Source organism: Eucyclogobius newberryi, unplaced genomic scaffold, assembly GCF_026437365.1.
Source record: "Eucyclogobius newberryi isolate DKJ021-1_F unplaced genomic scaffold, fEucNew1.0.hap1 SCAF_5, whole genome shotgun sequence".
NCBI classification, from domain to species: domain Eukaryota; kingdom Metazoa; phylum Chordata; class Actinopteri; order Gobiiformes; family Gobiidae; genus Eucyclogobius; species Eucyclogobius newberryi.
Genome location: NW_027316167.1, coordinates 33,483,518 through 33,606,648, shown reverse-complemented (window position 1 = coordinate 33,606,648; position 123,131 = coordinate 33,483,518). Strand labels below are relative to the sequence as shown.

The 123,131-nt window shown below is 45.3% G+C and overlaps 1 protein-coding gene across 1 annotated transcript; it reads left to right on the top strand.

Annotated features, from left to right (window-relative positions):
* The first annotated feature begins 7,200 nt into the window (after window positions 1–7,200).
* On the top strand, window positions 7,201–96,220 carry mapk8ip1b (mitogen-activated protein kinase 8 interacting protein 1b). Its single transcript, XM_072465257.1, has 12 exons — window positions 7,201–7,317; window positions 24,596–24,707; window positions 66,402–66,677; window positions 76,162–76,240; window positions 83,602–84,633; window positions 87,313–87,388; window positions 89,304–89,476; window positions 93,293–93,396; window positions 94,357–94,473; window positions 94,563–94,633; window positions 95,308–95,406; window positions 95,960–96,220. Exons 1-12 carry the CDS (start codon window positions 7,262–7,264, stop codon window positions 96,030–96,032), a joined length of 2,268 nt encoding a protein of 755 aa, XP_072321358.1. The 5' UTR covers window positions 7,201–7,261; the 3' UTR covers window positions 96,033–96,220.
* The last annotated feature ends 26,911 nt before the right edge of the window (window positions 96,221–123,131 follow it).

Here is a 123,131-nt window from a genome sequence, read left to right as displayed (position 1 = left end):
ACACATGGTTCTGACCACACATCTAGGGTTCTGACCACACATCCAGGGTTCTGGCCACACATGGTTCTGACCACACATGGTTCTGACCACACATGGTTCTGACCACACATCCATCCATCCAGGAGCGAGCGATATCCGGGTTGTGGATGTGATGATCTGATAGTGTGACATTTTGCCATTTCTGTCATTTGCGATAAAACAATGAAATCAGTTTTAAAACATTTGCCACTGTCACGATGATTGAAGTGATTGTGTTTATTTGAATTCTGTTTTGAGCTGTAAAATGAAGGAAGTGCCAATGTCGAAGCTTTACAAAAGTAACTCTTTAATATTGAACAACACATATTGTCACACTGTTTATGCCTCACGTGACGATAGTGACCGTGTGAAATGCTCCAAACTCTGGATTTTCATGTTCGATTCTGACAACCGGCTTTTACAACACAAAATGATTATGTCGTCTTACAAAGAGTGTTTTTATTAGTTTCCTTTCAAAATCTAGTACCATTTGGACAAAAGATTTGAAGTTAATGTTCGTCTCTGGTGCAAAACATCGTTTGGAGAAGGAAACCCAACTTTTCTCTCACTAAAGATCGAATAACAGACTCTAAAACACACACGCAACTTTTATTACAAAGACTGCAGTGTTATTAAAGCAAAATGTCCAAAAAGAATAAACCACCTCGGATTCTGATACATTTCTTCGTAAATATTCTCCATCTCAAAGCCTTCAGTTTGAACGTTTGAACCTTTATTTGGTTGATAATGTATTTAAAAAGTGCAGAAGTCGGAATCGTGTATCGTAAAAATATTCATAATTTTAAACCATGATAATGTAAAATACCAGTTGAGCGGCAGAAGTTCTCAAAACGGAGCATTTTTATTGACATTTCGACGGCCTTCACAGATCTTTGATAGCATTTTTGCCAGAACGCAACGGGAAAAGTCACAGAAATTAAGTTAAACGCGACGAAGCTGACGACGTGACACGATCCGGACGATTACGAGGTCGTCAGAGTGATTCCATCAGGCCTTTTGTGGCTGCGTTCCAAAGATGGTGTCGGCATCAACGAGAGGAGGAGCGTGAGGAGGAGCGAGAGGAGGAGCGTGAGGAGGAGCGTGAGGAGGAGCGAGAGGAGGAGCGAGAGGAGGAGCGTGAGGAGGAGCGTGAGGAGGAGCGAGAGGAGGAGCGTGAGGAGGAGCGAGAGGAGGAGCGAGAGGAGGAGCGAGAGGAGGAGCGAGAGGAGGAGCGTGAGGAGGAGCGAGAGGAGGAGCGAGAGGAGGAGCGTGAGGAGGAGCGAGAGGAGGAGCGTGAGGAGGAGCGAGAGGAGGAGCGAGAGGAGGAGCGTGAGGAGGAGCGAGAGGAGGAGCGTGAGGAGGAGCGAGAGGAGGAGCGAGAGGAGGAGCGTGAGGAGGAGCGTGAGGAGGAGCGAGAGGAGGAGCGTGAGGAGGAGCGAGAGGAGGAGCGAGAGGAGGAGCGTGAGGAGGAGCGAGAGGAGGAGCGAGAGGAGGAGCGTGAGGAGGAGCGTGAGCAGGAGCGAGAGGAGGAGCGTGAGGAGGAGCGAGAGGAGGAGCGTGAGGAGGAGCGTGAGGAGGAGCGAGAGGAGGAGCGTGAGGAGGAGCGAGAGGAGGAGCGAGAGGAGGAGCGTGAGGAGGAGCGAGAGGAGGAGCGTGAGGAGGAGCGAGAGGAGGAGCGTGAGGAGGAGCGTGAGGAGGAGCGAGAGGAGGAGCGTGAGGAGGAGCGAGAGGAGGAGCGTGAGGAGGAGCGAGAGGAGGAGCGAGAGGAGGAGCGTGAGGAGGAGCGAGAGGAGGAGCGTGAGGAGGAGCGAGAGGAGGAGCGAGAGGAGGAGCGTGAGGAGGAGCGTGAGGAGGAGCGAGAGGAGGAGCGTGAGGAGGAGCGTGAGCAGGAGCGTGAGCAGGAGCGAGAGGAGGAGCGAGAGGAGGAGCGTGAGGAGGAGCGAGAGGAGGAGCGTGAGGAGGAGCGAGAGGAGGAGCGAGAGGAGTGTGAGGAGGAGTTAGAGGAGGAGTGTGAGGAGGAGTTAGAGGAGGAGCGTGAGGAGGAGCGAGAGGAGGAGCGAGAGGAGTGTGAGGAGTGTGAGGAGTTAGAGGAGGAGCGAGAAGAGGAGCGAGAGGAGGAGTGTGAGGAGGAGTTAGAGGAGGAGCGAGAGGAGGAGCGAGAGGAGCGAGAGGAGCGAGAGGAGGAGCGACGAGAGGAGGAGTGTGAGGAGGAGCGTGAGGAGGAGCGAGAGGAGTGTGAGGAGGAGTTAGAGGAGGAGCGAGAAGAGGAGCGAGAGGAGGAGCGAGATGAGGAGCGAGAGGAGGAGTGTGAGGAGGAGTGTGAGGAGGAGCGAGAGGAGTGTGAGGAGTGTGAGGAGGAGTTAGAGGAGGAGTTAGAGGAGGAGTTAGAGGAGGAGCGAGAGGAGAAGCGTGAGGAGGAGCGAGAGGAGTGTGAGGAGGAGTTAGAGGAGGAGCGAGAGGAGGAGCGAGAGGAGCGAGAGGAGCGAGAGGAGGAGTTAGAGGAGGAGCGAGAAGAGGAGCGAGAGGAGGAGTGTGAGGAGGAGCGAGAGGAGGAGTGAGAGGAGTGTGAGGAGGAGTGTGAGGAGGAGTTAGAGGAGGAGTTAGAGGAGGAGCGAGAGGAGGAGCGTGAGGAGGAGCGAGAGGAGTGTGAGGAGGAGTTAGAGGAGGAGCGAGAGGAGGAGCGAGAGGAGCGAGAGGAGGAGTTAGAGGAGGAGCGAGAAGAGGAGCGAGAGGAGGAGTGTGAGGAGGAGCGAGAGGAGGAGTGAGAGGAGTGTGAGGAGGAGTTAGAGGAGGAGTTAGAGGAGGAGCGAAGAGAGGAGCGAGAGGAGGAGCGTGAGGAGGAGCGTGAGGAGGAGCGAGAGGAGGAGCGAGAGGAGGAGCGTGAGGAGGAGCGTGAGGAGGAGCGAGAGGAGGAGCGTGAGGAGGAGCGAGAGGAGGAGCGTGAGGAGGAGCGAGAGGAGGAGCGTGAGCAGGAGCGTGAGGAGGAGCGAGAGGAGGAGCGTGAGGAGGAGCGAGAGGAGGAGCGTGAGGAGGAGCGAAAGGACAAGCGATTTTACCCTATTTGTTTCCTTCTGGTCTTGTCTTGTTTGTTTTAATTGTTTTTGTTGTACACCTTAATGTACACAATAGTGTACACCTTAATGTAGACCTTAATGTACACAATAGTGTACACCTTAATGTAGACCTTAATGTACACAAAATTGTACACCTTAATGCACACCTTAATGTACACAGTATTGTACACCTTAATGTACACCTTAATGTACACAGTATTGTACACCTTAATGTACACCTTAATGTACACAATAAGAAATGACGCTCTGCAGCTCATTTCAAACAAACAGCTTCATTATACGACACAGTTTGATTCTGGTTCACTTATTTGTAGTTTTTCTTCCCATCATTTGATTATTTCTGCTGAATGACTTGTGACTGATTTTGTGGAGCTTCTGCTGCTGTGATTTTGGCCTCTACAAAGTGAACAGCGCCCCCTGCTGCCCGTGTCTCTAAACGTCCTCAGTGCATTACTGCAGTGGCACGACAGAGGGCGACGTTGCAGTTTCCATAAAGAGGAGCTGGACACTTCAGTCTCTATATTTCAACATTTATTTGCTTGACAATGTTTTCCAAAAGTCTCAATGTACATTATTTGTATTTATTTATTTCACTTTTAAAAGGAGCCCTATTATGCAAAATGGATAATGGAAAAATTCAGGAAATTTTAAACATATATATCGTTTCTTCTTCTCATTAATGCACTTGGAGTTGTATTTGTAGTAATTTGTGTACAGAATATTTGAGTAATCTTTATTCTTCTGCTGATTCTGTGCCTGTTTTCTCCCCGTGTCACGTCCACCGCTCTGTTTGTTCTGGAGTCTTATTTTCCTAAACGGTGAATCTTCTGCTCGCTCTCGTGAACTGCAGTTCTCCAAACATGAAGGTTTTTTTCAATATCGCGATTAAAGATGCCCAAAAAATATAACGCAATGATGTGGTGTTGTAGCTTAGAATTATATACATGACAAAAGCACTCTTTAATATTCAACCATAAACAGGGACAATGTTTCACAGACCAGTGATGTGTGCACAATCTTTACATTTGGTGGAAAAACTTCACCATTGTCATTTCTGGACCTGTCTGTTTTGAAAATATAAAGTAGTCTGTTCTGGAATAGATCCCATGTGTGTTGGAACAATGTGTATATTGGTGGACATTAGGATTCATCTCTCTCCAGATATCGATCACCCGGTGTAATCCCTCATTCGTCCAGGAGAGTTCCATTGTACAGAATGGTTCAGTTGTATCATCTGGACTCATTTTTCGAAAAAACAAAACGTTTCGACTCTCATCCAAGAGTCATTGTAAATCTGCGAATTTAGACCGGGAACTCAGATATTTATACTACTCTGTGGGCGGGGCTTACCTCCTGATGAAAAAAGAAAAAAGTTGTTTGTTTCAACGGAAACTTCTACCTCTTTGTTTTCTATCAAACTGGCCTCTTGTTTACTATCAGTCCTTTCATGGGATATTACTCTCCCTTTTGTGTCCCTGGCTCACTCTCTCTCTTCCCTGAGGACCTGATTAGCATCCGAATTCCCTGGGCGTCGACCTCTCCAGGGGTTAAAAATGTCATTTTAAACAACAGGAAGGTTGAATCTTTGAATCCATTCCTATTTAATGATGGTCTTTCTTTTTAACAAAGATTGCCTCTTTAACTCCTCTTTCAAACCATCTTTCTCCCTCCTTAGAATCGTCACCTCACTGTCTTCAAAAGAGTGGTTAGTGGCTTCAAGATGAAGATGCACGGCGCTCTGTGGTCCTGAACTCGAGTGTCTTCTGTCCTGATAGAGCCTCTGAGACTGTTTAGTCTCTCCTATGTAACGCAAATGGCAAATTCAAAATGCCTTAGAACTAAATACACCTGTGTCTTTAGGGTCGTATTCTATAAAACCTGCTAATCCTGTTGTTTAAACCGCTACAAACATGTTCTGGAATGCCTGGTATTCTTGTACTGGTTTTAAAGGGCACATATTATGCAAACTATATTTTTTTGAGCTTTTAACATTGTCCCTTCATTGTAAACACAGCTGGAGTTGTATTTAGCTTTATTCACGCTTGTTTCATGAATCCTGTTTTCAATACGCTACGCGCTGTTTTTAAACCCACAAACCATCACCAGACTCTGAGTGTTTCCGCTGTCCAATCATGTTCATTACAACTGCGCGCTCATTAGCATGTCGAGCGAGCTAGCTTCTGTTTATTCCCCCCATGATAATTCCCTCTGCTGCCTGTAGACGGAGTGATAAGACCAAATATGACAAAATTGTACATTCACTGATAAATTAATGTACGAGTTCAGCACATCCTTTTCAAGTTCTAAAATAAGAGCGTGTTTAAAGCGCAACAACAAGACAAATGATGCGTAATTTTATAACATTAAAGCTCCTGGATGTGTTTGGAATGTGCACTGCTGTGTGTGTACTCTGCTCGTCTCCGTCACGTTCCCAGACTGTAACCGGACGCCTGCCGTAGATGAATGCAGGGGCCCCGATCGATGCCTCGTGAATAATAGATCAGGTTTTACAGGGTTTTCCGTTTGGCTCCAGCGTAAACGTCCAGCTCGGCAGTTTCTCCTCCTGCTGCACATCAGACCACAGACAGTGACACGTTATTACCCCGTCTATCTGCTGCTAAACGTAAAGGCAGGAGGGCCAGATTGACACAAATAATCTACTCTTATGTTTATTGTATTATCCCGATGTCGATGATCAGATCAGAAATGTGTCCGTAAACGCCTTGGTTTTTAAAAGCATGTAGTTTGTGCATTTGTTTGTTGAGCTGTATTTCTCTCAAACGTTAATGATCTTGAGGGACAATATATCACCAAAGTATCGATAATGTAATCAAGTCTAACACAATAATCAATCAATAAGTAAACCTTTTATGAACAGAGCCATTTACGACACTCCAAAGTGACCAAAGTGCTTTACAGTAACAAATAAGGCAATACAAAAGCATTAAACCATATATGAAATACAGTGTGAACATTAAAACAAACGGGAGAGAGAGACATTCAGCAAATGGTCAAGGGTCGTACTTTTACAACCAAAACGTTTGAATTATAGAGATTGAAGACTTCCCTGATTTTTTTTTTTTTAATATTCTCATTTTAAAAATGACAAATTTGCCTGTTAAATATTTAATGCAAGAATTCCAAGACCTCAAATTCAACGTTTTAGATTCCGTTTAAAATGTGCAGTGAACAAGGTTTAACAAGGTTTAACCCTCCAAACGAGCGAATCTTGGCTTCTTGAATATTTGCTGTGAAATAATTCATTATGCTCTGAATTTAAAAAACTGTTTTTCATTCAGAATTTTAAAACTGGGAAAAATACAATGAAATTCTGCAGCTGTCAACAAGTCAAACATGCTTTTTCAGGGTTAGGAATTCAAAGTTAGAAACAAATTATGTTCCATATAAAGTGCATTATTGATGTATTATGATTTTTTTGACATTTTGATTTAATACTGCTGCTGTATTTGGTGTAAAATGTCTTTTCATAAGTGTTTTAGAGTCTGTTAAGTCCAGATAATACATTTTATTTTTACAGTCGACTCGATCGGTTGATTCATCGTCGCAGCCCTATTTTCACTGCATCAGCTCTTTGCATACGACAAACGACCAGGCATGTCAAGATTATCCGGTTAATAAATTAGCATGATTATTCAGGTCACAATACAATCGCATTTTTAGAAGTATTTTTTGTTCAATATTCAGCCCCAAAAAATCAACCAAAATACAAATAACTTGATATATCTGTCCGTTTAGTCCCATTTAACTTATTTTGTCTTTCAGAAAGTTCAGTTCAGTAAAGCCTGTCACAAACTCGAGTAACAGTGAATGACAGATGTCACTGTTGTTGCGTCTCAATAATCATGAATAACCGTTAAATCGTAACGTACATTCTCACAACAATCGCCACGCTGAAATGTGACATTGTGACATCTTTTACGAACAACAGACCAAACACGGCCAGCACTAAACCAGAACATCTGCCGTGAAATCCATCCTCCCTCGCTCTTCTTCTGCTGCCAGCGCCCCCCCCCCTCCCTCCTTCTCTGAACCGCCGCTCCTCCATATTGGCTCCACCCCTGCTTCCCTCCTCCTTTCTCCTCTCTCCTCTCCTCTTCCCTCTTCTCTCGTTCGGACGCTCGGATGCCCTGCTCGCCCACACTTGCGGCATGGATCCGGGCCGGGAAGCAGGCGAGGGCTGGGTGGAGGACCAGTGGGAGAAATGGTACGTCGATGGGTTTGTGCATGCTCCTGGGCGCGTCGTAGCGTCACTTAGCTCGCCTCGCTTAGCTTGACCTTGCCGGCGCTTGAGTGCAGATTTGAAGATGCTGTAATGCACGCTCTAATCCTTCTCCTTCTTCTTCTTGTCAAAAAGCCGGGGAGTCGTCCTTGAGGGAGAGTCAGGGAGGGTGGGAGCGTCTTGAAAGCTCAGCACTTGGATTTGCCACTGGAGGATCTCGTTCATTCAAACTGAAAGCGAACAGGGCTGGCACGGTGTAAACAAGGACGCGTCATGTCAAAACACTTCTTCAACTGGGCACATTGAAACGTGCTTAATCCCGCGTCGATCACGGGATTGACACTGCACTTATTTGAGTTGTTGTTGTCGTTGCGTTTGTCACAGTGAGAACGTTTTCTGCCTCTCTCTCTGGCGCTGCTAACAATTGAAATGGTTTTGTCTTTGCGTTTGTCCATTTGTAGATTATTTGGGCGGAATTCCAAGATGTGAAATTGATTTTTTTCTTTTTTTTTCTTTTGGCATTGCTGAAAAGTCCGTCTTTAAAAGGAAAAATGATGCTTTCTGTCCTGCTTTGGACTGGTTACATTTGCAAATAAGATAAACTGGAATAATCGGAGTTGTTGTATGAATTGTAGAAATTCTACTTTTGTCTTTAAAATGTTGATCTTTACTGTCATATTCCAAAGAATTAAGATGTAAAAGTGCTTAAATATATTGTTATTTCTTTTTGAAATGTAGCAAAGGATCATGGTCTATGTAGTTTTTAGTTTTTAGCTGCTGCTGCTGCTGCTGCAACAAAACTGTAATTGTAAAGAAAATGGCTTTTAATTCAATATTTTGCCACAGCCCACAATATTGTGAGAATTTCGTGTGTTTTTTTGCATAATTTTCCCAATTTTTTTCAAAAACTGTGAACTTTCAGATTACTCACAGGCTAGAATTGTTCACATGACATTTCAATAATTGGAGAACTCCAGTAATCAGATAACGTAATTTATATGACACATTTTGAAGTGCAACGTATTGTTATTGAGATTATTGTGAAAATTATACTGTTGAAGGTCGTTTTAGCAGGACAGTAACACTTTTTGAACCATATGATAAAGATAACATGTACAGTAAATAAACAGCACAATGAAACACATAATAAAGTCATAGATATATCATTCTACAGCTCCAATTTTAAAAAAAACACAAGAAAAAGAACTAAAGAATTAAACTTCAAATAATATGTGCAGATGAGAAATACGGAGCCACAAAAAACATTGTTAATGTTTTACCTATTGAAGTTTATCTCTGAATATTGATTTATTTATTTCTGTATTTATTCATTCATTTTTTTATTTATTTGAGCATCAGTTGAGAATTTTAAATAAGCATTGAATTAATATGGCATCATTAAAATAGCAAAAAAAAAAAAAAAACTAACAACAATCAAATTGGTTATAACAATTATAACAATAATCTGATCATTATCTAATATCTGGTTTAGGGTTAACCATTCCAATTCCAGTAATCTGATTATTAGATTATTATGTCCTGTAAACAGATACATCTTTATCATAAGGTTCAAAAACAGAAAACTACATTCATTTTGACGCTGTTTTAGCGCGTCACAACTTACATTTTTTGGAGGGGTTCTTTTTCTTATGTTAAAATAAATGTATATGTATAAAATTTCAGTTGTAGAATAACAATCTGATCATCGGATGTATTTCTGAAAACTCACATCCATGCACTTTTTGATGAGCTAAAATATGCCCCAAAAGCTTGATAAAAATGTATATAAATGTGTTTCAAATGGCGACCTGCAGTAATAATATTGTGAGTATTTGCTGGTCAAACAGGCGAAGCTGCCGTGTTTTGCGCCCGACGTTATTTATACATTTTGCTGACGGCGTTCCGAATGCTTTACCTTTAATGCATTAAAGCCAGTTATAAAGAGCTCATGCGGGGACGTCAAAAGTATTGAAAAGCAGACACTAATCGACTAAAACTAGTGCTGAAGCTATATACTCAAGTATCAATACAAAAACATAATACTACAAATCAGAGACAGGAGCAAATGTGACTTTTCCTGAACAGTTTTAGAACAAGACGACGTGTAATTCTTTTTTTTCGTGTAATTGTAAGTCTGTTATTCCTTGGTATCAAAATCGAGTTTTACATTTTAGTATCTCACACATGGAAAATTATCTTGTGACATGTTTTTTCGTTCGTCAGTATATTATATCATACGAAAAGCAGTCCTACAATTGCAGAATCCATGTATTTATTAGAACTGAGGTCCAGATCTCCCAAATCTCGTGTCTCGTCCCACTCACGCCTGTTAGAAATGATAAGCGTGGCAGAGAGTTTACCAGTTCTACCACTTACACTACAGAAGGTTAAAAGCAGAACTACGTAGCTTTGATGATAGAGCTCCCCCTGTGGGTCTCATGTGAAAATACACATGAGACCCACAGAGAACAGACGCAAAACCTTTCTTTATCAAAATAAGACAACGGAAATAACACCCCAAAATACATATTCAACTATCACAAGGACTTACAATGTTACTTAGTTCTGCTTTAATTTCACGGAGAAAGAAACATCAACAATATTTTGCTGCCAAATCTCCTGAGTCGTGTGTAAAATATGTTTCAGATACATTTACTTTGTCTAAGTCCAGTTGTAATTTTATTTAGTATTTTTCATAGTAAAGACTGAAATGAATGCTGCTCTGGTTCTTTACTGTGACTGGACGCAAGCTAAAAATAGTTTCATTGATTTTTCAGTCAGCGAAGGTGCAAATTGAAAAAAGAAAAAGCTTTGTTGGTTGTTTTTTAGTCGTGTTTTGGTTGTTCGTTGGAGTTTTGTTGGTTGTTTTATGGTTATTGGTTGATTGGTTGTTGATTGTTTTTTGTTATTTGGGTACAAAACATAAATCGTCACCATTGATTTTGCAGTTGCAGTTTTAGTGAGTGTTCTCGCTGGGCTCAGGTTGGAGGATGGCCTTGGGACAAACCGTCCCACCACTTCAAAAATTTGCAGCACACGGGGCTCGATATGAAAAGCCAATATGATCACACGCCGTCACTTAGGAGTGGCATATCGTAGCGTATTTCAAGATGCTTTTCACAAAATAAAGCAACGCTTTTAACGGCGTGCGTCGTCTGGCGTTACGGCGTGCGGTGTAAACGAGCGCCGTAATTTACGCCATACGCCTCTCCGATATTCTGTGTTTGTTTAATCTGTATTTAGTTTTATCCGGGTACATTGGGCTTTCTCTGTATAAATAGATGATAAATAAATAAATAAAGATAAAAGGCGATTATGTTTAAATATATCAAATCGTAATCAGAAATGCAAATATATATATATTATTATATTATTATTAACAAAAAACACCATTTATTTTGTCCTTGTATTGAATGATGTTGGTTTGTTTTTCATTAAAAACAAATTCATAAGCTTTTCTATTATAAGTAATATTATTGTAAAGTGTAGTATTATTAGTAGTATTGTAAAAAGAGCCCCCCTAGTGCTATTTCTGTAGTCACATCATCACACAGATGGAAAAACAAAATGCGAGTCAGGCCCAATCTGAGAAATGTGATTCATATTCCCTGTGAAAACATAAAGCCCAGTCCCACTGAAACTAGTCTGAAACTTGCTGTGCTAAATGTCAGATCCTTATGTAACAAATCTCTCTTAATTAATAATTTTATTTCTTCTTATAATCTTGATTTTATGTTTTTAACTGAAACATGGCTTGACAAAAACACAGGAAATGTAGTTCTGATAGAATCTGCTCCACCCAACTTTAAGTTTGAATCTGAAACACGAGAAAACAAAAAAAGGGGGTGGAGTCTGTGCTGTCTTTAGAGATGAAATAATTACCCGCAGGTTGTCTTTTGGGGTGTTTTCATCATTTGAGTATGTATCCTTTAAATTGGAGCTAAAACGGTCTCCATCCATTCTCTTCATTGTTTTATACAAGCCTCCCCAGCACTGCCAAAGTTTTATTGATGATTTTATTGAGATGCTTTCAGTCGTATGCACAGACTTTGATGGTTTGGTCATTACAGGTGATTTCAATGTGCATGTTGATAATATTTGTGACAGAAACGCTAAAGAGCTTAATGCTGTCCTTGAAACATTCAGTCTTACTCAGCATGTGAGAGGCCCCACCCACAGCAAAGGACACACTCTAGATCTCATAATTACAAAGGGGGTAAATATTTCAAATGTTAATGTGATCGATGTTGCTCTGTCTGATCATTTCTGTGTCTTCTTTGACCTGTCTGTTTCTCCCAAACCTCCGGTTGGTCCTGCAGTTGTTCAGAGGAGACACATAAGTGATGGCACAGGTGCACTGTTTATGGAAATGATAAACTTTGAAAATGTCTCATGTTCTAATGTAAATGATTTGTTGAACTCTGTTACATCTAGTGTTTTGAATGTTCTGGACACCATCGCCCCTATAAAGGCTAAAATGGTTAAAAATAAGCAGAAGGCGCCGTGGAGAAATGATGATTCGGTCAGGGCACAGAAAAGGGAGTGCCGCAGGGCCGAACGGAAATGGCGCAAGTCAAAGCTCCAGGTTCAAAAAGAGATTTACAAAGAGAAGCTGAACATGTACAACCTAATCTTATGTAGAACTAGGGAAAGATATTTTTCTGAAATGATTGGAAGCTGCAGTAACAACTCGCGTGTCCTGTTTGCCACAGTAAACAGATTAAAAAACCCTCAGCTGCTGTTAGAACTCATTTCTACATCCAAATGTAATGAGTTTGCATTATTCTTTAATGACAAAGTTCAGGGCATTAAAAATGCTATAAATCCCACAATGCAAAAAATTACCCTAAAACCACCAAGACACTTAGAGCTAACTCACTTTGCACCAGTAACTGACAAAACTGTCCATGAGATCATCACCAGTCTGAGTTCATCTACATGCTGCCTTGATGTGTTACCCACCAGATTTCTAAAGTCTGTGCTGAACAGTTTGTTAGCACCATTCACTCACATAGTTAACATGTCGCTTCAATCTGGAACATTCCCAATGTATTTGAAAACTGCGGTCATAAAGCCTCTCCTAAAGAAGAGCAGTCTTGATGCCGCAATACTGAGTAATTACCGGCCCATCTCTAATCTGCCATTTTGGGGCAAAGTCCTTGAAAAGGTTGTTTACCAACAGCTCACAGATTTCCTCTTAATAAACAACTCATTTGATGTTTTTCAGTCAGGTTTTAGACCTCATCACAGCACTGAGACTGCTCTTGTCAAGGTGACAAATGACATCCGCCTGAACAATGACACGGGCAAAGCCTCAGTCTTAATTCTGTTAGATCTGAGTGCTGCTTTTGACATTGTCGATCATGGGATCCTCTTACAGAGACTAGAGGACTGGGTGGGCATCACTGGCACTGCCCTAAACTGGTTAAGGTCCTATCTGGAAGACAGGAAGTACTTTGTTGAAATTGGTAGCTGTGTCTCAGACCACATGACCCTGACCTGTGGAGTGCCCCAAGGGTCAGTCCTGGGTCCCCTTCTGTTCAACCTCTACATGCTGCCGTTAGGTCAGTTGATACGCAGTGAAAATGTGTCCTATCACAATTATGCAGACGACACTCAGATCTATGTTTCACTATCGGCAGGTGACTATGGACCAGTGGATTCACTCTGTCACTGCATCCAACAGATCAGTTTGTGGATGCAAAACAACTTTCTCCAGCTGAACTCAGACAAGACTGAAATAATCGTTTTTGGCCCACAGAAACAAAGAGAAAGTGTTAGCGGTCACCTCCAGAGTCTCGCTCTAAAACCTACAAACCAAATTAGAAATCTGGGGGTAATAATGGACTCAGACTTGAACTTTAATAGCCACGTCAAATCAATAACATCAGCAGCTTTTTACCATCTAAAAAACATTGCCAAAATCAAAAATATAGTGTCAAAACCAGATTTAGAGAGACTTATCCACGCGTTTGTCTCCAGTAGATTAGACTACTGTAACGGCCTGCTCACTGGCCTCTCCAAACGAGCTGCAGTACATCCAGAACGCTGCTGCTCGGGTCCTGACTAGAACCAGGAAGTATGATCACATTAGTCCTGTTCTCAGGTCTCGGCACTGGCTCCCTGTGGCTCAGAGAATAGACTTTAAAGCAGCTCTGCTTGTGTACAAGTCTCTCCATGGCCTAGCACCAAAGTACATCTTGGATATGTTAGTGCCATATGAACCATCTCGGACTCTGAGGACCTCAGGGACCGGCCTCCTGCTGGTGCCAGAGTCAGGACAAAACATGGGGAATCTGCGTTTCAGTTTTATGCAGCTAAAATCTGGAACAGTCTTCCTGAAGATGTGAGACAGGCTTCTACTCTGACAACGTTCAAATCTAAGCTAAAAACAGTTTTGTTTAGCTGCGCATATGACTGAAAGGATTTTTTCTTTGCACTCTTCTCTTTTGTTTGTGATTTTATTAGTTTAGAAAATCAGTTGGATTGATAATTTTTAATTCAGTTAATTTTATTGTATTTCTGTTTCTGTTATTTCTTTGTGATTTGAATGCATTTTTCCTGCTGTGTGAAGCACTTTGAATTGCCTTGTGTATGAAATGTGCTCTACAAATAAACTTGCCTTGCCTTGCCTTATGGCTGGGCAAAAGGTAAATCACAAATTCTTTAACCATATTGATCAATATCCATTTGTATTTTACTTTCTAAAACTGTCTTTTATTATTGATTTAATGATCATAAACAAGGCTTTGAATCCGTGTAATTTAACACTAAAAAGAGTCAGATTTCTGCTCCAAACCACATGCTTTTATTGACAAAGCATTGACTGAAGATTTATCGATTAGGAAATTCTATTGACAATAGTATTAATAGCCTATTGTATTAACTACATGAACATAAACAAGACACATTCAAACAATTGTAAAAAAAAATGCTGCACAAACTGAATGATCTTTGACCAATTGAAAAGTTTAGCTCTTCATTCAATAAAATGGTGATAAACTGCACTATGGCTGCAACGGTTAATCAACTAATCATGTCTAATTGACCATTAAAAAATAACTGTAATCATCATCTGGACTGTACACACTCTAAAAAACATGCAACACCTTTTATTATGAAGACAGCAGCATTGTTAAATCAAAATATATCATATACTTCAACAATACACTTTATATATAAATATTCTCTATCAAGAAGCCTTTTGGTCAATAAATGTCTCAAAGTACAACAGAATTCATTGTTTAACTAGTCGTTAGTTGCAGCTCTGAACGGCCCTGATTCACCTGCAAACATCGTGTGTCACACTTCTGGCTCCAAGCTGCATGAGCCTGTGATCCCACCACAGGAGCTAATGCTAACGCTAATGAGAGGCAGAGGACAAACTGTGATGTTGGCACATGTGGGCGGGGACAGACATGAGACATCTGCTCTCATAAACGACTGCAACTAAAGGTTTTTCAATTAACAGTCATTTCTTAAAGGCGACTCGTTAGGCGACTTTAATGAGCTTTTAACCATGTCACTACGACCATTCCTCCTCATTAGTTTACTCAGAAATGTATTTTGATCGATTCCTGCATGTTTGAGTTAAACCTGTCACATTCCTGTTCTTAGTGTGATGATATCGAGTGACACGTGTAGAGTTTTCAAATGTCAAATAGCCATTTTTTACAATAAACACACTTAAAATGATGATTTACTTATGTTATAGTTCAAGAAGTAAACCTAGAAAACTCCTCATTATTTGGCTTTCAACGTGTTAATTATGCACAAATCAAACATGAGCCAATGAGCTTTTCTATTTGTATCTTAACTTTGCACATCTGATCTCTCCTGGTTTACGGCTGGAGTGAACCTTAAATTGCACTTTTGGAGGGGAAGATAAGCCCTTGTATAAACATTAGCGAGTGATGCATATTTAATGAATTACAGGATTCTGGCATTTTCCTCTGCAGGACCCTGCCAAGACTTTGAGTGATGCTGCTTTAGTCATTATTTAAAACCCAGAGCAAAGATGAAAACATGTTGATTGTAATAACCCAAAAAGGAAAAAAGGGGGGAAAAAGGCCCAAATAAATAAGTAAATAAATATAAATAAATACATAAATGAGTTGTACTTTGGTGAGGTTCTACATTATAGCCTAGCCCACAGATGCAAATAGTGTTTAAAAGACTGAAAGTAACATTTCCAACTGTGAGCATATAATAAGATGAGTATTTGTCACAATAATACAATTTCAAATGTTATTTCAACGAGGAAAAGGCTTGATATTTATTCAGAACTATATATGTTGTTGTTGTTGTTGATATAATCTAGTCTAAAGCTGCCTTCATGTGCAATGGGAATTATGGTAAATAGCCCTTGTCGAGTTGGAAATTGCACATGACCGCCACCTCCTGGAAAACTGGGAAATATCTTTGATGCCCGAGTTACCAAGATTAAATAACCTTTGACCTTTCACTTGGCATCAGCAAAATAATTACAATTGGAAACATTACACCTGTTAGCAAGTTATTTGAATGGTATCTCTATTTCCACTAAAATTGATTTACATAAATTGTTTTGAATTGTTAGATTTTTTGCCCAAAAAAAAGTCTCAAGGATTCTTTCTCTTCTTTTACATCCTCAAAGACCCGTTTGTCCAGACATGTATGACTGTGGTCAGGAGGGACCAGTGGACCACTCCAGACTGAGGCTGAGCTGTTTGTTTCAGGTCGTTAGCAGCTGGCTAAAGCTACGCATTATTACGTGACTATGCTAATAAACGTTAGCCTACTTGCAGACAGTTTAAAAGAGCCTTTGAGTATCGAATAGATTAACATTTTTAACCTTGACCATTGAACTGTGATGATTCTTTCAAGAGAAAACGTAAAATGGTTAAAAGTCTTGCGTCATATGATGCATCGCAAACCCACTCTGAGCATTAAATCTCCAGATGTGGCAGATGTTTTTATGAGGAGGTTAGGTCACCAGAGCTTATTTAAACCTGCTCAATGGAGAGGATCTGTGAGGATTAGTCTGAGCGAGAGGAAATGTGGAAATACGTCTCAAGAAGTGAATCCAATCCAGGTCAAAATGAAAGTCAACAACACACGAGAATCACAGTAGAGCCTCACGAGCACCGCATAGAGATTTAAGAGCAAGTTAAAGGACCTTTTATGTATTATCTATCCTTGTTTTCTGGTATTTGTAACACTCCTGAAACCTGAAACTTGACTATTTACTGTCCAAAATAACAGAATTGATTGTCACCTTAACCTCACATAAAATTGGAATGCAACAATATTCAGCGTGATATCGAATCGTTCAAAATACGCTCTTTGTAAATCTCAAAATACTTTTTATTTTACGTGGATAAACCCAAAGAAGGACACAATATTAACTTTTATATCGCATCAGATCGTGACAAAACTGCATCGTTGCCTCCCTGAAACTGAATCGCTCAAAGTTCAACTGCGACAACATAAAAGTTTGTTATTAAATGTAACCTGCTAAATGAAACCAGAGTGATCATGAATACTGCAAATGTATTATTGCGTTGTCTTCGTATTGCGTAGTGTGTTTGAGCGTTTGGGACGGCTCTGACGCCGGTTCATTAAGTGTGACGCTGTAATTTCCCTCACGGTCCACTGCCCCTCCTCCTGCTCCCATAATGCAGTGCGGCAGAGGGTCACCCTGTCCTGTCCTGTCCCAGACCGGGTGCTTATCTTGGGACGTTTCCTCAGGGCCTCCTCCACAGCGCTGTCCCCTTCTCTCCTCTGCCCTTCACAACTTTTCACTGGGATGGGAATGTGTGAAGCATAAACACTGACCATAGTTGTTCCTGTTTTGGTCTGGATTGGACACATTTAATATTAAGTCAGATGCCCTTCTTCTTGTGGATAATGTGGAAGAAAAGACAGTATGTGTTTCGGTCAAGATTTGAACCGTTGATCCTCTGGTAGGGGGGTGAAGTCATACCGACTGCTGCTTCACATCACAAATAATGTAAAAGGAAAGTCGTCATGTCAAAGGATTTTTATAAAAGCTGTTTCATGAAACAATTTTGATTATTTATCATTCTTGAGTTAATAAGAAAACAAAATGAATGTTGCTGGATCTCTACAGTTCTTTAGGTCCAACCCAGAACTATGAACAGGAACTGTTCTGGTCTAAAGAACCTCTGACCGACACTGACAGCTGCAGAAACATGACTCACCACAGGAGATGCACTAAACTAGGACTAAACCAGGACTAAACTACGACTGATCCAGGACTAAACTAGGACTAAACCAGGACTAAACTACGACTGATCCAGGACTAAAGCAGGTCTAAACCAGGACTAAACTATGACTGATCCAGGACTAAAGCAGGTCTAAACCAGGACTCAACTATGACTGATCCAGGAATAAACTAGGACTAAACCAGGACTAAACTACGACTGATCCAGGACTAAACCAGGACTAAACTACGACTGATCCAGGAATAAACTAGGACTAAACCAGGTCTAAACTACGACTGATCCAGGACTAAAGCAGGTCTAAACCAGGACTAAACTATGACTGATCCAGGACTAAAGCAGGTCTAAACCAGGACTCAACTATGACTGATCCAGGAATAAACTAGGACTAAACCAGGACTAAACTACGACTGATCCAGGACTAAACCAGGACTAAACTACGACTGATCCAGGAATAAACTAGGACTAAACCAGGACTAAACTACGACTGATCCAGGACTAAACCAGGACTAAACTACGACTGATCCAGGAATAAACTAGGACTAAACCAGGACTAAACTACGACTGATCCAGGTCTAAACCAGGACTAAACTACGACTGATCCAGGAATAAACTAGGACTAAACTACGACTGATCCAGGACTAAACTAGGACTAAACCAGGACTAAACTACGACTGATCCAGGACTAAACTAGGACTAAACCAGGTCTAAACTACGACTGATCCAGGACTAAAGCAGGTCTAAACCAGGACTAAACTATGACTGATCCAGGACTAAAGCAGGTCTAAACCAGGACTCAACTATGACTGATCCAGGAATAAACTAGGACTAAACCAGGACTAAACTACGACTGATCCAGGACTAAACCAGGACTAAACTACGACTGATCCAGGAATAAACTAGGACTAAACCAGGACTAAACTACGACTGATCCAGGTCTAAACCAGGACTAAACTACGACTGATCCAGGAATAAACTAGGACTAAACTACGACTGATCCAGGAATAAACCAGGACTAAACTACGACTGATCCAGGAATAAACTAGGACTAAACTACGACTGATCCAGGAATAAACCAGGACTAAACTATGACTGATCCAGGACTAAACTAGGACTAAACCAGGACTAAACTACGACTGATCCAGGACTAAACTAGGACTAAACCAGGTCTAAACTACGACTGATCCAGGACTAAAGCAGGTCTAAACCAGGACTAAACTATGACTGATCCAGGACTAAAGCAGGTCTAAACCAGGACTCAACTATGACTGATCCAGGAATAAACTAGGACTAAACCAGGACTAAACTACGACTGATCCAGGACTAAACCAGGACTAAACTACGACTGATCCAGGAATAAACTAGGACTAAACCAGGTCTAAACTACGACTGATCCAGGACTAAAGCAGGTCTAAACCAGGACTAAACTATGACTGATCCAGGACTAAAGCAGGTCTAAACCAGGACTCAACTATGACTGATCCAGGAATAAACTAGGACTAAACCAGGACTAAACTACGACTGATCCAGGACTAAACCAGGACTAAACTACGACTGATCCAGGAATAAACTAGGACTAAACCAGGACTAAACTACGACTGATCCAGGTCTAAACCAGGACTAAACTACGACTGATCCAGGAATAAACTAGGACTAAACTACGACTGATCCAGGACTAAACTAGGACTAAACCAGGACTAAACTACGACTGATCCAGGACTAAACTAGGACTAAACCAGGTCTAAACTACGACTGATCCAGGACTAAAGCAGGTCTAAACCAGGACTAAACTATGACTGATCCAGGACTAAAGCAGGTCTAAACCAGGACTCAACTATGACTGATCCAGGACTAAAGCAGGTCTAAACCAGGACTCAACTATGACTGATCCAGGAATAAACTAGGACTAAACCAGGACTAAACTACGACTGATCCAGGACTAAACCAGGACTAAACTACGACTGATCCAGGAATAAACTAGGACTAAACCAGGACTAAACTACGACTGATCCAGGTCTAAACCAGGACTAAACTACGACTGATCCAGGAATAAACTAGGACTAAACTACGACTGATCCAGGAATAAACCAGGACTAAACTACGACTGATCCAGGAATAAACTAGGACTAAACTACGACTGATCCAGGAATAAACCAGGACTAAACTATGACTGATCCAGGACTAAACCAGGACTAAACTACGACTGATCCAGGACTAAACCAGGACTAAACTATGACTGATCCAGGACTAAACCAGGACTAAACTACGACTGATCCAGGACTAAACCAGGACTAAACTACGACTGATCCAGGAATAAACCAGGTCTAAACCAGGACTAAACTACGACTGATCCAGGACTAAAGCAGGTCTAAACCAGGACTAAACTACGACTGATCCAGGACTAAACCAGGACTAAACTACGACTGATCCAGGACTAAACCAGGACTAAACTATGACTGATCCAGGTCTAAACCAGGACTAAACTACGACTGATCCAGGACTAAAGCAGGTCTAAACCAGGACTAAACTACGACTGATCCAGGACTAAACTAGGACTAAACTACAACTGATTCAGGACTAAACTAGGACTAAACCAGGACTAAACTACGACTGATCCAGGACTAAACTAGGACTAAACCAGGTCTAAACCAGGTCTAAACTACGACTGATCCATGAATAAACCAGGTCTAAACCAGGACTAAACTACGACTGATCCAGGACTAAAGCAGGTCTAAACCAGGACTAAACTACGACTGATTCAGGACTAAACTAGGACTAAACCAGGTCTAAACTATGACTGATTCAGGAATAAACCAGGTCTAAACCAGGACTAAACCACTGCAAACTCACAAGAGTTACATAAAACAGGACAAAGCAAAATGTAACTCAGGACTAAATCAGGACTAAATCCAATCTAACCTCCGACTTAACCAGACCAAACCCAGGACTAAAACAGGTCTAATCCTGACTTAACCAGACCAGGACTAAACCAGGTCTAACCCTGACTTAACCAGACCAGGACTAAACCAGGTCTAACCAGGACTAAACCAGGTCTAATCCTGACTTAACCAGACCAGGACTAAACCAGGTCTAACCAGGACTAAACCAGGTCTAACCCTGACTTAACCAGACCAGGTCTAAACCAGGTCTAACCCTGATTTAACCAGACCAGGACTAAACCAGGTCTAACCCTGACTTAACCAGACCAGGACTAAACCAGGTCTAACCCTGACTTAACCAGACCAGGACTAAACCAGGTCAATTTGTCCCGTGTCAAAGTCCCTCTAATCCTTTCCATTTTCCTGCTTCAAACACATTTTGCACATTTACTACTCAGTCCATGACTAAAGATTCACAGTGAATGAACCACTATATGTTTCATTTTGAGTCTATATTTGCTGTCTTTTTGAAGGCGCTTGCTTGCGTTTGGGCTGCGTTCAGACACATTGATTGTGCTCTCTCTGGGGCTCCTGGATTACACTGTAGTGGACAGATAAAGTTACCTTTACTCTAAAAACAGCACAAAATCATTCGGGGGAACCTGACCTGCAACGGCCTGTGACTCATAATAGAAGTTGTATTGGAGTAAAAGGTGACCGGGTTCAACATATGCATTATCTATGGGTTTTAATATCCAACACAATATGATGTAAAACAGCTATTAAAATATTGAAATGTATTGTATACAGTCTTATTTATATGTTTTTGAGTTTTAGGACTTGTAAGTTATTATAATAAGTTATTGGTTGCAAGCGTCAGTTTTATCCTCAGACTATAATGTAGAGAACTGGTTTTGCAGCACATGAGTGCAGTGGCTGCGTTTGACTTTAAACACCATAAAGACCATAATCATGATTTACATACAGTTCAAACTGAACGTATGTGGCTCGAAAGTCAATTCATGCCTGACCCAGTCTTACATTAAATTTTTCCTCTTTCTTTATCTTTCTTATTCTCTATTGCAGTATCAAAGGTGAAGTCTTTATTGTGCCCATTGGAAAATGTGTCCTTTGCATTTGACCCGTCCTTTAAAGCTGCTGGGACAGTTTTAAAAATACTATCCATATTCTGGGGGCATAAAAACGACATCTTAGATGTTCTGTGCCACAGCTGCGAGAGACTGCAGCCTGCAGCGCCTCCATGTTTGTCGCTCCATAATCAAGTTTGCATGATGCAATATTAGCCGGGCAGCATAACGTTAGCATAGTGAGATATTAGCCTAGCTAAATGTTTTTATTGCTTTGTTGTTCTTGCAAGTAGTGAGTTTTGATAGTTTATTGGTTCTAGAATGTATTCAAAGAATTTTGGGGGTCTTTTGGCCCACTTACATTTATGAATATGATATTTAGCCAGTAGTATAAGTAGGTTTTTATGTATTTTGTGTTAATGTCTATGCCTTACGTAGAGAAAAGTAATTAAACATCTCTTTTTCATCTTTGCATTATTTGGCTTTGAATTTTTTGGGGGTTAATGTTAGTTTCTATTTCAATCCAAAAGAAAAGTACAGACAAATGTTCAAAAAACTGATGCGGTATGGATTCAAAATGATGCTCATAAAAAGTGCAATCAACATCAATCTTCTTGAATACACATTGTTGAGATATATGTTGCAATGCAATATGTTGAATGTTAGTCTTTGGTTTTATAAAAAATACAATATTTAGAAATGGTGTTCCATGCATGGACACATAATTATTAGCCCGGCTAAATGACGTTAGTATGGACACATATTAGCCCGGCTAAATGACGTTAGCATGGACACATATTAGCCTGGCTAAATTACGTTAGCATGGAGACATATTAGCCTGGCTAAATGACGTTAGTATGGACACATTATTAGCCCGGCTAAATGACGTTAGTATGGACACATATTAGCCTGGCTAAATGACGTTAGTATGGACACATATTAGCCAGGCTAAATGACGTTAGCATGGACACTTATTAGCCCGGCTAAATGACGTTAGCATGGAGACATATTAGCCCGGCTAAATGACGTTAGCATGGACACTTATTAGCCCGGCTAAATGACGTTAGCATGGAGACATATTAGCCCGGCTAAATGACGTTAGCATAGACACATATTAGCCCGGCTAAATTACGTTAGCATGGACACATATTAGCCCGGCTAAATTACGTTAGCATGGAGACATATTAGCCTGGCTAAATGACGTTAGCATGGAGACATATCTGCCCGGCTAAATGACGTTAGCATGGAGACATATTAGCCCGGCTAAATGACGTTAGCATGGAGACATATTAGCCCGGCTAAATGACGTTAGTATGGACACATTATTAGCCCGGCTAAATGACGTTAGCATGGAGAAATATTAGCCCGGTTAAATGACGTTAGCATGGACACATATTAGCCCGGCTAAATGACGTTAGTATGGACACATTATTAGCCCGGCTAAATGACGTTAGTATGGACACATTATTAGCCCGGCTAAATGACGTTAGCATGGACACATATTAGCCCGGCTAAATGACGTTAGCATGGACACATAATTAGCCCGGCTAAATGACGTTAGTATGGACACATTATTAGCCCGGCTAAATGACGTTAGTACGGACACATTATTAGCCCAGTTAAATTACGTTAGCATGGAGACATATTAGCCCGGCTAAATGACGTTAGTATGGAGACATATTAGCCCGGCTAAATGACGTTAGTATGGAGACATATTAGCCTGGCTAAATGACGTTAGCATGGAGACATATCTGCCCGGCTAAATGACGTTAGCATGGAGACATATTAGCCCGGCTAAATGACGTTAGCATGGAGACATATTAGCCCGGCTAAATGACGTTAGTATGGACACATTATTAGCCCGGCTAAATGACGTTAGCATGGAGAAATATTAGCCCGGTTAAATGACGTTAGCATGGACACATATTAGCCCGGCTAAATGACGTTAGTATGGACACATTATTAGCCCGGCTAAATAACGTTAGTATGGACACATTATTAGCCCGGCTAAATGACGTTAGCATGGACACATATTAGCCCGGCTAAATGACGTTAGCATGGACACATAATTAGCCCGGCTAAATGACGTTAGTATGGACACATTATTAGCCCGGCTAAATGACGTTAGTACGGACACATTATTAGCCCGGTTAAATGACGTTAGCATGGACACATATTAGCCCGGCTAAATGACGTTAGCATGGACACATATTAGCCCGGCTAAATGACGTTAGCATGGACACATATTAGCCTGGCTCTGCAGCTCCTGGTTCCTGGTGGATAATCACATTTTCAGCCCTGTGTTGGTCCCAGCTGTAACAGACTAAATGGATCAGACCTGGAGCGTAGCAGAGGCAAACACAACATGCTACATTTGAAATGCAGCAGTTTTGCTTTAATATGAAACACACGGATAACACAAGTCACTAAAACCTGTCTTTAATACAACTCTATGCTCAAAAAGACACCTTTCCCCTCCTCCTATTGCTCAGCTTCTGTCATTCTCTGAGTGAATGACAGGTTGGTTTAGCCAATCACAGTGAAGCGTGAACCTTCAGAAGAAGCACATTTGCAGGGTTTAAAATTCTTTGTGTCCATGGATTGTGATAGAATTTAAATTGTGATGTAGGAGCTGTGGAGAATTGTGATATTCTTTTTTTTTTTTGTAATTAAATAATATTAAATGTTTGGTTATTACAGCTGGAAATCAGCCTTTGGTTACGGTCCAATGTGCTTAATTCATGTTGTATCTTATCTGTCCATTAACATGCACTGTCCCAATCTAAATAAATACAACAAAATTAGCTGAGTAGCCTTCATCAAACTCTCAAAATGTACAATAGAACTGTCCACAGCTGAGCTTCCTAAACCCTGATATCATATTTGCTGTGCATTTGCTGAACCACTGCAGTGACGGCCGTGGACTCAAGGATAAAGCCAGTGTTGATTTCCCTCTCTCCTCAGTCTTATAATCATCCCTGTGTGGTTTGCAGACGTGGTGTTTACTGAACTCTGGAGCGGGTCTTTCTCTGTGTCACATCCTTACAAAGCGTTCTGTGTTTGTCCCGTGCAGGTTGACCCACGACATCAGCCTGGACGAGTTTGAAGATGACGATCTGTCGGAGATTACAGAGATCACAGACGAACGAGGGATGAGCCTCAACTGCAACGGGCCGGACCTGAAGGTGAGCGAGAGGAAAGCCTCCGTTTATACAGCGCGTCTGGACTCTCAAACACGCTTTACAATGTACCGTATTTTCTATAAGTCGCACCGGAGTATAAGTCGCACCAGCCAAAAAATGCATAATAGAGATGAAAAAAACACACTGTATATAAGTGGCACTGGAGTATGAAATGCGGTTGCAAGTGTGAAAATAACAAATAATATCACATTTAAGTCGCTCTTGAGTATATAAGTATAAATATAAGTATAAGTCGCACCCCGGCCAAAACTATGAAAAAAGGTGCAACTTATAGTCCAGGAAATACGGTATTATACAGTAAACTACATCCGTAACACTAAAATCACACTAGGCAAGGACAATATTGAAATTGTGTGTCAACGTGGCTAAAATAACTGTGATTAACGATAATATCATGATAATTAATACAATTGCTGACTATTTAAACACGTTATAGATGTAAATATTTTAAAGAGAACTTCATGGAGAAGTGGCTTTTTCTGGTGGTACAATGGGATTCGGGTTTGACAATATAAAAATGTATTTTGCAATATATTTTTTGCATAATCTTGATTACAATATTCAGACGATTTTTCAACGTATTTTTCAATGTAGCTCTAAATGTAAATGGAACATAACATTTACCATACAAGGTAGAAATATCAGTTTATACACTTCGGTCGGTCTTTTTTTGAGATACATTTGAATAACTTTAGATGATATACTCAATATTCTACTTCTGCGCATTTCCAAAACAGCTGTTTGTTTGTCCACTCCAGCGTTAAATCTGTCCCTCTCAGTTCAGTCCACTCGTCCCGGAGCAGAGTGGCCCCTGCTGCATTCTGGGTACTGAGTCTAAATAATTCACTCAGAGTTGTTTCCTGAGTGCCCCACTGCCCCGAGATACGTCCAAAAACAAACATGTGTTTTTTAGTATCTGAGCACTGTAAAAGAAAAGCGACTTCAAAGAGCTTTTAACCATGTTTTCTTTTCTCATTCACTCACTCAAAGTATTTGGAGTGAATTATTCTGCAGACGTGTTTCTTTCCTCAAGTTGGTTTGCTCAATACTGTGATTAAAAATGTCGAAAATATAAAATACTGCATGCGGATTCATTATTTACACTTTTGTCCTCCTCTCATTATTGGCTATTTCCTGGGAAAACTTATCATACAGTTAAATCATATCTTTCAAACACAATTGTAATCAGAATATTAGTGTACCGTGAGAATCTATCTGCATTTGTTCAACTATACGAGCAGAAAACACACATGAAGTGGACATGTTTCTGTTGTGTTACTACTTCATGGCTTGATTTTCCTTTGGTGCAGATCAAGTAGCCTCTGCAGTACATGTGAACCACGCTTATCTCGCAGAGGTCGTTGTGGTTCCAGGATGTGCTTCAGATTTGCGTTCGTGTCAGAAATGTGCCTCGCTCCGTAACCACGGCAACAGGACAGTTTGACGATGTCGTTTGTTTTGGATCAAGGGTCTTTCTCGCCGCCCACAGTTTGAGCAGTGTGTGGGGGCGATCGGAAGAGCAGGTGATTTTATTTCTCCTGATGTGTGATTGTTCACTTTTGGCCATCAGCACAACACATCGCTAAAGTATTGGTAATCGATAGCACAGTATTGCCCGGCAACAACAAACAATTTCGCAGTAACATCAAGGTCCTACATCTGATAGAAATGTACTGTTTTCTAAAAGGGAAAATTCATGATTTTCAATATGTAGTCTGAATTATCTCTGATTTAGTCTTGGTTTTGTCTCTGTTAACACATTAAGGTGTAAATAAATATACTTCAATATTGCTGAAATTATTGCATTCAAAAGTATGATTATTGCCGTACTATTGATATCACACAATTAATCACAATTAATCAACTAATCGGGACTAGTTGACAAAAAAATAAGTCACATTTTTACTTTTGGACTATACAGACTCTAAAATGCATGAAAAATATACTCTATAACAAAGACAGTGGTATTATTCAATTCAAATGTCAACAAAGAATGAACAATTATTGATTTTTTTTTTTTTTATAAATAATACACTTCGTTTGTAGGTATTCTCTATGTAAAAGGCTTCTGTCAGCATGTTTCAATGTTTATTTATTTAAAAATATACTTAAATGTACAATAGAATATAATAGTTTGACTTGTCGACTAATTAAATAAAAAAAAACTTTGACAGTTGACTAAAATAATCACTAGTTGCAGTCCTAACTAAATTGCATATTACAATAATTTACAAAATGAATACAAATAAATATTGGAAAATTAGAATAGTCTCAATCTTTATCAGAACTGCTTGATAATATTTAAAGTAACTACTTCAATTACTTGTCTCTTTTCATTATTAATGTCATATTTGAAGTGAGTTTAAAATGCTAGTAATTGTGTCAACTCAGATTCACAGATTTGTAGAAGGTAAATATTGTGTTTGATGGAGAAGTGATGAAATATTAATCTGCCTCTTGGTCAGAAACCCCCTGCTTTGTCTGGATCACAGCTTGTTACGTCCTGCGGTGGTGACATCATCGCCCCGGGACGCTGCAGGGGGCTCCTCGTCCTGTCAATAATTCATAATCATCGTAGACATTACAGAGAGCGTCTGGGGCGGGTGTGAGGCGGCTGAGAGGGAACGGGGAGCCCAGGTCTAAAGATTTCCATGAGATAACAATCCAGTGTGAAGAGTTTAGAACCTGCGACTGCTGATTATAACTGCAAACTGTGATTATAACTGCAAACTGTGTCCCAGAAATATCGATATCGCAGACAATTAAATGTATTTCTCCCCATGACAGAAATGTACTGTTTTTAGAAAGTAGAAAGTAAAAAGGGCAGTTTTTTGTCATAATTCTCATGTAAATATCTTGTTTTAGTCTTGGTTAAGTTGTTGTTTTGGCTCGTTTTATTAATAAATTATGACATATTGCACATTAACACATCTTACGCTCATTTTTTTCAAGCTTTTAGTGTGTTATAAAGTTATTGCCTGATCGAAATCACACCTTGAGTTGTGTTTAGCTTAGTTTTCGCTAGTTTCATTCATCCTGACAGCGAGCTCCTCTTGCTGTAACCTCGGAAAGACCTCAGCTTCAATTTGACCTGATTGTGACGTCATCGGGGGAGATCCAGAGGTCGCCTGTGCGGCATCGTGTGGCTTATGTTAAAGTTTTATAGGAATATTGTTAGAATAGAATAGAATAAATACAACAGATAATTATTGAATATCTTTTTTTATTGTGCAGCCCAAAATCAGAACAAATGCAGACTCAAACTGGACAAAACAGAACCTGAATTGAAAATGTGCAGAAACAGAGGAACATAAAGCTGTCTCGTGTGTTTGGGCCTGACCTCTGACCTCGTGGTGAAGACGACAGGGACTCAAAGGGCAAATGTCAGCACTGGAGTCCCTCTGCTCAGTGTAATACTTAAGTTTTAATATGAAAAGGAATATTACGCTAAATAGACTCTCTTCTTACTTGTTTGTGCTGTATTGTTCTGCTTGTTTCACTAGTTTCAAGCTGTTTTTAGATGCATGGCACAACAAAGGCGTGAATAAATATGAAAAAATTAAAAAATATGTGGAATCTTTCAAGTAAACGGAAGAGCATGTCCAGAGTAGCTTAGATCCACCTGGAAACACATCTCCAATAATAAATCCAGTCACATACAGTATTGATTCACACTGCTACATCCCTCCTGCTCTTGGGGCCAAGATCGTAATTCTGATAAATGTGGTGGAAATGTCCAGTGTGTGGTGAACGTACGCATAAAGATACAGCCCGGGTTTAGCGTGTAGCAAACGTGTAAATATGTCACGAGCAGCACTGTTTAAGTTACCGATGTACCAAGCCCTATTGGATCATGCCAACGTACGCCACAAATAACGAAAAGAGTGAAATTGTGGCTGGTTGGAGACATAATGTTTCTACGGGAAGTGACGAGTGTTCGCTTTTTGTACAAATGTTGAGTGAAAAGTATAGATTTGAGGCTGATAACATCTCGCAGCTCAGTCAGCGCAGATACAACGGCTTTTGAGCGGCTTTTTCACGACTTTACACTGACTTTTAACAACTAGACACAGGGAAACTCTCTGACACTTACAAGCCACGTTTCCGTTCCATCACATTTGACCATTTATTAGTGTTTTCTACACAACTCACTACAACAAAGCCACTTTTGCGTTTTAAAATGCAGCTGTATTCGTGTATGATGTAATTTGTTGTTATTGATATGTGTGCAGTTTTCAGATTTCTTTTGGCGTTTACATTTGTTTACATCAGCGACCAGAGCCAAGATGGCTGCGAGCGGCGTACGGGTCACGTGTCTGGCAGGAACCGATATAAACTACATGTAACTTTTCAGGTTGAGGGTCTGCCATTTGCTCGTCTCCATGAAAATGTGATTTCTTTAGCACGAGACCAAATCTTTCGAGGTATTTTTTGTGAATCGTTGCGTCTGCCGCACGCCTCAATTGAATATAGTTTCCTGATATAAACCCCCCCGAGTGAAAGGCCAAAGGGATCATGATTAAAAGCGCTCTCTATCAGTCCCAGAGAGACCCGTCTCCATGGAAACAGGGTTTCACTTCCTGGTGGAGAAAGAGCTAAAATAACACCTCCGCCATCTGCAGCTCGTCACGTCACACTGAGGGAGAGAGGGAACGAGAGAGAGAAGAGAAAGAGAGAAAGAGAGTGGAGAAAGAAGGAAGCTGTGAGAGGATGAGAGACGGAGGCGGAGAGGAAGGGGAAAGAAAGAAAGGGAGGAGAGGGATGCAGAGGAAAGAAGCTAATTGAATTTCAGTTACAACAATGCAACTGATGATTGAAACTATTAACATTAAAGGGAATTAAATGACCTTTTTTACCTTTTTGATTCAGGCTTGTTTCATTAATCTTCTTCCCTCAGACTCAGAAAACACTCCAGACTCTTTCTGAGCATTTCTGTCATCAAATTACATTCATTAGGACTGTGTGGTTGCTTTAGCATGTCGGGGCAAGCTAGCTTTTGTATGAATCCTCTTTGTAATTCCCCCTGCTGCCAGTAGGTGGAGCTCTAACTCAATTCTTAACATGGAAAATTGCTTCATATTCAAGACGTTATTTTAAATCCTAAAACATGAGATGCCAAAGCAGAGGTATTTTGTTGTTATTATTATTATTATTATTATTATTATTATTATTATTATTATTATTATTATGGTTGTGGTTGTGGTTGTGGTTGTGGTTGTGGTTGTGGTTGTGGTTGTGGTTGGCCTCACTGGGGTTTTTTTTCAGTTTGCATTGCTGTGTGATATTTGGGGCAGTTCAAAAGGTGGTGTGTTTTGTGGCGATGCATCGGAACAGGCCACTAGAGGGCACTGTTGGATTCACGTGGGCTGTAAAGGAGTTCAGCTGCTTTGAAGAAGCTGTGTGGAGCTGATGTGGAGCACCTCCTCTCAGGATGGAGCTGTGTGGAGCAGCTCCTCTCAGGATGGAGCTGTGTGGAGCAGCTCCTCTCAGGATGGAGCTGTGTGGAGCAGCTCCTCTCAGGATGGAGCTGTGTGGAGCAGCTCCTCTCAGGATGGAGCTGATGTGGAGCACCTCCTCTCAGGAGGAAGCTGATGCGGAGCACCTCCTCTCAGGAGGAAGCTGATGTGGAGCACCTCCTCTCAGGAGGAAGCTGATGTGGAGCACCTCCTCTCAGGATGGAGCTGATGTGGAGCACCTCCTCTCAGGATGGAGCTGATGTGGGGCACCTCCTCTCAGGATGGAGCTGATGTGGGGCACCTCCTCTCAGGATGGAGCTGATGCGGAGCACCTCCTCTCAGGATGGAGCTGATGCGGAGCACCTCCTCTCAGGAGGGAGCTGATGCGGAGCACCTCCTCTCAGGATGGAGCTGATGCGGAGCACCTCCTCTCAGGATGGAGCTGATGCGGAGCACCTCCTCTCAGGATGGAGCTGATGCGGAGCAGCTCCTCTCAGGATGGAGCTGATGCGGAGCAGCTCCTCTCAGGATGGAGCTGATGTGGAGCAGCTCCTCTCAGGAGGGAGCTGATGTGGAGCACCTCCTCTCAGGATGGAGCTGTGTGGAGCAGCTCCTCTCAGGATGGAGCTGATGTGGAGCAGCTCCTCTCAGGATGGAGCTGTGTGGAGCAGCTCCTCTCAGGATGGAGCTGTGTGGAGCAGCTCCTCTCAGGATGGAGCTGTGTGGAGCAGCTCCTCTCAGGATGGAGCTGTGTGGAGCAGCTCCTCTCAGGATGGAGCTGATGTGGAGCACCTCCTCTCAGGAGGAAGCTGATGCGGAGCACCTCCTCTCAGGAGGAAGCTGATGTGGAGCACCTCCTCTCAGGAGGAAGCTGATGTGGAGCACCTCCTCTCAGGATGGAGCTGATGTGGAGCACCTCCTCTCAGGATGGAGCTGATGTGGGGCACCTCCTCTCAGGATGGAGCTGATGTGGGGCACCTCCTCTCAGGATGGAGCTGATGCGGAGCACCTCCTCTCAGGATGGAGCTGATGTGGAGCACCTCCTCTCAGGAGGAAGCTGATGTGGAGCACCTCCTCTCAGGATGGAGCTGATGTGGAGCACCTCCTCTCAGGATGGAGCTGATGCGGAGCACCTCCTCTCAGGATGGAGCTGATGCGGAGCACCTCCTCTCAGGATGGAGCTGATGCGGAGCACCTCCTCTCAGGATGGAGCTGATGCGGAGCACCTCCTCTCAGGATGGAGCTGATGCGGAGCAGCTCCTCTCAGGATGGAGCTGATGTGGAGCAGCTCCTCTCAGGATGGAGCTGATGTGGAGCAGCTCCTCTCAGGAGGGAGCTGATGTGGAGCACCTCCTCTCAGGATGGAGCTGTGTGGAGCAGCTCCTCTCAGGATGGAGCTGATGTGGAGCAGCTCCTCTCAGGATGGAGCTGTGTGGAGCAGCTCCTCTCAGGATGGAGCTGTGTGGAGCAGCTCCTCTCAGGATGGAGCTGTGTGGAGCAGCTCCTCTCAGGATGGAGCTGTGTGGAGCAGCTCCTCTCAGGATGGAGCTGATGTGGAGCACCTCCTCTCAGGAGGAAGCTGATGCGGAGCACCTCCTCTCAGGAGGAAGCTGATGTGGAGCACCTCCTCTCAGGATGGAGCTGATGTGGAGCACCTCCTCTCAGGATGGAGCTGATGTGGAGCACCTCCTCTCAGGATGGAGCTGATGTGGGGCACCTCCTCTCAGGATGGAGCTGATGTGGGGCACCTCCTCTCAGGATGGAGCTGATGCGGAGCACCTCCTCTCAGGATGGAGCTGATGCGGAGCACCTCCTCTCAGGATGGAGCTGATGCGGAGCACCTCCTCTCAGGAGGAAGCTGATGTGGAGCACCTCCTCTCAGGATGGAGCTGATGTGGAGCACCTCCTCTCAGGATGGAGCTGATGTGGGGCACCTCCTCTCAGGATGGAGCTGATGTGGGGCACCTCCTCTCAGGATGGAGCTGATGTGGAGCACCTCCTCTCAGGATGGAGCTGATGCGGAGCACCTCCTCTCAGGATGGAGCTGATGCGGAGCACCTCCTCTCAGGAGGAAGCTGATGTGGAGCACCTCCTCTCAGGATGGAGCTGATGTGGAGCACCTCCTCTCAGGATGGAGCTGATGTGGGGCACCTCCTCTCAGGATGGAGCTGATGTGGGGCACCTCCTCTCAGGATGGAGCTGATGCGGAGCACCTCCTCTCAGGATGGAGCTGATGCGGAGCACCTCCTCTCAGGATGGAGCTGATGCGGAGCACCTCCTCTCAGGATGGAGCTGATGCGGAGCACCTCCTCTCAGGATGGAGCTGTGTGGAGCAGCTCCTCTCAGGATGGAGCTGATGTGGAGCAGCTCCTCTCAGGATGGAGCTGATGTGGAGCAGCTCCTCTCAGGATGGAGCTGATGTGGAGCAGCTCCTCTCAGGAGGGAGCTGATGTGGAGCACCTCCTCTCAGGATGGAGCTGTGTGGAGCAGCTCCTCTCAGGATGGAGCTGATGTGGAGCAGCTCCTCTCAGGATGGAGCTGATGTGGAGCAGCTCCTCTCAGGATGGAGCTGATGTGGAGCAGCTCCTCTCAGGATGGAGCTGATGCGGAGCACCTCCTCTCAGGATGGAGCTGTGTGGAGCAGCTCCTCTCAGGATGGAGCTGATGTGGAGCAGCTCCTCTCAGGAGGAAGCTGATGTGGAGCAGCTCCTCTCAGGATGGAGCTGTGTGGAGCAGCTCCTCTCAGGATGGAGCTGATGTGGAGCAGCTCCTCTCAGGAGGGAGCTGATGTGGAGCACCTCCTCTCAGGAGGAAGCTGATGTGGAGCACCTCCTCTCAGGAGGAAGCTGATGTGGAGCACCTCCTCTCAGGAGGAAGCTGATGTGGAGCACCTCCTCTCAGGAGGAAGCTGATGTGGAGCACCTCCTCTCAGGAGGAAGCTGATGTGGAGCAGCTCCTCTCAGGATAGAGCTGATGTGGGGCACCTCCTCTCAGGATAGAGCTGATGTGGGGCACCTCCTCTCACCGCACAGGCCAGTAGACACATGCTTGTCTCCTCCAGCTGCTGTAGCGATGAGGCCTAAACTGGGCAACAGGAGTTAATTATGGAGAAACTCAGCGTTTTGTACGTCTTGAGCAGGAAGAACAGTGAGATGACTGATATTCTGAAATTGACTCGATTAAGGTGAAAGTGTGAAGGAGAGGTGAAGCGGAGAGAAGAGGGGGATGAGGAGAGAAGTGGAAAGAGAGGAGAGGGGGATGAGAAGAGAAGATGAGAGAAGAAAAGAGAGAGGGGAGGAAAATGATTTGTGTAGGTGAAGAAAGAAGGAAAAGACGGAAGGAAGGAAAGAATAGAGAGAGTGATTATTGATATTCTGAAATCACAATGACTCGATTAAGGTGAGAGAGAGAAGGAGAGGAAAAGAGGAGAGGGGGATGAGGAGAGAAGAGGGAGAGGGGGATGAGGAAAGGAGAGGGAAAGGGGGATGAGGAGAGGAGAGAAGAGGAGGATGAGGAGAGGAGAGAAGAGGGAGATGGGGATGAGGAGAGGAGAGGGGGATGAGGAGAGGAGAGGGGGATGAGGAGAGGAGAGGAAAGGAGAGGGGGATGAGGAGAGGAGAGGAGAGAAGAGGGGGATGAGGAGAGGAGAGGAAAGGAGAGGGGGATGAGGAGAGGAAAGGAGAGGGCGATGAGGAGAGGAGAGAAGAGGGAGATGGGGATGAGGAGAGGAGAGGGGGATGAGGAGAGGAGAGGAAAGGAGAGGGGGATGAGGAGAGGAGAGGAGAGAAGAGGAGAGAAGAGGGGGATGAGGAGAGAAGAGGAAAGGAGAGGGGGATGAGGAGAGGAGAGGAGAGAAGAGGGGGATGAGGAGAGGAGAGGAAAGGAGAGGGGGATGAGGAGAGGAGAGGCGAGAAGAGGGGGATGAGGAGAGGAGAGGAAAGGAGAGGGGGATGAGGAGAGGAGAGGAGAGAAGAGGAGAGAAGAGGGGGATGAGGAGAGAAGAGGAAAGGAGAGGGGGATGAGGAGAGGAGAGGAGAGAAGAGGGGGATGAGGAGAGGAGAGGAAAGGAGAGGGGGATGAGGAGAGGAGAGGAGAGAAGAGGGGGATGAGGAGAGGAGAGGAAAGGAGAGGGGGATGAGGAGAGGAGAGGAGAGAAGAGGGGGATGAGGAGAGGAGAGGAAAGGAGAGGGGGATGAGGAGAGGAGAGGAGAGAAGAGGGGGATGAGGAGAGGAGAGGAAAGGAGAGGGGGATGAGGAGAGGAGAGGAGAGAAGAGGGGGATGAGGAGAGGAGAGGAGAGAAGAGGGGGATGAGGAGAGGAGTAGATAGGGGGGAGAGGAAGAGGCAGCTGTGAATCATCCGTCCCTGATGATAATCTGATGTTGTATTGATCCGTTATTGATTTGGGATTAGAGGATTTCAGACAGTACAACGTGGAGAGCCTCATCTGAAACATGGACAATCGCGGAAAAAAATAATTATAATTAACTTGTAATTAGTAATTCTGCACATTTTAATAACACAAACACAATATTTATTCAAAATCTGCAAACGCTGTGGTTTCAACTTGATTTAAATCATTATATATTTTTTTAATTGCTCAAAAAAGTGATATTAAGCTTATTTGACCTCAATCTGTTGACATTTAGAGTTGTTGTTTCTTTAGTCTGAAGTCTTTTTGATCAATAAAACTAACAGTTTAAAGTCATTATTGTGGAACATTTCAGACAAAGCAGTGAACCTTTAATTCAGTTAATTGTAAGTCATTGTTCATTCAACTTCTTTTGACATTTTTCCAGTCAGAAATGTTTCACTTTATTGCCTTTATTGATTTAGTAAATTATCGTTTGATTTGCCATTGAAATAACTATATATAATTTAAATTTTGCACAATAATTTCTTTATATTTTTTCCTGTTTGTCATGCCATGTGTCTCTAGCCGTTGTGTGCTTAGCTGCGATTGGCCCGGTCCCCCCCCCCCCCCCCCCCCGGGTCTCCTCTTGCTCTCAGTCACTATAGAAACTGTGTGAGCAAGCAGCGTTTTGAAGAAGCCGAACGTCAAAAATCGAAGTGGACGTTTGGATTGATCTGTAACGGGACGAGCGGCCGGGACGTGATTACAACGGGACATTTATCGATGTCAGACTGGAAATCAAACAACGTCTGATGGAAGAAAGTGTGTTCATATGTTCTGAGTTTAGTGTTCAGTGCTTGCAGTTGGTTTGCAGGTGTGTATTTTGGACGCAGACCGAAAGAAATCTGATCGTAGTCTGATTTCTGGAGCAATGGGTTTAACTGTCAACTGTTAATGCGAGTGATCGCAGACAAACAGGAGAGAGTTATTTGACTATTCTCTGTGCTCTAAATACATTGGTTACTCTAAAAAACATTGATTAACTGACGTGTTTTTGATGATCAGATTTCTCGTTGTGTTGTTGAATTTTCCATTATTTTAACTGGGACGACAGGTGGAAATGAACTTTTGCTGTATAAAATTACATTACATTACACATTTACTAGACATAAAAAAAAAAAAGATAAACATAATCTATATTTTTTATATATATATATTTATATATATATATATGTATATATATTATATATACATATATAAATATATATATATATATATATATATATATATATATATATATATATATATATATATATATATATGTATTTATACTTCTTTTTTTTTTATTGAGCGAAAAACCCAAAGTTAAACCACTTCACAACCTCGATTCTGACTGAAATAGTTCTTCTAGTGGTTGTGCATGGTTGTGTCTTGTTGTGTGTGGTTGTGTGTTGTGTGTGGTTGTGTGTGGTTGTGTGTGGTTGTGTGTTGTTGTGTGTGGTTGTGTGTGGTTGTGTGTGGTTGTGTGGTTGTGTGTTGTTGTGTGTGGTTGTGTGTGGTTGTGTGTTGTTGTGTGTGGTTGTGTGGTTGTGTGTTGTTGTGTGTGGTTGTGTGTGGTTGTGTGTTGTTGTGTGTGGTTGTGTGTGGTTGTGTGTGGTTGTGTGGTTGTGTGTTGTTGTGTGTGGTTGTGTCTTGTTGTGTGTGGTTGTGTGTTGTTGTGTGTGGTTGTGTCTTGTTGTGTGTGGTTGTGTCTTGTTGTGTGTGGTTGTGTGTTGTTGTGTGTGGTTGTGTCTTGTTGTGTGTGGTTGTGTGTTGTGTGTGGTTGTGTGTGGTTGTGTGTGGTTGTGTGTTGTTGTGTGTGGTTGTGTGTTGTGTGTGGTTGTGTGTTGTTGTGTGTGGTTGTGTGTGGTTGTGTGTTGTTGTGTGTGGTTGTGGACACATTCAGAGTGTATTAGTTTATGTGTGACATGTTTATTGAACCTGAATTTTAGTCTTTGTGTCGAGTTGTATCATTCTTATGCAAAAGGACATACAAGAACTGCCCCTCTGCAGATTCATGTTTCCCAGAAGAGAGTGGACACAGTTTCTTACACTTCTTATCTTTCATGTGAGTCAGCAGAACACTCTGACTAACGGCATGAGAACAGAGTTTTACAGTAACGCTCCGTGAAAGTCATGTGACCTCAGTGTGACGCTGCTCTGTTTGGCTCCAGCCAGCTGAAGCAAATCAGGGCTAGCAGTTATAGCGGCTAATGTGGAGCCGGATCAGAGCCAATCAGGAGCGAGTGTGTAGAAGGCACCCGCCCACGTCACTGGCTTACACTGAGCGGGCACATAGCAACGAGCCAAGCGGCCAATCAAACGGGCTGCTAACGTGAGCTGAACAGTACGTCAGAGAAGCGCTGCGCCTGATTGGTCAGTTATTATTGTCCATATCTTGAGTTACAAAGACAATTGTCAAATAAAAACATCACAAAGAGCTTTTGAAATGAACATTTCGAGGTCAGAATGACGAGCCTCACAACAGCAGTTACAAACCGCTGCACTCACTTCCTGTTTGGAGCGCGGTAGCTAACATGCTAGCACTGTCCTCTCCTATATACAGTCTGTAATGAAGAAGAGAACCACCCTTAATCCTGTATTCCACCATTTTACACATGCATTTTGGGGATACGGATTTAAGTGCAAATTTGATGTCAATTTTATTTTATTGATAAACTATACTCATAGATACTAAACAATAACATGTACATGTTTTTTACTGCTATAGGATATTGGTGTTTTGTGAGCGCCAATACAAAATATTATGAAAATTAAAACCTTAAAGCTGTGCCGGCCCAATTCCACAGAGCTCTACAGGAGCGCTACAGGAGCGCAACAGGAGTGCAACAGCAGTGCTACAGCAGTGCTACAGGAGTGCAACAGGAGTGCAACAGCAGTGCAACAGCAGTGCTACAGGAGTGCAACAGGATTGCAACAGGAGTGCTACAGCAGTGCTACAGGAGTGCTACAGCAGTGCTACAGGAGTGCAACAGGAGTGCTACAGGAGTGCAACAGGAGTGCAACAGGAGTGCAACAGCAGTGCTACAGGAGTGCAACAGGAGTGCTACAGCAGTGCTACAGCAGTGCTACAGGAGTGCTACAGCAGTGCTACAGGAGTGCAACAGGAGTGCTACAGCAGTGCTACAGGAGTGCTACAGCAGTGCTACAGGAGTGCTACAGCAGTGCTACAGGAGTGCAACAGCAGTGCTACAGCAGTGCTACAGGAGTGCTACAGCAGTGCTACAGGAGTGCTACAGGAGTGCTACAGCAGTGCTACAGGAGTGCTACAGGAGTGCTTCAGGAGTGCTACAGCAGTGCTACAGCAGTGCTACAGGAGTGCTACAGGAGTGCTACAGCAGTGCTACAGGAGTGCTACAGGAGTGCTACAGCAGTGCTACAGGAATGCTACAGGAGTGCTACAGGAGTGCTACAGGAGTGCTACAGCAGTGCTACAGGAGTGCAACAGCAGTGCTACAGGAGTGCTACAGGAGTGCTACAGCAGTACTACAGCAGTACTACAGGAGTGCTACAGCAGTGCTACAGGAGTGCTACAGCAGTGCTACAGGAGTGCAACAGCAGTGCTACAGGAGTGCTACAGGAGTGCTACAGGAGTGCTACAGCAGTGCTACAGCAGTGCTACAGGAGTGCTACAGCAGTGCTACAGGAGTGCTACAGCAGTGCTACAGGAGTGCTACAGAAGTGCTACAGCAGTGCTACAGGAGTGCAACAGCAGTGCTACAGTAGTGCTACAGGAGTGCTACAGGAGTGCAACAGCAGTGCTACAGGAGTGCTACAGGAGTGCTACAGCAGTGCTACAGCAGTACTACAGGAGTGCAACAGCAGTGCTACAGGAGTGCTACAGGAGTGCAACAGCAGTTCTACAGGAGTGCTACAGCAGTGCTACAGGAGTGCAACAGCAGTGCTACAGCAGTGCTACAGCAGTGCTACAGCAGTGCTACAGCAGTGCTACAGCAGTGCTACAGGAGTGCTACAGGAGTGCAACAGGAGTGCAACAGCAGTGCAACAGCAGTGCTACAGCAGTGCTACAGGAGTGCAACAGGAGTGCTACAGCAGTGCTACAGGAGTGCTACAGCAGTGCTACAGGAGTGCAACAGGAGTGCTACAGCAGTGCTACAGGAGCGCTACAGGAGCGCAACAGGAGTGCAACAGCAGTGCAACAGCAGTGCAACAGCAGTGCTACAGCAGTGCTACAGGAGTGCAACAGGAGTGCAACAGCAGTGCTACAGGAGTGCAACAGCAGTGCTACAGCAGTGCTACAGGAGTGCAACAGCAGTTCTACAGGAGTGCAACAGCAGTGCTACAGCAGTGCTACAGCAGTGCTACAGGAGTGCTACAGGAGTGCAACAGGAGTGCAACAGCAGTGCAACAGCAGTGCTACAGCAGTGCTACAGGAGTGCAACAGGAGTGCTACAGCAGTGCTACAGGAGCGCTACAGGAGTGCAACAGGAGTGCAACAGCAGTGCTACAGGAGTGCAACAGCAGTGCTACAGGAGTGCAACAGCAGTGCTACAGGAGTGCTACAGGAGTGCTACAGCAGTGCTACAGCAGTGCTACAGCAGTACTACAGCAGTACTACAGGAGTGCAACAGCAGTGCTACACCAGTGCTACAGGAGTGCAACAGCAGTGCTACAGGAGTGCTACAGGAGTGCTACAGCAGTGCTACAGGAGTGCTACAGCAGTGCTACAGGAGTGCTACAGAAGTGCTACAGCAGTGCTACAGGAGTGCAACAGCAGTGCTACAGTAGTGCTACAGCAGTGCTACAGGAGTGCTACAGGAGTGCAACAGCAGTGCTACAGGAGTGCTACAGGAGTGCAACAGCAGTTCTACAGGACTGCTACAGCAGTGCTACAGGAGTGCAACAGCAGTGCTACAGCAGTGCTACAGCAGTGCTACAGGAGTGCAACAGGAGTGCAACAGCAGTGCAACAGCAGTGCTACAGCAGTGCTACAGGAGTGCAACAGGAGTGCTACAGCAGTGCTACAGGAGTGCTACAGCAGTGCTACAGGAGTGCAACAGGAGTGCTACAGCAATGCTACAGGAGCGCTACAGGAGTGCAACAGGAGTGCAACAGGAGTGCTACAGCAGTGCTACAGGAGCGCTACAGGAGTGCAACAGGAGTGCAACAGCAGTGCAACAGCAGTGCTACAGCAGTGCTACAGCAGTGCTACAGCAGTGCAACAGCAGTGCTACAGGAGTGCAACAGCAGTGCTACAGGAGTGCTACAGGAGTGCTACAGCAGTGCTACAGCAGTGCTACAGCAGTACTACAGCAGTACTACAGGAGTGCAACAGCAGTGCTACAGCAGTGCTACAGGAGTGCTACAGCAGTGCTACAGGAGTGCAACAGCAGTGCTACAGGAGTGCTACAGGAGTGCTACAGGAGTGCTACAGCAGTGCTACAGGAGTGCTACAGCAGTGCTACAGGAGTGCTACAGCAGTGCTACAGGAGTGCTACAGAAGTGCTACAGCAGTGCTACAGGAGTGCAACAGCAGTGCTACAGTAGTGCTACAGCAGTGCTACAGGAGTGCTACAGGAGTGCAACAGCAGTGCTACAGGAGTGCTACAGGAGTGCTACAGCAGTACTACAGGAGTGCAACAGCAGTGCTACAGGAGTGCAACAGCAGTTCTACAGGACTGCTACAGCAGTGCTACAGGAGTGCAACAGCAGTGCTACAGCAGTGCTACAGCAGTGCTACAGGAGTGCAACAGGAGTGCAACAGCAGTGCAACAGCAGTGCTACAGCAGTGCTACAGGAGTGCAACAGGAGTGCTACAGCAGTGCTACAGGAGTGCAACAGCAGTGCTACAGCAGTGCTACAGGAGTGCTACAGGAGTGCAACAGCAGTGCTACAGCAGTGCTACAGGAGTGCTACAGCAGTGCTACAGGAGTGCAACAGGAGTGCTACAGCAGTGCTACAGGAGCGCTACAGGAGTGCAACAGGAGTGCAACAGCAGTGCAACAGCAGTGCTACAGCAGTGCTACAGCAGTGCTACAGGAGTGCAACAGCAGTGCTACAGGAGTGCAACAGCAGTGCTACAGGAGTGCTACAGAAGTGCTACAGCAGTGCTACAGCAGTGCTACAGCAGTACTACAGCAGTACTACAGGAGTGCAACAGCAGTGCTACAGCAGTGCTACAGGAGTGCTACAGCAGTGCTACAGGAGTGCAACAGCAGTGCTACAGGAGTGCTACAGGAGTGCTACAGCAGTGCTACAGCAGTGCTACAGGAGTGCTACAGGAGTGCTACAGCAGTGCTACAGGAGTGCTACAGAAGTGCTACAGCAGTGCTACAGGAGTGCAACAGCAGTGCTACAGTAGTGCTACAGCAGTGCTACAGGAGTGCTACAGGAGTGCTACAGCAGTACTACAGGAGTGCAACAGCAGTGCTACAGGAGTGCTACAGGAGTGCAACAGCAGTTCTACAGGAGTGCTACAGCAGTGCTACAGGAGTGCAACAGCAGTGCTACAGCAGTGCTACAGCAGTGCTAAAGGAGTGCTACAGGAGTGCAACAGGAGTGCAACAGCAGTGCTACAGCAGTGCTACAGGAGTGCAACAGGAGTGCTACAGCAGTGCTACAGGAGTGCTACAGCAGTGCTACAGGAGTGCAACAGGAGTGCAACAGGAGTGCAACAGGAGTGCAACAGCAGTGCAACAGCAGTGCTACAGCAGTGCTACAGGAGTGCTACAGGAGTGCTACAGGAGTGCTACAGCAGTGCTACAGGAGCGCAACAGGAGCGCAACAGGAGTGCAACAGCAGTGCTACAGCAGTGCTACAGGAGTGCTACAGCAGTGCTTCAGGAGTGATACAGCAGTGCTACAGCAGTGCTACAGGAGTGCTACAGGAGTGCTACAGGAGTGATACAGCAGTGCTACAGGAGTGCTACAACAGTGCTACAGGAGTGCAACAGGAGTGCTACAGCAGTGCTACAGGAGTGCTACAGCAGTGCTACAGGAGTGCAACAGGAGTGCTACAGGAGTGCTACAGGATTGCTACAGCAGTGCTACAGGAGTGCAACAGGAGTGCTACAGCAGTGCTACAGGAGTGCTACAGCAGTGCTACAGGAGTGCTACAGCAGTGCTACAGGAGTGCTACAGGAGTGCTACAGCAGTGCTACAGCAGTGCTACAGGAGTGCTACAGCAGTACTACAGGAGTGCTACAGCAGTACTACAGGAGTGCAACAGGAGTGCAACAGCAGTGCTACAGCAGTGCTACAGGAGTGCAACAGGAGTGCTACAGCAGTGCTACAGGAGCGCTACAGGAGTGCAACAGGAGTGCAACAGGAGTGCTACAGCAGTGCTACAGGAGCGCTACAGGAGTGCAACAGGAGTGCAACAGCAGTGCAACAGCAGTGCTACAGGAGTGCAACCGCAGTGCTACAGGAGTGCAACAGCAGTGCTACAGGAGTGCTACAGGAGTGCTACAGCAGTGCTACAGCAGTACTACAGGAGTGCAACAGGAGTGCTACAGCAGTGCTACAGGAGTGCTACAGGAGTGCTACAGGAGTGCTACAGGAGTGCTACAGCAGTGCTACAGGAGTGCTACAGCAGTGCTACAGGAGTGCTACAGAAGTGCTACAGCAGTGCTACAGGAGTGCAACAGCAGTGCTACAGTAGTGCTACAGCAGTGCTACAGGAGTGCTACAGGAGTGCAACAGCAGTGCTACAGGGGTGCTACAGCAGTGCTACAGGAGTGCTACAGCAGTGCTACAGGAGTGCTACAGAAGTGCTACAGCAGTGCTACAGGAGTGCAACAGCAGTGCTACAGTAGTGCTACAGCAGTGCTACAGGAGTGCTACAGGAGTGCAACAGCAGTGCTACAGGGGTGCTACAGGAGTGCTACAGCAGTACTACAGGAGTGCAACAGCAGTGCTACAGGAGTGCTACAGGAGTGCTACAGGAGTGCAACAGCAGTTCTACAGGACTGCTACAGCAGTGCTACAGGAGTGCAACAGCAGTGCTACAGCAGTGCTACAGCAGTGCTACAGGAGTGCAACAGGAGTGCAACAGCAGTGCAACAGCAGTGCTACAGCAGTGCTACAGGAGTGCAACAGGAGTGCTACAGCAGTGCTACAGGAGTGCAACAGCAGTGCTACAGCAGTGCTACAGCAGTGCTACAGGAGTGCTACAGGAGTGCAACAGCAGTGCTACAGCAGTGCTACAGGAGTGCTACAGCAGTGCTACAGGAGTGCAACAGGAGTGCTACAGCAGTGCTACAGGAGCGCTACAGGAGTGCAACAGCATTGCAACAGCAGTGCTACAGGAGTGCAACAGCAGTGCTACAGGAGTGCTACAGGAGTGCTACAGGAGTGCTACAGCAGTGCTACAGCACTACTACAGGAGTGCAACAGCAGTGCTACAGCAGTGCTACAGGAGTGCTACAGCAGTGCTACAGGAGTGCAACAGCAGTGCTACAGGAGTGCTACAGGAGTGCTACAGCAGTGCTACAGCAGTGCTACAGGAGTGCTACAGGAGTGCTACAGCAGTGCTACAGGAGTGCTACAGAAGTGCTACAGCAGTGCTACAGGAGTGCAACAGCAGTGCTACAGTAGTGCTACAGCAGTGCTACAGGAGTGCTACAGGAGTGCTACAGCAGTACTACAGGAGTGCAACAGCAGTGCTACAGGAGTGCTACAGGAGTGCAACAGCAGTTCTACAGGAGTGCTACAGCAGTGCTACAGGAGTGCAACAGCAGTGCTACAGCAGTGCTACAGCAGTGCTACAGGAGTGCTACAGGAGTGCAACAGGAGTGCAACAGCAGTGCTACAGCAGTGCTACAGGAGTGCAACAGGAGTGCTACAGCAGTGCTACAGGAGTGCTACAGCAGTGCTACAGGAGTGCAACAGGAGTGCAAGAGGAGTGCAACAGGAGCGCTACAGGAGTGCAACAGGAGTGCAACAGCAGTGCAACAGCAGTGCTACAGCAGTGCTACAGGAGTGCTACAGCAGTGCTACAGGAGTGCTACAGGAGTGCTACAGCAGTGCTACAGGAGCGCAACAGGAGCGCAACAGGAGTGCAACAGCAGTGCTACAGCAGTGCTACAGCAGTGCTACAGGAGTGCTACAGCAGTGCTACAGGAGTGCTTCAGGAGTGCTACAGCAGTGCTACAGCAGTGCTACAGGAGTGCTACAGGAGTGATACAGCAGTGCTACAGGAGTGCTACAACAGTGCTACAGGAGTGCAACAGGAGTGCTACAGCAGTGCTACAGGAGTGCTACAGCAGTGCTACAGGAGTGCAACAGGAGTGCTACAGGAGTGCTACAGGATTGCTACAGCAGTGCTACAGGAGTGCAACAGGAGTGCTACAGCAGTGCTACAGGAGTGCTACAGCAGTGCTACAGGAGTGCTACAGCAGTGCTACAGGAGTGCTACAGGAGTGCTACAGCAGTGCTACAGCAGTGCTACAGGAGTGCTACAGCAGTACTACAGGAGTGCTACAGCAGTACTACAGGAGTGCAACAGGAGTGCAACAGCAGTGCTACAGCAGTGCTACAGCAGTGCTACAGGAGTGCAACAGGAGTGCAACAGCAGTGCAACAGCAGTGCTACAGCAGTGCTACAGGAGTGCAACAGGAGTGCTACAGCAGTGCTACAGGAGTGCAACAGCAGTGCTACAGCAGTGCTACAGCAGTGCTACAGGAGTGCTACAGGAGTGCAACAGCAGTGCTACAGCAGTGCTACAGGAGTGCTACAGCAGTGCTACAGGAGTGCAACAGGAGTGCTACAGCAGTGCTACAGGAGCGCTACAGGAGTGCAACAGCATTGCAACAGCAGTGCTACAGCAGTGCTACAGCAGTGCTACAGGAGTGCAACAGCAGTGCTACAGGAGTGCAACAGCAGTGCTACAGGAGTGCTACAGGAGTGCTACAGGAGTGCTACAGCAGTGCTACAGCAGTGCTACAGCAGTACTACAGCAGTACTACAGGAGTGCAACAGCAGTGCTACAGCAGTGCTACAGGAGTGCTACAGCAGTGCTACAGGAGTGCAACAGCAGTGCTACAGGAGTGCTACAGGAGTGCTACAGCAGTGCTACAGCAGTGCTACAGGAGTGCTACAGGAGTGCTACAGCAGTGCTACAGGAGTGCTACAGAAGTGCTACAGCAGTGCTACAGGAGTGCAACAGCAGTGCTACAGTAGTGCTACAGCAGTGCTACAGGAGTGCTACAGGAGTGCTACAGCAGTACTACAGGAGTGCAACAGCAGTGCTACAGGAGTGCTACAGGAGTGCAACAGCAGTTCTACAGGAGTGCTACAGCAGTGCTACAGGAGTGCAACAGCAGTGCTACAGCAGTGCTACAGGAGTGCTACAGGAGTGCAACAGGAGTGCAACAGCAGTGCTACAGCAGTGCTACAGGAGTGCAACAGGAGTGCTACAGCAGTGCTACAGGAGTGCTACAGCAGTGCTACAGGAGTGCAACAGGAGTGCAACAGGAGTGCAACAGGAGCGCTACAGGAGTGCAACAGGAGTGCAACAGCAGTGCAACAGCAGTGCTACAGCAGTGCTACAGGAGTGCTACAGCAGTGCTACAGGAGTGCTACAGGAGTGCTACAGCAGTGCTACAGCAGTGCTACAGGAGCGCAACAGGAGCGCAACAGGAGTGCAACAGCAGTGCTACAGCAGTGCTACAGCAGTGCTACAGGAGTGCTACAGCAGTGCTACAGGAGTGCTTCAGGAGTGCTACAGCAGTGCTACAGCAGTGCTACAGGAGTGCTACAGCAGTGCTACAGGAGTGCTACAGGAGTGATACAGCAGTGCTACAGGAGTGCTACAACAGTGCTACAGGAGTGCAACAGGAGTGCTACAGCAGTGCTACAGGAGTGCTACAGCAGTGCTACAGGAGTGCAACAGGAGTGCTACAGGAGTGCTACAGGATTGCTACAGCAGTGCTACAGGAGTGCAACAGGAGTGCTACAGCAGTGCTACAGGAGTGCTACAGCAGTGCTACAGGAGTGCTACAGCAGTGCTACAGGAGTGCTACAGGAGTGCTACAGCAGTGCTACAGCAGTGCTACAGGAGTGCTACAGCAGTACTACAGGAGTGCTACAGCAGTACTACAGGAGTGCAACAGGAGTGCAACAGCAGTGCTACAGCAGTGCTACAGGAGTGCCACAGCAGTGCTACAGGAGTGCTACAGGAGTGCTACAGGATTGCTACAGCAGTGCTACAGGAGTGCTACAGGAGTGCTACAGCACTGCTACAGGAGTGCTACAGCAGTGCTACAGGAGTGCAACAGCAGTGCAACAGGAGTGCTACAGGAGTGCTACAGGAGTGCTACAGCAGTGCTACATTAGTGCTACAGGAGTGCTACAGCAGTACTACAGAGGTGCAACAGGAGTGCAACAGCAGTGCTACAGCAGTGCTACAGGAGTGCTACAGCAGTGCTACAGGAGTGCAACAGCAGTGCTACAGGAGTGCTACAGGAGTGCTACAGGAGTGCTACAGCAGTGCTACAGGAGTGCTACAGCAGTGCTACAGCAGTGCTACAGCAGTGCTACAGGAGTGCAACAGCAGTGCTACAGGAGTGCTACAGCAGTGCTACAGGAGTGCAACAGCAGTGCTACAGGAGTGCTACAGGAGTGCTACAGCAGTGCTACAGGAGTGCTACAGCAGTGCTACAGGAGTGCAACAGCAGTGCTACAGGAGTGCTACAGGAGTGCTACAGCAGTGCCACAGGAGTGCTACGGGAGTGCTACAGGAGTGCTACGGGAGTGCTACAGCAGTGCTACGGGAGTGCTACAGCAGTGCTACAGGAGTGCAACAGCAGTGCTACAGGAGTGCTACAGCAGTGCTACAGGAGTGCTACAGCAGTGCTACAGCAGTGCTACAGGAGTGCTACAGGAGTGCAACAGCAGTGCTACAGGAGTGCTAACTGAGTGCAACAGCAGTGCTACAGCAGTGCTACAGGAGTGCTACAGCAGTGCTGCAGGAGTGCAACAGCAGTGCTACAGGAGTGCTACAGGAGTGCTACAGCAGTGCTACAGGAGTGCAACAGGAGTGCTACAGGAGTGCTACAGGAGTGCTACAGCAGTGCTACAGCAGTGCTACAGCATTGCTACAGCAGTGCTACAGGAGTGCTACAGGAGTGCAACAGGAGTGCTACAGGAGTGCTACAGCAGTGCTACAGCAGTGCTACAGGAGTGCAACAGCAGTGCTACAGGAGTGCTACAGGAGTGCTACAGCAGTGCTACAGGAGTGCAACAGGAGTGCTACAGGAGTGCTACAGCAGTGCTACAGGAGTGCTACAGGAGTGCTACAGGAGTGCTACAGGAGTGCTACAGCAGTGCTACAGCAGTGCTACAGCAGTGCAACAGCAGTGCTACGGGAGCGCTACAGGAGTGCAACAGGAGTGCAACAGCAGTGCAACAGCAGTGCTACAGCAGTGCTACAGGAGTGCAACAGGAGTGCTACAGGAGTGCAACAGCAGTGCTACAGGAGTGCTACAGGAGTGCAACAGCAGTTCTACAGGAGTGCAACAGCAGTGCTACAGCAGTGCTACAGGAGTGCTACAGGAGTGCAACAGGAGTGCAACAGCAGTGCAACAGCAGTGCTACAGCAGTGCTACAGGAGTGCAACAGGAGTGCTACAGCAGTGCTACAGGAGTGCTACAGCAGTGCTACAGGAGTGAAACAGGAGTGCAACAGGAGTGCTACAGCAGTGCTACAGGAGCGCTACAGGAGTGCAACAGGAGTGCAACAGCAGTGCAACAGCAGTGCTACAGCAGTGCTACAGGAGTGCAACAGCAGTGCTACAGGAGTGCAACAGCAGTGCTACAGGAGTGCTACAGGAGTGCTACAGCAGTGCTACAGCAGTGCTACAGCAGTACTACAGCAGTACTACAGGAGTGCAACAGCAGTGCTACAGCAGTGCTACAGGAGTTCTACAGCAGTGCTACAGGAGTGCAACAGCAGTGCTACAGGAGTGCTACAGGAGTGCTACAGGAGTGCTACAGCAGTGCTACAGCAGTGCTACAGCAGTGCTACAGGAGTGCTACAGAAGTGCTACAGCAGTGCTACAGGAGTGCAACAGCAGTGCTACAGTAGTGCTACAGCAGTGCTACAGGAGTGCTACAGGAGTGCAACAGCAGTGCTACAGGAGTGCTACAGGAGTGCTACAGCAGTGCTACAGGAGTGCAACAGGAGTGCAACAGCAGTGCTACAGCAGTGCTACAGGAGTGCAACAGGAGTGCTACAGCAGTGCTACAGGAGTGCAACAGGAGTGCAACAGCAGTGCAACAGCAGTGCTACAGCAGTGCTACAGGAGTGCAACAGGAGTGCTACAGCAGTGCTACAGGAGTGCTACAGCAGTGCTACAGGAGTGCAACAGGAGTGCTACAGCAGTGCTACAGGAGTGCTACAGGAGTGCTACAGCAGTGCTACAGGAGTGCAACAGCAGTGCAACAGGAGTGCTACAGGAGTGCTACAGGAGTGCTACAGCAGTGCTACATTAGTGCTACAGGAGTGCTACAGCAGTACTACAGAGGTGCAACAGGAGTGCAACAGCAGTGCTACAGCAGTGCTACAGGAGTGCTACAGCAGTGCTACAGGAGTGCAACAGCAGTGCTACAGGAGTGCTACAGCAGTGCTACAGGAGTGCTACAGCAGTGCTACAGGAGTGCTACAGCAGTGCTACAGGAGTGCAACAGCAGTGCTACAGGAGTGCTACAGCAGTGCTACAGGAGTGCAACAGCAGTGCTACAGGAGTGCTACAGCAGTGCTACAGGAGTGCTACAGCAGTGCTACAGGAGTGCAACAGCAGTGCTACAGGAGTGCTACAGGAGTGCTACAGCAGTGCCACAGGAGTGCTACGGGAGTGCTACAGGAGTGCTACGGGAGTGCTACGGGAGTGCTACAGCAGTGCTACAGGAGTGCTACAGCAGTGCTACAGGAGTGCAACAGCAGTGCTACAGGAGTGCTACAGCAGTGCTACAGCAGTGCTACAGGAGTGCTACAGCAGTACTACAGGAGTGCAACAGCAGTGCTACAGGAGTGCTAACTGAGTGCAACAGCAGTGCTACAGGAGTGCTACAGGAGTGCAACAGCAGTTCTACAGGAGTGCAACAGCAGTGCTACAGCAGTGCTACAGGAGTGCTACAGGAGTGCAACAGGAGTGCAACAGCAGTGCAACAGCAGTGCTACAGCAGTGCTACAGGAGTGCAACAGGAGTGCTACAGCAGTGCTACAGGAGTGCTACAGCAGTGCTACAGGAGTGCAACAGGAGTGCAACAGGAGTGCTACAGGAGTGCAACAGGAGTGCAACAGCAGTGCAACAGCAGTGCTACAGGAGTGCAACCGCAGTGCTACAGGAGTGCAACAGCAGTGCTACAGGAGTGCTACAGGAGTGCTACAGCAGTGCTACAGCAGTACTACAGCAGTACTACAGGAGTGCAACAGCAGTGCTACAGCAGTGCTACAGGAGTGCTACAGCAGTGCTACAGGAGTGCAACAGCAGTGCTACAGGAGTGCTACAGGAGTGCTACAGCAGTGCTACAGGAGTGCTACAGGAGTGCAACAGCAGTTCTACAGGACTGCTACAGCAGTGCTACAGGAGTGCAACAGCAGTGCTACAGCAGTGCTACAGCAGTGCTACAGGAGTGCAACAGGAGTGCAACAGCAGTGCAACAGCAGTGCTACAGCAGTGCTACAGGAGTGCAACAGGAGTGCTACAGCAGTGCTACAGGAGTGCAACAGCAGTGCTACAGCAGTGCTACAGCAGTGCTACAGGAGTGCTACAGGAGTGCAACAGCAGTGCTACAGCAGTGCTACAGGAGTGCTACAGCAGTGCTACAGGAGTGCAACAGGAGTGCTACAGCAGTGCTACAGGAGCGCTACAGGAGTGCAACAGCATTGCAACAGCAGTGCTACAGCAGTGCTACAGCAGTGCTACAGGAGTGCAACAGCAGTGCTACAGGAGTGCAACAGCAGTGCTACAGGAGTGCTACAGGAGTGCTACAGGAGTGCTACAGCAGTGCTACAGCAGTACTACAGCAGTACTACAGTAGTGCAACAGCAGTGCTACAGCAGTGCTACAGGAGTGCTACAGCAGTGCTACAGGAGTGCAACAGCAGTGCTACAGGAGTGCTACAGGAGTGCTACAGCAGTGCTACAGCAGTGCTACAGGAGTGCTACAGCAGTGCTACAGGAGTGCTACAGAAGTGCTACAGCAGTGCTACAGGAGTGCAACAGCAGTGCTACAGTAGTGCTACAGCAGTGCTACAGGAGTGCTACAGGAGTGCTACAGCAGTACTACAGGAGTGCAACAGCAGTGCTACAGGAGTGCTACAGGAGTGCAACAGCAGTTCTACAGGAGTGCTACAGCAGTGCTACAGGAGTGCAACAGCAGTGCTACAGCAGTGCTACAGCAGTGCTACAGGAGTGCTACAGGAGTGCAACAGGAGTGCAACAGCAGTGCTACAGCAGTGCTACATGAGTGCAACAGGAGTGCTACAGCAGTGCTACAGGAGTGCTACAGCAGTGCTACAGGAGTGCAACAGGAGTGCAACAGGAGTGCAACAGGAGCGCTACAGGAGTGCAACAGGAGTGCAACAGCAGTGCAACAGCAGTGCTACAGGAGTGCTACAGCAGTGCTACAGGAGTGCTACAGGAGTGCTACAGCAGTGCTACAGCAGTGCTACAGGAGCGCAACAGGAGCGCAACAGGAGTGCAACAGCAGTGCTACAGCAGTGCTACAGCAGTGCTACAGGAGTGCTACAGCAGTGCTACAGGAGTGCTTCAGGAGTGCTACAGCAGTGCTACAGCAGTGCTACAGGAGTGCTACAGCAGTGCTACAGGAGTGCTACAGGAGTGATACAGCAGTGCTACAGGAGTGCTACAACAGTGCTACAGGAGTGCAACAGGAGTGCTACAGCAGTGCTACAGGAGTGCTACAGCAGTGCTACAGGAGTGCAACAGGAGTGCTACAGGAGTGCTACAGGATTGCTACAGCAGTGCTACAGGAGTGCAACAGGAGTGCTACAGCAGTGCTACAGGAGTGCTACAGCAGTGCTACAGGAGTGCTACAGCAGTGCTACAGGAGTGCTACAGGAGTGCTACAGCAGTGCTACAGGAGTGCTACAGCAGTACTACAGGAGTGCTACAGCAGTACTACAGGAGTGCAACAGGAGTGCAACAGCAGTGCTACAGCAGTGCTACAGGAGTGCCACAGCAGTGCTACAGGAGTGCTACAGCAGTGCTACAGGAGTGCTACAGGAGTGCTACAGCACTGCTACAGGAGTGCTACAGCAGTGCTACAGGAGTGCAACAGCAGTGCAACAGGAGTGCTACAGGAGTGCTACAGGAGTGCTACAGCAGTGCTACATTAGTGCTACAGGAGTGCTACAGCAGTACTACAGAGGTGCAACAGGAGTGCAACAGCAGTGCTACAGCAGTGCTACAGGAGTGCTACAGCAGTGCTACAGGAGTGCAACAGCAGTGCTACAGGAGTGCTACAGCAGTGCTACAGGAGTGCTACAGCAGTGCTACAGGAGTGCTACAGCAGTGCTACAGGAGTGCAACAGCAGTGCTACAGGAGTGCTACAGCAGTGCTACAGGAGTGCAACAGCAGTGCTACAGGAGTGCTACAGCAGTGCTACAGGAGTGCTACAGCAGTGCTACAGGAGTGCAACAGCAGTGCTACAGGAGTGCTACAGGAGTGCTACAGCAGTGCCACAGGAGTGCTACGGGAGTGCTACAGGAGTGCTACGGGAGTGCTACAGCAGTGCTACAGGAGTGCTACAGCAGTGCTACAGGAGTGCAACAGCAGTGCTACAGGAGTGCTACAGCAGTGCTACAGCAGTGCTACAGCAGTGCTACAGGAGTGCTACAGCAGTACTACAGGAGTGCAACAGCAGTGCTACAGGAGTGCTAACTGAGTGCAACAGCAGTGCTACAGCAGTGCTACAGGAGTGCTACAGCAGTGCTGCAGGAGTGCAACAGCAGTGCTACAGGAGTGCTACAGGAGTGCTACAGCAGTGCTACAGGAGTGCAACAGGAGTGCTACAGGAGTGCTACAGGAGTGCTACAGCAGTGCTACAGCAGTGCTACAGCATTGCTACAGCAGTGCTACAGGAGTGCTACAGGAGTGCAACAGGAGTGCTACAGGAGTGCTACAGCAGTGCTACAGCAGTGCTACAGGAGTGCAACAGCAGTGCTACAGGAGTGCTACAGGAGTGCTACAGCAGTGCTACAGGAGTGCAACAGGAGTGCTACAGGAGTGCTACAGGAGTGCTACAGGAGTGCTACAGGAGTGCTACAGCAGTGCTACAGCAGTGCTACAGCAGTGCAACAGCAGTGCTACGGGAGCGCTACAGGAGTGCAACAGGAGTGCAACAGCAGTGCAACAGCAGTGCTACAGCAGTGCTACAGGAGTGCAACAGGAGTGCTACAGGAGTGCAACAGCAGTGCTACAGCAGTGCTACAGGAGTGCTACAGGATTGCAACAGCAGTTCTACAGGAGTGCAACAGCAGTGCTACAGCAGTGCTACAGGAGTGCTACAGGAGTGCAACAGGAGTGCAACAGCAGTGCAACAGCAGTGCTACAGCAGTGCTACAGGAGTGCTACAGCAGTGCTACAGGAGTGCAACAGGAGTGCTACAGCAGTGCTACAGGAGTGCTACAGCAGTGCTACCGGAGTGCAACAGGAGTGCAACAGGAGTGCTACAGCAGTGCTACAGGAGCGCTACAGGAGTGCAACAGGAGTGCAACAGCAGTGCAACAGCAGTGCTACAGCAGTGCTACAGGAGTGCAACAGCAGTGCTACAGGAGTGCAACAGCAGTGCTACAGGAGTGCTACAGGAGTGCTACAGCAGTGCTACAGCAGTGCTACAGCAGTACTACAGCAGTACTACAGGAGTGCAACAGCAGTGCTACAGGAGTTCTACAGCAGTGCTACAGGAGTGCAACAGCAGTGCTACAGGAGTGCTACAGGAGTGCTACAGGAGTGCTACAGGAGTGCTACAGCAGTGCTACAGCAGTGCTACAGCAGTGCTAAGGGAGTGCTACAGAAGTGCTACAGCAGTGCTACAGGAGTGCAACAGCAGTGCTACAGTAGTGCTACAGCAGTGCTACAGGAGTGCTACAGGAGTGCAACAGCAGTGCTACAGGAGTGCTACAGGAGTGCTACAGCAGTGCTACAGGAGTGCAACAGCAGTGCAACAGCAGTGCTACAGCAGTGCTACAGGAGTGCAACAGGAGTGCTACAGCAGTGCTACAGGAGTGATACAGCAGTGCTACAGGAGTGCAACAGGAGTGCTACAGCAGTGCTACAGGAGCGCTACAGGAGTACAACAGCAGTGCTACAGCAGTGCTACAGGAGTGCAACAGGAGTGCTACAACAGTGCTACAGGAGTGCTACAGGAGTGCAACAGGAGTGCTACAGCAGTGCTACAGGAGTGCTACAGGAGTGCTACAGCAGTGCTACAGGAGCGCTACAGGAGCGCAACAGGAGTGCAACAGCAGTGCTACAGCAGTGCTACAGCAGTGCTACAGCAGTGCTACAGGAGTGCTACAGCAGTGCTACAGGAGCGCAACAGCAGTGCAACAGCAGTGCTACAGCAGTGCTACAGGAGTGCAACAGGAGTGCAACAGCAGTGCAACAGCAGTGCTACAGCAGTGCTACAGGAGTGCAACAGGAGTGCTACAGCAGTGCTACAGGAGTGCTACAGGAGTGCTACAGCAGTGCTACAGGAGCGCTACAGGAGCGCAACAGGAGTGCAACAGCAGTGCTACAGCAGTGCTACAGCAGTGCTACAGGAGTGCTACAGCAGTGCTACAGGAGCGCAACAGCAGTGCAACAGCAGTGCTACAGCAGTGCTACAGGAGTGCAACAGGAGTGCTACAGCAGTGCTACAGGAGTGCTACAGCAGTGCTACAGGAGTGCAACAGGAGTGCTACAGCAGTGCTACAGGAGCGCTACAGGAGTGCAACAGGAGTGCAAAAGCAGTGCAACAGCAGTGCTACAGCAGTGCTACAGGAGTGCAACAGCAGTGCAACAGCAGTGCAACAGCAGTGCTACAGCAGTGCTACAGCAGTGCTACAGGAGTGCAACAGCAGTGCTACAGCAGTGCAACAGCAGTGCTACAGGAGTGCTACAGGAGTGCTACAGCAGTGCTACAGCAGTACTACAGCAGTACTACAGGAGTGCAACAGCAGTGCTACAGCAGTGCTACAGCAGTGCTACAGGAGTGCTACAGGAGTGCAACAGCAGTGCTACAGGAGTGCTACAGCAGTGCTACAGGAGTGCTACAGCAGTGCTACAGGAGTGCTACAGAAGTGCTACAGGAGTGCAACAGCAGTGCTACAGTAGTGCTACAGCAGTGCTACAGGAGTGCTACAGCAGTACTACAGGAGTGCAACAGCAGTGCTACAGGAGTGCTACAGGAGTGCTACAGGAGTGCTACAGGAGTGCAACAGCAGTTCTACAGGAGTGCTACAGGAGTGCTACAGGAGTGCAACAGGAGTGCTACAGGAGTGCAACAGCAGTGCTACAGCAGTGCTACAGGAGTGCTACAGGAGTGCAACAGCAGTTCTACAGGAGTGCAACAGCAGTGCTACAGCAGTGCTACAGGAGTGCTACAGGAGTGCAAACAGGAGTGCAACAGCAGTGCAACAGCAGTGCTACAGCAGTGCTACAGGAGTGCTACAGCAGTGCTACAGGAGTGCAACAGGAGTGCTACAGCAGTGCTACAGGAGTGCTACAGCAGTGCTACCGGAGTGCAACAGGAGTGCAACAGGAGTGCTACAGCAGTGCTACAGGAGCGCTACAGGAGTGCAACAGGAGTGCAACAGCAGTGCAACAGCAGTGCTACAGCAGTGCTACAGGAGTGCAACAGCAGTGCTACAGGAGTGCAACAGCAGTGCTACAGGAGTGCTACAGGAGTGCTACAGCAGTGCTACAGCAGTGCTACAGCAGTACTACAGCAGTACTACAGGAGTGCAACAGCAGTGCTACAGGAGTTCTACAGCAGTGCTACAGGAGTGCAACAGCAGTGCTACAGGAGTGCTACAGGAGTGCTACAGGAGTGCTACAGGAGTGCTACAGCAGTGCTACAGCAGTGCTACAGCAGTGCTAAGGGAGTGCTACAGAAGTGCTACAGCAGTGCTACAGGAGTGCAACAGCAGTGCTACAGTAGTGCTACAGCAGTGCTACAGGAGTGCTACAGGAGTGCAACAGCAGTGCTACAGGAGTGCTACAGGAGTGCTACAGCAGTGCTACAGGAGTGCAACAGCAGTGCAACAGCAGTGCTACAGCAGTGCTACAGGAGTGCAACAGGAGTGCTACAGCAGTGCTACAGGAGTGCTACAGCAGTGCTACAGGAGTGCAACAGGAGTGCTACAGCAGTGCTACAGGAGCGCTACAGGAGTACAACAGCAGTGCTACAGCAGTGCTACAGGAGTGCAACAGGAGTGCTACAACAGTGCTACAGGAGTGCTACAGGAGTGCAACAGGAGTGCTACAGCAGTGCTACAGGAGTGCTACAGGAGTGCTACAGCAGTGCTACAGGAGCGCTACAGGAGCGCAACAGGAGTGCAACAGCAGTGCTACAGCAGTGCTACAGCAGTGCTACAGCAGTGCTACAGGAGTGCTACAGCAGTGCTACAGGAGCGCAACAGCAGTGCAACAGCAGTGCTACAGCAGTGCTACAGGAGTGCAACAGGAGTGCAACAGCAGTGCTACAGGAGTGCAACAGGAGTGCTACAGCAGTGCTACAGGAGTGCTACAGGAGTGCTACAGCAGTGCTACAGGAGCGCTACAGGAGCGCAACAGGAGTGCAACAGCAGTGCTACAGCAGTGCTACAGCAGTGCTACAGGAGTGCTACAGCAGTGCTACAGGAGCGCAACAGCAGTGCAACAGCAGTGCTACAGCAGTGCTACAGGAGTGCAACAGGAGTGCTACAGCAGTGCTACAGGAGTGCTACAGCAGTGCTACAGGAGTGCAACAGGAGTGCTACAGCAGTGCTACAGGAGCGCTACAGGAGTGCAACAGGAGTGCAAAAGCAGTGCAACAGCAGTGCTACAGCAGTGCTACAGGAGTGCAACAGCAGTGCAACAGCAGTGCAACAGCAGTGCTACAGCAGTGCTACAGCAGTGCTACAGGAGTGCAACAGCAGTGCTACAGCAGTGCAACAGCAGTGCTACAGGAGTGCTACAGGAGTGCTACAGCAGTGCTACAGCAGTACTACAGCAGTACTACAGGAGTGCAACAGCAGTGCTACAGCAGTGCTACAGCAGTGCTACAGGAGTGCTACAGGAGTGCAACAGCAGTGCTACAGGAGTGCTACAGCAGTGCTACAGGAGTGCTACAGCAGTGCTACAGGAGTGCTACAGAAGTGCTACAGGAGTGCAACAGCAGTGCTACAGTAGTGCTACAGCAGTGCTACAGGAGTGCTACAGCAGTACTACAGGAGTGCAACAGCAGTGCTACAGGAGTGCTACAGGAGTGCTACAGGAGTGCTACAGGAGTGCAACAGCAGTTCTACAGGAGTGCTACAGGAGTGCTACAGGAGTGCAACAGGATTGCAACAGCAGTGCAACAGCAGTCCTACAGCAGTGCTACAGGAGTGCAACAGGAGTGCTACAGCAGTGCTACAGGAGTGCTACAGGAGTGCAACAGGAGTGCAACAGGAGTGCAACAGGAGCGCTACAGGAGTGCAACAGGAGTGCAACAGCAGTGCAACAGCAGTGCTACAGCAGTGCTACAGCAGTGCTACAGGAGTGCTACAGCAGTGCTACAGGAGCGCTACAGGAGCGCAACAGGAGTGCAACAGCAGTGCTACAGCAGTGCTACAGCAGTGCTACAGGAGTGCTACAGCAGTGCTACAGGAGTGCTTCAGGAGTGCTACAGCAGTGCTACAGGAGTGCTACAGCAGTGCTACAGGAGTGCTACAGGAGTGCTACAGCAGTGCTACAGGAGTGCTACAGCAGTGCTACAGGAGTGCTACAGCAGTGCTACAGGAGTACAACAGGAGTGCTACAGGAGTGCTACAGGATTGCTACAGCAGTGCTACAGGAGTGCTACAGGAGTGCAACAGGAGTGCTACAGCAGTGCTACAGCAGTGCTACAGGAGTGCTACAGGAGTGCTACAGGAGTGCTACAGCAGTGCTACAGCAGTGCTACAGGAGTGCTACAGCAGTACTACAGGAGTGCTACAGCAGTACTACAGGAGTGCAACAGGAGTGCAACAGGAGTGCAACAGCAGTGCTACAGGAGTGCAACAGCAGTGCTACAGGAGTGCAACAGCAGTGCTACAGGAGTGCTACAGCAGTGCTACAGGAGTGCTACAGGAGTGCTACAGCAGTGCTACAGGAGTGCTACAGCAGTGCTACAGGAGTGCAACAGCAGTGCTACAGGAGTGCTACAGCAGTGCTACAGGAGTGCAACAGCAGTGCTACAGGAGTGCTACAGCAGTGCTACAGGAGTGCAACAGCAGTGCTACAGGAGTGCTACAGGAGTGCTACAGCAGTGCCACAGGAGTGCTACAGGAGTGCTACAGCAGTGCTACAGGAGGGCTACAGCAGTGCTACAGGAGTGCAACAGCAGTGCTACAGGAGTGCTACAGCAGTGCTACAGCAGTGCTACAGGAGTGCTACAGCAGTACTACAGGAGTGCAACAGCAGTGCTACAGGAGTGCTAACTGAGTGCAACAGCAGTGCTACAGCAGTGCTACAGGAGTGCTACAGTAGTGCTACAGGAGTGCTACAGGAGTGCTACAGCACTGCTACAGGAGTGCTACAGCAGTGCTACAGGAGTGCAACAGCAGTGCAACAGGAGTGCTACAGGAGTGCTACAGGAGTGCTACAGCAGTGCTACATTAGTGCTACAGGAGTGCTACAGCAGTACTACAGCAGTGCAACAGGAGTGCAACAGCAGTGCTACAGCAGTGCTACAGGAGTGCTACAGCAGTGCTACAGGAGTGCAACAGCAGTGCTACAGGAGTGCTACAGGAGTGCTACAGCAGTGCTACAGGAGTGCTACAGGAGTGCTACAGCAGTGCTACAGGAGTGCTACAGCAGTGCTACAGGAGTGCAACAGCAGTGCTACAGGAGTGCTACAGCAGTGCTACAGGAGTGCAACAGCAGTGCTACAGGAGTGCTACAGCAGTGCTACAGGAGTGCAACAGCAGTGCTACAGGAGTGCTACAGGAGTGCTACAGCAGTGCCACAGGAGTGCTACAGGAGTGCTACAGGAGTGCTACAGCAGTGCTACAGGAGGGCTACAGCAGTGCTACAGGAGTGCAACAGCAGTGCTACAGGAGTGCTACAGCAGTGCTACAGCAGTGCTACAGGAGTGCTACAGCAGTACTACAGGAGTGCAACAGCAGTGCTACAGGAGTGCTAACTGAGTGCAACAGCAGTGCTACAGCAGTGCTACAGGAGTGCTACAGCAGTGCTACAGGAGTGCTACAGGAGTGCTACAGCACTGCTACAGGAGTGCTACAGCAGTGCTACAGGAGTGCAACAGCAGTGCAACAGGAGTGCTACAGGAGTGCTACAGGAGTGCTACAGCAGTGCTACATTAGTGCTACAGGAGTGCTACAGCAGTACTACAGCAGTGCAACAGGAGTGCAACAGCAGTGCTACAGCAGTGCTACAGGAGTGCTACAGCAGTGCTACAGGAGTGCAACAGCAGTGCTACAGGAGTGCTACAGGAGTGCTACAGCAGTGCTACAGGAGTGCTACAGGAGTGCTACAGCAGTGCTACAGGAGTGCTACAGCAGTGCTACAGGAGTGCAACAGCAGTGCTACAGGAGTGCTATAGCAGTGCTACAGGAGTGCAACAGCAGTGCAACAGCAGTGCTACAGCAGTGCTACAGGAGTGCAACAGGAGTGCTACAGCAGTGCTACAGGAGTGCTACAGCAGTGCTACAGGAGTGCAACAGGAGTGCTACAGCAGTGCTACAGGAGCGCTACAGGAGTACAACAGCAGTGCTACAGCAGTGCTACAGGAGTGCAACAGGAGTGCTACAACAGTGCTACAGGAGTGCTACAGGAGTGCAACAGGAGTGCTACAGCAGTGCTACAGGAGTGCTACAGCAGTGCTACAGGAGCGCTACAGGAGCGCAACAGGAGTGCAACAGCAGTGCTACAGCAGTGCTACAGCAGTGCTACAGCAGTGCTACAGGAGTGCTACAGCAGTGCTACAGGAGCGCAACAGCAGTGCAACAGCAGTGCTACAGCAGTGCTACAGGAGTGCAACAGGAGTGCAACAGCAGTGCAACAGCAGTGCTACAGCAGTGCTACAGGAGTGCAACAGGAGTGCTACAGCAGTGCTACAGGAGTGCTACAGGAGTGCTACAGCAGTGCTACAGGAGCGCTACAGGAGCGCAACAGGAGTGCAACAGCAGTGCTACAGCAGTGCTACAGCAGTGCTACAGGAGTGCTACAGCAGTGCTACAGGAGCGCAACAGAAGTGCAACAGCAGTGCTACAGCAGTGCTACAGGAGTGCAACAGGAGTGCTACAGCAGTGCTACAGGAGTGCTACAGCAGTGCTACAGGAGTGCAACAGGAGTGCTACAGCAGTGCTACAGGAGCGCTACAGGAGTGCAACAGGAGTGCAAAAGCAGTGCAACAGCAGTGCTACAGCAGTGCTACAGGAGTGCAACAGCAGTGCAACAGCAGTGCAACAGCAGTGCTACAGCAGTGCTACAGCAGTGCTACAGGAGTGCAACAGCAGTGCTACAGGAGTGCAACAGCAGTGCTACAGGAGTGCTACAGGAGTGCTACAGCAGTGCTACAGCAGTACTACAGCAGTACTACAGGAGTGCAACAGCAGTGCTACAGCAGTGCTACAGCAGTGCTACAGGAGTGCTACAGGAGTGCAACAGCAGTGCTACAGGAGTGCTACAGCAGTGCTACAGGAGTGCTACAGCAGTGCTACAGGAGTGCTACAGAAGTGCTACAGCAGTGCTACAGGAGTGCAACAGCAGTGCTACAGTAGTGCTACAGCAGTGCTACAGGAGTGCTACAGCAGTACTACAGGAGTGCAACAGCAGTGCTACAGGAGTGCTACAGGAGTGCTACAGGAGTGCTACAGGAGTGCAACAGCAGTTCTACAGGAGTGCTACAGGAGTGCTACAGGAGTGCAACAGGATTGCAACAGCAGTGCAACAGCAGTCCTACAGCAGTGCTACAGGAGTGCAACAGGAGTGCTACAGCAGTGCTACAGGAGTGCTACAGGAGTGCAACAGGAGTGCAACAGGAGTGCAACAGGAGCGCTACAGGAGTGCAACAGGAGTGCAACAGCAGTGCAACAGCAGTGCTACAGCAGTGCTACAGCAGTGCTACAGGAGTGCTACAGGAGTGCTACAGCAGTGCTACAGGAGCGCTACAGGAGCGCAACAGGAGTGCAACAGCAGTGCTACAGCAGTGCTACAGCAGTGCTACAGGAGTGCTACAGCAGTGCTACAGGAGTGCTTCAGGAGTGCTACAGCAGTGCTACAGCAGTGCTACAGGAGTGCTACAGCAGTGCTACAGGAGTGCTACAGGAGTGCTACAGCAGTGCTACAGGAGTGCTACAACAGTGCTACAGGAGTGCAACAGGAGTGCTACAGCAGTGCTACAGGAGTGCTACAGCAGTGCTACAGGAGTACAACAGGAGTGCTACAGGAGTGCTACAGGATTGCTACAGCAGTGCTACAGGAGTGCTACAGGAGTGCAACAGGAGTGCTACAGCAGTGCTACAGGAGTGCTACAGCAGTGCTACAGGAGTGCTACAGGAGTGCTACAGGAGTGCTACAGCAGTGCTACAGCAGTGCTACAGGAGTGCTACAGCAAAACTACAGGAGTGCTACAGCAGTACTACAGGAGTGCAACAGGAGTGCAACAGCAGTGCTACAGGAGTGCAACAGCAGTGCTACAGGAGTGCAACAGCAGTGCTACAGGAGTGCTACAGGAGTGCTACAGCAGTGCTACAGGAGTGCTACAGGAGTGCTACAGCAGTGCTACAGGAGTGCTACAGCAGTGCTACAGGAGTGCAACAGCAGTGCTACAGGAGTGCTACAGCAGTGCTACAGGAGTGCAACAGCAGTGCTACAGGAGTGCTACAGCAGTGCTACAGGAGTGCAACAGCAGTGCTACAGGAGTGCTACAGGAGTGCTACAGCAGTGCCACAGGAGTGCTACAGGAGTGCTACAGGAGTGCTACAGCAGTGCTACAGGAGGGCTACAGCAGTGCTACAGGAGTGCAACAGCAGTGCTACAGGAGTGCTACAGCAGTGCTACAGCAGTGCTACAGGAGTGCTACAGCAGTACTACAGGAGTGCAACAGCAGTGCTACAGGAGTGCTAACTGAGTGCAACAGCAGTGCTACAGCAGTGCTACAGGAGTGCTACAGTAGTGCTACAGGAGTGCTACAGGAGTGCTACAGCACTGCTACAGGAGTGCTACAGCAGTGCTACAGGAGTGCAACAGCAGTGCAACAGGAGTGCTACAGGAGTGCTACAGGAGTGCTACAGCAGTGCTACATTAGTGCTACAGGAGTGCTACAGCAGTACTACAGCAGTGCAACAGGAGTGCAACAGCAGTGCTACAGCAGTGCTACAGGAGTGCTACAGCAGTGCTACAGGAGTGCAACAGCAGTGCTACAGGAGTGCTACAGGAGTGCTACAGCAGTGCTACAGGAGTGCTACAGCAGTGCTACAGGAGTGCTACAGCAGTGCTACAGGAGTGCAACAGCAGTGCTACAGGAGTGCTACAGCAGTGCTACAGGAGTGCAACAGCAGTGCTACAGGAGTGCTACAGCAGTGCTACAGGAGTGCAACAGCAGTGCTACAGGAGTGCTACAGGAGTGCTACAGCAGTGCCACAGGAGTGCTACAGGAGTGCTACAGGAGTGCTACAGGAGTGCTACAGCAGTGCTACAGGAGGGCTACAGCAGTGCTACAGGAGTGCAACAGCAGTGCTACAGGAGTGCTACAGCAGTGCTACAGCAGTGCTACAGGAGTGCTACAGCAGTACTACAGGAGTGCAACAGCAGTGCTACAGGAGTGCTAACTGAGTGCAACAGCAGTGCTACAGCAGTGCTACAGGAGTGCTACAGCAGTGCTACAGGAGTGCTACAGGAGTGCTACAGGAGTGCTACAGCAGTGCTACAGGAGTGCAACAGCAGTGCAACAGGAGTGCTACAGGAGTGCTACAGGAGTGCTACAGCAGTGCTACATTAGTGCTACAGGAGTGCTACAGCAGTACTACAGCAGTGCAACAGGAGTGCAACAGCAGTGCTACAGCAGTGCTACAGGAGTGCTACAGCAGTGCTACAGGAGTGCAACAGCAGTGCTACAGGAGTGCTACAGCAGTGCTACAGGAGTGCTACAGGAGTGCTACAGCAGTGCTACAGGAGTGCTACAGCAGTGCTACAGGAGTGCAACAGCAGTGCTACAGGAGTGCTATAGCAGTGCTACAGGAGTGCAACAGCAGTGCTACAGGAGTGCTACAGCAGTGCTACAGGAGTGCAACAGCAGTGCTACAGGAGTGCTACAGGAGTGCTACAGCAGTGCCACAGGAGTGCTACAGGAGTGCTACAGGAGTGCTACAGGAGTGCTACAGCAGTGCTACAGCAGTGCTACAGGAGGGCTACAGCAGTGCTACAGGAGTGCAACAGCAGTGCTACAGGAGTGCTACAGCAGTGCTACAGCAGTGCTACAGGAGTGCTACAGCAGTACTACAGGAGTGCAACAGCAGTGCTACAGGAGTGCTAACTGAGTGCAACAGCAGTGCTACAGCAGTGCTACAGGAGTGCTACAGCAGTGCTACAGGAGTGCTACAGGAGTGCTACAGCACTGCTACAGGAGTGCTACAGCAGTGCTACAGGAGTGCAACAGCAGTGCAACAGGAGTGCTACAGGAGTGCTACAGGAGTGCTACAGCAGTGCTACATTAGTGCTACAGGAGTGCTACAGCAGTACTACAGCAGTGCAACAGGAGTGCAACAGCAGTGCTACAGCAGTGCTACAGGAGTGCTACAGCAGTGCTACAGGAGTGCAACAGCAGTGCTACAGGAGTGCTACAGGAGTGCTACAGCAGTGCTACAGGAGTGCTACAGGAGTGCTACAGCAGTGCTACAGGAGTGCTACAGCAGTGCTACAGGAGTGCAACAGCAGTGCTACAGGAGTGCTACAGCAGTGCTACAGGAGTGCAACAGCAGTGCTACAGGAGTGCTACAGCAGTGCTACAGGAGTGCAACAGCAGTGCTACAGGAGTGCTACAGGAGTGCTACAGCAGTGCCACAGGAGTGCTACAGGAGTGCTACAGGAGTGCTACAGGAGTGCTACAGCAGTGCTACAGGAGGGCTACAGCAGTGCTACAGGAGTGCAACAGCAGTGCTACAGGAGTGCTACAGCAGTGCTACAGCAGTGCTACAGGAGTGCTACAGCTGTACTACAGGAGTGCAACAGCAGTGCTACAGGAGTGCTAACTGAGTGCAACAGCAGTGCTACAGCAGTGCTACAGGAGTGCTACAGTAGTGCTACAGGAGTGCTACAGGAGTGCTACAGCACTGCTACAGGAGTGCTACAGCAGTGCTACAGGAGTGCAACAGCAGTGCAACAGGAGTGCTACAGGAGTGCTACAGGAGTGCTACAGCAGTGCTACATTAGTGCTACAGGAGTGCTACAGCAGTACTACAGCAGTGCAACAGGAGTGCAACAGCAGTGCTACAGCAGTGCTACAGGAGTGCTACAGCAGTGCTACAGGAGTGCAACAGCAGTGCTACAGGAGTGCTACAGGAGTGCTACAGCAGTGCTACAGGAGTGCTACAGGAGTGCTACAGCAGTGCTACAGGAGTGCTACAGCAGTGCTACAGGAGTGCAACAGCAGTGCTACAGGAGTGCTACAGCAGTGCTACAGGAGTGCAACAGCAGTGCTACAGGAGTGCTACAGCAGTGCTACAGGAGTGCTACAGGAGTGCTACAGCAGTGCCACAGGAGTGCTACAGGAGTGCTACAGGAGTGCTACAGCAGTGCTACAGGAGGGCTACAGCAGTGCTACAGGAGTGCAACAGCAGTGCTACAGGAGTGCTACAGCAGTGCTACAGCAGTGCTACAGGAGTGCTACAGCAGTACTACAGGAGTGCAACAGCAGTGCTACAGGAGTGCTAACTGAGTGCAACAGCAGTGCTACAGCAGTGCTACAGGAGTGCTACAGCAGTGCTACAGGAGTGCAACAGCAGTGCTACAGGAGTGCTACAGGAGTGCTACAGCAGTGCTACAGGAGTGCAACAGTAGTGCTACAGGAGTGCTACAGGAGTGCTACAGCAGTGCTACAGCAGTGCTACAGGAGTGCTACAGGAGTGCTACAGGAGTGCTACAGGAGTGCTACAGCAGTGCTACAGGAGTGCTACAGGAGTGCTACAGCAGTGCTACAGGAGTGCTACAGGAGTGCAACAGGAGTGCTACAGGAGTGCTACAGCAGTGCTACAGGAGTGCAACAGCAGTGCAACAGGAGTGCTACAGGAGTGCTACAGCAGTGCTACATTAGTGCTACAGGAGTGCTACAGCAGTACTACAGGAGTGCAACAGGAGTGCAACAGCAGTGCTACAGCAGTGCTACAGGAGTGCTACAGCAGTGCTACAGGAGTGCAACAGCAGTGCTACAGGAGTGCTACAGGAGTGCTACAGGAGTGCTACAGGAGTGCTACAGCAGTGCTACAGCAGTGCTACAGGAGTGTTACAGCAGTGCTACAGGAGTGCAACAGCAGTGCTACAGGAGTGCTACAGCAGTGCTACAGGAGTGCAACAGCAGTGCTACAGGAGTGCTACAGCAGTGCTACAGGAGTGCAACAGCACTGCTACAGGAGTGCTACAGGAGTGCTACAGCAGTGCCACAGGAGTGCTACAGGATTGCTACAGGAGTGCTACAGGAGTGCTACAGCAGTGCTACAGGAGTGCTACAGCAGTGCTACAGGAGTGCAACAGCAGTGCTACAGGAGTGCTACAGCAGTGCTACAGCAGTGCTACAGGAGTGCTACAGCAGTACTACAGGAGTGCAACAGCAGTGCTACAGGAGTGCAACAGCAGTGCTACAGGAGTGCTACAGGAGTGCTACAGGAGTGCTACAGCAGTGCTACAGCAGTGCTACAGCAGTGCTACAGCATTGCTACAGGAGTGCTACAGGAGTGCAACAGGAGTGCTACAGCAGTGCTACAGGAGTGCTACAGGAGTGCTACAGGAGTGCTACAGGAGTGCTACAGGAGTGCTACAGCAGTGCTACAGGAGTGCAACAGCACTGCTACAGGAGTGCTACAGGAGTGCTACAGCAGTGCCACAGGAGTGCTACAGGATTGCTACAGGAGTGCTACAGGAGTGCTACAGCAGTGCTACAGGAGTGCTACAGCAGTGCTACAGGAGTGCAACAGCAGTGCTACAGGAGTGCTACAGCAGTGCTACAGCAGTGCTACAGGAGTGCTACAGCAGTACTACAGGAGTGCAACAGCAGTGCTACAGGAGTGCTAACTGAGTGCAACAGCAGTGCTACAGCAGTGCTACAGGAGTGCTACAGCAGTGCTACAGCAGTGCTACAGGAGTGCTACAGCAGTGCTACAGGAGTGCAACAGCAGTGCTACAGGAGTGCTACAGGAGTGCTACAGGAGTGCTACAGCAGTGCTACAGGAGTGCAACAGTAGTGCTACAGGAGTGCTACAGGAGTGCTACAGCAGTGCTACAGCAGTGCTACAGGAGTGCTACAGGAGTGCTACAGGAGTGCAACAGGAGTGCTACAGGAGTGCTACAGCAGTGCTACATGAGTGCTACAGGAGTGCTACAGCAGTGCAACAGGAGTGCTACAGGAGTGCTACAGGAGTGCAACAGGAGTGCTACAGGAGTGCTACAGGAGTGCTACAGGAGCGATTCTAATCTGATTTAAAGTGTTGTTTCAGCTGCGTAAAATAATGACACTTAAATGAAGATATCGTCTTTGCAGTGATTTAAACTCAGACACGCCTCAGTCAGTTTGTTTTTTAATAATCAAACACAATATTAACATTTTAAAATAAAATGAAGAACACATTTGAGTTTACAAAAAAGCAACAACACAACATCAGACTCTCTCTCTCTTTCTCCCTCTCTCCTCACCTTCTCTCCCCTCTCTCTCTTTTGATCGCTGCTCTCTCTCCAGTCTCTCTAACTTAATGCCTCTCTCTCTCTCTCTCTCTCTCTCTCTTTCTCCCTCTCTCCTCACCTTCTCTCCCCTCTCTCTCTTTTGATCGCTGCTCTCTCTCCTGTCTCTCTAACTTAATGCCTCTCCCTCTCTCTCCCACTCTTTCTCTATCTCTCTTTCTGAGTCCTTATTGGCCCCTCCTCTCTTGTTTCTCTCTCTCTCTTTCCTCACGCCTGACTCTCTTTCTCTCTCCCCTCTCTCTCTCATGCTCTCCTCCTCTCTCTCTCTTTCTTTCTCTCTCTGAGTCATTATCGGCCCTGCTTCTCTCTTGTTTCTCTCTCTCTCTTTCCTCACGCCTGACTCTCTTTCTCTCTCCCCTCTCTCTCTTATGCTCTCCTCCTCTCTCTCTCTTTCTTTCTCTCTCTGAGTCATTATCGGCCCTGCTTCTCTCTTGTTTCTCTCTCTCTCTTTCCTCACGCCTGACTCTCTTTCTCTCTCCCCTCTCTCTCTTATGCTCTCCTCCTCTCTCTCTCTTTCTTTCTCTCTCTGAGTCATTATCGGCCCTGCTTCTCTCTTGTTTCTCTCTCTTTCCTCACGCCTGACTCTCTCTCATGCTCTCCCACTCTTTCTCTCTCTCTGAGTCATAATCCCCCCCTCTCTTGTTTCTCTCTCTCTCTTTCTTCAAGCCTGACTTGACGCCTCTCTCCCTCTCTCGCTCTCCAGGGTCACATGAGGCGTGGGACCAATGGCGTGCCTCGGGGGGCGGAGCTCGGGGCCGTGGGGCATCTACAGGCCGAGATGCTTCACATGGAGCTGATCGACGGAGGAGCCGTGGACTGCTGCTCCGACGCCATCAAAGCCAAGGCCTCGTCCTCGTCTTCCTCCTCCTCCGGTCTCCCCGTCGCCAAGGAGACCGCCGCGCCCAGCGTCACCATGGACACGTACCGACCCAAAAGACCCACCACACTCAACCTGTTTCCCGTTGTCCCGCGCACACAGGTAAACGTGACGCTTTAATCTCACAATGTGTGACTTTTTACTACCTTGACCTTGTGCGTATAAATACTTTTTGTATTTTATATTGTTATTATTTTGTTTCCATAGAATCAGTGTTGGAAGAAGTGCACAATTTTGTAAAAGTGCAGATACAGGAGCAGAAAAAGGGAAATACTTAAAACTAAAAGTGGCACAAACCAAAAGTCAACTTAAGTAAAAGTATTGAAGTACATGGTTTGAAGTACTTGTTAAAAAATGTACTTGAAGAGTAAAAGGTATTTCACTCTGTTAAAGCGTTAAATGTGGTGATTTTGATCAAATTGCGCTGATCTTTGGCCGACAGTCACCGCCAACGTGCTGAAAATACTACAGTAAAGTACAGATACCTGTTACTTTCCACTTCTGCATAGACTTTACTAGGGCTGTGCAATTAATCAAATTTCAATCTGAAAACCCAGATTGAGCCTTTTCTCTCTTTTGAATTGAGACGTCCACAGCCAATTCAAGGTTAAAAGTCTCTCTCTTGTTTATGTTCAGGAAATTCATATTTAAAGCAATTTTTATGTGTTAGCGAACAGATTTGTATTCGCTCTGCACTGAAGCTGGAGGGAACCACTGTTTTAAACAAAGTGAATCAAAAAACTGTAGGATTTCACTGTCTAAATATAAAATCGGGATGTTTCTTCAACATTTTTTATATCTTGACACCCCTAAGAACACGTCATAGTTTAGATAAGGTACATTTTCTTTGTCCAACAGGTTAAAATGCAGTGTTTTAACAGCAGCAGTAAGGACAAGAGCAAGTGCAACTATTCATTTGTTGCTCTTTTGTTAAGTTTAATGCCCGATTGGTGAATAAAACAGTTTAGCCTGTTACATCTTTTGTGTTTTGAGGTCCACGTTTAGCTTTGCTGCTGATGGTGAAGTGAAAACGCCCTCGTGCCGGTTAAAGCTGTGCTCAGCAGTGGTGTTTTGTCACGTAAATCCACTTGTTTTTTGAGCACGGCCTGAACCACAGAGAGAGGGTTTGAGCCCCATTATCACTGCAGCTCTGTCGTATATGCTGTATATTACTGCAGAAAATATCACAACAAACGATATTACTCAAACTCCTTTTTGCCACGAGCGATGTCACAATATAATATTTAAGCGTAACGATTATTGTGAGAAAAAAACATCACAATTTAATGATTATTCACGATTACTGAGACTGTGACCAAACAACAGTGAAATCTTTAAAGTCTATTATGTTACTGTTCCTCAAGATTGTGACGGGTTTTACAAAATTAAACTTTTTGTTAAGTTAAATATCACAAAAATGGCCAGATAAAAGCTGTTATTTACATTTAGGTTTACTTTTTGGACGAACAAAAAATACTTAATTTTGCTTCTACAATCATCATGATTATTATTTTTTGGTTCTTGCCATTATATTGTACCCAGAATAAGCTCGATGATTGATTAACCTAATAATCCTGACATCCGTATAAGCCGCTAGTGATGTTAGATGATTTTTCTGAGAATAAACAGCGATTTTACGATGATATCACAGCCAAAACGTCAATCAAGACCTACATTTTCTTTCCTCCTTGTTTTTTAACACTTTATCTACTGCTCATCAACACGTGACTCGCTTTATGACATCAAACTTTCCAAACGATCAATTTGACATAAACAGCAATATAAAAAAGAGCATTTTACATTTAACTTTTTTGAGAAAAAGCCTGAGCAGAAAGGACTGCATTTTGCGCCTAAAATCATCAATTTTTTACCTATTATTTACCTAAAAAAAAGACTAAATTAGTTTGGAAATTATCACTTTTCTTTAAATTTGATTGAAAAAAATTATTGTTTGTGCAAAAACATCACGATTATATATTTCTATTGTCTTTATTGTGACCTAAATAATCACTATTATCGATTAACCGAATAATCTTGACATCCATTTATGCCACTGCCACATAACAAAGAACAATGAACGAGCAACTCTTTTGTAAGTATTGACGTATCTGTGTAAAAAAAAAAAAAAAAATGTGTTTATTTGAAAGAATTGTAAGTTGTAAATGTTTGCTTGAAATTAGCTGTTTTTATATAAAATTGTGATTTGCAAGGACGCTCTGTTCAGATAAGGCAGGGATACAGATCAACCTTCCTTCCAAATCAAGCAAACAAAAGGAGATTAAAGACACAAACAAACAAACAAACAAACGCAGTATGTACAAATGAATTAACCTCTTTCAACATAAGAGACAAAGACAAAAAACAGACCAATGACAAGAGACAAAAACAGGACAGACAATAGTTTTAAAGCAGGATGACGCCAGTAAAACCTTTCCTGAGAACTGTATCGTAAAGAAAACGTGAGCTGCCATAAATAACTGACACAAGAAAACACAAAGAGTCGATAATGAGTCCCTGGAGTTACTTATTCGACTCTCTTCAGCTCAAATCTCACCGTTGCACAAAACATAAGGAACATGTACTCTTCAAATGCAAAGAATCAGTGCAAACGATAACTATTGTATCAGCTTTCGTAGACTGAACGGGATATCGGTGCGTTTCCCTAAATATCGGCATCAGTCCGATATTGAAATGTTAGAAAATGTTTGGCACTGGTATTTTCTTTCTTTTTTTGTACAGTGTAATGAGTAAAATGTAAATATAAGAGCATTTAAGCTGTCGTTTTACAGCCCAGATTATTGCATTTTGTTAGTATTTTCTGCAAATTTGGAAAGTTTTTTTAAATTTACTATAACTTTACGATACTTTTGTGAATTTTGCTATGGATTTTCAACTCTTACTGTTGCAGAATTGTATTGGATATTGGGATCGGCTCAAAAATATATATGTTTGACCATTCTAAGTACTGATACTACTATACAAACACGAATGCTAATTATCATGTTAGTCGATCGGCATCAATTTCAGACTTGTTTGGAGCATTTATTCACAGAAGACTGATCCATTTGTGGTGGTTCAGTTTGAATTTATACATTTAATATGGTAAAAAGCTGTAATAATTTAAGTTATGTATGTTTATTCAGACATAACTTTAGAGTAGACGAGTATCGGAATCAAAAATCATCCCAAAAATAACTCAGGATCGGTATTTTTTGTTCTCGTTTTGGACAAACGAGGATCAAATTCTGAATTTTCTGTTTGAAGATTTCATTAAAAAACTGTCCGTCCTCCTCATTTCCTCTGCCTCCTTCTGAAATGTTTACATCAAATTCTTGAACCTTTTGATTAAATCTGGTTTAAGAGCAAAAACACGCGCTAAACGGATGACGTCGGAGCGGATCCATCTGAGTCCGTCTCTGGATGTTTTCCCTGTTTGAACAAAAGGCAGTTTGTCTGTTTCCCGTTGGCGCTCGTCTCGGCCCGAGCTGCTCGTGAACATGTGACTCTGTGAACCAAGAGTGTTAATCTCGAAAGTTATAGCTGCGTTTCCTCGAGCCGACCGGGTAAACTACTGCTCCTGTGAGGGAACGTAAAGGGAGCATTTACAGAAGAAATAAAACTGTAGAAATGTATTTGTGAAGCTGTCCAAACATTAGTTCAGTGTGTGTTTTATAGGATTTGCAAGACTTTAACAGACAAATGTTATTAAGGGATAAAAGTGGATGCACACATTTACATTTTATTATTAATTTAACGTAAATAAAACTGTTGAAAACCTCCAGTATTTGCCTAAGTCAGTGTCGGTGACAAAATATCCATTGTGGTGTGGCATAAATACACTTACGGCAGCACAATATGTTACAGTTCTGTCTAAATCACAATTTTAATTCAGACAATTATCAGTTGTGTGGTCCTGCTTGGTTATTTATTACTGTTTGTTCTGTTTTTTAAATCTTTTTTTTTTGCTCTTGGTTGTTTTTATTGTTCCAATTAATTTTATTAGGGCTATTTCCATTTGTTATGCTGATTTTTAGAGCGAAATATGTGTTTTATATTGCTATTGTGTGCACATTTTCTTTGTAAAATGTGTTGGATTGAAGTTGGATGGCCAAAACAATAAGAAAAGTAAATAAAACCCGATAAACACTTATATCAGTCTGAACACTGAGTTTAGTGTTCAGCTTCTTAAACTCTCCATTAGTGTCTTAAATGCACAATCTGCCCGCCACGTCTGCCTCCGTCTGCCTCAGGGCGCGTACGACTGGCAGAGGCCTCGCTCTCGGGGACGGTGTGGGGGTCAAACAGGGCGTGGCTCCGTGGCTTCTTACGTGACATAACGCAGTAACATAACCGTGTCATTGTGAGCTTCAGACGCGACGATTCGAGCGGAAAAAATCAGATCAGAGACGAGCGTGGGACTGTAACCACGGCGCATTCTTTAGAGCGCCAGTTTGTGCTGCCGCAGCTCCGTTTGAAGAGGTTTATGTGTCACGAAGCAAAAGAAAAAAATGGTGCTTTCTTTAATTGTAAAGTTTGATTTCAGTTTCCTGACCAGCTAAAAACAACAGACTTTTCCTTCACTTTACAAAGACATATTGTTAAGTAAAGTAAGTAAAAGTACAGCTACAGCTACACTAAAAGTAAAAATGTCATATTAAAAAATGACTTAATAGTATTGAAGGACAAATACGCATTTTTTTTCATCATCAGAAGCATTTTTTTTTATCCAAACAGCATTTTGAGTTTCTGTTTTTACTCATAGAATTCATATTGCATGGACGTACAACAGCTTCTTTAATCTTATAAGTAATCCACAGAAAATAAATGAATATGTTGTTATTAAAAAGCACAATAAATAGACAAATCATGTGACATTTTTAGTTATGTCTAAAGCCTCACTCACACAGCTCTGACCCACATTCACTTGCTTCAGTCCCAGAACATTGCCAGGTTTGTTCTGTTCACACTTAACCTGGCATTTGTGTCTCTGTGTTCTATCACTTCAAGGATACTAAAGTGACTTATTTGAGGTTTAAACCATGTTTTAACATTGTTCTCTCATCAAAAGAAAAACTCCCCTCCGAGCATCAAAAAGACTCCTTTCTGAATCTCCTTGATGTGTGACGTTTTCTCGATGTGTAACGTTGCTCTGAGAATCGTCTGTGCTGTTTTTTTAAGTCCATAATTTCCAGACTAAGCCCAGTTTGTGGGTAAAGTCAGAGATATGGACACTAAAGCTGCTCAAGAGCATGTTTAAAGGGCAATAACAATGTAAATGATGTAATATTTGGTAATATTTGTCCTTTAACTGCACAGTGTAACCATGGGAACCAAGCTTGTAACCAAAGAAACGAGTTCACACATTATCCTTCCCTGCTTTAGTCATGGATATTTACCAGGAACATTGCCACATCAAAAATGCAGGGAATTCAGTTCTGGTAAAATGCAGGTAAATCCCCAGGTCAGGTGCATGTGTGAAAGTGGCTTACATCTCAGGATCTGTGCAGAGAAACTCAAGGGCAACTGACTCGAGTCAAGTATTTCATTTGCTGATTATAGTACAGTATTTGACGTGTTTCTATCTAAACATATATTTTATACTTTCTTCAACTTTAATGAACGACAAAGGGACATGATTGAGGCAAATTTAGTAAATGACTCAAAATTGCGCAATGACGAGGATGTTGTGATTGTGCATTTGTTTACCCACGTTGCACCTCTCCTCCTGTGAAACTCTGAGTCAGTGTTTCCAATGGCAACGCACTCACGTACATCATGAGTCACAGATTGTTTAAAAGAGGAGAGTAATTTTGGACCCGTCTCGGTCACTGGAGTTTCCTCCTCCTCGCTTTTTCAACTCTGAACTAAATTGAAGAAATTATGCTGCATTTTTAGTGCGTGAGGGAGTCAGTGAGGGAGTGAGCGGGTGAGGAGTTTGCATGTTCTCCCTGTGTCTGTGTGAGTTTCCTCTGGGTGCTTCAACCTAAGACGTGCACAGTACATGTGTCCTCTAGTGAGAGACTCCTCCAGCTCTTGACCCAGGATCAGAAGAGTCTTTGCCGATGTAGAACCATGTTTTTCAAACTGTGCATGTTCTGATACTTTGGTGCAAGCGCTGAAGTCGCTTCCAAATCTTCAGATACCTCACTAAATTGATCTAAATAAAATGTTTAGTTGACAGATTATTAGTTGACAGCCACATTTTGGCTGATTAAGCTTGTCAAAGCCTGATCTCTTCAGATGTTAGAGGCTACACTGGAATGGGCCTGGTTAGTACTTGGATTGTAGACCGCTGGAACACCAGGTGCCACAAGGGGGCGCTAGTGCACACTTTCGTCATGTCCTTGAACAAGACACTTCACCCACACTTCCTCCAATGTCCATGTGTGCTGGTGTGTCAATGAGAGTGTGTCTGTGAGAGTGAATGTGGGACAAAGGATGGAAATGATCCTATGGCCACAATCTGTGGCACAAACGTGATTACAGCATCATGTATGTTCATTAACATGTGTGTTCATTAACATATGTGTTCATTAACACGTCTGTCACGTGTGTTCATTAACATGTGTGTCACGTGTGTTCATTAACATGTGTGTCACGTGTGTTCATTAACATGTGTATCACGTGTGTTCATTAACATGTGTATCACGTGTGTTCATTAACATGTGTGTCATGTGTGTTCATTAACATGTGTGTCACATGTGTTCATTAACATGTGTGTCATGTGTGTTCATTAACATGTGTGTCGTGTGTTCATTAACATGCGTGTCACGTGTGTTCATTAACATGCGTGTCACGTGTGTTCATTAACATGTGTGTCGTGTGTTCATTAACATGTGTGTCACGTGTGTTCATTAACATTTGTGTCATGTGTGTTCATGAACATGTGTGTTCATGAACATGTGTGTTCATGAACATGTGTCATGTGTGTTCATGAACATGTGTCATGTGTGTTCATTAACATGTGTCATGTGTGTTCATGAACAGGTGTGTTCATTAACATGTGTCAAGTGTGTTCATGAACATGTGTGTCATGTGTGTTCATGAACATGTGTGTCATGTGTGTTCATTAACATGTGTGTTCATTAACATGTGTCATGTGTGTTCATTAACATGTGTGTTCATTAACATGTGTCATGTGTGTTCATTAACATGTGTCATGTGTGTTCATGAACATGTGTGTCATGTGTGTTCATGAACATGTGTGTCATGTGTGTTCATAAACATGTGTCATGTGTGTTCATTAACATGTGTCATGAGTGTTCATTAACATGTGTCATGTGTGTTCATTAACATGTGTCATGTGTGTTCATTAACATGTGTGTCATGTGTGTTCATTAACATGTGTGTCATGTGTGTTCATTAACTTGTGTCATGTGTGTTCATTAACATGTGTCATGTGTGTTCATTAACATGTGTCATGTGTGTTCATTAACATGTGTCATGTGTGTTCATTAACATGTGTCATGTGTGTTCATTAACATGTGTCAAGTGTGTTCATTAACATGTGTCAAGTGTGTTCATTAACATGTGTCATGTGTGTTCATTAACATGTGTCATGTGTGTTCATTAACATGTGTCAAGTGTGTTCATTAACATGTGTCAAGTGTGTTCATTAACATGTGTCAAGTGTGTTCATTAACATGTGTCATGTGTGTTCATTAACGTGTCAAGTGTGTTCATTAACATGTGTCATGTGTGTTCATTAACATGTGTCATGTGTGTTCATTAACATGTGTCATGTGTGTTCATTAACATGTGTGTCATGTGTGTTCATTAACTTGTGTCATGTGTGTTCATTAACATGTGTCATGTGTGTTCATTAACATGTGTCATGTGTGTTCATTAACATGTGTCAAGTGTGTTCATTAACATGTGTCATGTGTGTTCATTAACATGTGTCAAGTGTGTTCATTAACATTTGTCAAGTGTGTTCATTAACATGTGTCAAGTGTGTTCATTAACATGTGTCAAGTGTGTTCATTAACATTTGTCATGTGTGTTCATTAACATGTGTCAAGTGTGTTCATTAACATGTGTCATGTGTGTTCATTAACATGTGTCATGTGTGTTCATTAACATGTGTCAAGTGTGTTCATTAACATGTGTCAAGTGTGTTCATTAACATGCGTCAAGTGTGTTCATTAACATGTGTCATGTGTGTTCATTAACATGTGTCATGTGTGTTCATTAACATGTGTCAAGTGTGTTCATTAACATGTGTCATGTGTGTTCATTAACATGTGTCAAGTGTGTTCATTAACATGTGTCAAGTGTGTTCATTAACATGTGTCAAGTGTGTTCATTAACATGTGTCAAGTGTGTTCATTAACATGTGTCAAGTGTGTTCATTAACATGTGTCAAGTGTGTTCATTAACATGTGTCAAGTGTGTTCATTAACATGTGTCAAGTGTGTTCATTAACATTTGTCAAGTGTGTTCATTAACATTTGTCATTTGTGTTCATTAACATGTGTCAAGTGTGTTCATTAACATGTGTCAAGTGTGTTCATTAACATGTGTCATGTGTGTTCATTAACATGTGTCATGTGTGTTCATTAACATGTGTCATGTGTGTTCATTAACATGTGTCAAGTGTGTTCATTAACATGTGTCATGTGTGTTCATTAACATGTGTCATGTGTGTTCATTAACATGTGTCATGTGTGTTCATTAACATGTGTCAAGTGTGTTCATTAACATGTGTCATGTGTGTTCATTAACATGTGTCAAGTGTGTTCATTAACATGTGTCATGTGTGTTCATTAACATGTGTCATGTGTGTTCATTAACATGTGTCATGTGTGTTCATTAACATGTGTCATGTGTGTTCATTAACATGTGTCATGTGTGTTCATTAACATGTGTCAAGTGTGTTCATTAACATGTGTCAAGTGTGTTCATTAACATGTGTCAAGTGTGTTCATTAACATGTGTCAAGTGTGTTCATTAACATGTGTCAAGTGTGTTCATTAACATGTGTCATGTGCTTATTTGCTTAAAAATACATACATAAACATGTTTTCCAACTGACCTCACCTGTTTGTTTCCATGGAAATAGATACTGTAACTTTAATGCTATATTGTGGAAAATTCTAGGCAATGCACTGACATCTCCGGAGACAAGCAGGTGGTGGACACTACAGAAAATTACACGTGGTGTTTTTAGTATTCATATAAAATTCACCCACAAAACCTCAATTGTATTTTTACTCTACATATTTGACCATATTATCACAGCAGTGTTTGTACATTGTAGATGTTTTCTTGTGTTACAACATTATTTGGTCACTATCTGCATAGAAACTTGGACAGTCTCTTTACTCTTTACTCTTCTGTGTCTGAGGTGACGGAGTTTGAAAAGTTTCCCGTTCCCTTTAAATTCTTCCCACGGCTGAAACAAAAGCTCGCGGCTCGTTGGTCTGAAAAGAGGGTTTAGAGCGAGCGCGTTTCTGCTCCAGTGACGAGCAGCAGCCTCCAGTTTAGTCTATTTCCACACGCTTTTTGTCCATATTTATAACTTTTTCACATGTTTTTTTTGGGTGATATTTTAAACCTTTTCTTCCTCTTTCTGCACTTCCTGTAGGACACGCTGAACAATAACTCGTTTGGGAAGAAGTTCAGTTGGCAGGAGAAGGTTTCGGGCTCGTCTCCACAGAAAACCGGTGAGTCTGACATGTGTTTTCAATCTTAACTTTTGTCACATTTACAACATTTATGAAGGTACAGAAACAAATCAAAACACAGTCTGTAATCTAGGCTTGAGAGGATATATATTTGTTTTGTGTCACGATTATTACGGCTAAAATAACTGATTAACCATAACATCATCATTGACACTTCAGACTGTTGACAATGTGAGCTATGATGCTAGGGTATTTAGCATTATAGCTGGTATTTAAATGGTGTTAAAGGATTGTACTTGTCATAATTGATGGATAATCTTGTATCTTGTAATTAGGACTGTAGATCTTTAGTCGTTTAGTTGATTAATCGGTCGATTCCTGAGTGGACTAATGACTGGGTGATTTTAAAGGATTTGTTTACAGCAGAAAGCATGTAATGAGTTATCTGGAGATCTGAGAGTGAAATGAGAGTTTAATCAGCCTTTTCACACATATTCAATCATAATATCATTGTCCCTTGAGTGCCTTTCGGGGAACACCATACATTTGTTTTCTCTTGCATTCATTAATCACTTTAAATTAACACAATTCAGTTGGATAGAGTGAACATCTACATTCATATTTTGAATCACTTATATAGAATTGCATCTGCATACAAGTGGATGCTGCTGTGTTTTAGATTATGACCAATTGAGTGTATATGAATTGTAAATAAAAGTGGGCCAAGGACGGACCCTTGAGGAACACCTTTGATAAGATTGATAAGAAAGCCATCAGCAGAAGCAGCTTGAGCTCTATTTGTCGGATAATCTGCAAACCACTTTTGAGAACCCAGCAGCATCCAGATGATGCCTTTTTACAGATGATGCGCTGTTTACGAGACTGTAGGTTTGTTTTGTAGTCGAGTCTTTGAGTACAGATTCAGGTTCAAACCACAGATATATTTAGCATGTTACTAATGAACAGCCATCCCAATATTAACAAATAAAAACTAGATTGTAACACAGAACCAATCACTTATTGTCATAATATAGCAGACTAATTTCTCCCACTATCTATGAACGTTGAGTTTTATTTGCAGAAAGCCTCAACGAAACGTGTGATTTTCCATGTGATTTTGTTGACTTGAATCCTGTCTGTGAACATACAGTAGAAGCATCGACTTGTGTGCACTTGTTGTGTTGTAAATCGTCTTAATTTCTCAAATTCTTACGGATAATTCAAAATCTTGCTTGGTCATTCATACAATTAGTCAAAAAACTGAAAGTGGGATTGAACCTCCACAAGATTAGTAGTTAGCATCTCAAAAACTCCATTTGTTTAAAGTGATGTATCAAATCTTGACTCTATTTTGTGTACAATATACCTGTTGTACATATACATTATAGTTTTACATCAGGTATTTGTGGAGAAAGCATTCAAAAATCTATAGAAAATGACAAAACGTGACATCACTCTAAGGACACTAACTCCAGTCAAAGTGTATGCATAATGTACACAAAGATACAACGTTTTTGACTCTTTAAATATTAATTCAACGCGCTCTCAAATATTTGTATTTGTTAATTTTGTGTTGTTTTTTTCAAGAAGTTTTTGTTTTTGCCCAGTGTTTGCTCTGTAATTTCCTAGTATGATGTCATTAATTACAAATAGGAAGTGAAATTATAAACCTAAAAAAATGTGCCATTCTGTGATCATTTTTTTGATAATTTTTAAGCAAAATTCTTAACTTTCTTAACTTTAGTTCAATGAGTTGTCCGACCTGTAGGGGGCAGTTTAACATTAGGCTAACTAGGAATTATTTGAGGTGTGACGACAATCTCTATCTGTAAAAAGAAACAGGTTGATGAATTGCCTTTATAAATACCAAAAGTATTTGTACTAACAGGAAACTAAAAAACATTCCCTTTTGTTGTGCAACTTAAAACCATTAGTATTAGTAACATTCTGATGACATTTTAAAGGGTCTATAATGTGGACGTTCTTCCGTTTAGTGCTTTTTATTTATGCTTTATTTATTTTATAACTTTTAATTTACATATTACTGGTCCAGTGTTGCTGGAATGGGCTTGTATCACCTATAGCTCTTAAAATAGTGAATATGGAACCGCAGAGCACATGAATGCAACTTTATGATCCTGAAACTGGTTCATCTGACCTCCTTAAAGCTGCTGTACCTGATTTTCAAACCATGAAAGGAGTAATTTGATATTTAAACATGTCTAACAACTTCCAAGCTCTCACAAACTCAAAAAATATTCACATGCATGTTTTTTTGCGCTGCTTTCGAACTGCTTTTCATCACAAAATGTCATATAACGACTCTGTCTTACAAGTGGACATTGATCAATTTTCACTAATGTCAGTAATGCAGCTTTAAATCAGCAGCTCAAATGTGGTTTTCTTTCCCTGTTGCGTTCAAAGCCAGAGTTATGTAATCCTGACTATGTGCATCGTTTCTGCGCTCCGGGCTTTTTCTGTCTCCTTTGCTGTAGATCTGTTTTACAAGTCACATGAAGCCATAGAAAACACTCTCACAGCCTTTAAAACACCTGAGGGAGAATGTGTACTAATGTAAGGATAAAGCCTACGGACAATAACTACAAAGTGCACTGCTATTGTACGAGGAATAGTCTCAAATTACTACGAATTTGCATTCAACTCTAGATACAAGTAGTTGTGTTGATAGCCTTCATTTGAATAAAGGTGTCTGATTTACTACAAAGACACTGTACAAAGTAGCCACATACTAAGCCATGACCATGAATATTGTAGATTCTTAGTTCTGCGCAATTAACCTTATACTTAGGGCGTCCCACTCTCAAGATGCTTGATACACTGTACATAAAAATAAAACTGTAACCCATTTATTTTCAGTCAAATCAATCATTCGGGAAGAATCATGGTCAGTTTGTGCTCCAAACCCACAAAGAAAAAAATTACCCTAAAATAAAATGACAAATTAAAAGGACACTTTTATATGGATTCCGCCTGGACATTTTTACTTTATTGAAAGTCCCTAAAAACTCCTTCTCAGTGAATTTACCTTCAACTTTAAAAAGATTATTATCATTTTAGTGTCAATCAGCCGATCCCTCCAACACCAGTTTTACTCATTTATATATTTAACAAAAAAAATCTAAGCTGGATTTAAAATCTAATTCCCCCTGAGCAGAGCTTGTTCTAACAGACATCAGAGTCCAAAACTACAGAGTCTCAGCTTCACAGAGAGTCCTGACAATTGTTTGTACTCAAAAACAGCTTCAGTTTTAAATGAGGGTCATTTTTCAGGCGTTTTTGGAAAAATATTCTTAGGGCCTATTTTATATATGTTGTTTACATCATGTGCTTCATGTATGTTCGTTAACATACTCTGTCCCGACCAAATAAATAAACATGATCCTTTATTTATTTATTTTTTATTGCAGCCAATCCAGAATTCAGACTCTATTGAACTATTTTGCAGGGGAATAGGGCAAAAGTTTAAATTTAGAGGAATCACTTTGAAATTTCCACTGTAGTTTATTCATTTAAATGTAAGAAAACAACGTATTACATGTTTAAGGCATTTTATGTGTAAAACTGACAAAACAAAACAACAGACTCATTTGCCTGTAGTGCCCTTAAATACCACTGTCAGTCTTGTTTATGTTCATGAAATTAAAGTTGAAAGGCAGTTTTAATCCTAAATTAAACCTAAAAATCAGGATCAATCAATACAAGCAAGAACATTTCATTTTGAAAGCCCTAATTTTTGAATATTTTGACCTTTGGAATCATCCGATATCACAACATCACAGTTAATGTTACATTCCGGAATTCCGTAGTGACGTTTGGTTTTATTGAATCTTAAAATACCATCTGCTTATCGGACTCATAGTATCTTAATTGAACATCTACTTGTTTCTCTCTTTCTCATGCGGGTCTTTAAAGTCTGTGATATAACCCAGAGTTCGGTTAAAAATCAGGATTAAACCGAGTAATCAGGACAAGCAAACATGACCTAACCACCACACATTAGCTCTCCCTGGTGTTAACGTCACTGCTCTGTCGGCGTTTGTCCCGGCGCTCATGGCTCTAACGCCGTGTCCAGTTTGTCTATCGTTTTACATCCCCGGCGATCCTTTTTACAGCTTCATTTGGATTGATGTGACCTTGAGTTTGGGCATGTTGCTTCATGATTCTCTACATGATAGTAACATTTAGTTGATTTAAGTCAGGGGTGTCAAACTTATTTGGGCCGCGGGCCGAATTTCGACGCTCAGGCTGGGTCGCGGGCCGAACATAACGTAAAACTATTAAAAATATAAGAAATAAATAGCTTTATATAGCCTACGCTGTTTTGAAGCAATTACTGGATCGATAAAAAAAAATACAAAACGTTTGTTCTCATAAACTGAAATGTATTTGGAAAAACAAGTGTAATTTCACCAATACTGTGCTTCAGTTCATGTGCATTACAACTTCAGGTTTGATCTACAGTTCTACACAGAGATAAACATTTGAATTTATAACAAAATAAACTTCTCAAGATCTAAACATTTTTTTAAATGTACTAACATTTCCACGTCTGTGTAGTTATCTGTACACCTGAACTGACACACCACTAAACTTATGCTCAGAAGTGCTTAAAGTGCACTTCTCCCTCGGCAGCTCACACAGCAGTGCAGCAGAGCCCCGTGGGGGAGGGGCGGCCACCGGCGGCATTGTTGTTGTTGTTGTTGTTGTTGTTTTATGGCGGTTGACATCCAATTGTTGCATTACCGCCAGACTTTATTCCTCAGACTTTTCGTAGTCCTCAGACTGTCGTAGTCCGTAAAAGTACTCCTTCCAGCGGCATTGTGGGACACGTAGTTTTAGCTATAAATTTTTTTATTTTTTATTTTTTTTAATATAAATTTGAAATGTTCGGCGGGCCAGATTAAAACGAATCACAAAATCATCAATTAAAACATGTCATGAACAAGGCCTCACACACAAACACTGATATTGCAGCTCAGTTTATTTGTTGTGCAGCGATTTTCAGGTTTGGCATCAATACGTTAATGATAACATGACATCATCAAACAATCAGATCAAATCACAGGGTCATAAATCCTTTGATATTTATTCCTCCTGCTTCTGTCATGTTCAAATGACTCCTAAATGCAAGAGTTCAAATTCATGATGGAGATGGAGATCTTGTCGAAAGTGATAAAGTTTAGGAACAATGTTTTGGGTTTGAGGTTAGGATTTGGTTAAGTTTAGGAACAGGATTATGAAAATGGTTGTGATGCTTTGGTTAAGTGTAAGAACAGAGTTATTGTTAGGAAAATGGTTTGTAGTCTTAGGCTGGGAAATATATGGTATATAACTCTCAGTATTGATTTCATGGACATAATTAATACCGACTTTTAATAATTGCCATTTAACCTGTTACCATCCACCTATTTTCGCCCTGTGCACAATGGTTGGACGTACCCAAATGGCATTGCTTATTAAAAGAGGATCTTATGTTCCACATGCAAGTGTGATGCATCATTAGAAAGCTTAGGCCTTCTAGTTTCTGAACACATGAACACTGTCAGGGCTTCAGAACTTACACTACAGAGGCCCAAACATAAACAAAACATCCTTTTTTAGTCTCGCCTGAATATTGTCAATTTGTAATGGTCCTGAGCATGACATATTTCATTGTGTGCTTATGCTGTTCACTGTACATGCTGTTTATCTTGTTGACAACAACTGTGTACAGTTTCAGATCTCTAGGAACAGGCATTTTGGTGCTGTTGACCTTTTTGTATCAAAAAGTATATTCGGAACAAGTGATCCAAATATGTGCCAACTGTGCCAAACTGTTTTATTACAATTTAAGCTCCTCTATGATCATAAAACATACATTTTGATGTTTTGTAGGCCACTAATACCCATTATAACTGCTAAAAACAATGAATGTGAAAATGTGTATTTATGAGTTTACCCATGAATTTCCCATATAGAGGTTAAAAAAAAAAAAAAAAATTATAATATTTTTCTTTTATTTTTGTATTGGTATAATAATACATATATCTAACAAAATGCACGTCCAAAAGGCTAATAAAATCAGAAAACGTTATGAGCAAAATCCTGCCGAGAAATCTGGCTCTTTACAGCCTTCCCGGAGCCTTACGCACGAGAATACAGAAGATTCTGTGTCAATAAGGCCTTTGTCCCGCCCCTCTTTCTAAAGCTAATCTTATTGGCTAGAATAATATGTCAATCAAATTCTTCTACGTCACTCACATGCGGCGCTATTTAGATGTAAACAGACTAATTCATGTGCGTCGCAAGCGCCGCATTTTTTTTTTGCGGAGGCTGTAGCAAACAAACCCGTGGACAGAAAAATTGGTGGATGGTCTCATTCTGTAGGTAACAGTCTGAAGAAAAGAAGGATATCCAACATTATTTTGTAGGTCAAACAGGTCATTTGTTATGGACGGAGAAATGCGCCGGACAAGCGGATTCTTGTCCGGCGAGAAACGAAGAAAAGTTTGTTTACTTGACAATATCTCAAAATCGGATAACTTCAGGAAAAATACAAGTGGATATTGTTTTTCAATGGTTCCTTACGGACAGACTGAGCACAAGGATGTACAGAATTAAAGCCGTTTCGTCCGTCATAAACAGCAAACAGGACATGCGTTTGTAAAAGTTGAGACTTTCTCACAAACTATTGGCAATTGCTTCTTGGGGCATATTATTCAATGTAAATCAATGACATATTCGTTTTGTTGAGAAAATAAGCTTTAAAATGATGTATGGCTTGCTGGTATTGACCACGGAAATAAAAGTGATGATGTAAGAGAATATTTGAGATATAGAAAATGCTCGCCGGCGGACAGGTGGGTGGTAACAGGTTTTAACTCATACGTTGACAAATTTCTTCCACTCTGCTCCAAATCACATTTTTACTGAAGGATTTGGCTGTGGACCATTGCATTAAAAAAAAGTATGGCATATTTTTGACAATTAAACATGGCTGAATATTTTCTTACGGGATCCATTTGGGTCAAAACATGGCCACTTCCAAGTAATGAAGGAAAAGAAATAACACAGAAGACTAAAAACACAGCGGAAATTGCTGTAGAATCGACAATTAAAAACACTAAACTCTTATGTATTTGAGGTAAAATAAGAATATTCAAGAAGAGATGATTTGAGAGACGTGCGAAAAATGAATGCTTGTGTTCGCACCGTCCCAAGTTACGTAGGACGGTTGTTTGACGCCCTTTATGACCTGGTCTCAGAAAGTAGAGAAAATGCTGCCATAACTTTATAATCACAAACTAACAACTAACGAACTAAACTGACTAATAAGATAATATATTTTGTATTTTTTCTAATTTCTTCTAATCCTGTTTATTGTCTGTTTGCTGATGCAGGTGAGCGGACTCCGCCCCGGGAACACAGCTGTCTGAGCGACGAGGATACGGTCCAGTCGGCTCAGACCAAAGACCGAGGCACCTCCACCGACGCCCCCTGCAGGCACAGCCACACCTCCTCTACCTGCTCGTCCACTCGCTCCAAAGACAAGCCCCCAGCGCCGCCTCCGCCTCCCCAAAACTACACCCCGACGCCGCTCTACCCGAGCAACAAGACCTCCGCCGAACCTCCGCGAATCGAGCCCACCGAGGAGATCTACCTCACCCCCGTCCAGCGCTCGTCCTCGGACGCGCTGGACTCCGCCACGGCCGTCTCCGACCGGCCTTTCCTGTCCCAACAAACCGAGCAGGGCCGCATGTCCATAAGCTCCGACACTGAAGGGCCGCCGCCTTACCAACCGCTGCCGGACCGAACCGACCATTGCATCTTCGAAGAGGACGAAATCTACGTGGCGCCGCCGTCTTACGCATCCTGTGTGGAATCGCTAATAACGCCGCCTCTCTCCTCTCTCGCTATGGACTTAAGCCTAAAAACGTCCGGGCTTGGGGCGTTTAGAGTAGGTTCGTCGGTGGAATACGTTGACGCTACGGATGACAGCTTCTGCGGCGAAGATGAGGATGTAGATAGAATCATGATGGAGGGTAGACAAAAAAGCAAAGAGCAGCAAGCCTCGTCGACGTCGCTAAGGACTGCCATGAGCTCCGAAGCTAGCGGGCTGACGTACGATTCAGTTAAATACACATTGGTGGTGGACGAACACGCGCAACTCGAGCTCGTCAGCTTGAGGCAGTGCTACCAAGGATACAGCGATGACAGCGATTCGGCCACGGTTTACGATAATTGCGTTTCGTCGCCGTACGAGTCTGCGCTAGGCGAGGAGTACGAAGACGAGGACGAGGACGGAGTGCAGGTGGGCGGAGTCAGGAGAGAAGGGACGGCCTGTTTGTCCGACGACTCCTCCACCGACGGCGATCTGCACTTCTCCAAAAAGTTCCTCAACATTTTTCTCAACGGACGATCGAGCTCCTCAAGTAAGTAGCGTCGGAGTTTGATGAGTTTGGTTGGTTGTTGCACTATGTAACTTTTCTGATAGGTGTTCCACAACCGTGTCTCCATTGAGATGTTATTGCTTTTCCTGGAATGTTCGCACAGTTTGGAACTTAATGTATCCATCCACCAACAGATTTTTCATGAGATGAGATTTTGATACAATTTCCAATAATCGGTTCAATTTACCAATATATATATATATATATATATATATATATATATATATATATATATATTTTTTATGTTTTATGATACGTGATATAAATGACTAAATTAAGTTATCATAGGCTTTTAGTCTCCTCCTGACAGCCTGACTTCAAGACAAAGACCAGTTCTGCAATTTAGAGAAAAAAAGGCCCTAAAAAAAGAGGACACAAAAGGTACCGACGATTAAAAGCACCTGATTCTTTCTGTTTTGAAAGGTGAAAAACAAAACACATTCATTTTAAACTCTTTACAGCTCCACATGTATCACTCACTTACCTAATGCATTCTCAGCATCCGAAATATTAACTGCGAGTTTATAAGCACTTTTTTTCTCTGAGCCCAGAGCTAAAGCTAACAAACATTAGCATGCTAACTGTGCACTTCCTGCTTCTTGAAGAGTGAAACGCTTATAAATAATTAGATACAGAGACCTGAATTGATGCTTTTAAAAAACATCTCAACAGGAGTTAAACCATTCTTACAAAAATCATGTACTAAACTAGTTTCAAAACAGTAAAAATCAGGTACAGCGCCTTTCAGGACGGGACCAAAATGATTACCGGTACATGAACATTTGCAAAACAGATTTTTTTTAAAATTCAGACTCAATTTGAAAATAGATAAATTCTTTCTTTGGACTTCTTGGGACAGATACCGGGACTAACTAAACGAAATAAACACACAGGATAATGTGGATGTGTTTATGTACAGTGTATGTCATGTACTTTGTTTATATATTTAAAAGAAAAACTGTAGTAGTAAATAAATCCCCACACATCACAACTGTTTATCACAATATTCCCATTGTCCGATATGTCTATTACACTTCATTGTTATTATTTAAATGAAACTAAAGGTGAACTGACTCCTCCCCCTGCTCTGAAAGAACACTTCTCTTTCCTTTTACGTGTCATTACTCGGGTGGGATTGTGACGCTGTAAATTGGTCTCTAGTGGGTTTAAGTGTGGGCTCCAGCTGGGCTCTGCTCTCATTCTGTCTCTGCGCATTAGATTCTGTCAAGAGGAGCTCAACTCAACCAGGAAGAAAACTCACCAAGAGAAACACTGGCTTAATCTACAGAAGAATGAAATGTGAATGTGTCTGAAAAATGCAGGTTTTGCAATTTGTTAATGGTAGAGTATTATTAGATGAGTTAAAAAGATCATATTGTCAAAAAGAGGTGGAGATAAATATCGAAGAATGGATCAGATTGAGCAAAATTAGGATATTGAGTGTATCGTCTTCAATTAAAACGATTAAAAATGAGCTAAGTAAGAGACAGAAACGTCTTTTTCTGATTTTTCTGCTCTTTATTCTTTAATGTTATGGTTTATACACATTTTGTGCGATACGTGAACCTCAACAAAGACATTTACAGAGACTTTTTTCGCACATGTTTAGTGCATTGTCAAAATATTGTCTGAAAATCTATTGCGATTATTCAAAAAAATATTTTCAGTTGTTATTTTTTATCAATATCTCAATGATTATATGAGGCATCCTAATTTCAAGATGCTCCCAAGTGGTTTATATATTGAATTGAGTTGATGTATTGTTAATTCTGAGTCATGTGTCACAATAACACAATTTAATGTATTGTTCCAGAAAATATCACAATTATATCAAAGCTTCTTGATATTAGCAACACAAAAACATGGAACTCCCAACAGTTTATGTTAATTATTCAACCATCTGCAGAAATATCCGTTAAGTGCAAAGAAAAGATACACACGATAAATATTGAGCTCTGAAAATATAGTTCCAGCTTTCATTTATTGAACAATATCATAATTATTGTGTCCACTTTGGCAATCTAAAAATCTACACCCAATATTTTTTTAAAGTTGCACTGTGTACATTTTCACTTGTATCCCTCCATGGCGACAAATATTATGCATTATATGTATTGTATTAGCCTTTAAACGTGATATTGAGTACCTTTAGTATGTCACTCTGCCTGCCAGAAATTGACTTTTGACTCTTATCGACTGGTTGCTAAGGGATTTACATATATGAGATGAACAATGCCAGCTTTCCTCTGACATGCTAATTCACCCTGGAGAGACTCAGACAGACACAAGGAGACAGTATTAGCAGGCTTTATTACGAAAGTTATTTGGCGCTCAGACCCCGGCGGAAGACAACTGCGATTACGGGCGCTCCGTAATGTTATGTTTAGTATTATTGCTTTTTATATTATTGATTACAGTGAGCAGGATCGCCTCTCTCGCCTGGCGCTGTAACCTGCCTGTCGCCATGGCGCTCAATATGTTCACCAGAGGATACACAGTGCATCTTTTAAATATTGAGTCATTTAGACTTGTTTACATAGATAAATGCTCTTTTTAGCGTCGTGTACATTCATTACATCGTCAGCCTTTGTCCAGTTACAGGGATTTTGATTCCCGATTCGATTTGTAATAATGATTTTGTTCTGTGCTCGTGTGTTGTAGGTGCAGAATCGTTCGGCCTGTTTTCGTGCATGATAAACGGCGAGGAGCAAGAGCAGACGCACAGAGCAGTTTACAGGTGAGGCCGAGAATATACTTTACGCTCTATATTTAGTAGTTTAATGCATGTACTGGACCGTGTGATGCAGAATACATGATAATATACTACTATTTCATTATGTGCTGAATATTGCGAGGTAAAAACAACATTTTTATCTCTGTCACGATTATTGACACTATTTTACCGTTATTATGTGTAAAAATAGCACACACACGTCAGAGAGCGCTCGCGTGCCATCTCACAACCCAGGTCATTTGCATGTTTCCATAGCAACGGCAGAGTACGTTGGAAAATGAGGAACTTACAGATGCCATGGGATGATAACTGCACTCACACTACAATGCACTTATTTATGTCTTTGCATGGGGTTTTATTTTGAATATTTTGTATGGAAATGTCAAAAACTTATTAATAAAGTTATCCACAAACAGAAGTCTTTACACAGAGCAATTCTTCTGCCGGTAAAAAAAAAAAAAGATAAATAAATGTGTCAAAGTGTACTGTAGGCACACGTTATTATCATGTATTATATTTGTGTTTTAGTTTTGAACAGTGAACGTGGAGTGGTTTATCTGGCCATTAGTCGCCCCCGTGTGGCCTCAACTAGTACTGCAGTTATGGAATTAAATGTTTTGTTTGTTTCTTTTTAGCTCTTTTTACACGTCAATATTACTTCGTTAATCAATAATTGTGATTATTCAGGTCACAATATAATAGTAAGAGCTAAAAAATATATATATAATGGTGAAACTCGTAGGCAGCAGCAATAAACAATTTCAGTCCAAGTTGTACTCCAAAAATGTGACAATATCATTGCTTATCTATTCAGAAAGTTTGAGTCCATGAAGCTAGAATTAAGGATTTCACCGTTGTTTGTAAGTAATGTAATTTTATTTGTATAGCACCTTTCACAGACAGAAGTCACAAAGTGCTTCACAAAAACACAGAATAAAACAATAAAAACACAAAAAACTTACAGTGAGCAATACATATACAACAATATAATCTAAAAATATAGGTCTATAAATATAGGTGGTCAAAATACAACAGGCAATAATTGTAACACTAACATTTTATATTATAGTATAATTCGTTGTTGTTGTTTAGGGATGAGCAATATGAAAATAATTAATATCGCACTAGTTTTTACATAATATACATTGTTTTGAAGTCAATATTCAGACAATAGTTGAACAAAGCATCAGGAACGTGCCAAAGTGTGTCTTGTGAATGTCTTGTGTGAGGTTCAAGTGTCGCACGAAATGTAAAATTAACTGCAGACGTGCAGAAATATGACGTTTGACACTTGCTTGAGCGATTACGCTGGACGTTTCTTTTTGAGCTCATTTTGAACACTTTCGATTACAGACACTATACACTATTCTCTCAAATTGCTAACAGTACCTCCAAAACAACAATATTATCTATTTTCATCAATACATTTGCCATCTCTAATGTTTTTATTCCACGTGACCTTTGCAACTTTTAAGAATGGGTCAAATAAAGTCAACCAAAAATAGGCTTTCAACATTTCTATTGCGTTTCAACACATGTTTTTACCTGAAATGAAAATAAAGTTCTTAGCATTTTGGGTCTTTTACTTTTTCATGTAAAATCAGGGAATAACGTTCACAATAGTACCACAGCTAGGAACATTTTAGTGTGAGAAGAATTAAGTAATAATTAAAACCATGATCAAGCAACAGTAAAACCCTTAATTCACATTGTCAACTACACAAAACTCCTGTAGCATGTGAGCCGTTCTATCAAACCAAACTTTCTGAATGTGAACAGACAGATAGAAAACATATTCAGCTCGACTTTTTGAGTACAGATTGAACAAAAATGACTATTATGAGCTTAATGACCACGATTCCGAATGACCCGTTCTACCTCGGTGACCCTTGGGCTCACCGTGTCCCGTTTGCGTCAGGTTCGTCCCGCGTCACGACGACGAGCTGGAGCTGGAGGTGGACGACCCTCTGTTTGTGGAGGTCCAGGCCGAGGACTTCTGGTTCGAGGGTCTGAACATGAGGACGGGCGCTCGCGGCGTGTTTCCCGCGTACTACGCCATGGAGATGGCCCGCGACGCCGACGGCGAGAAAGGTGACGCTCTAAAGCACAAACTCATCTGTGTTTAGTGTAATGTGAAGCAGCTCAGCCTCTTCAAAGCTGCTGTTTGAAGACAAAGGCTCTCGAACTTGAAATATGAATCATTTTTGTAAAGTCAATGGGAAAAATTAATGGCAAATTGATGAGTGGTCACTGTTGAGCTCCTTAGATATTTTAAAGTGTTAACTACTGGAGTCAGTTTCATATTATTTTTAATATTATTTAAATTTAAAAACTTTTTAGTATCTTTTATTTTACTAGGCCCGAGTGCCACAAGCTGGCGAGAGGCCTATTAATCTCGTAAGGCCGTGCGAAGCACGGCTGCGAAAGTGCGCACGTAGTGCGCACGAAATCGAGCGCGAAGCGCTCGCCCACTTCCAAACACTCACTAACGCACTCCTTCACTCACACACGCCCTGTGCATACTAATTAGTAGTAGGAAAATGGAACATTACCGTTGTAAACGGGCGAAGCCCGTGCAAAAGTGCGCACTAAACGAGCACTTTACATTGGGATGACGATTGCACTCATTTGCGCAAAGTAGCTCACGAATACGTTCCCCATCTCTTGCATGTTCCGTGCATATAAGCATGTAATGCAAAAATTGAACATTATTACTGTATAGAGGGCCAAAAACACAAAGTGGGCGGAGCCCACTCAAAATTAACGAAAATACCCGTCAGTGACCAGGGACCCACACCATGAGGTAGGAAAGCGCGAGCGCTTTCCGAAAATGTATAGTTTATGATATTTGAAAAATGGGAAACATTGTTTTCGCATCGGAATATTATTCTTTCTTCTTTCTTCTTTCTTCTCGGGACCAACCCCCCTATTTTTCACCCAGTGAACATTGACGAAAAATCACAAAAATTTGCACACCTAAAAATCGTGCCTCTCTACATTCTGGCTATTTCCCTTTTCTAAAATTAAAAAAAATGGCGCGTCAGCGCCCCTAAATGTACCAAAAATGCATTGAGAGATAGGAAATGACCCAAAAAAAATCTGATCGTAGAATCATGAAATTTGGCGCAGAGGTAGATGGTGACAAGAGAAGTAAAAAATATTATTACGGCAACGCCGTCCGCCCAACCAAATGTCGGCCATATTGCTTCAAAAATGGCTTAACATGACTCGGAGTTTTTCCAAATGTCGTACTTTTACGAACTCCTCCCAGGGCGTTGGCCCTAAAAAGCTGAAATTTGGTGAAAATGCTACTGAGGAGTGGGACATAAAAAAAGTTATTCAAATTACATTGATACCTCTCACGGTCTCTGTGCGGCGAAGCCGCAAACTGTAGCTAGAATTTCAGAAATCTCCCAAATTTAACATTTCTGCCGTTTGCGCAGATAAAGTCCGAATTTCGTCAAATTAGAATCAGTTGTTAAACTCTTTGCCCTAAACCTACTTGAAGTGAAAGAAATTAATTTGGCGCCACAGCGCCCCCTACAGATTTTATATGGAGGTTAAATGTTTAGTTTTGCGAAATTTTATGAAATTTGACACACAACTCAATTTTGGCATCCCCATCAAAAAAGTCAATGAGACCCATGTCATAATTATTACGGCTTTGCTGTAGCGATCGAAACCTCCCATGTTATTCCAATGGGGAAATCACCAGAACATGTTTACACTTTATACTTTCATAAACTCCTCCCAGGGCGTTAGCTCTATTAACCTGAAATTTGGTGAGACTCATCTTCAGTGGTGGACCATCAAAAGTTATCCACATTTTTATTCAAAGAGTCACGGTGTCTGTGCGGCAAAGCCTCACATTTTGCCAAGAATTCAAAATAAAATTGCTTTTTGATTTTTGCTATTTATTATTATTATTATTATACACTGACGTTTTTAAATCCTGAGCAACTGATGACAGATAGACTCTTTTGAGGCCCATATATAGGGTAGATTTGAATAATTTCCTCCTAATTATTGTCCGTCAAATAACTAAAAATACCCTTAAGCTACTACAGGGCACTGCTCTATGTAAGAAAGACAAATATTGTGATGATTTTTTTACTTTTTTTGTTCAAACTGAAAGAAAAGAGCGATTAAAAAAAAGAAAAAACACAAGTCAAAAAAGAAAAGAAAACATGTAAACACAAGAGTTTGTGTAGTTATTCCTGGCAGAAAAGGAGGGTCTAAGGACAGGGGATGCTGGGACATTGCCAAGTCCCTATGAACATTGTTTAATCCCCTTTTCACTGTCGCCTCTCGATGCAACTGCTGTTTTTTTTGGCGTTACTAAAATAAATTGAATTTTCCCACACGTCTCTGTAAAGCCGCTTGTGCAGCGCTCTGTTCTGATTGGCTGAAGCTGCAGTAAAGCATTTAAATTACATGGAAACATTTTGCAGAATTCCAGTGTAAGCTGAAAAACCTGATCAAAACGGAAACAATCACTTGTTGGTTTATAACGTTTAAAAATAAATGAAAACATAAACTAGTGGAGTGAGTGATTGTATTTAAAGGTGCCATAACATGCTTTTTTTCACGTTTCGTAGTCTATCCTAAGTGTATAATTGATAATAATAAGGGTTGTGCAACACCCTTAACATAATAGTTATGAAATATCACCCAGACCTTGGACCCCCTCACCAACCCGGAAATGCAGACGGCTTGGTTTGATATTCGCCCCCACCCTTGCGAAGAGCGATCTGGCTCCCCCGCCCAACCCGTGACGTAGTCTCAGAGCGTGTGTGTGCCCCGCCCACCTGTGACGTAGTCTCAGAGCGTGTGTGTGCCCCACAGCTGTCTGCTCGGCTGTGCGCCGCTCCGCGCGAGTGAGTGAGAAAGAGTCTACTTTGAGACTAAATAAATCTGGTGTTTATTCTACAGCGTGCGCAGAACAGATATGTCTATAGATCTATATGTATATATATTTATATATATAAAAGTCTTATGTCCATCGCGCTCTTATTTCCTGGTTTTTCGGTATCGGATAGAACTTCTCTCCGTTTATTTTCCCGGTTGCTGCATCAAGTGCCACATAAACCTTCACCATTGTGATAATAGTAAAGAGTGCGATATCATTAATGAAGTTTTGGGCCTCTTTGAACCGTGTTTTGTCGTAAATCGAAGCAGAAAAACTCCGGGGCTTGTATGGTGAGACATGGGAGCCTGGAGCAGCGCGGAGCCGGGGGGAAGGGGGCGGAAGGGGGAAGGGGGCGGAAGGCGGGAGGGGGAAGGGGGAGGGTGAGGGGGGTGGAGAGGGGGGATGGTGACGCGTGCCTGTGGTTATGACGCGGTCTTGCACCCACCGCCCGTCAGTTTGGAGATTCACGGAAAGGAGATAGTCTGTAATATAACTAAACACTGCGGGAATCAATCAAAAAACACTCTGGGTACATATATGAAGCACAAATAGCAATGTAAGAAGGTTAAAAGCTCTGAAAAGTCGATTTAGCATGTTATGGGACCTTTAATCATGACACTGACAACAAAGGCGACAAAATCGATTTATGACGTTCAAACTTGATTTCTACATTAAGTTTGATCCTTTTCTATATATTTGTCCAGTTTTGAATGTCAATATTTGTTTTCCAAAAAGTATAAAAGGTTTTCATTTGTTTGATTCTGTGGACACTTTCTGTAGAGGTTATTTTTTGTTATATATAGTTTTATAAATACTTGTTCTTAATTTTCTACTAAAAACAGTTCACAAATGCATGACTGAGCCTGTTCAATCTATCCAACTTTATTTGTAGAGCCCTTTACAGCAGTGACAACTGACTCAAAGTAGATTCAAGACATATTATGCATGTATTTTGGAGTAAAAGTCTTTCACTCTTTCTTCTTCTCCTCCTCCGTCAGTGAAGAGCAGCGAGTGGATGGACCAATACAGACTCAAGTTCCTGGGTTCAGTCCAGGTGCCCTACCACAAAGGCAACGACGTGCTCTGCGCTGCTATGCAAAAGGTATTTCACGTCGCCATTATTCTTATTCTTATTCTTACACACTGGAGGTTTGGGCTGGTTCCACACAACTGCGACGGCGAGATTGGCTTTTCTCTCACTTCTGACCTCAGACTGTTCCTGCTGAATTCACTCGAAGGCAAACGTAGGCTGGAGGTCGAGCGACACGGGGTTTTTCATGGTCAACGCCAACATTTTGCTGTGCTCTGTTCTGATTGGCTGAAGTCAAAGTCCCATGTACCACCTTTAATCAGGTTTTTGGGGGTTAAACGAAGCCAAGATCCCCGTCTTTCTGTGCTTCTCCTTCCCTGGTGCTTCTGCGTAATCGCATGAACATATTAGTAGTGTGGTTTCTCAAAGGTGTGAGTTTGAGGTGGTTGGAGAGAAAAGAAGAAGAACTCGTTGACACTAGCGTCTGTATTTTAAAATAAGTTTTAATACAGAAACAACATCAGTGCTCAGACAAGACTCCTCGATTCTAGTTGTACACCAGCTTTTATAGTTAGTACACAAAAGGTAGCCCCTCCAGTTGCTTGCCCTTTGACCTCTTTGAGTGTGTGGGGCATTAAACATTAAAGTCCATGTGACACATCAGACTACGCTTTTCAATAAAACAAAGGGAATGTGATTATATTTAAGATTTGACCAAACATTTTGCCTGTTTTTCTCCAATTTGGCAATTTTGGTGAGGTTTATAATGTCACTTCCTGGTTTGACATGCTCAGCAGATTGTAAAATTCGCCTTGTCGCATCGAGCTTGATTATTTCTACAGCGCAAAGTAATCATTTAATCCGACATGAGAATCATCAGAAGGAAACAGACGGTCAGATTTAACCGTAACAAACCTCCGATCCACGTTTTTACGGTGATCATCGCAAATTTACCCGCTCACAGTTTGTCCCGTTGGTGAAGTGAGCGTCCCCCGATGGTCTCCGAGTTCACGGGTGGGATTTTTGTTGCAGATCGCCACGAACAGACGAATGATAGTGAAGTACAACCCGCCCTCCTCTTGTCTTTTGGAGATCAGCCTCAAAGGAGTCAAGCTCTTGGTTCAGGAGGATTACTACGCCTGCGATCGGGTAATTTAGTCAACAACAACAACAAAACATGTCCTCTTCGAAAAACATGGTGTAGAGTGTTTTCATTCTTTTCACATTTGTTTCCGCAGAGTAACGAGTGCAACCATTTCTTCCAACTAAAGAACGTGTCTTTTTGCGGATATCACCCCAAGAACAGCAAGTAAGTGTGTTTTTAATGAATTATAGAAAACTCTTTTACTCTTATTATTCATTTTATTCTCATTTATTTATTTTTATCTATTTTTGATGTATTTATTTATTTTATTGTTATTTAATGATTTATTTATTTTTATCTATTTTTTATGTATTTATTTTATTCTTATTTATTTTTATCTATTTTTCATTTATTTAGTATTATTAATATTATTATCATCATTATTATTATTATCATTATTTGCACACAACTATTAAATACAAAATACGGATGCAGAATATTGTAGGTGATGATTGTGAAGAAATGTTTTAATTAAAAAAAACAATAATAATCCATTTTCAGGTCATGTTCACACAGATTTTAAATGAGGTATAAACAGCCACCACTATCTATATATTTTATACGATCATGTTTGTATTTTTTATGTTATCAAATGAACAGATTTGCGATTTTTAAGAGAAATAACATTGCAATCTGCATTTCCAACAGTGCTTTGGAAAAAAAACGAGAGAAAGGTTGTGACAGAATCATCCCTTTCCCGTATCGTTGGTTTATATTTCTGAAACACAAAGTCAGATGTCGGCCGCCGCTCGGGACGTCCTCCTCCGCCTCCGCCGCTCGGGACGTCCTCCTCCGCCTCCGCCGCTCGGTTCATAACAGCGTCTGGTTTTCTCCTGCAGGTATTTTGGGTTCATCACGAAGCACCCGGCCGATCAGAGGTTCGCCTGTCACGTCTTTGTGTCGGAAAACTCCACCAAACCCATCGCCGAGTCTGTGGGGTGAGTCCTCCTCCACTGCAGCACTAGGAGCCTCTGCCTCCCTCTTTACCTCCTCCTCCTCCTTTCTCTTCCTCTCTCAATCTCTTTCACTCTCTCTTTGTCTCTCTCCTCTCTTTCTCTTTCCCTCCTCCTCTCTCTTCCTCTCTTCCTCACTCTCGCTCCCTCTCTCTCATTCTCTTCTTCTCCCTAACTCTCCCTCTTCCTCTCTCTCACCCGCTCTCTCTCTCTCTCTCTCTCTCTCTCTCTCTTCTCCAGGAAAGCGTTCCAGTTGTTTTACAAAGAGTTTGTGGAGTTTTCTTGCCCGCCTCTCTTTTCTTCTCTCTTTCCCTCTCATTCTTCCTCCTCTTCTCTTCCTCTCCCTCACTCTTCCTCCCTCTCACTCCCCCTCTCTCTCTCTCTTCCAGGAAACCGTTCCAGTTGTATTACAAAGAATTCTCTTGCCCGCCTCCTTTCTCTTCCTCTCTCTTTCCCTCTCATTCTCCCTCCTCTTCTTCTCCTCTCCCTCACGCTTCCTCTTCCTCCCTCTCACTCCCCCTCTCTCTCTCTCTTCCAGGAAAGCGTTCCAGTTGTATTACAAAGAATTTGTGGAGTTCTCTTGCCCGCCGGAGGACATTTACCTGGAATGACCGCGGCCCTCCTCCCCCTGCTGTACAGCCGCTGTAACAAACCCTGAAGATGCATGGGCACAAACGACAAATCTAATCAAATCTATTACAATTAATCACACGTTTAATGAACGATGGAAAAATGAGCCAAATGAAGAGAGATGACGTGCAAATGAGGGGCATGGAGCACTGCACTGCAAAAGGATAAATACCTATACAAATGATGTGGACTTCATTTGGGATTAGATTAAGGCAAAAGATATATATTATTAAAGGTGTGCTAGGTAACTTTTCTGAATACAGATCGCACAGTTACATAGAGCACCTTAAAGTATGAACTATACAATAAAGTTTTATATAATTTATTAATACAAAGTCATGTTGGTTGATGGCATTTCCTTATGTTTCTGGAATAAGAATACCACACTCAAAATCTGACAAAAATGACAAAATGCATTATTTTTCATACATATCTGCTGAAAATTTACATAATCGCATCCTACAAACAAATCTATCCAATTCTTATGCTAAATTGACTTTTTTGAGCTTTTAACCCTGTTCTAACGTTGTTCCCTCGTCAAAAACATCCCTGGAATAGCAGTTCGCTTCATTCGCGCTAGTTTCATCAATTCTGTTTACAAGGTCGTCGTCTAATTAAAAAAGCACTCCGTTTCAATGTTCTCAGATTTGTGGCATCAGAGGTAGAGATCTGATCTGAGTCTACTGCTCTGGGCTGTTTTTAAGTCCATAAAGCGTCGACTCGTTCTGAGCTGCCGTCAAAGTCAAATACGGCATAATGTGTGTCGTTTCGTTCCATATAGATATTTATATTTTGCAGTGTGGCCGCTGAAAGCACAATGACACGACAAGAGCTAGTTAGCATTAGCATCAGCAGGAAGAACAAGCCTTAGTAATAATACATATACAGTGTGTGTATGTCACAAACACATTTCAAACTGACGCTGTAGACCTTCCATCGTGTGGCGTTAAATGCATTTAGACATTTAAATATCAGATCATGTAGTTTCTAACACTGACGGTAAAAAGAAGTGGACCAGGACAGTGTTTTGACAAAATTATTATTATTTTTCAGTCGTGTTGACCATTTTTAATGATTTTATTCAGATTTATTTATTTTTGGGACAGACTTTTTTCTTTTCTTTTTTACGTCATTCAACAAATTTCAATATGTCTCTCATTTTAATTCAATTTATCTTTCCTTATCTAAATTGCATTTCTCAAGGACAATTTCAATGGCTTGAAACCAGTAAAAAAAAAAGGAATACTATCACATATTAAAGGAATTGTACCTTTTATCCCCCCCCAAAAAAGCCAAGACTGTAAAGGCAGCCGATATTGCAGTTTAATTTAACACTGTGAGAACCATTTGGAGTTAGAGACCGTCTTTGGTTCAACATCAGAGCGAGTGACAGGACAGTTTATTCTGAAACATGATCTTCAATTGTGGTTCAAAATTGGGTATATTTAAAACTAATTATAATTTGACCAATTGAGAGATAATATTCTGAATGTGTCATTTTTACTAGTGCAGATGCTCCTTTAATAAACCAACCAGAAAATAAAAAAGTGTCTACAGCTGGGATTTTAAACAATATTTTCTATAAGCCACATTTTCTGAAGGTTCTTGACTGTGCTTCGATTTCCCTGTCGACAAAAGCTTGAATTCAGTCACATAATTGCTTGTGAATACCATTTTGGGATCTAATTATTCAAACAAACAGCCATTAAATCATAAGATAGATTAGACCCACCGACAATAACGACTCGGTAAACAAAATTGTGGTGTTTTGAGACCACAAATCACCGGCCTGCCTCGGTCCACTGCCTTTTACCGTTTGTGTTTCCACAGCAGATACGTAACAAAACAGTATATTATAGATAATAGATTGATGGCGTGCCGGTGCCGCAGACGGAGGAACGACCAAACTGTTCCATGTGCGAGGTTGACATTGATGAGCTTTTAAAACTGATTTCATTATTCGTTCATCGCTGCCAAGAGTCTGATCTCGTATCGTCCTGTGTTTGAGGCTCGAGTGCTCAGGAAAACGTGCGTGAATTCAAACTCCTGGTCTCGCGCAAACGTTTACAGATGTTGCAGAGGCATTTAAACAACAGTAAAAGACTACAAGAATCCCAAGTCCGACTTGTGGACAACTTGTATAGCCACCTGATGACGTCACAAGGTGGAACCAAGCATTTTGATCTCTGGAGTGCGACTCGCGTGACTAAATGTGAAGGATTCATACTCAAACGCGATGAGCGACGCTATTCCGCGGCCGTAAAAAGGTGCTTGTTTCCGCGAGAGTGCCATCGCTCTGCATCGGAACGTTCCGGGGCGTGGCATTAAACTCGTTCGTCTGGCCTCTGTTCAGCAGCGGTTCTTTTTATCGCTCAAACACGCGGTGGAAAAAAAAAACGTTTTCACCGGTGTCGTCTCTCCGCAGACGTGACCTGTAACCTGGCACGGTAACGTTGCCATATGCCATACTGCGGAACATTCCAGTTGTTTTACGTTACAGTGGGAACACATGACAGGATTAAAACTGCTTTTTGTTTTTGTTTCACCGTTTGTTCTGCATTTTTTTTCTCATTATAAAATACCACAGTGTTTGTACTCTGAATATGACATGAACTGTACCAGAATACTTTTACTCTAAATTGGTATTCAGAAAAAGTATTGTCAGCTCATGTATTGGGTTACAGACATACATGTGTAAAAAGTTATACAGTGCATATTTAAGAGTCATCATGGGCTGTAGTTTCACTGAAACTCGATGCGAGTGGAAGGAGGGAAATGAGGTGGTTTTCAAACACGGACAGAGCTGTTTGAACACATTTGAATAGATCAGACAGAAGGAAGTCCAACACAGAAAATGTTCTATGTTCAAAGCCTGAATTATATGTTTTAATCATAAAGCACTTGTGAAATGGAGGACAAAAATTATATATAATATCCTTAACTTGTTAATGAATTGGCTAAGTCAGAACAGTGCTGAGTGTGATTGAGATCTGTTTCTTGTGACTCAACAACAACGGCCGAACCATTTAAAGCTCTCCAGCTTTTTGCATTATTCAAAATAATACCAAGAAATCATCAAGTCATGAATAGGTGAAATCCTGTCTATGTAAATGTATGATTCAAAGCCACAATTTGTTTGTGTGGTAAAAAAGCACGAGCCACAAGCAGCTTTGGAAAGCGAAGCAGCAAAAACTAAAACTGATTTTGAAATCTCCCATTCAGAACAGGACTAAACAAGACCATGTCCACTACAGCAGTCCTGTCCCAGCTCTGGAGATGGTCCCTGGGTCCTGCAGGTTTAACCCCAGAGATGGTCCCCGGGTCCTGCAGATATGACCCCAGAGATGGTCCCTGGGTCCTGCAGGTTTGACCCCAGAGATGGTCCCTGGGTCCTGCAGGTTTAACCCCAGAGATGGTCCCTGGGTCCTGCAGGTTTAACCCCAGAGATGGTCCCCGGGTCCTGCAGATATGACCCCAGAGATGGTCCCTGGGTCCTGCAGGTTTAACCCCAGAGATGGTCCCTGGGTCCTGCAGGTTTAACCCCAGAGATGGTCCCTGGGTCCTGCAGGTTTAACCCCAGAGATGGTCCCCGGGTCCTGCAGATATGACCCCAGAGATGGTCCCTGGGTCCTGCAGGTTTGACCCCAGAGATGGTCCCTGGGTCCTGCAGGTTTAACCCCAGAGATGGTCCCTGGGTCCTGCAGGTTTAACCCCAGAGATGGTCCCCGGGTCGTACATGTGCATGTGGAAAAAAATCAGCTTTGGTACGTCATCACAATCAACACTCATTCTAAGCTTCCTGTTGGCTGAAGGTCGGGGCCTCAAAACAACATGGATGTAAATTAGGCCAGGCAAGGAAAGTTATTTGCAGAGCACAGTTCGTACAAAGTGATTCACACCATGAAAAGTGCATTCAAATTACAAAGACATGACTGAAATCACAAAACAGATAAAGAGGGCAAATAGGATCCTCTCACTCATATGCACAGCTAAAAAAAAACTATTTTATTAGCTGTTTTTACGCAGCAGAATCATAGAATCATTAAATCTCCCTCGCAATGTCGTTATCTGGTGATATTCAGGTTAACGCTTCAGCACTAATGAAGTGATACAACAAATGATATGATTTACAGGTAAAAATGGCATTACGAAACCCAAAATATTTCAAAGTTTAGTTCAAAGTTTTTATGAATGCAACATTTAAGCCCAGGGGCAGAACAGACGTCAGACTTGATTTTTTTTATAACTTCAATGTTTTTGCTAACACTTAATTTGTAATTTTTTTTGTCGTTTGTAAATTGATTGGCTCCCAGTATCTCTAAAGCCATCGTTATTGAACCAAGAACAAAACTATTCAGGTGAGGGGAAATATACAGAGAGTGTACAGAGCTGCCATATAAATAAGATTTAATATAATTATAAATATGTGACATTGTATGGATTGAAATGTAGAATGTGCAATTTTTACTTTGATCTTTCTTTTTTGTGAGTGTGTGTGACTCTTTATTTAAAAAGTCTAACTCTGATGTTTGTGTCCTGTCTTTCTTTGATGGTTCAGAATATTAAATCACCTTTTCTCTATCAAATAAAGATATATACAACAATAAAGACAACTAATTTAATTACAACCATTAAAGTAACGATTCATTGAACTAAAATGCAGGTAAGATCCATCCATCTTCTTCCACTTATCCGGGCCCGGGTCATGGGGGCAGCAATCTATGCTTTAGATTCCGCCTGGATTTTCTTTGTTAAATATGAATGAGTTTGCGGACGACACAGCCCTCATCAGGCTCATCTCGGAGGGGATGAGTCTGTCTACAGGAGGAAGGTGGACCGGCTGGTGTCCTGGTGCAGCAGTAACAACCTGGAGTTCAATGCCCAGAAGACAGTGGAGATGATCGTGGACTTCAGGAAAGTCACAGCCCCCCAGCCCCCCTCACAATCACAGACTCCCCCATCACCACCGTGGACTCCCTCCGCTTCCTCGGCACCACCATCATCCAGGACCTCAAGTGGGGGCTCACCATCAGCTCCCTCATCAAGAAGGCCCAGCAGAGGATGTACTTCCTGCGGCAGCTGAGGAAAGCCAAGCTGCCAGTGCAGATGATGTTGCAGTTCTACAGGGCCATCATTGAGTCCATCCTCATCTCCTCCATCACCGTGTGGTACGCTGGAGCCACAGCCAGGGACAATCAGAGACTACAGCGCATTGTGCGCTCTGCTGAGAAGGTGATTGGCTACAGACTTCCATCTCTGCAGGACCTGTATGTCTCCAGGGCTCTGGGGCGAGCAGGTCGGATCACAACTGACCCTTCTCACCTTAGACATGGACTATTTGAGCCACTCCCCTCAAACAGGAGGCCACTCCCCTCAGGCAGAACCTCCCGCCATAAGAACAGTTTCTTTCCCTCTGCTGTTGGACTCATGAACACTTCATAAACACTGTCGCTTTAACTATAACTGAATCACTCACTGCACTGTTCACTTTCTACACTACATATGTAAACTCAACTGTAAATTTGGGCACATATTAAGCCTATTTTTTATATTTATGTTTATTCTATTCTTTTTTTTTTTTTTTTAACTCATTTAAGCGTATTGTTATTTTTTATCCCATAGCAGATTTAAATTGTTTATCTTTGTTCCTATGTTTGTGAAATCTGTTCATTGACAATGGCAATAAATCCTTTCTGATTCTGGTGTTAGAGGATGGTCTGATTGACACATTTATTGGGTTTTGACAATTCTCTTTTTGAGAAAAAAGATGAGTTTTAGGGACTTGTATTAAAGCAAATATGTCCAGGCGGAATCCATATTAAAGTCTTGGTGATTTTTCTTTTTTTTAGGTTGATGTTTTAGTTGTGGGTTTGGAGCACAAACTAATACTGATTCTCCCTAGAATGATCGATTTGACTGGAAATAAGTGGGTTACAGCTTTATTTTTATGTACAGCAATTCAAGAGTTCCCTTGAGATGTGGCAAAAATGAATACATATAGTAAAATTCCAGCGTCCCTCTGGTATGTCCTAAGCGTGAGGGGTTGGTTCAAATATAAACTTCATTTTCACAACATTTTAACCACCTGCTATACTTTTATTTCTTATTTATAAGCTGGCAATACACGTTTATGAATGAGGTCGTCCATTCTATGCTCTATTTCTGCTGTTTGACTTGTGTTGAGCTGGTGTATGTACAATAGAAGGGTTTGTTTTCAGATATGTGTTTCTGGATTAGGTTTTGAATTCCAAGAAACACAGAACAATCAACTTGATCACACAAAGGCAACATGGGCTGGATTTGAGCTGCCAACCTTCAGTTATAACAGCTCCATTGTTAAATCAAATGAATCTGTTTGTGTATGCAGATGACCTCTGAACGTTGCCATAGTGACAGAAAAGTTGGACATAGAGTGGTACCATCTCTTCCTTTGGGGAGATGTACCATATCTGCATACATAACAGAGGCTTCATGCGAATAAACTTTTCCATCAAATTACTGCTTTTGGATTAGAATTAACTCTAGGAGGCATTTTCTCTCCCAAGACAAAAGCTAAATCTCAGTTGAAGACTATGCAGTTTTCGAAAACAGCCATCTGATTGCAGTCTTTATCCACAAGATGAATATACTGTACATAATGTTAATGTTGTTCTGTATGTTCATTCAACTGTTTTATGACTCGTCTTTTTTATTTATAACGATGTGGCCTGATGCTCAAGCAATGGCTGCATTGGATACATTACAGATCCAGACCTCATCTCTCTCATCAGTCCTTCCACATATAAGGAAGTGTCAGACACAAATTTCAAATAAATCCCCACTGTCATTTCACATTCACCCAAAATCCTCGTCTTAGTCCCCGTAAAGACTGACTCCGTTCTCGTGCCATCCGGAGCAGCAGCATCCCATCGAGCACTCAGGTCCGGGTACAGTGGCACAAGCCCATCTTGAGGACATACTCTAGGTTGTGCAAAAGAAATAAAGGTGAATTAATAAAGAAACAACGCTCCGAGGCTTCAATTCAATATTTCATTTTCTTAATTTATTGTATTTTTTAAATTTTGGGATCTCATTGAAAAGCGGGAACTCACTTCTTTCATTGCCCGGATATGAGGCCATGACAAAGATCTCTCACAGGAGGTGCTTTTGAATGCCACAGTTATCAGTCATTGGATCAAACACCAGCACCATATATGGACTTGCACCATCCCACTTGCCAAATACAGCCCCTTGACTCCCCCTGGAAAAGACTCACTGTTAACACTATCTCCGGGGGCAAAATATGGCCCTTAGTCATTTTAAATATATGTCCATCCACACAAACCCTTATAATTGGGCTCTTGAGCGCAGTCATGAACATGCCAGACCAATAGTTGGCAGTCTTTGCCTAAAAGTTAGACCCAATCTATTCAATGAGAGCAAGCCTTTTCTTGTCGTCACTTCCGCAAAACATGACGATTTTGCGAGTGGCATGCCTTCGACGTGGCGGGTTATTTGGTGTAATATAGCCAACTTGTAAACCTGTGCTCCGCAACAAGAAGCAACAAAAAACATTTGTACAAAGAAAAGTAACACTTCTCAAAGGATCCATGTTGTTCACTGTCAGACATACATAAGCTTCACATATTATGTGACGTGTATTCATTGATTGTCGCAGATAGTGATGTTTGGGAACTTAGAACGCCGGTTACCCATGTCCACACTAAAACACAAAACCGGAGTTAACCAAAATGGGCAGGTGAAGAGCATTGTGACGAGCGTCCAGGCAGGTGAAGAGCGTCCAGGCAGGTGAAGAGCGTGCAGGCAGGTGAAGAGCGTGCAGGCAGGTGAAGAGCGTGCAGGCAGGTGAAGAGCGTGCAGGCAGGTGAAGAGCGTGCAGGCAGGTGAAGAGCGTGCAGGCAGGTGAAGAGCGTGCAGGCAGGTGAAGAGCGTGCAGGCAGGTGAAGAGCGTACAGGCAGGTGAAGAGCGTGCAGGCAGGTGAAGAGCGTGCAGGCAGGTGAAGAGCGTGCAGGCAGGTGAAGAGCGTGCAGGTGAAGAGCGTACAGGCAGGTGAAGAGCGTGCAGGCAGGTGAAGAGCGTGCAGGCAGGTGAAGAGCGTACAGGCAGGTGAAGAGCGTACAGGCAGGTGAAGAGCGTACAGGCAGGTGAAGAGCGTACAGGCAGGTGAAGAGCGTACAGGCAGGGGCAGGTGAAGAGCGTACAGGCAGGTGAAGAGCGTACAGGCAGGTGAAGAGCGTGCAGGCAGGTGAAGAGCGTGCAGGCAGGTGAAGAGCGTACAGGCAGGTGAAGAGCGTACAGGCAGGTGAAGAGCGTACAGGCAGGTGAAGAGCATACAGGCAGGGGCAGGTGAAGAGCGTACAGGCAGGTGAAGAGCGTACAGGCAGGGGCAGGTGAAGAGCGTACAGGCAGGTGAAGAGCGTACAGGCAGGTGAAGAGCGTACAGGCAGGTGAAGAGCGTACAGGCAGGTGAAGAGCGTACAGGCAGGTGAAGATCGTACAGGCAGGTGAAGAGCGTGCAGGCAGGTGAAGAGCGTGCAGGCAGGTGAAGAGCGTATAGGCAGGTGAAGAGCGTACAGGCAGGTGAAGAGCGTGCAGGCAGGTGAAGAGCGTGCAGGCAGGTGAAGAGCGTACAGGCAGGTGAAGAGCGTACAGGCAGGTGAAGAGCGTACAGGCAGGTGAAGAGCGTGCAGGCAGGTGAAGAGAGTACAGGCAGGTGAAGAGCGTACAGGAAGGTGAAGAGCGTGCAGGCAGGTGAAGAGCGTGCAGGCAGGTGAAGAGCGTGCAGGCAGGTGAAGAGCGTACAGGCAGGTGAAGAGCGTACAGGCAGGTGAAGAGCGTGCAGGCAGGTGAAGAGCGTACAGGCAGGTGAAGAGCGTGCAGGCAGGTGAAGAGCGTACAGGCAGGTGAAGAGCGTGCAGGCAGGTGAAGAGCGTGCAGGCAGGTGAAGAGCGTACAGGCAGGTGAAGAGCGTACAGGCAGGTGAAGAGCGTGCAGGCAGGTGAAGAGCGTGCAGGCAGGTGAAGAGCGTACAGGCAGGTGAAGAGCGTGCAGGCAGGTGAAGAGCGTGCAGGCAGGTGAAGAGCGTACAGGCAGGTGAAGAGCGTGCAGGCAGGTGAAGAGCGTGCAGGCAGGTGAAGAGCGTACAGGCAGGTGAAGAGAGTACAGGCAGGTGAAGAGCGTACAGGCAGGTGAAGAGCGTGCAGGCAGGTGAAGAGCGTGCAGGCAGGTGAAGAGCGTGCAGGCAGGTGAAGAGCGTACAGGCAGGTGAAGAGCGTACAGGCAGGTGAAGAGCGTGCAGGCAGGTGAAGAGCGTGCAGGCAGGTGAAGAGCGTACAGGCAGGTGAAGAGCGTACAGGCAGGTGAAGAGCGTACAGGCAGGTGAAGAGCGTGCAGGCAGGTGAAGAGCGTACAGGCAGGTGAAGAGCGTGCAGGCAGGTGAAGAGCGTGCAGGCAGGTGAAGAGCGTACAGGCAGGTGAAGATCGTACAGGCAGGTGAAGAGCGTACAGGCAGGTGAAGAGCGTGCAGGCAGGTGAAGAGCGTGCAGGCAGGTGAAGAGCGTACAGGCAGGTGAAGATCGTACAGGCAGGTGAAGAGCGTGCAGGCAGGTGAAGAGCGTGCAGGCAGGTGAAGAGCGTACAGGCAGGTGAAGAGCGTACAGGCAGGTGAAGAGCGTGCAGGCAGGTGAAGAGCGTGCAAGCAGGTGAAGAGCGTGCAGGCAGGTGAAGAGCGTACAGGCAGGTGAAGAGCGTGCAGGCAGGTGAAGAGCGTGCAGGCAGGTGAAGAGCGTACAGGCAGGTGAAGATCGTACAGGCAGGTGAAGAGCGTACAGGCAGGTGAAGAGCGTGCAGGCAGGTGAAGAGCGTGCAGGCAGGTGAAGAGCGTACAGGCAGGTGAAGAGAGTACAGGCAGGTGAAGAGCGTACAGGCAGGTGAAGAGCGTGCAGGCAGGTGAAGAGCGTGCAGGCAGTTGAAGAGCGTGCAGGCAGGTGAAGAGCGTACAGGCAGGTGAAGAGCGTACAGGCAGGTGAAGAGCGTGCAGGCAGGTGAAGAGCGTGCAGGCAGGTGAAGAGCGTACAGGCAGGTGAAGAGCGTACAGGCAGGTGAAGAGCGTACAGGCAGGTGAAGAGCGTGCAGGCAGGTGAAGAGCGTACAGGCAGGTGAAGAGCGTACAGGCAGGTGAAGAGCGTGCAGGCAGGTGAAGAGCGTGCAGGCAGGTGAAGAGCGTACAGGCAGGTGAAGATCGTACAGGCAGGTGAAGAGCGTACAGGCAGGTGAAGAGCGTGCAGGCAGGTGAAGAGCGTGCAGGCAGGTGAAGAGCGTACAGGCAGGTGAAGAGCGTACAGGCAGGTGAAGAGCGTGCAGGCAGGTGAAGAGCGTGCAAGCAGGTGAAGAGCGTGCAGGCAGGTGAAGAGCGTACAGGCAGGTGAAGAGCGTGCAGGCAGGTGAAGAGCGTGCAGGCAGGTGAAGAGCGTGCAGGCAGGTGAAGAGCGTACAGGCAGGTGAAGAGCGTACAGGCAGGTGAAGAGCGTGCAGGCAGGTGAAGAGCGTACAGGCAGGTGAAGAGCGTACAGGCAGGTGAAGAGCGTGCAGGCAGGTGAAGAGCGTACAGGCAGGTGAAGAGCGTGCAGGCAGGTGAAGAGCGTACAGGCAGGTGAAGAGCGTGCAGGCAGGTGAAGAGCGTACAGGCAGGTGAAGAGCGTGCAGGCAGGTGAAGAGCGTGCAGGCAGGTGAAGAGCGTACAGGCAGGTGAAGAGCGTACAGGCAGGTGAAGAGCGTGCAGGCAGGTGAAGAGCGTGCAGGCAGGTGAAGAGCGTGCAGGCAGGTGAAGAGCGTGCAGGCAGGTGAAGAGCGTGCAGGCAGGTGAAGAGCGTGCAGGCAGGTGAAGAGCGTACAGGCAGGTGAAGAGCGTACAGGCAGGTGAAGAGCGTGCAGGCAGGTGAAGAGCGTGCAGGCAGGTGAAGAGCGTACAGGCAGGTGAAGAGCGTGCAGGCAGGTGAAGAGCGTGCAGGCAGGTGAAGAGCGTACAGGCAGGTGAAGAGAGTACAGGCAGGTGAAGAGCGTACAGGCAGGTGAAGAGCGTGCAGGCAGGTGAAGAGCGTGCAGGCAGGTGAAGAGCGTGCAGGCAGGTGAAGAGCGTACAGGCAGGTGAAGAGCGTACAGGCAGGTGAAGAGCGTGCAGGCAGGTGAAGAGCGTGCAGGCAGGTGAAGAGCGTACAGGCAGGTGAAGAGCGTACAGGCAGGTGAAGAGCGTACAGGCAGGTGAAGAGCGTGCAGGCAGGTGAAGAGCGTACAGGCAGGTGAAGAGCGTGCAGGCAGGTGAAGAGCGTGCAGGCAGGTGAAGAGCGTACAGGCAGGTGAAGATCGTACAGGCAGGTGAAGAGCGTACAGGCAGGTGAAGAGCGTGCAGGCAGGTGAAGAGCGTGCAGGCAGGTGAAGAGCGTACAGGCAGGTGAAGATCGTACAGGCAGGTGAAGAGCGTACAGGCAGGTGAAGAGCGTACAGGCAGGTGAAGAGCGTGCAGGCAGGTGAAGAGCGTGCAGGCAGGTGAAGAGCGTGCAGGCAGGTGAAGAGCGTACAGGCAGGTGAAGAGCGTACAGGCAGGTGAAGAGCGTGCAGGCAGGTGAAGAGCGTGCAGGCAGGTGAAGAGCGTACAGGCAGGTGAAGAGCGTACAGGCAGGTGAAGAGCGTACAGGCAGGTGAAGAGCGTGCAGGCAGGTGAAGAGCGTACAGGCAGGTGAAGAGCGTACAGGCAGGTGAAGAGCGTGCAGGCAGGTGAAGAGCGTGCAGGCAGGTGAAGAGCGTACAGGCAGGTGAAGATCGTACAGGCAGGTGAAGAGCGTACAGGCAGGTGAAGAGCGTGCAGGCAGGTGAAGAGCGTGCAGGCAGGTGAAGAGAGTACAGGCAGGTGAAGAGCGTGCAGGCAGGTGAAGAGCGTGCAGGCAGGTGAAGAGCGTGCAGGCAGGTGAAGAGCGTGCAGGCAGGTGAAGAGCGTGCAGGCAGGTGAAGAGCGTGCAGGCAGGTGAAGAGCGTGCAGGCAGGTGAAGAGCGTCCAGGCAGGTGAAGAGCGTGCAGGCAGGTGAAGAGCGTGCAGGCAGGTGAAGAGCGTACAGGCAGGTGAAGAGCGTGCAGGCAGGTGAAGAGCGTACAGGCAGGTGAAGAGCGTGCAGGCAGGTGAAGAGCGTGCAGGCAGGTGAAGAGCGTGCAGGCAGGTGAAGAGCGTGCAGGCAGGTGAAGAGCGTACAGGCAGGTGAAGAGCGTACAGGCAGGTGAAGAGCGTGCAGGCAGGTGAAGAGCGTACAGGCAGGTGAAGAGCGTGCAGGCAGGTGAAGAGCGTACAGGCAGGTGAAGAGCGTGCAGGCAGGTGAAGAGCGTACAGGCAGGTGAAGAGCGTGCAGGCAGGTGAAGAGCGTGCAGGCAGGTGAAGAGCGTACAGGCAGGTGAAGAGCGTACAGGCAGGTGAAGAGCGTGCAGGCAGGTGAAGAGCGTACAGGCAGGTGAAGAGCGTGCAGGCAGGTGAAGAGCGTGCAGGCAGGTGAAGAGCGTGCAGGCAGGTGAAGAGCGTGCAGGCAGGTGAAGAGCGTACAGGCAGGTGAAGAGCGTACAGGCAGGTGAAGAGCGTGCAGGCAGGTGAAGAGCGTGCAGGCAGGTGAAGAGCGTGCAGGCAGGTGAAGAGCGTGCAGGCAGGTGAAGAGCGTGCAGGCAGGTGAAGAGCGTACAGGCAGGTGAAGAGCGTACAGGCAGGTGAAGAGCGTGCAGGCAGGTGAAGAGCGTGCAGGCAGGTGAAGAGCGTGCAGGCAGGTGAAGAGCGTACAGGCAGGTGAAGAGCGTGCAGGCAGGTGAAGAGAGTACAGGCAGGTGAAGAGCGTGCAGGCAGGTGAAGAGCGTGCAGGCAGGTGAAGAGCGTGCAGGCAGGTGAAGAGCGTGCAGGCAGGTGAAGAGCGTGCAGGCAGGTGAAGAGCGTGCAGGCAGGTGAAGAGCGTGCAGGCAGGTGAAGAGCGTGCAGGCAGGTGAAGAGCGTGCAGGGCAGGTGAAGAGCGTACAGGCAGGTGAAGAGCGTACAGGCAGGTGAAGAGCGTACAGGCAGGTGAAGAGCGTACAGGCAGGTGAAGAGCGTGCAGGCAGGTGAAGAGCGTCCAGGCAGGTGAAGAGCGTGCAGGCAGGTGAAGAGCGTGCAGGCAGGTGAAGAGCGTACAGGCAGGTGAAGAGCGTGCAGGCAGGTGAAGAGCGTACAGGCAGGTGAAGAGCGTGCAGGCAGGTGAAGAGCGTGCAGGCAGGTGAAGAGCGTGCAGGCAGGTGAAGAGCGTGCAGGCAGGTGAAGAGCGTACAGGCAGGTGAAGAGCGTACAGGCAGGTGAAGAGCGTGCAGGCAGGTGAAGAGCGTACAGGCAGGTGAAGAGCGTGCAGGCAGGTGAAGAGCGTACAGGCAGGTGAAGAGCGTGCAGGGCAGGTGAAGAGCGTACAGGCAGGTGAAGAGCGTACAGGCAGGTGAAGAGCGTACAGGCAGGTGAAGAGCGTGCAGGCAGGTGAAGAGCGTACAGGCAGGTGAAGAGCGTGCAGGCAGGTGAAGAGCGTGCAGGCAGGTGAAGAGCGTACAGGCAGGTGAAGAGCGTACAGGCAGGTGAAGAGCGTGCAGGCAGGTGAAGAGCGTGCAGGCAGGTGAAGAGCGTGCAGGCAGGTGAAGAGCGTGCAGGCAGGTGAAGAGCGTGCAGGCAGGTGAAGAGCGTACAGGCAGGTGAAGAGCGTACAGGCAGGTGAAGAGCGTGCAGGCAGGTGAAGAGCGTGCAGGCAGGTGAAGAGCGTGCAGGCAGGTGAAGAGCGTGCAGGCAGGTGAAGAGCGTGCAGGCAGGTGAAGAGCGTGCAGGCAGGTGAAGAGCGTACAGGCAGGTGAAGAGCGTGCAGGCAGGTGAAGAGAGTACAGGCAGGTGAAGAGCGTGCAGGCAGGTGAAGAGCGTGCAGGCAGGTGAAGAGCGTGCAGGCAGGTGAAGAGCGTGCAGGCAGGTGAAGAGCGTGCAGGCAGGTGAAGAGCGTGCAGGCAGGTGAAGAGCGTGCAGGCAGGTGAAGAGCGTGCAGGCAGGTGAAGAGCGTGCAGGGCAGGTGAAGAGCGTACAGGCAGGTGAAGAGCGTACAGGCAGGTGAAGAGCGTACAGGCAGGTGAAGAGCGTACAGGCAGGTGAAGAGCGTGCAGGCAGGTGAAGAGCGTGCAGGCAGGTGAAGAGCGTGCAGGCAGGTGAAGAGCGTGCAGGGCAGGTGAAGAGCGTACAGGCAGGTGAAGAGCGTACAGGCAGGTGAAGAGCGTGCAGGCAGGTGAAGAGCGTGCAGGCAGGTGAAGAGCGTGCAGGCAGGTGAAGAGCGTACAGGCAGGTGAAGAGCGTGCAGGCAGGTGAAGAGAGTGCAGGCAGGTGAAGAGCGTGCAGGCAGGTGAAGAGCGTGCAGGCAGGTGAAGAGCGTGCAGGCAGGTGAAGAGCGTGCAGGCAGGTGAAGAGCGTGCAGGCAGGTGAAGAGCGTACAGGCAGGTGAAGAGCGTGCAGGCAGGTGAAGAGCGTACAGGCAGGTGAAGAGCGTGCAGGCAGGTGAAGAGCGTGCAGGCAGGTGAAGAGCGTGCAGGCAGGTGAAGAGCGTGCAGGCAGGTGAAGAGCGTGCAGGCAGGTGAAGAGCGTGCAGGCAGGTGAAGAGCGTGCAGGCAGGTGAAGAGCGTGCAGGCAGGTGAAGAGCGTGCAGGCAGGTGAAGAGCGTACAGGCAGGTGAAGAGCGTGCAGGCAGGTGAAGAGCGTACAGGCAGGTGAAGAGCGTGCAGGCAGGTGAAGAGCGTGCAGGCAGGTGAAGAGCGTGCAGGCAGGTGAAGAGCGTGCAGGCAGGTGAAGAGCGTGCAGGCAGGTGAAGAGCGTGCAGGCCACAGGTTTTAGCCTTTCAAATGTTTAAAAATCGTTTTTACATCATTCAAGTTTCGGTTTATGAAAAGAAGCTTAAGAAAACGTTGGAAAATATGACACTGAGTTCTAAACAGAAACATCTAAAGTCATCAAAAAACAACATTTCATCCAAAACGCAGGGACAATTCACACGAAAGGAACATGATTTTCTGACAGTTTAAACATTTATGGAAGAAATTAAAGGTTTTGTCACATGTTTTCTTTTGTCACATAAGAACTAGTGTGAAAATAGAGGAGCCGTGGCCTTTGTACAGCTTTTCACACACTTTCTTTCCGGCCTGTCATTTTCACCCACAAACATCCTGACTTCTGCTTTTTGAGAAGAGAAACCTTCTGGGTTTGTGAAACGTCTAGTCTGGGGTTTCCTGTCTGCAGCGTGTAGCGTGCGTGTACTATCATGAACATATCTGTGCTTGAACATGTTTTAAAGGACACATTTCATCAAAACGTAAATGTAGCCAATTGTACCATTTTGGTGACATATAACGTTACTTCCTGGTTGGATATGAGCAGACCATGTGACTTCAAAAAGCAAAAACATTCCCCAATGCATTTCATTTCAAACGGTGCAGCGCCGTAGCAGCTTAGCGGTGAGAGCTAACCGGAGACAATGGAAAGTCGAAACAGTTAAACTGATGATATTTTAAATAAATCTGTGACTGTCCCGCAACAACACTGTAAAAACACTAAGCCTGTTCTCATTTGTTTGTGGCCAATTCAGCAAATTATCCAAACTAACCATGGAACAGCTGTTTTTTCTTTACCACATTTACAACACTCTGAAGTGTCCCAGTTTCTCCTGTTTACCTCGTGCTCCTTGTGCACTCACTTCACTTTCAGAAAATGTGCACATAAAGGTGTGTTGTCCATGATGTATTGGGACAGGGCCATTGCTTGTGTTTTCAATGGCACTCGCCCATTGACAACATCACAAAAGGGATTGTGTAATTGAACTCAGCACTACGTCCTACAATTTAGTCCAAAGAATGAAGTCTGAACATAAAGTCTAAAGAATAAACAACAGCAACAACTACAGTAGGTGGCGGTTATGTAACACTTACATACCAACTTCACAGATGTAGGACTATACGATACATATTTACCCCAGGTTCTACACCACCAAGTTCTAATCAGAAAAACAGTACCGAGTTGCTACTGTATAATAGTTTTACATTAGTCAAGCTGCAAAAAAAAAATAGTTAAACATTCTAATAAAAAATAATAATAAATCTGTCCAGTTTATCACAAGAGAAAAAGGAGTAAAAAGCACTCGATAGTTGACACTGATGTTAATGCACTATACATCAAAAACACACAAAATGATTGTCTTCTTGCATTTTATTTTTTTTGGCTGCCTTAACTTGTACAGCAAGATGAATCAAACACAACCACAAAGAAGGAGATCGACTTATGGCTCAGTATTGTGCTTGCTGGCTCAATAAAGATTTGTTCATTTCACTGCGACTAAGCCACACCTCCTGCATGAGCCTCGCCTCCCGCCCTGATGGGTCAGTCAGTATCTAAAGACAACACCTGAGTCAGGCTTGGGGTTTAAGCGGCAGCAAACGGGTAAGGTGCACTTCACTGTTTTATGGAAAGAATTAATTTGATGCCTGTGGTTGTGGTTTAGAGGAAGTCGATAGATGAATTAATTGTAATACTAACTTAGCAAATCCTTATAACAGTTTTGTAACTTCTACTGCAATTACAATATATTTCCAAGTAAGTTGCAAAAAATAAAAAAAATGTAAATCGCTTGCCAAGTGTTATTTTATTTTGATTTGAAGTTATGAGGAAGTCACTGCACTATGTTTCACTTAATCTTACTTGAAAGTCACAAAGATCTGACTCAGTGACTTTACTCTCCTCTGCAAAAGCCTAAAATGTATTTCCATTGTTTGTTTTGAATTGTTGCAGCGGTGTTCATCATAGGAGGGTTGTTCATTTAATCATATGATATTATATTTGATTTTGTAAGTTTTATAAACACTTTGCATTCAAAACTGGGAAAGCTTGACAGTCCCACCTGCACCAAAGTGAATGTCCTTTTTCAAATGAACTATCAGTCAACCATTGAGTTCAATGTTGCAGATACATAGTGAAATGTGGAATGTTAAAGTTGAAAGTAATTTGCAGTGCTTTTAATCTCAGACCAATTTTAAAGAACATTTGGACATTTGGCATTAAAAAAAAAAAAAAAATTATAACACAAAAGTTAAGTAAAAATCAGTGTCAGTATCAGAATAAGAATGCAATACTCAGGGCCGTAGCCAGGATTTCTATGGGGGGGGTTCTTTTTGTGTCAAGGTGGACCTTTTTGGTATGATGAGGTAGATAACTTACATGTATATGTGGCAGTACAAGTGTTTTGATAATGTTTGAATGATAAGTTGTCCAACAACGCCACCCCAATTTAAACTGGGGAAAATTAGTAAGGCACGCAGATAAGGATTACTGATGAGACAGAGACAGTTCCATAAATTACAAAATGTTTATTATTTAAATAGAAAATGCTAATAATCTAAAACACATTTTAAGCAAGACAATAATATTTTTAAACAATTTAATCTAAAAACTAAAAAAGTCGATTTGCATGTTATGGGACCTTTAAGACATTTTTACCACACCAATGTTGGGTATCTTTTTTTTCAGCACAACCTCACTTATATGATCAGTTAGTTAGTTTTTCACTTTGACATACTATTTCAACATAACTGGACCTAAACACACACAGAAAACACAAAGTCCGTCTAGAAAAATTATGTTTTTTTTCATCGTAAAACCCTCAAACATTCTCAACCAAGCATTTAAAAAGGTTCAAACTGAACCACAAGGTGCAAATATGAACATATAAAAGTATTCTTGTGATATATACAAGCAATAAACCACTATTTACAATAAAAAGTAGTATTTGTGCTACTTCTCAAAACAGTTTCTGTCCAAAATGACACAGAGAGTCACATCAGAAGGAGCTCTAAACCAGGTCTAACCCAGGTCTAAACCAGGACTAAACCAGGTCTAACCCAGGTCTAAACCAGGACTAAACCAGGTCTAACCCAGGTCTAAACCAGGACTAAACCAGGTCTAAACCAGGACTAACCCAGGACTAAACCAGGACTAAACCAGGTCTAAACCAGGACTAACCCAGGACTAAACCAGGACTAAACCAGGTCTAAACCAGGACTAAACCAGGTCTAAACCAGGACTAAACCAGGACTAAACCAGGACTAACCCAGGACTAAACCAGGACTAAAGCAGGTCTAAACAAGGACTAAACTTGATCAACATGAAGTGTGCCCCTCATTTTGCTTCACAACAACTATATTACTGACAATGAAATACTTGAAATACTAAAACTCTCCAAAACTACTCAAAAACAGCATGATTCCTCTCGTTCGTTCTTCCTCTTTGACGTCGTCGGCAGCCGTCTACGTCACTTAGTTTTCATGCTGCGCGGTCCTAAAGCCGACCATGTTTCAAAACTGTGATAAAATGTGAATATATGATTATATTTCTGTGATGTATTTTATCTGAATAATAGTGATATTTTATCTGCATCATTAGTCTAAGAGAAGAACGGGTGTGTGACAAACTGCATTTGTGAAGGGGTCGTAAAGATGGTCCAAAGGATGTTTACCCTAGGGGGGGGGGTGATAACCCAGAGGAGTCTGGGTAATGTTTACCCAAGGCTTGATCTCTACGGAAAAATACCAAGTGCCTTGATGTGAGGCTGACCAATGAGAAATGTGACCCGCCTATTCCAGAATATCTAATAAAACCAACCAGCATGGGAAAAAACAGGGTGAGACGCGGGGGTGAGACGCAGGAGGGTCAGCCAGGCTCCTTACAACGGCCTGGCTGACACAGTCCCCGCGTTTTCTCCCATGCATGCCACACAAATGTCTGATGTTTCTGTGTCGTTTCATATTCTAAGTTGAATTGTGTTCTCTATGTGTTAAGGAATAGCATCGGGTGTATGTCTCCTCCCAGGACATTTAGTGGTCCTATCGAGCCGGACGACCAGCTGCCTTCGCGGAGATTGACGGGTGAATCGGTGAAGTCTGTGCACAGCTAAAGGAAGTCCACTTTTCCCGTGGCCGCCCATCGCACCTCAGTCTCCGCGAGGAGAGCGCGTCGTTTCGAAGCAGCAGGAGAACACAGGCGACAAGGAAGGTCAGACAAAATTTTGTGTGTGAAAGACTTAGCCATGAAACGTTTTATGCATAGGCTTTATGCAGGAGTTTAGTTACTCGCATAAAGAGGAGTTTAATATTTCTCAGTCAAAAAATACAGGAGTTTAATATTTCTCAGTCAAAAATACAGGAGTTTAATATTTCTCATTGACAAAAAATACAGGAGTTTAATATTTCTCATTGACAAAAAATACAGGAGTTTAATATTTCTCACTGACAAAAAATACAGGAGTTTAATATTTCTCATTTGACAAAAAATACAGGAGTTTAATATTTCTCACTGACAAAAAATACAGGAGTTTAATATTTCTCACTGACAAAAAATACAGGAGTTTAATATTTCTCATTGACAAAAAATACCGGAGTTTAATATTTCTCAGTCAAAAATACAGGAGTTTAATATTTCTCAGTCAAAAATACAGGAGTTTAATATTTCTCAGTCAAAAATACAGGAGTTTAATATTTACTCATTGACAAAAAATACAGGAGTTTAATATTTCTCACTGACAAAAAATACAGGAGTTTAATATTTCTCATTTGACAAAAAATACAGGAGTTTAATATTTCTCACTGACAAAAAATACAGGAGTTTAATATTTCTCATTTGACAAAAAATACAGGAGTTTAATATTTCTCAGTCAAAAATACAGGAGTTTAATATTTCTCACTGACAAAAAATACAGGAGTTTAATATTTCTCATTGACAAAAAATACAGGAGTTTAATATTTACTCATTAAAAAAATACAGGAGTTTAATATTTACTCATTAAAAAAATACAGGAGTTTAATATTTACTCATTAAAAAGAAAAATATTGGTTGGCTTTGTGAAGATAAGTTTCTCACATAAAGGAGTTAAATTGCTCACCACGAGTTAAGTTTCTCACAGGAAAGAAAGTAATGAAGCCTTATGCCGAGTTGTTACTGACATAAAGATGTGTGAATGTAAGCGCTGTGCACGAGCGAAGTAAGTAAGAGAGAAGTGTGAATGTGTGAATGAGGATTAATAAGTGATTCACTAACAGGTGTGAGAATCACAATTAATCATACAAGGGTCACAAGGCGTTATTCTGAGAGATCTAAAATTTGCAGTCACGGGTGAATCTTAAACACCACGTTTATGTCCGGAGGAATCTAATATGGAATTTTCTCTAGAAGCTTGACATTGACCGTGACTGTAAAGCAAGTAGCATTTCTCTCAGACGACCGAGACCACATAATGCCAGAATTATCACCCCAAACTGTAAAAAGACAAAGGAAAAGTCATAAGATAAGATAAGATAAGGCGCTGGTACAGCTGGCAGCCCGGTGTAAACGCTCTCTCTTCTTTCTCACACTTATTGTGCTTTATCTCCTATATTTTGTAAATATAGTAAGTATATTTTTTCTACTTTACTGTACGATAGGGACACGCGCTGGAATAGTTTTTTAATTCAACTGTTTTTGACTTTTTTCGGCTGGATTTGAGCGTTTTTCGTTGCGTTCGTTGTGTTGTTGTGACGTGAGCTAGCTCCGAGCGAGCCCACCAGCCCCCCCCTCCGCGCCCTCCGGCCGCGCTAAAGTACGGCGTGTCGTCGGTACACGTTTATATACACGTTTATATGAAAGAGGAACTTCATGAACGATCGGGACACACACTGGAATCGCTTTAAATTAACTTGTTTTGACTTTATTCGGCTGGATTGAGTGTTTTCGTCGTGTCGTTGCGATGTGTCTTGGCTCTGAGTCCCCCGGCTCCGGCCCCGCCCCCCGGCTCCGGCCCCGCCCCCCGGCTCCGGCCCCGCCCCCCGGCTCCGGCCCCGCCCCCCGGCCTGCGCCGTACCGCGTTTCCACAAAGGAGGAACTCATGAAACTGAGGAGAACAGTCGTCCTCGTATTGCATGTAGACGTAAGCGAGGGAATAAGTTAAATAGTGACGTCCAATGCCCTCCCAGGAAAGACATGAATGGATCATTAACTAGGGCAATTGACGCAGAAGTGGGGGGACATGGGACATAAATGTGTTTATTAACTAAAGACAACAGGACACCAAGTCATAAAAGATAGTCAGAGATAAGGGGATATTGACTGGCAAAGAATCTGGAGGACTCAGGATGGAGCAGATGTTGTTATCTTTGCGTATCAACAGCAACACCTCAGGGGGGGTTGATTGATGGGTAATAAGAAAAGTTAAAATTAACAGGGAAAGAATTTGACATTCTAAAGTAAATACCTGAAGGATTGTTGAGATTCACGCATTTTACAGACTGACTACATCCCGATGCCGTCTGCACCTTCACTTTAGCCTATGAGGAACTTTCAGACTAGCGAACCTTCGGACTAAGATAAGATAAGATAAGATAATCCTTCAATGTCCACACAAGGGGAAATTTCGTTGTTACAACGCAGTAGAAACAGAAGGAAAGGACAGATAGGAAGTTTCAAAAACACACTCTTAATAGAACTCTTATGAACAAAAACAAAAAACTCTTATTAACAAAACTCATCTCCTATCTTAAAGGTCCCATAACATGCAAAATCGACTTTTCAGAGCTTTTAACCTTCTTACATTGCTATTTGTGCTTCATATATGTACCCAGAGTGTTTTTTTTTATTGATTCCCGCAGTGTTTAGCTATATTACAGACTATCTCCTTTCCTCGAATCTCCAAACTGACGGGGGGTGTCTACAAGACCGCGTCATACCCACAGGCACGCGTCATCATCTGGGTGATATTTCTAAACTATTATGTTAAGGGTGTTGCACAACCCTTATTATTATCAATTATACACTTAGGATAGACTACGAAACGTGAAAAAAAGCATGTTATGGCACCTTTAATGGGGAATGGGGGGGGGAAATAAAATAAAATAGATTAAATAAAAATAAAAAAAGATAAAAATAAGATAATAATAATAATAATAATAATAATAATAAAATAATGATAATAGAATAAAATAAAAATTTAATAAAATTAAATAAAGTAAAAATAGCTAGCACAAGACAAGGTAATACTCTTAGCAGGTAAGTAAACCGAATAAAAAACAAAATAGAACACTCTTATTTTCAGGTATTGCACATGGTTAATTCAGTATTGCACATGAATATGATGGTATTGCACATGGTTACATCAGTATTGCACATGTTCAGGGCAGTGTTTGTTGTAGAGTCTGACAGCAGCAGGAAGGAAAGACCTGCGAAACCTTTACCTTCACACAGCGAGGGTGGATCAGTCTCTCACTGAAGCTGCTAGAGCGGAGAGAGTGTCCTGCAGGGGGTGAGACTCATGGTCCAGCATAGATGTGAATCTAGCCAGGACCCTCCTGTCCCCCACCTCCTGCACCGAGTCCAGAGCACAGCCCAGGACGGAGCTGGACTTCTTGATGACTTTGTCCAGCTTCTTCCTCTCCTTCTCTGTGATGCTGCTGCTCCAGCAGGCCACACCGCACAGGAGGGCTGATGCCACCACAGAGTCGTAGAAGGTCTTCAGGAGTGGCCCTGTCACTCCAAAAGACCTGAGTCTCCTCAGGAGGTAGAGCCGACTCTGGCTCTTCCAGTACAGTGCGTCTGTGTTATGAGTCCAGTCCAGTTTGTGGTTCAGATTAACACCCAGGTACTTGCATGAGTCCACTCTCTCAATGTCCCTTCCCTGGATGTTCACTGGTGAGGGGGCAGCAGAGTGGCGTCTACGGAAGTCCACCACCATCTCCTTGGTCTGCGTTGATGAGGAGGTGGTTCCGCTGACACCAGTCCACAAAGTCCTGCGCCAGTCCTCTGTACCCCGCATCATCGTCGTCCGTGATGAGTCCGATGATGGCAGAGTTGTCAGAGAACTTCTTTAGGACACAGCTGTCCGTGTTGTGTCTGAGGTCTGCAGTGTAGAGGGTGAAGAGAAAGGGCGCGAGGACGGTGCCCTGGGGCGCCCCCACACTGCAGGTCCGAATGTCAGACACACAGTCCCGGGCTCTCACAAACTGGGGTCGGTCTGTGAGGTAGTCCAGGATCCACTCTGCCAGGTCATACTCCACACCAGCCGTCTCCAGCTTGTCCCTCAGGAGCAGCGGCTGGATGGTGTTGAAGGCGCTGCAGAGATCGAAGAACAGGATCCTCACAGAGCTGCCAGGTTTCTCCAGGTGAGAGAGAGAGCGGTGCGGCAGGGAGCTGACGGCGTCCTCCACTCCGATGCCAGGCCGGTATGCGAACTGCAACGGGTCCATGGCTGGGCTCACTGTGGAGCGGAGGTGGTCCAGGACCAGCCGCTCCAGTGTCTTTCTTCATCAGGTGGGACGTGAGAGCCACCGGCCTGAAGCTGTTGAGGTCTTTGGCGCGCGGTGTCTTGGGCACAGGTACCAGACAGGAGGTCTTCCAGACCTGTGGTACCACCCTCAGCTTCAGGCTCATGTTGAAGACATGCACCATAACTCCACACAGTTCATCTGCGCAGGACTTAAGGACCCTGGGGCTGATGCCGTCAGGTCCTGCTGCCTTCCTCACTTTAATCCTCTTCAGCTCTCTCTTCACCTGTGCTGCTGAGACAGTCAGTGGATGGCAGGGGGACTGTGTGCTGGGGGGGATGGGTGAGTCCAGGTGAAGTGGGGAGCTGATGGGCCGGAGCAGAGGTGTGAAGAGGAACGGGTGTGGGCCATTGTCCGGCTCTGGAAGAGAGGGCATGCAGCTGTGCAGGGGGAGGGGTGGGTGATTGATCAAACCTCAAGAAGTGAGTATTTAAATCGTTCACCCACTGTATGTCTCCCTCTGTCTGGGCAGGGGGGATTTTGAAGCCTGAGATGGTTTTCAGGCTCCTCCACACTACCTGAATGTTCTTCTGCTGCAGCTGCTCCTCCATCCTCCTCTTGTAGCCGGCTTCCGCCTGCCTGATCTTCCTCCTCAGCTCCTTCTGCACAGTCCTCAGCTCCTCCTTGTTCCCTGACCTGAAGGCTCTCTTCTTCTCCTTCAGCAGAGCCTTCAGTTCACGGTTAATCCACGGCTTGTTGTTTGGAAAACACCGCACCGTCCGGGAGGGAACGGTGTTCTCAAAACAAAAGTTTATGTAGTCCATGATGCACTCTGTGGTGGCGTTGATGTCCTCCCCATGGTCGTAAAGCTCGGTCCAGACAGTGGTGCTGAAGCAGTCCCTCAGAGCCTCCTCGCTCTCAGCAGACCACATCCTCACCACACGGGGCACCACAGGCTGCCTGCGCACAATAGGTTCATACACAGGCCACAGATATACAAGGTTGTATATCTGCGAAACTTCGGAAAAGTGAACCTTCGGACCAGTGAACCTTCGGACTAGTGAACCTTCGGACCAGTGAAACTTCGGACTAGCGAACCTTCGGACTAGTGAACCTTAGGACCAGTGAACCTTCGGACCAGTGAACCTTCGGACCAGTGAACCTTCGGACTAGCGAACCTTCGGACTAGTGAACCTTCGGACCAGTGAACCTTCGGACTAGTGAACCTTCGGACCAGTGAACATTCGGACTAGTGAACTTTCGGACTAGTGAACCTTCGGACTAGTGAACCTTCGGACCAGTGAACCTTCGGACTAGCGAACCTTCGGACTAGTGAACCTTCGGACCAGTGAACCTTCGGACTAACGAACCTTCGGACCAGTGAACCTTCGGACTAGCGAACCTTCGGACCAGTGAACCTTCAGACTAGCGAACCTTCGGACCAGTGAACCTTCGGACTAGCGAACCTTCGGACCAGTGAACCTTCGGACTAGCGAACCTTCGGACTCGTGGGGGGCAACCGCTTTAACTTTGACGTTAAGCTCATTTTCTGACATGTTGCATTGGCCTCTTCTTGTAGAAGAAAGAGATCCCGTCTCTTTAGAAGCTGATATATACCGTGGAGTGAAGCAAATTTAGGGCATAGTGTGGTGAATTCTGTGAATGACCAGAATTGTAACTAATAAACTTCAAAACTACTGCGCTGCAGTCGTGTTACTATCCTCATGTGGGCGAGATAAAACAACCTTCTGGTGTCAAGAAGGTGTCAAGAAAATAACATAAACCAATGCCATTCCTGTGATAAAATGTAAATATATGATTATATTTCTGTGATGTATTTTATCTGCATGATAGTGATATGACGATATTTGTATATTATCTGCATCATTAGTCTAAGAGAAAAACGGCATGTGACAAACTGCATTTGTTTGTGTGTCGTAAAGATGGAGCAGAGGAATGTTTATCCTAGGGAGGGGGTGTAACGCCCCAGGGGAGTTTAGGTAAACATTACCCATGCTTTATCTCTAAGGAAATTACCAACTGTTGTAAAAGACAAGTGCCTTGATGTGAAGTTAGCCAATGAGAATGTGACCCGCCTATTTCATAATTTGTAATAAAACCAACCTGCAAGAGGAAAAACGTTGTGAGACCAAGGAGGGTCGCCAGGCTGCTTACAACAGCCTTGGCGACCTGGCCCGGCGGTTTCTCCCATGCATGCTACACAAAAGTCTGACGTTTCTGTATCGTTTCATATTCTAAGTTGAATTGTGTTCTCTGTGTGTTACGGAATAGCATCGGTGTATGTTTGATTCAATGACAGTTGCCCGCAAAGACTCCTTTGTGGGCCTCCACCTTGTCGATTAGAGTTTCCACCTGCAATACTGAGAATTTCCTCGTCTTCCTCGCGTCCGTCTATGAATATGCTTAATATGTTTACCATAGTCATACATGGTATATATGGGAGGGCTCAGGACAGAAACTGATGAGGAAAGGATTTTTTCTTTTCCAATACGCATTCTTTCAAGTACAATTTGACACACTCTTTTATAAATGAGGCCCCTGAGCTGTTAGTCTAGCAGGGTTCTTCCTCTGGAGCAGGAACGCTGGACTGCCATGTTGTCTTGCTTATTTCTGCTCTACTGCAACAAGCGGGACTGGGGAAATGTAGTGCCTTAAATGCACATATTCTCTTTTTAAGTAACAAAGAAGCTAAATTAAAATAACCTATTGATTAAATGAATTTAATGGAAACATCTCCTGCCTCTTCAATGTAAATTTAACCTTCTGTTAAATTTCCCTACATCAAAGGGTGGCGTTGTTAGTTATAATATTTTTTATTTTTTTAAAGGTAAGGGGCAGAAATGATGCGGGCAGAGCATGCATACGCACACACCTACGCATGCATACACACACACACCCACGTACACACACGCGCGCGCACACACACACACACACACACACACACACACGCACACAATCACCCAGCTCTGAAGTTTATAGACTGCTGTCCTTCTATTTGTCTAATGTCTGTGTTGTCTGTCTTTTGCGGGGGTTTTTGTTCTTGTTGTCCAACTATTGTCACTGTTTTGTATAAAAAATAATAATAATTTAAAGGTCTATCCTGCTTGTGGGTTAGGGTTATCCTACCCTAATCCGAGCCTGAGAATGCCAATGCCAGGACCAGTTAGTGTTGTTTGGTGGTGGTGGTTGTTTTTAGACATGAAGGAATCCTCCTTGAGCCGACACCTTAACGTGGTGGAGGGGTTTGAGTGCCCGAATGATCCCGGGAGCTATGTTGTCGGGGGCTTCATGCCCCTGGTAGGGTCTCCCAAGGCAAACAGGTCCTAGGTGACGGGTCAGACAAAGATCGGTTCAGAAGCCTCTTATGACGACGACACAATCAAGGCAGTTCACGTCGCCCGGATCGGCGTCACCGGGGCCCCATCCTGGAGCCAGGCCTGGGATGGGTGCTCCATGGCGAGCGCCTGGTGGCCGGGTCTTACCCCACGGGGCCCGGCCGGGCACAGCCCGAAAGAGCGACGTGGGGCCGCCCTCCCGTGGGCCCACCACCCGCAGGAGGATCCATAGGGGGCCGGTGCAGAGAGATCTGGGCGGCAGTCGACGGCAGGGGCCTCGGCGACCAGATCTCCGGACACAGAGACTAACTCTGGGGACATGGAATGTCACCTCGCTGGGGGGGAAAGAGCCTGAGCTTGTGCGGGAGGTTGAGCGATACCGACTAGAT

Bases quoted from the DNA above. Each gene is read 5' to 3' on its own strand.
- mapk8ip1b (XM_072465257.1), top strand. From the start codon at position 7,262: ATGGATCCGGGCCGGGAAGCAGGCGAGGGCTGGGTGGAGGACCAGTGG. The intron at 94,634-95,307 runs GTAAGTGTGTTT...TTTCTCCTGCAG, and splicing joins TATCACCCCAAGAACAGCAA to GTATTTTGGGTTCATCACGA. The intron at 95,407-95,959 runs GTGAGTCCTCCT...TCTCTCTTCCAG, and splicing joins CCCATCGCCGAGTCTGTGGG to GAAAGCGTTCCAGTTGTATT.